The sequence below is a fragment of the Sturnus vulgaris genome, chromosome 13, assembly GCF_052056855.1.
Source record: "Sturnus vulgaris isolate bStuVul1 chromosome 13, bStuVul1.hap1, whole genome shotgun sequence".
NCBI lineage: Eukaryota > Metazoa > Chordata > Aves > Passeriformes > Sturnidae > Sturnus > Sturnus vulgaris.
The window spans coordinates 20,706,989-20,829,707 of NC_142255.1; the positions used below are offsets into that span (position 1 = coordinate 20,706,989).

Genomic DNA, 122,719 nt, shown 5'->3' on the forward strand with positions numbered 1-122,719 from the left:
CAGAAATAAAACAAAAGAGAACTTGCAAAAGGCAGATTTAAATTAGGCTATTCAAACTCACTGTTTTTCAGGCAAGAAGGTGAATGCTGGAAAGACAATAATACTGTCACAATTAAGCGCAAGGCTTCTTCGATAACCGTTTAACCATATAAAGACAGGGAAATTAATCAGATTTCACTCCCTGTGATACCAAGGAAGGACGTGCCCAATGGTGGCTAGCCGGGCTGCGCGGTGCTCGCTCCGTACCGCAGCCCGAGCACGGCGCTGGTTTACCTCTGATGGAAAGGGACTCGGGAGGGCACCGCGCCGACACCTCCCGGGCCGAACCCGGCGCCCGGCCCGCCATGTGCGCCAGGTCGCTGCCCTCGAGCGAGCTCCGCAGCTCCGAGCCCGCCGCCCTTGCCGCCTGCTGGGTCCCGGTCCCCATCGCGCTAGGTCCCGGTCCCTATCCTGCTAAGTCCCGGTTCCTATCCCGCTGGGTCCCGGTTCCTATCCCGCTGGTCCCGGTCCCTATCCCGCTGGGTCTCGGTGCCGGTTCCGGTGCCCCCCCCCGTCTCCCCGGTAACAGCGCGGGGCGGACGGGTCGTGCGCGCCAATGGGCGCGCGGCAAGATGGCGGCGGCGGGAAGTGCGGCTGGGTTGCGCGACGGGCGGGCGGCGTAGGGCTCGGCCGGCTCCGCAGCCTGCGGCGCCCTGCATGGAGCGCGGCGGGAGCAGCCAGCTGGACCCTGGCTTCTCGCAGCAGAGCACTCCCCTTCTCATCGTGGAGGACTCGCAGTCCCAGGGCGCGGAGGCGGACGTGGAGCGGGCTTGGCTCGGCGTGCCGGCCCGCCAGCTGTCGGCCCGGCGGAGCCCGAGCCCCGTGCTGGTGAGCGCCCGGCGTGGTGGCGGCACCACCCGGCCTTGCCCGGCCCTGCCCGGCTTTGACGCGGCCCCCGCCTCTGTCTTGCAGGACATCATCTGCGGTCCTGCCGGCAGCCGGGCGCCGCGGGAGCCACTCGCAGGTAAGGGCGGGGCGCGGGGTCACGGCGGGTCCGGGTACCGCGGTTGCGCTGACGCCGCTGTGCTTGCAGAGCCCATGGAGAGCGCGGCCCGTCCGAGCGCCTCCGGAGCGCGGGGCTGCGCAGCGGAGGAGTCTCCACCGCCCGACGGGGACAGCAGGTACGTGGGCTGGGCCGGGCCGGGCCGGGCCGCGGCAGCCGCCATCGGGAGGCTCTCGGCCGCCGCCTCTCCGGCCTGCTGAAATGCCCCTCGTGCTGAGGACAGGCCGAGACGGCGGACTCGGTGCTGCAGCGGCCGTGCTCGGCTCCGGCCTGGACGTGCGGTGCAGAGCGCTTGGAGCGCCTGGTTGGTGCCAAGTGACCGCTCTTTGTGGAGCACGAGCCGCGGGAAGGCGGCCCGCAGGAGCTCCTGCGAGACATCAGCGAGTCTCTCTGTTGCAGTGCCCTTGGAAAGGCCAGGGAACGAAGTGAAGGTGATGTTGAGGATTGTGCTTCTTTGCCGTGTGGAGAAGGTAACTTCCCCATTTCGGGTCGGTTTTTTGGGTTTCGAATCAGATCGACCGTCTGTGCAGTTTTTTTGAGCTGACTCACTTGTCTCACCTGGGGTAATTGTACCGGTAGTAATAGGTCAGAAATTGGCATCCTTTTCTGGGAGTTGGTTTGTATGCTTTGGTGTTTGAAAAAAAATAAAATGGTTGATTTATTGTGATTAGAAGGGATTTTTGACACTGAAGGTGGTTTAGAAGAGGCAGGGATGCATTGTGATCGTTAGGAAATGGAGCCTTATTATGAACTGGCATAATGGTCGTTGTCATCAGAGGATTTTCAAACACAGGCTGTGTATTATCAAAATTATTTTCTTTTCATGGAATGAAAGTCTACTGCAGTTCCTAATGGCATTACATAAGCCCTTTCTGATTAATACATATTTCTGAGTTAATGGCCACTGTCCCTGTTCTGTTACTGTATTTTAATTAGTACATCTGCGATCAGATCAGTTAGTTTATTCAGAGTTTCAGCAATAGCCTAAATACTCTGCATGTTAGAGATATATCCTTTGTCCTTGTAAAAGTGATAGATGGCTCTTGAAATTTGTAAAAAATTTTTTTTAGTATATGTTTGTAATGGATGTCTGGTGTTAGATACAGGCATGTCACAGCTTCAGTTCGGAGTTCTAGAGCTGTCACAGAGCCAGGACTTCGAGAGTGACTTTGTGCCCAATGAGGGAGATGCTGGGCATCAGCTTCACTCTGGACCTGCTGTCCTTCCTTCCAGACTTGTGAAGAACGAGTCTAACTATGGTAAGTGAAAATGATCATAGGTGTCTTCTTGCTGCTGTGTAGATTCTGTCTGGTTTCTTTAAATTACAGATATTACATTTTTTTGACAGGAAGTACAGTATTAGTAGTTTTCAAAAATGAGTTCACAGCTCACTGGTAGTTGCAAAGAATTTTGCCCCCTCTTCCTTTGGGCTAATTAATTTGTTTTCTTGTACCTGTCCAAGTGCTATCATTGATTCTTTCACTTCTCTTTCCTAATTTGTTTCCAAAATATTTAGACCATCTGATACTGAGTTCCCTCCCTGGTAAAAACCTCATCCTGTCTTTTTTTTTTTTTTTTTTTCCTTCTTGTTGTCATAGATAGTTAAAAATACATATTTTTTTTCATATAAGGCTTGCCTTGGTATTTGTGTAAATTACAGACCTACATTTTCATATTTGTATATTAATCCAGGTGATGTGAGTAACAAATATTTTTATTTTATATCTCTCTTCCTGGAATTTTGTGGGGACAATACAGAAACTGACTCCAGCACAGAAGCAGATACTACTTTGGAAAGTCAGGCAGAGAAGTCTGAAAGGTAAAACCATCAGTTTTCTCCATAGGTCCTTTGTGGACATTTTGGAAGCTGATTTGTGTCTTTTTTTACTAGCTTTTTAGATGTGAGAGAGGGTTCAAGGCAAAAGAGAAAGGTAAAGGGAAAGATGATGTACTGCTGAGACGTTTTTGCAGCAGTGCTGACTAAGGAGTGCTCCCAGCATTCTTTGGTGAGAAAAGATGTGATGTCAAACTCCTAAACACAAAGATATCAATAGGTTTATTTTTAAGGACAAGTTCACTGCATAATAAAATATGCTAGTAATTTTCCTAAAATGATCTGACTGGAATATACGAGAAACAATAATTCATTTTAAGTCACAGAAGTTATCCTGAAATAACATAATCACTGTGGCTTGGGCTTTGGCTACACAGGAGAAATCTGGAGGCTAAGTGGTGGATATTCCAGAATGCTTCTGAGTATGTGCTATTGTAAGCTTTGTAGTTTTAACTGTTTTAACAGTGTTTCACACTCTTTTTAAGTGTGAAACTTTGATTTGTTGAATAGTATTTATTCTATCTGGCATAAAATTTATATAATACTGAACTCATCTTGTATTATTGTATTCTGCCGAAAAATAACATTAAAGAGCTGAAACTGAATTCCTAGAATCTGCATTGAAAAAGTCAGTAGAACAATCTGCATTTCATTTATGCGTTGCTTAGATTGGTAAAAACTGTAAAAAACAATTCTGAAAGTGTAACTTATCGAGGATGAAAATGTTACTTTGTCCGGAGAAGTTGGTCTTTCTTCTCTCCTTATTTTTTCCTGTGTTATACATGAGTGAATGCCTTCTATCTGTTACTGATCGATTTTCTTTACGATGTTGTAGTCTTACTTCATATTTTGAATTTCTCAAGTCAAAGACTGTGTCTTGCATTTCCAGAACTCTGCAGGAAGGAGAAGAGCATACCAGAAAGAGAGCACCTGTCAGTGATGCCAGTAAACCTGAGGAATCCCTTGATTGTGGTCACGAGGAATCAGATATCTTGTCAACTCAGGAAGAGCTGTTTCCCGAAAATCATGCAACAGGTAACAATAAACAAGCAGAAGCAAAATGTCGATCCCAGAGGTAGCTATAGACATCACGATCTTTTTAGACACGTGGAGTTTTGGGCTGTAGAACGCCGAGAGTATTCTTCGTGTGATTTCTGCTAAAATTGAGGACACTTTGGAAATGAAAGGCCACAGCCTCATTCACTAAAGTATGGAACAATGTCTAAAAATCACTTCCTGTTAGAATGGTTGCTGGCTTGTTAAAAACATTTAATTTCCTTTCTTTCTGTGCCCCTTGAAGAGCAAAATGAAAACCCAACTTTTATCCTCTTCTGAAACTAATAATGCTCGCCTTTTTAATGACATACTAGTGTAGATAAGTGGTGTAGGCAAACTTCTGTCCAGTGTTGTCTGTTCTGGTCTGATCATGTGAATGAACCTTCTGTATCCAGAAGATTCAATAACAACCTTCTTCTCACACTGAGTCAGTGGTCAGTGCAAGGTGTCTTTTCTTACAAGAACCTTGCCTATATTTGCATTCTAGTGCTGGATCAGGTGTGCCAATATTGGAGCCCTTGGGGATTTTATTTTAAATTCCGAGGCAGGAAGACTTGTACATTCTAAAATCTGTTCAAATTTTTCTTTTTCCTTTGAACTATTTTGTGCTCACTTTTCACATACTGAGCTGTCATGTGCAGTCCTTCACCAGCTCTGAAAATCAGCTCGTTACCTATCTGAGAAGGAGCTGTGCAATAGCATGAGTTTATTTCCTCAAGAATTTTCTGATCACTGTGGTTTTTGACCATATTTGTGTCTTTATTTCCTTTTGTTCAAAGCCGCCGCAGGGAGTGGCTGTGCAATAACCAGGATGGAAGAGGGAAGTTCTCTGGCGTGCACCCCTGCCCGCAGTCTGCAAGTCCTGCAGCTCTCTGGACAGGCATTGCTTGCACAGGAGGGTCATTCCACGTAAGCAAAAAATCCCCAAACTCTTTCAAGAGCTTCACCGCAGTAGTGCATTCCCCCATGTCTCTTCATCATTCAAGGACTTGTGCTTGATTTTAAGCAGTCAGTGTTTTGAAAATTTTGCACTATTAGAGGGGCATGGCCTCATTTTGCAATGAAATGAGCTAATGGTGGCCATGTGATCCCTGTCTGTTGCTGGTCTCTTCCTGGTGAGCACCTGACACTTGCCTGTCATGAGAAGAGTTGTATTGTGACAAGCTGGAGCTTGATAGGAGAACTTAATGCGTTATTTAGTGAGGTATGATTTTCACTTCCATGTTTTCTTTTGGTCTGCAGTGTCTCTTCAGGCCTAGTTAGTCCTCCTTCTGTTTCCTTTGGACCCAATGCCCTTGTCCCCAGCAGTCCTACTGAACAGAAGCAAGTAGAAGGTAACATTTTTCTGCATACTGTTTGTGGTCGTGTTTTTGTGCACTGGTTTAGTCAGAGCTTGCAGCCTTTGCAAAATCTGTTAAAATTATATTTAAAGAGTAAAACAAGACTGAGAACAGTAAAGGGGTAGATGAAGGGAGATGTGTATTTGTGACTCTGTTGTTTATGTTTCTCTGTATTCCCTATCTGCTATTGATACTTCCTGCATAGCTATCATAATAAAATTAGTACTGTTGATCGTGCCCCTTCACTTGAAAGATGGGAAATGCTTCGTATGGCATACAGGTTTCTGCTGGCAATTATCTTCCTTCTTTAGGGACAAGCCATTCTTGCTGCAGGCAGAAACCTGTGTTAAGTCTGTGCTGTTAGGTCAATAGGAAGGACAGATAAGAATTACATCATATAAGTTATTTTACCTTAATACAGACAACTTCCACAGTATTTGTAAAACCTTTCATATGCTATAAGTGCGTATCCTAAATTGTGATGCCTAAAGAGAAATTATTCTGTGTGTTACGTTGGTTGTTAAATATTTTCTCTAAGCACACATTTACCATCAGGGATAAGATATCCATTCATGCAGGCTTTTAGTATGATACAAAATCAAATATTCCTTTCTGAGAGACTCCTGTCACAGAATGTGAAATACAGTTAGAACAGATATTTTGGTAGCTGGGGTCTGAATTTAGTTGCATTTTAATAAAGATAGCAAAAGGAAAAGAAATACCTCAGAAAAATGCTTTTTTATAAATTTCAGACACTTTTTTCTAATTGTAGCAGTTCTAGACCTGTCATAAAATAGTCGTATGAATTTGGAACAAAACACTTCCCCCTTTGAAAATAAAAATACAGATGCTTTTGTTGATCTTTTTTTTTTCCCTACCAAAAGAATGCCCCTGGAGATGAGATTTTACAAAGTTGAATGCACCGCTGAAAACAGATTTTTTTAATAGAATGTTGGAAACTTAGATATAACACAAGAATTTAGTGTTATTATCTTTTCTGCTCTTTCCAAGCAGATGAACAGATGGATTTATCTATCCCTGCAGAAGAAAGAGAACTGATGCAACAGCAGGGAGGGGATATGCTGGTGGAGATGGCCCTCCCTTGTATCCCTCCAAGACCTCTTGTTCAGCCACAGGCTTCAACTCCAGTGTCCCAGAGTGCCCCCACCTTCTTTCCTGGATCTTTACCTATACCATCACAACCAGAGTTCTCTCATGTAAGGGATCATGTCTATAGCTTTTCTGAGGTTTTTATATAACTGATGCAGAAGATGTGTTTGAGTCAATCTCTATTCTTTTGTGTTGAGCTTCCCTACTAAGCTGGTTCTCATGAGCCTCCCTGTTACCACCAGTTGCAGTTATATATTTGTCCTACTGTGTGGCAGACTTTCCTGCAGAGAAAGTGCAGAACAGCTTAAGAGGGCATAGGGAGTTACAGAACATAGAAGCTGTTGTCTTAGACTGTGCTGCCTTCTTATGCTGACCTGGGCATCCTGCATTTCAAACTGCATCATAAATTAGTTTTTTATCAGGCCGGACCTTAGCATCATTTTTCATGGAGAAAGGAAAGCTGTTCCATAATAAAGCATCTTATTCTACAGGGCTAGAATTTATTTACTGCGTTTCTCAAGTTGCTTATTCTTGCTATCCGTTGTTTCCTTTGTGCATTTTGATTCTGGAAATTATAACTGTTCAAAGGGATTTAACAGACAGTTTGTGGGTTTATACCTTAATATTATGAATGTCATGAACTTGCTAGAAGCTTCACTAGTTGAAGCAGTGCTTCTCCTTAGCTGAAAGCAACATTCATGTTAATATAATAGTTATCACAGAGAATCTTTCCAGAACCCTTGGTTGTTCGAGTAAAAATAGCTACTAATTTGCCATATTTTCCCTGTATTTTGTGATGTAGTAGTGGAAGATATCAAGGATTGTGTCTCACTTTGCCACAGATGTACTAAATAGTAATGTGTGGTGATAATTTTTCTCAGCAAGAACAAGTCAATCATGGCTCATATAAATGTGTGGAAAAAAATTCTGGATGTTTGTTTTTTTTAATTGTCATTAGTTGTTTTTTAATCTGTAGTTTTGTGCTAAACTTGCTCTGATCCATAATCCAGTGTATCTCTTTAAGAATAATAAACAAACAGTCCTAATTGGGATACCCTAATACTTCATGTCCCACTTTTTTTGTTTTAGGATATCTTTGTTCCGACTCAGAGTCCAGAGAGGAAGCATGAAGGGGAAGAAAAATCTGCTGCTTTAACCCCTTTACGCTTACCAGGAGATGTCTCTGGATCCACAGACGCTTTGTCAAAGATATCTACAGATGACTCTGTGTCACAGCCTCCTGAGTCCTGTAAACTGATGCTTTCTGCAAGTGCATGTAGCCAGCCCACAAATACAGACATCAGTTCAGGCTTTCTGAACACAGGCCAAGACAGTGAGAACACACAGATAGAGAGGATTTCTGAATGCAAGGCCTCAGACTCAAGACTCTGTTCTCTGGAGAATGATAAAATAAAACTGAAAGTGAATGCAGGTGATCAAGCGCCATCTGAAAACTGTGAAAAAGCAAAAAAGGAGGATGTAGAGACTACAGGAATGCCAGTAGGACAATTTGTTAATGCAGGTGTTTCAGGAGATGAACCATTTGCCCCTACAGTTCATCAAGAGATCGAGTGTGTTTCTGGAAGTCAGGCTGCTGCAAATCAATCTGGTCTGCCTGAAATTTTGTCATATGCTCAAGAGACTTCCAAACATGAGGCAGTTCCTGAGACTCCGTGTGAAGAACAAGAAGAAAGACTGCAAGTAAAAGAGAAGCAAATAAAGGAAGATAGGTCTCCTGTTAATACAACATTTTCTCATAGGTTTATTTTTGAAAGGGAAGGACAGTGTCATGAAGATACAGAAGTGAATGATTCTTGTAAAAATAGCAATAATGTAGCCCAGGAATTAGAAAAGATTGGACCAGAATGTCAGGGAAAAGAAGCTTTGAAAGGTTGTACTTCTGTTGCTGGGGAGGCAAAGAATATGGATAAACTGTCTTTTAAGGCTGTTGCAGAAAACATGGCAAAGCTCAATGAAGTGTTAGCTAAGCCTTCTGTAGGGGAGTTACTGGAGCAGCACAATTTGCTTCCAAAGTTAAAGAGTGATGTCCAATCAGAAGTGGCATTGTGTGCCAAAATCCATGCCAGTTGTTCAGAATTGGAACAGGCAATGATAATAAGCAATCAGCCATCACTTCAAGAGAGAGGGGTTGAAGCACGAGTGGTTCAGCAGGAGGATCAGGTACCAAAGAATGTGGAGGATACTCTTACGACAAGGAATCTGGAGCAGCAAGAGCAAATGCAGCCACAGAAGGCAACTTCTAAATCCCCCAGTCCATGCAGTGGTAAGTGAATTTAGCTAGGTAGTTCACAGGTGTATATCTTGAATAATGTCAAGGACAGCTGTGTACAGTCCTCAGTGTTTTCAGGGAGCATTGCTGTTGGATGCAAGGTGAGCAGTCTGTCTTAAGAGCAGCTCTGCACCTTACTGTGTTATATGCAGAACGTGACTTTGCTGTTTTCCCGTGTGGGGTAATTCCTGTTCCTGACTCACTACTTTATGGTAGAAATGCAGAGCAGCTTGAAGAACTTAAGAGGTTGTGACCTTGGCAATGTTCAGAGATTTTTGTGACTTCTCCCCCACTCAAGAAGCAACAACAGCAGGGTCCTTGAAAGGAATAGGGTGTGTGGTAGTCAGTACTTTCTGTCTTGTAGGTCTCCTTCTTTTCTTTTTCCTTTTCTTCATTCTCGGAGGAGAATTTTCTTTGTGTGGGTGTACAGAGCAACTTCGAGCTGGAAACCAATATAGCAAATTTTTCTTTAGATTTTTTTTAAAGTAAAATGGGTTTTCACTCACAAGCTGTGGCTCAGCAGGTGTTGTCATGACCCACTGAAATAATTTAACATGTTGTGTTGTCATTATACAAGCTGTGGGATGCTACACGTGTTTCGTGGAGCTTGCACCTCTTAGCTGGCTTCGTTTTTAAACACACTTCTCTAGTCCTTAAATGAGAATGAACAAAGAATTATTTTAGAGTCAAAATATGTATTTCCCCTCTATGAAGTCTGTTAGGAAAAGGGAAAGACTGTAAGACCTCAAATGTTATTTCATGTTAAGTTGAATGATGAAGTTTTTGCTCCAATATTCTTAATTTCCTCTAACTGAAAGAAGAAAAAAATAGCTTTACTCTACAGAAAATAATGCTTTGAGGGGATCGAGTCAAAATACTGGTCAGGAAGTTCAAAGGTATTCTGACTCCATTGTATTCTGTGATCCAGGATGAACTGTTCTGTGAACAAGTCCACAGCATTTGGGACTGCATGTTTTTTAGGACAGTTTGGCATAGTCAGGACAACAGTACTGTATTTGAAATTAAGAACAGCATGGGTTTTATTAAATATAACAATGAATTTGGCAGTACACTGCTGAAGTGATGATTAAGATAAATAGCTGCAGTTATACAACAAGGTTAAATGTCAGGTTTCACTTCAGTATGGTCTTTCACAATATTCACAATCCAAAACTTCCTTTTTAGGAGAGCATAAACAAAATTGTGTTTGACTTCAGATAATATTTTGCCTCTGATACTGTTCTCAAATTTTTTTTTTTCTTAGACTAATCTAAGTGCAATTTACATGCATCACAGTTGGCTGGGTTTACTTTTGAAAGAGAACTATAAACCATTGTTTAAAGAAAATGAATTTGAAAATGAATGCTTGTTTGTGTTTTATGCATTTGTATTACACTAAAGGGTTGATCGGTGTTAGGAGAGAGTTCAGGCTTTTGAGATTTTCTACCTAATTGCCTTCAGACTTGTGAAGCAGAAAAGTATGTAGAGTGGTATTTGCTCTCCTACCATCACTCAGTCCTTAAGGTATGAAGAGCTGTAGAGCATCTCTCTACTCTTAAAGCAGGTTTGTTACCATAATAATTATTTTCATAACAAATATTTTAGGAGTCTAATCCCTTGTCAACAAATTACAAAGCATAAATCAATAAGCACAAACTGTGGGCCAGAGTTTGCCAGGGGTACGCTCTGTCCCTTCATCCAGGTCACTGATGAATAAGCTGAGGCTGGACCCTGCAGTGAGCCCTGGGGTTACCAGTAGCCACAGGCCTCCAACCAGATTCTGCACCACTGATCACAGCCCTCTGTGTTGCCTGGAAAGGCTGACTTGGAACAGAGACTAGACAGAGCAAAAGGAATAAAAGAAGTATTTATTGAAAGGATATACTTTGGGCAGTGCAAGAGCCCAGCCAGGGCTACACCCAAATCAAATCCAAGGTGGATCCTGGTCACGAATTTTTAAACTTTTATAAGTTTTGGTTCATCCACATATTGGGGTCAATTTTTCCACCACAGCTCCAGGCTATGAAGTCTCAGCCCCCTGGCTTGCCATTCAGCCAGTTCTCCATTGCTGTCCATTCATTCATCCAAACCACACTTCCCGGGCTTACCTGTGTGCATGTTCAGGAGACAATGTCAAAAGTCTTCCTGAAGGTGCTTTAGACACCCTGCCCTGCTCTCTTCCCATCTGCCCAGCTAGTCATTCCATCACTGAAGGCAATCTGACTGATCAAGCGTGATTGCCCCTTGGTCAATCCATGCTGACTACTGCTGCTAGCCTTCACTTCCATTTGCTTAATGATGACAGCCATGTCCTTCATCTTTCCATGGACAGAGGTGTAACTGGGCTGTAGTTCACCAACTCTTCCTTCCTGCTCTTTTTGAAGACTGGAGTGACACTGGCTTTCTTTCTTTCAGGCATCTCTCCTGTGCTCCATGACATTTCAGAGATGAGGGAGCATGGTTTAGCAGTAACATCTGCCAGCTCCCATAGCACTCATGGGTGCATCCTATCAGGGCCCATATATTTGTGGGTGTCAGATTTGTGAAATGACCTCCTTGACTGAGGGGGAGCCTTCCTTTCTCTATACATTCTCTCTTGCTTTCAGGATCTGGGTTTCTGGGGCACTGGCCTTATTAGTAAAGACTGAAGCAAAGCAGGTATTTAGTAACTCCCCCTTCTCTGTATTCTTCGTTACCATGGCACCCACCACATTCAGCAGCGAACCCACATTTTCCTTAGGCTTCCTTTTGCTACTGCTGTTCTTGAAGAAACCCTTCTTGTTGTCTTTGACATCCCTTGACATATTCAATTCCAAGTGGACCTAAATCTGTTACAGGTTGATGGTCATAAGGACATAAAAAAAGTGTATTACTTTTAAGTAACTGTTTTCACTGATAGAGTGTGGGACACATATTGAGAAAAATATTCCAGGCTGGAGCTTCTCAGCTCTGTTCCCAGCCCATGAGCTGGTCCAGCTCAAGGCTAGGGAGAATTTCTCCCAGGGTGATAATTTGGTCAAAATAAAAAGGAATTAATACCAAGATAGAACCCCTGTTGTGGTGTGTGCCCAGGCCGTGGCCAAATGTGTGAGTATCATTGTGCTAGAAGTTACCTACCCACTGTAAAAATAAACTGAAGTACTTGGGTTGGTCTTCAGGATGTTGCAATTGCTCAACCATGTCTTTAAAGCTTGTGATAGCTGGAGAGGTGATGGTTTTCAGAGTTTTCAAACAGATGATACATAACTATTGCTGATTGGGCATTTTTCTATGAGAAGACTATGCAAATTACTTGTCTATGATGTTGAAAGTTTTCAAATAAATGTGTGGGATGAGGCAAAAGGAAAGAGCATTTTACTAGGTTTTTGATGTATTTTATTCATTAAATTCTGCAACATCTGCACATAGTAAATCCACCAAGGTATGGCTTCCCTGATGGGCTAGGCCACCTCAGCCATCATTCTGTGTAAGTTTTAGGTTATCAATTCAGGCAACATGTAGCTCTGCCAGTTCATTTATATCCTAACTTTAATTTCTGTTTTTGACCTCATCTCCCTTTTCTCTGGAAAATCCTGAGCATCTCTGAAGCCAAGCTGCATTCTATAGAGGAATTTCTGACATGAAATTTAGTCTCCTTTTTATCTAGCACCTGAGAAGAGCTGCATCAAGTTGACCACAGTCCAGATTTTCACTGAGAGATTTTCCACATAAAATGTGAGGAGTATCAGTTGGAGCAGCTGTTCACGGGTGTTTTGTGCAGCACCAGTGTTATGCTTTTCCCTATTTCCACAGCGCAGTGAACATGTGCTTTTGATATTTGAACTAAAGTAGACCCTTGAAATTACTAATTGTGGTGCTCTATGTCTTTTAGGAACCCCGTTTCATTTTACTTTGCCGAAGGAGGGTGATGTCATCCAGTCCTTAACTAGCATAACACCACCTCTTACTGGCCATCTCAAAATGGGACCCAGGAGACACAGCACACCAATTGGTGAGTTTGACCCAAATGGCTGTTCTGCAATGAAAGCCTGGAAGCTTTTGATTCTTGGTACAGGATCTAGTAGGATAGCTCAAACCTACCTCGGCAAAAAACATTGCTGCACTGCCATTCTGTGGGGAGGGCTTATCCCTTCCCCTCCGTTTCCTTTGTTCTCCAGTGTTTTCTCAGTCTCTGGCAAAGTTGTTTGCTTCCTGAGTGTAGGGTGGTATGGAGCATGACTTCCTTGCACTCACTGTGATCCTGGATACAACTCCATTAAAGAATGTAAAAGAGCCATCTGAGTAGCAAAAGAGAGCACTACAAGAAGATTGTTTCCAGCTTTCCTCATCTTTTATCAGGACTTTGCTAGGTTCACAAAACAGCACCCTGAAAGTGCTGGATGAAAAGAAGTCTGTTCTGCTTAGTTAGTAGTAAATTATTCTGTCATAAGTGAAGGATAATACTTGTGCTACAGAATTTTCATTCTTCAGATCTCTAGAAAGGAATTTCCACCATTGCAGCATTACTAATAATGCATGCAGTGAAGTGTCTTCAAACTCAAACTAGGACCTCAACCTCAGCAATGTGAATGACAGTAGCTACTTCTTGTTTCTTGTTTTTGTTTTTCTGTTTTCAGTGGATGATAATTGCCCAGACAGCACTATAGCAACCAGTGATGTTACAGCAGAGGGCACAATGGGGACCAGCGATGTCACTGTGGAAAGTGCAGTGGTATCAGCAGATGTGTCAGAAGTGTGTGAGAAAGGAGAGTCTGGTGGCGTTCCTGAGTCGGATGCAAAACTTTCTCTGCGAATGAACCCTGCCACGCCTGTGAATGATGGGAGCGAGGAGTCCTTGCCATTCAGCTTGGAAAGTAAGAGGATGAAACCTGAAGTGTATGGGTCCTGTGGGATCTCAGCCCTGACTCAAAACCTCTCTGAGTCCTTGTAATTTTTCTCATTTTTCTTTTTGGGCAGTGTCACTTAAATTTGTTTCTCTGTTTCTGCAATGCTCTAAGCAAGGATGAAGTGAGAGGAGAGGCCTCTGTTGTGAGGAAAGGTATTTCCAGCAGATACAAATTGTGATATATAGTGGCAATGGTACACAGGATAGGAAGTGAAGTTGATTGTGCTGGGAGGGAAAATATATATATATGTAAAAGAAAGTATAATCACAGAATTGTTTGGGTTGGAAGGGACCTTAGAGATCATCTAGTCCCAACACGCCCTGCCATTGGCAGGGACACTTTCCAATAGGCCAGGTTGCTCCAAGCCCCACCCATCCTGGCCTTGGACACTTCCAGAGTTGGGGCAGCCACAGCTTCTCCAGGCAGCATGTGAAAATGCATCACCACAGGGAAGAATTGCTTCCTAGCATCTAATCTAAATATCTTGTCTTTTAATTTGAAATTGCTTCCCCTTGTCCTATTACTATCTGCTCATAGAAAAAGTCTCTCTCCCTTTATTTTTTAAATAAGCTCCCTTTTAAATACTGAAAAGCTTCAATCAGGTGTCTCTGGAGCCTTCTCTTCTCCAGGCTGAACAAGCCCACTTTCTCAGCCTGTCTCTGTAGGAGGGATTCTCCAATCCTCTCATCATCTTTGTTGCTTCCTCTGGACCTGTCCATAATCTGGACCAAGAAAAGACTGACAGTATTTTAATCAGAACAGTGGCATTTGGTCTAATAGTCTAAAACTTGTAGAAACGTAGGTCTGTTCTGAGAAGTTGGATGGGGAAGCCTGGGTACCCTTTGTCCAGTATTATTCAGCCTCTCTTCACTGACTGTATGGGGCTGGGAAAGGTCAGGAGAGTCTTTTTGGATGATGCCCAAATCATCCTTCCCTTCCTTCTTGTTTCAGAGCCTGCAGCCAGTGACAGGAAAGATGGATCTGCTGCTGAGGCTGCTGCCAGGTAACTGGGCTTCTTGCTGGGCAGAGTTAATGCCAAGGTCTGGGTAGATCCTTTTTCCATCAGCCACAGGAAAAAAAAAAACTAGAAGGAGACACAGAAGCAAGGAACATTCTAGCAGTAGACATGATGTTAACTCTTTAGCTCGTGCAGCAGGTTTTAATTCCATAGGCAAAGTGGGAACCCCACTTGTTTGTTCATTATGGGCTCTATGGTTCCTACTAATGTCAGCATTTTGCCTCCCTCTGATTGTAGTAAAAGCCAGAAATTCATGTCTTGTGCAGTCAAGAATGCATGTCTGCCTTACTCATCTCTTAAATTTCAAATATATGGGTTTCTGCTTTCTTTCATGGTGCAATTTTCTGCAAAGAATCTCTGAGAAGTTCTGAAAGAGAATTGTCTTTTTGGTATAAAGCCGATAAAAACATAATCAGTTCAGGGATATACAGAAATCAGAGGTTGACATGTTGACCAAAACATTAAGTTATTCCCTTGGTCTTTTGTTTTGTATGTATCTGTCTTACCTCACATTTAATGTTGCTTGATTTAGCTTGCAGGAAGTAATGTTTGTATGTAACTGGAATCTCAGAAGGAGGACAGTGACCTGTAGTCATGCAAGTGAAAAATAGTGGTTTGAAGTAGTGGGAAAACTTAGGAATAAACTCAGTGTCTCTTGTTATAGGATTGCTTGCTAGATAGTAATCATGCCTCAGTGCTGAGGATGAGTGATAGTCATTTCTCACTGATTGAGGATGGGTTATCTTTGTAGGTATGGGATGAACATGAACTCCCAGGGTCTACTTTATGACTGTCACTCGCAGTATTTTTGTGATGTCATGAAATTCCTGGGACGTAAGCCATAATTGTCTCCTGGTGGGTACCAGAGGCAGTAGATGCTGGAACTCCTGATGGTGCTGCAGTTTTCCACACAACGTTTTCCAGAATTGTTCCATTGCACATGGCTGTTAGGTTGTCTGCAGAAATGACAGAAATGCTTGTGCAATTGCAGCTTCTTTCTTGATCTTTGAGACAGATAATCTCACTCATTCTCAGACTGTGTAGGTCAGCAAACTCAATATTCTTTGTTGTTCTCAGAAGGAGCTAGAAAATTCTTGTTTTGCTCTATGAAGGTTTTTCTCACTTCCTGATGCATTTTTGTTTGTTTGTTTGTTTGAAATCTGCACTTCTAGCTCCCAGAAAGCACCATCTGTGTTTAGTCGTGTCTGTGAAGTTCATCGAGAGGATGAGGCCAGAGGTCATGGTCTTTCCACTTCTACCTTTAGGTAACTCCTCAGTCTTTGCCTGCCAGTCCTGGTTGGATTTATATCCATATATGCATTTTCTACATCAAAGAAATTGCATTAAGCCATTTTCTTTGGGTGACTTAGAAGGTTGGAGACAATGGGGTAAGTGTACTAAATTTGTATGTTTGTCTCACATGGTTATCAGGCCTGCCTTTCGATTGAAGAGCCCTGTGATTCCAGAAGACTGATATGCTTTAGTGAAGTCTTGGGTTTGAGAAAATTGAGATCATATTTAAGGCTGTTTGAATACCTTTTATGTCTCCTCTTCTAAGATCTACTGACCAATTTTGTTTGTTGTTACTGCTGCTGTTGTCCCCCTTCCAAAGGACTGTACAGCTGCACATATATTACAATGACGAGGGTGCTGCCTGGAGAACTAGAAATCTGCTTCTTCATTGTTTTCCATTCTATCTTTTGGTGGGACAGTGAGGTCTTGGTCTATGTAGAAAGAGTAACCTGAGTTTCAACACTTACTTTAAAGACCATAATGAATAGGGAGTTCCAGCGCTGAGTGAGGCACAGCCAGAAGGGAACACAGTCACTCCTCAAAATCCTCAAGTACCTGAGGGAAGTCAAATACGTACTTGTAGTTGGGCTCAGTAGAGTGTTCCCTGTAGTACCTGCAGAGGCAGTACTTTTGGCAGAGCAGACAAATTCTAATGAAAACATTAGACAGCATTTGTGTTTGTGCTGCTGGATCTTCTTGCTACATGCAATTATCAGTTTCAAGCCAATCAAGCACTAGAGCAGCCTGAAGTAACTTCAAGATGACACGCTTCTGGAAAGTTGCATAGTTGGTGCCTAATGTGTGGAATGTAGCAAGAAGTTTTATATTTCGAAAAGCACTTAGTTCTGTACATTGTCAGCCATATGTTTTACTACCCTGTGTATCACTTGAGAAGTGTTGAAAGGCTTTTTTATTATTTGAACTGAGTTCTGTACAACTCTAAGAAGTAATTGAGTGGCTGCCAAGGTGGGTTTTTTTAATGCTTCTTTAACTTGAGTGGCAGCATATTGGTTGCCTTGTTTATTTAATTAATAGTTTTGATGTGTGTGTAACTGATTTGCAGGGGGGATCTATTCAGTTTTCCTGGCGCACAAGAAGGTGTTGAATTACATACAAATCCCGGTGGTTGGCAGTGCCAGCAACAGAAGGCAGATGGCAGTGGTGGACAGATCCTAATTCCTCAGAGGATGCAGCAGGACTGCCGTCAACAATCTTCTGGTACAGGGGGTGGCGAGTCTATGGAGACTGATGTTGTAAGCACTCAGGCAGAAGATGGGAGAAAAATGCAGAGAAATCAAAGAAAGGCTGTTAAAATTGATCAAAGTCAAGAGAGGTGGGAAAACATCAAGAATAAAGGGATCCAAACTACAGCAGACTGTCTTTTTACCCCAACAACTGTTACAACAGCAACACAAACATCAGAAGAAATCTGTAGACAGGTGGAAATGGGAACCAGTATGTCTGGGCAAAGACCTGGGCAACAAGATGTGAACATTCAAACTGACGAGAGTGGGGAAAAGCTTGTCAACACCTCTGGAGATGACACGGACTCTTTGCGAAGTCAGGTGGGATGAGGGACTGTCTGTATTTCACTCCTTCAGGACAGTAAAGTATCCCTTCAGGCAATAAATTCATTAACAGTTGGTTCTCTGTTGAAAAAAGGCCAGGAACCACTTTAAAATGTTAATGTCATAAGCTGTCCTGAATCAACTGCTAAAGTAGCTATACTCACTGGGTGGCATAAATTTGGGAAGTAAATGTCTCCGTATATATTTTCTGGAAAAATGTGACAAGTTTTGATTGGTTGGTTGATTGCTTTTGTTTGGGATTGGGTTTTTTTATCAACAGAAAGACTAGAAAAAATATTTTTTACTAAACCTGATTTAAGACTAATGCGTCCTGTGGGAAATAGGAGATGAACACGGCTATAAAAAGACCGTGCAAAGAGACAGTGCAAGATTTATGTGAAATGTCTGAAGTCTACTCAATCAGAGTATCGGAAGCCATGCTAAACAAGTTTGCTGTTTTCTCCTTGGACTTGTTGTGATTTCCCTTCCTCTACTTGTCTGCAAAATGAGTTCAGTTCTCCTTTGTGTAGGGTCTCTTGTGTTGTTGCATTAATTTGTAACTAGATGCTTAAAGGTTACCTACTCCCGTACTTTTAACATGGAATGTAGGTATATACCTACTGCAGAGGTAGCCTTACTCAGAAGTAGTTTGCTTTTTGTTGTGGTCTGTTTTGTTTTTACTGTATCCTCTTTATTACAGGGCGAGGAGGAGTTTAACCTCCTTCACCCCCCCAAAGGGCGAGTTCAGCGTCGCCACCTGCGAACCATTCGCGAGGTGCGCACTGTGGTTACCCGAGTCATCACAGATGTTTACTACATCAACGGTGCAGAGGTGGAACGAAAGGTCGTCGAGGTAATTGCTTGGTTTTGTGCTTAAGTGGAATGAGATATTGGCTGAAAAATAGAAGTAGTTAAAGTGAGAATGTGTTAGAGCTGCAGAAAACAAGTTAAATGAACAAATCTGTGTGCTGTGATGACAAGGCTTTCTTCACGAGCAAACTTGCAGGCCTTTCAGCGAATGTCAAAAGCTGCGGTTTTGATGCTGCTATATTTCATGCCATGTGTTCTGAAGACACATTCAACTCTCAAAGGACTCAACAAAAGACTTAACTATGTGCATCCAATTATTTTAAGTCTTGGAGTTTTGGCGGAATAGAGATATTTCAGAATGAGCAGAAATTCTATTAGTAAGCAAAAATCACTTCTTCCTGTAAAATTGAACTATGTAAGATAGTTTAGCCTGTTTCATTTTTAACCACAGTGTTTTGAGTCCTGTGTACCAGATTCTGTAGGAGGTCTTCAGAAATCCACTTAAAACTGAGGAACAAACCAGCCTTTTATCAGTACACTTGTGCTGTAGTATGTATATTCATTAATTGGGAAGTCTTTGAAGAATCACGAAAGATAGCTGAAAAATGCTGATTTGATGGGCATACTAATCACATCAGCCTGCTGGTGATAAAATGTTACTGCTATTCTATAAAGGTAAATAACCTGAGAGTCTTGTCCTATGTAGTCACAGTGAGTATAACACAAAAGGATAAACCAGTTCAATACTTTTATAACTGATACTACACACGAAATTCCTTATTGTAACATAAAAATTAAGAGAATTAAGTGTCCTGAAATATGCCTACGTAGTTTGTGTAATCACAATCATATAACCATTTCTGCTTTATCTACCAACACTTGATATCACTGTTTTACAGATGCTTGCTTTTATATCCATAAAGCTTTAATAAGTCCACATGACAAGCTGTCTGAAACTGATCTTGGATTTTAAGCAACCAAAGGCTCCTATTGTCTCATGTATGTGTTGCAGTCTCACACTCTGGAAGGGTGGGAATTACTCAGAGCCGGACCAGTTGGATACTAAGCCAAGCTCTGCCCTTGCTCAGGAAACTTCTTTGTCCAACCAATCAGGAGCCGCTCTGGCAGTCACACCTGCACCACCTGAGCTGGGACTGGGGCCCCTGCACAATGGACAGCTGCAGTGAGCTGGGTGCCCTGCTTGAGTCCCTGCACACACTACGTTCACACAGTCAGATCAGATTGCCTCACCGGCTGGACCCCAGGTTTCCCATGGCAGAATCTCAGACATCGGGATCCTTAAAATAATTTAATCTTACTGCAATAAAGAAATAACAAAATAACAGCTTGAGCTGGTGCCTCCAAGGAGAGACCTTGAGCAATGGGCACCTCGGCTTTTATACCCTTACAGTCTAAGCTGGAAAAATGTGGGAAAGTCTGTTCCTGCTGTGCCTCTGAGTGTCCAGGTCCCATGGCCCTTTGCCTGGGTCTCTTGCCCCCCAGAGCTCAATATGCAACCCTGCGCTACCTGCACTGAATATATTCCTCAACAGTGCTGAGTTCTTAATGTGACTTCTTGATACAGAGTAGCTGCAGGCCTGTAGTGAGAGATGCACTGTCTACTGTGGATTAGCGCAGACTGAAATCTGTGTGGCTGTCATCAGCTTCTTGAATGTGGTCACAGCTTGTCTGCACTTTGGACCGGTGATTTTAGAGCATCTAGCACTTGCATCATCTTAGACAAACTATTTGTGTTTCTTTTAAGGAAACTGAGGAGCCTGTAGTAGAGTGCCAGGAATGTGAGACTGACATGTCCTCCTCTAGAACTGCAGGGGGTTCGTCACTGACCTCAGGGGACCTTGGTGATGTCAGCTCCTTCTCATCTAAGGCCTCAAGTCTCCACCGTACATCCAGTGGAGGAAGCAGTGGTCATTCTGTCACACACAGCAGCAGCAGCAGCTCAGGGCGAGGAACTGGAGCTGTCAAAGGGAAAGTGTGTGGAACAGAAACTGGAGAATTTGCTTTACCCATTGGCAGAGGTGTCTTAGGAAAATTGAGGTAAGTGCAGAGTCTTGGGACTTTTTGCAGAAATGAGCATCTGACTTGTGAGTGTGAAGCAGGGTAGACATAAATCAAAGGTTCTCTGAAAAAGATCTGTCTTGATGAACAGAAATAAGGAGGTAGTATTTGCTTTTGCATCTGTTCTTCCTGAAGGAGTAGCTTGTTTCCTTGTGAGGCATTGCTTTGCAGTTTGGTAGCAAAGAGGCAAACTTCTGGATATGCTGTAGGATGATCAAGAAAACGGGAGGATCGTAGTGAGCTGGCTTCTCTTCTCAAGACAGTTAACTCATAAATTCTCTAGCCCTAGGAAAGGAGCTGGGCAGCCTGCATCGCCACTCAGAGTTTGCCAGACAGGAGCACTGCCTTGTGAGGAAGAGGAGGACTCTATACCTGGCACTCGTCAGGCTGGCAGAGCACCTGTGACACTTCGTGGACGAGGAAGAAGAGGACGCCCACCATCTCGAACAACAGGAACAAGGTACCCTGGAAAAAAGACACTGTAACTTTAATTTATTGCAAGAAAGCGAGTGAGGAACTTCTCTCTTAACATCCTAGAGGAAAAGGAATAACTGTGTATTTCAGAAGTTAGTTTTTATATCATGGAGCAGCTGCAAGCACCTCACCCAAGTATTTAATACTTCGTAATTGTTTTTTCAGATCCTTTTGGGAATGCTTTTTGTCTTTTAGGGTTTTTTCTACCCTATCTGTGTCTGCTTTTTTCTACAGAGATTTAGCTGGACTGCCAGGTATGGAGGATCTCTCAACTACAGCATCACCTGAAGAGAAATCATTTACTCGTTCAGTTCGCCTGCCAGATGGAGGAGAGAAATCTGACACTGCTGGCTTCTGTGCCTTACGTCGAAGTGACTCTCCAGAAATCCCATTACAAGTGGTGACTGGTCCTTCAGACTGTACAGACGCATCCACTGGGAGCAGCTTTGTGGGCCTCAGGGTTGTGGCAAAGTGGTCCTCAAATGAGTACTTTTATTCTGGGACGATTACCCAAGATGTTGGAGCTGGAAAGTACAAGCTGCTCTTTGATGACGGATATGAGTGTGATGTGCTAGGAAAAGATATTTTGCTCTGTGATCCTATCCCACTGGAGACGGAGGTGACCGCACTCTCTGAGGATGAGTACTTCAGTGCAGGTAAGAGCAGGGCTTGAATTTCATCCTTGGTTTTCTGAGTTGCTGAATGTAGCGAGAAATGGGTGCTTGTTCCAGGAGGATGAGAAGTGTGGGTATGGTTGGCTAACAGCTCTTACTTGCTGTCATGTCAGGTGTGGTGAAGGGACACCGGAAGGAGTCTGGAGAGCTATACTACTGCATTGAAAAGGAAGGCCAGAGGAAGTGGTACAAACGAATGTCTGTTATCCTGTCTCTGGAACAAGGAAATAAACTCCGGGAGCAGTTTGGGCTAGGTCCTTATGAACCTGTCACCCCCCTGACCAAAGCAGCTGACATCAGTCTTGGTAAGGAAAGGCGCTGTTGAGCTGTTCTGTGTCTTGTGCCTTTGAGGTAACTCTAGTACCTGATCTGAATTGCTAATGTTTAAATGTTTCTGGGTATTCAGTGATGCTTTTGGTACTTTATAGTGAGATCTTTTTATTGTTCAGTATCAGAGACTTAGTGGTATTGGCTGGCTTGTGGAAAGTGGTCTGCTTCAAGGACAGTGATGCTTGCCATGCTTGGTGGATGGCTGCTTTGATACGAAGTCTCAGCAGTGCTGGGAGGAAAATAGACAAGCAGGGTACGGGGCTTGAGAAGAAAGGTATATTTTTCTTTCCTCTGTCAGAGGGCAGTGGGATGTATTTTCGAGGTACTATTGAGTTCAGCCACTTCTGTACAGATAGGTAGAGTGAAAGCTTGTGGAGTTTGGTGACTGTGGTGACTGGCCCATGACTAATTCCTGCATACTATACTGCAGATAATTTGGTGGAGGGGAAGAGGAAGCGACGTAGTAACCTTGGTTCTCCCAGCACTTCCAGCAGCAGCACAACTCCCACCCGTAAAGGGCAGGAGAGTCGACGTGCCCCACCAGTCTCAATGTCTGGGAAAAGGAAACTCATTGCTTCTGAAGAGGAACGATCCCCAGCTAAACGTGGCCGCAAGTCAGCAATGGCAAAGCCTGGTGAGAACTTGCATTCGTCTAGTGTTCTCCTCACTGCTTTTTCTGTAACTGATCTTGCCACTTCCCATAACTAAAAAGTAGATGAGATTGCTTTTTTTTTTTGGTTCTGCATGGTTTGAGACTGATTCTCCCTGGATGCATTCAGCAGACAGAGGTATTTTTCGTGTAGTCTGAACATTTATTTGCCATATTTTCAGTTCTGCCTTTTAGAAATGTTTTGACTTTAATATTGCGATTTATCTCTCTCTTATCTCTTTAGTCAGTCCTTGAAAACTGTTAAAGGGACTCCTCGCAGCAGTCAATGTTGTTTCAGGATATTGATAAGACTTGCAAACTTGTCCCATTAGTCCTTCATATTTCGATTTGAAGATTATTTGCAACCAGAAGAATAAAAGATCCCTACCTAGCCTAGGGTAATCGTAGCCCAATCCTGCGTCTCTGTGTCTTCTGCAGTAAAGTATCTGACTTGAACAGATTCCCCAGGTAAGATATCTTTGAAGACTTATGGTGCTTCTTTCTCTCGACAGGGGCTGTGAGAGGTGGAGAGTTTGCAAGCACTTGTGAAGGTGTAGATGCTGCAGACCCCCCAGTACTGGAGGGCGACCATGGACCCTTGCCCCGCAATAAGACCCTCTTTTTGGGCTATGCCTTTCTTCTCACCATGGCAACACCAAGTGACAAATTGGTCAATCACGAGAAGCCATCAGATGGTCCCACTGGGAGCAGCGAGGAGGAAGAAGGTAAGGCAAATCCTACCCATTCCATTTTCAAGGGAAATACTTTGTCTTTAGGAAAAATGCTGGATACTGGCTGATCAGACATTTGTGTGAGTACTTGTTTACCCTTTTGCTCTTTAATCCTTTGCAGAAAGGACCTAAGACTCAGTCTCTGACTTAGCCAACTTGTGGCCTAAGATGTGACAAACATCAATGATGATCATAGGCCTGTTCAGCAAGCCAAGAAGGGTGTGAAAATTAGTGAAATCAGCAGTGTCAGGATAGTAAAATATAAGAAGGAAGGTTTTGAGACGTAAGGGATGGTGCTGGCAAGCATACAGCTTGAAAGCATGTATGGATTGATCCAGTTAGCCTTTGCTGGTGTCATGTTTCATGCAGTCAAAGAAGTGCCAGTGCTCACCTGGCTAGTGGTGTGCTGCCCTTTCTGCTGCCCTCCCCGCCCCTCCCCTTTTTTTTTTTGCTCTTTCGATGATTTTATCTAGATAATCCTGGGAGAATGGCTGGGATCTCCTACTGGAATGGATGAGGGCTTTGTAGATGGGGTGTAGGAGCATAAGCAGATAGATTATAATCAAAAATTAAACTTTCTGCTGTAGATTTTTTAGAGATGACTCCGTATGATAAACATTACATAGCACAACAGCTGCGAGCAGGAGCTGGCTATATCCTGGAAGACTTCAATGAAACCCAGGTAAGGGTTCACTTACTAATCTAGAACAACAGTCACAGAATAGTTGAGTTTAGAAGGAATTTCTATAGCTCATCTTGTCCAACTGCTCTGCTGAAAGTTGGTTCAAATAGAGCAGATTCCTTAGGTCCTTGTCCATTTGTATTTTGAGTATCGTCAAGAATGGAAACACCAGAACCTCTCTGGGCAGCTTGATCCAATTAGGAAAAAAAAAAAAAAAAGAAATTTCTTGTATTTCAGTTTGTAACTGTTGCTTCTTGTCCTTTGAGTGGATAACACTGACAAGAGTCTGGCTGCATCTTTTGTACACCCTTGTCTCAGTTATGAATATGCATTAGAAAGTCCACCCAAGCCCTCCCTTTTTGATCTTTAACAAGCTCAGCTCTCTCTGCCTCTTCTGGTATGTCAGGTGCTCCAAAGCGCAAGCCCCTTAGTGGTCCTTGGCTGGACCTGCTCCAGCATGTCTGGTGTTTTTGGTATACTGCAGAACCTGAGAGTGGATGAAGTACTCCAGATGTGGTCCTACCAAAGGTGTGTGCCTTGGAACACTTAGAGGTAGAGCTCGTTACTCGCCAGATCTACTTGGACGACTACAGTAATTTAGTGTAGCTTTCACTTTTTTTTTTTTAATAAAGATGGTAAATTGTTTTTGGAACACCTTGCTTGAGGAAGCAATTTTGTCTAGTGACTTACTGAGTCTCAGACTATTAGGTACATCATCTCTTTTGTCTGAACTGAAAGAGAGCTATGATACAAAAACTACTAGGCAGAGTTTTTGCCTGTGAACTGCAGAGCTTGGAATAGGATATTATTAAACAGATTCTGAAATCAGTACTACCTTTATCTAATTCACCTCTCACATATATAGCTGTGAAAATCAGGGTTTCAGTTGTTTTCTTCTTTAAACTGTTTAGCAGCAGGATCATTTCGGGGTTTTTTTTGCAAGCACTGTCTCCGGTTTACATGCCTTCTTTTCTCCCCTGAAGTGTAATGCAGCATACAAGTGTCTTTTAATTGCGGACCAGCATTGTCGAACTCGGAAATACTTGCTGTGCCTTGCCAGAGGGATCCCTTGTGTGTCTCATATCTGGGTCCATGATAGCTGTCATGCTAACCAGCTTCAAAATTATCGGAATTACCTTTTGCCAGCTGGATATAGCCTCCAGGAGCAAAAATTGCTGGAATGGTGAGTGCCAAATAACCATGAACTGAGTCTACGGACTCTTGGAGAGACCTCTTACACTTTGGGAGGCTCTTGAATAGCAACAAATGCTGAAAGCGACCCAACTACTGCTCCCTATACTTCCCTTCCATATAGGAACAGCATTTCCATCTCTTTCCTTGGATTTACAGTGACCTCTAACACCAAAGTACATTTGGGTGCTATATACACAAAAAACAGTCTCCTTGGAAGTAAGGAAGGTGTCAGTCTTCTCATGAGGAAGATGGAATTCAGACAAGGCTTCCCACACCCTCGGCTAATTTCTCTAACTGCTTAGAAATGGATAAAGGAGATGTTTGCTATGTTAATTTCCTTTTCCCCTTGCTAAGTTTTGAAGCTAGCTTCTGCATTTTCTCTGGAGTCTAATCCAGTAAGTCTGTTCTGAGATGACAGAGGAGGTCAGACTCCTTAGGCAAGCTGAGGGGCAGACACATATTTGTAGACAGCTGTAGGCTTTTGGGCAGGAGACTGATGTCTTCCTGCTCAGCCCTGTCAAAATGGAAGCAATTTGGATGTGCACAAAAAAGGTGGTTCAAGATTAGGGAAGAGTTCAGCTTAACTTTGGGTATAGGCTGCTGTGCATACATCCCACCAACACTGTCTACCTCTGTGTTACTCTCTGTAAACAAAGGATAGTCACTCCAAGTACTTCAGGAAGTGTGCTAAGAGAGTGGGCCATTGTATGCAAGATATTAAAAAAACATGTGTGGGAGCAAATCAGGTGACTAGACTGCTGGATATTCTTACCAGTCTGTGTTTCTCTTTACTCTACAGGCACCCACGAGAAAACCCTTTCCATAAACTGAGGGTTCTCCTGGTGTCAGACCAGCAAGAGAACTTCCTGGATCTGTGGTCTGAAATTCTCATGACAGGGGGAGCAGCATCTGTTAAACAGCATTACTCAAATGCTCAAAACAAAGGTACTCATTGGCCAGTTTCTCATGGAATCCTATGCCGCTGTGGTCTTTACTATGGTTTAAAACCATGTGGGATGATTTACAAGAATATCTGTAAGCAGAAAGGAAGGCAAAGGGCAGATTCTTGCTACTTGAATGTAATCTGTATGTAGATTACGTCTAGGACACCTGTCTTGCAGAGGAGCTGCTGCAGCAATTCAGAACACAAGCCATCAGCTTCCAGCCTATGTTGAAAGGGGGAAATAGACAAAGAGTTGCTCCTGGGCCTTCTATTGGTCTGTCAAATTGTGCTTCCCTTGTCCTTGTGAACTTGGCTCTCTCTCCCTCTTCATATGTGATGTAGGCCCTAGCACTCACAGCCTGAGGTCAGGACTCAGGGTCATGCCTATACTGTTGGCTACTGGTTTTCTCCTAATTTTTATCAGGACTAAAAGGAATATTTTCTTGCGAGGTGTAGGGTTGCTGTAGGCGTGTCTTGACTTTTACAATGAAAATTCACTGCCTACGAATGAGAAGATGTAAGAATGATTAGTAGTGATGAAACACACTCATCTGCCAGGTTGGATGGGGCTTGTAGCAACCTGCTCCAGTTGAAGGCAGCAGATGGTGGAATGAGATGAGCTTTAAGGTCCCTCTCAAACCAAATAATGTAGCTTTCCATGCTTCTTTGATGTTGTGCTGCAGAACAGAATCCTCTTTCTTCACCTGACACATACCTGTCTTTCCTTCTGTACAGATATTGCTTTGGGTGTTTATGATGTGGTGGTGACTGATTTTTCCTGCCCAGCTGGTGTCTTGAAGTGTGCAGAAGCTTTACGGCTGCCTGTTGTCTCACAAGAGTGGGTGATCCAGAGCCTTATTGCTGGGGAGAGAGTAGGCTACAAGCAGCATCCAAAATATAAACATGACTATGTCCCTCACTGAATGAAACTGCCCTGCTGTCCAACTGTTGTGCAGACTGTGTTTTAAACAGGTTTTAAATGTTTGTGAATAGGGCAGTATGCATGGATTATTGTATATAGTTTTATCTGCTGGACTTTTATGATTAAATAAATGTTTGATCTCTTGTGGTATCTGCTGGTACTCCTCATTTATCTGAACTTAGTCCAGAGCAATGCCTTCAGGAAAGGAGTGCAGAGAAAAAAGAAACGCTTACATTTCTCTGAGCTAAATAGCACTAATATTCTGCTTTGAGTAAAGCCTGAGCTCAACACAAAGTCAATTACAGAGGAAGAGATGTTTTCCACTGGCAGAACTTCTGGGCAGTGGCATTTCTGTTGGAAGAATACCATGCTGTGTATTGCTCCAGTTCGCTGTTGTTATTTTCCATTAATTTCATTAAGGTGCTGCTAAAGCGAGTGCTAAGAATTTCTTGAACAAGTATAATTTTGTTTTGGCTCCCTTTTTTTTCCTGTCATGACTGTATAGGTATTAACCTTAGCGGAGATGGACTCTACCTAACTAGAGATAGACACAAGAACCTTGGACAAGTAATTTGCTGGGAGAGTGAGGTACAAAGAGCATGTAAGTGCTGTGTATCTTTAAATGGTAATGGGATAAATCATCTGCTTTTGAGCTTCTGCATTCACATCTTAGTAGTCAGCTGGCATGAAGGCAAAAGCTCTTCACTTAAATTGTGCTATAGGCTGAAGATTTCCCTCCATCCTCATACAATCTTTAGTCCCTTGCTTCAAAAGTGTTAAGTTTTTCTCAATGTGTATTTTTTTCTCTATCATTTCATGGCTCAGACATTTGACTGTGTTGGTCTGTAAATCTCACATCCAAACTTCAACACTTTCTCTAGCTTTGTAGCTTTTTCAATGGCCAACGGCTCATTTTAAACCTTGCATCAGGCACAGTGGTACCATAAACTGCTGTAATGCATGGAAGGTGCCAGGTCTTATCCTTGCTGGCTGTTGTCACTGTGACTTTCTGAGTGAGCAGAGAGGATTTTTTTTCCCCAAGGACTTGTAACTTCAGTGTGAGCAGCAGCTGTGTGCAAATACAACTCTTTGAGGGGAAGGCTGGTTTCCTGGCGGCATTTGTGTTCAAACTGGGAATCCTGAAACAACACCCCAGTGACGGAGTGGAGGGTTCTCTTTTGGCAGTCATTCAAATGGACTTGCATCAAGATAGTCTGTTAGTTTTAGCAAGGCTAGGAAATCTTGGTAACAGGCAAGAAGTTCCTGCAAGACACTGCTTTTCAGTGATAGCTAAGGCCGTGCCATGCTACTCCCTTTGCACCGGCTTGCAGACATTGACAATACTCCATATAATTGCATGACAAGATATTTTTATTTGGGTTCAGTAGGGTGATCACTAGTAGCACTCTAAATAGTTTGGAATGAGAACAGCACAGGTGAGTATCCCAGGTCAGCATCTCCTTACCATTTTTCTGCCGGCAGTGGGCACTTTCTACTCGAATAGGCAAAGCTCCTGCCTTGGCAAGTGTCATTTCAGCACATAAACTGTATTAAATTGTATAGAGAAAGCATGTGATGGCAGTAGTGTCTCCATGACTTATACAAATATACCAGACTAGTGCACTGCATGAGAAGAGATTTAAAAAAAAATCTATTTCTTCTTCCCTCCCCCTTCACCTCAATTGAAAATTGCTACTGCTATTTCATTTACCTGGTGACAGACATTGTGTACTATAAATCAGCTTACTACACAAGTGTAACTTCTGAATACAGCCAAAACTTCATTCATAGTCAAGAACAAGATTACTTCCTCCATATTCAAACATCAAGTGAAACGTAGTCCAGCTGAAGAATAAAGACACTGTAGTCCAACTGAAGAGTCTGGACATCATAATTCTGTTTTTTTCACTTTTTGAAGAGGTTCAGGTTGCCTCCCTGGAAGTACTTATGTGCAGAGCTGCAGAAAGCATATTTTTGTGAGTTCAGAAGAAATAGAATAGCTTTCTGTAATCGCTGGCAGCCTCACGTAAGTGGCAATTCCTGCCAATTGCCTCTGAAACAGTAGTTCATCACGCAAAAGCCAGCTACAAAGAAAAATTCATTTGAGTGCAAACTCTCCAACTGTCCAAGAGCACCAGTTTCCAGTGCTTGACACATCACTAGTCACAGCCTGAAGGAAAGGCCTTTAGTGCTTAAACGCCAAAACTGCAAGAGAAAGGTACAGTATTAATTACATGTTGAAAGTAACTCCCTTTACCAACCCACACCAGGATTTTTTGGCCAATAAATGCTGCAGCTTGTTCAACTTTTTGCCAAAAGAAACCCAGTGGGGAGAAAGTATATGAAACCCAAAAACTACCATGTGCTGACTTGTTACTTTTCTGTCATAGTATTTATCAACACTTAGCGTAAGCCAAAATAATTAGAAGCAATCAAAAAATGGCTTTGTACTTCAGGTACCTCAGATAACGCTACAAGCAACCATCAAGATATTCCTACCTGCCCAAGGTTCCTCCAGCCTGGGTGTAGTATTTGTTATAATCCAAGCGCAGCAGCAGTTGAGCTAAGTCAGAGTTTATCTGATGATTGCGAACACTAGAGAGAATCTTGAAGAGAAGTGATGACTGACGACTGAATCCCTACAAATTTGAAGATGTCAGTTCTGGGCCTTCTCAGAAGAGAAGAAAAGCAAGCATCTCATTTCTTGTTTCTGCCTACCCAGTCCTTGAACAGTCTGAAGAAAAGAATTACTGCAAGAGATGAGATGCTTGTGGTCTAGGATAAGGTAAGCTGTGAGCCACAAAAACTCCTGGATGTTAGTTATCCAAAAGCAGGGATAGAGGTACCAACCTCTGCCTCCCTTCTATTCCAGTATCTGCCCCCGTTCTGCCTTTCTGTGCACATTGAATTTCCAACTCAGAAGAGCTGATTAGTTAAAATAATTACAAGCACTTATAGAGAAGGTTTTGGCTTACACTCACTCTTGTTCTACAGTTGTTCAAGCCAAGATAACTGCTTAGGCAAATGTTTGCATGAGAGGAGAACAGAGCCACAGAAACATATATTCACCTTCACCAAAATACTGAGTTGTGCTGCTCCCCGTTCATCTAATGGGCCCAGATTCTGACTGACCAGAGAGCAAAAGCTATGACAAAGATCCAGAATTTCATTTAAGCAGTGGAAAACCTACATGGGATAAAAAGTATAAATTAGTAGTTGAAACAGAGTTCGAACACAGAGAGAAAGCAGGTACCTGAAAAGTTGCAGCATTCATAACAAATTTTTGTATTTTTTTAGTCAGGAAGGAAGATATTGATGTAGCATTTTTTAAAGGTTTTCTATGGAAAAAGTATTTAAATGTTTTGCTGCATCTCCCCTCTGCACCTCACACAACCTTTGCAGACATTTCTGGGAAAACAGCAATTGGCAGGAATCATCCAGATAGGCACAGGACTTGCACACTGGCTTCTCTATCCAACCAGCAGGTCATCACTGCAGTTTTGGGATTAAGAAGGCAGGATAAAGACCAACAAGAGCTATGGTTCAAGGCTTTGGTTTCACTGTTCACTAAACTTGGAATTTATTTTGTGTCAGTTGATCTGACTGGGTAATTACTATTCTGACACCTTTATTCTACAATAATATCGTAGATGAGCACAGAGACATTGTGTTTCATTGAAACTAACCTTCTTTGCAAATGGTTTTGTGAGGCTGTTTATAAAAATACTTATAATTTTTTTTTTTAATTAATGAAATTAAAAAGACCCTAAATCCACTCAGGAACATCTCAACTATTTTTTTTCTCTTAAGTAGAAGAGGGAATTTTTCCTAGCCTAATGCATATCAGTATGAGTCCCACAGGAATACAGTTCCCAAGACAATTCTCATTAGTTCTTCTTTAATAAAATAGCGTGTGATAAAAACAGTGATAAAACACAAGTTATTAAGGGTAACTGAACACTGAAATAAGCTTCACTTAGAATTGCCTGGAATACAGCATTCACACTCACCAACTGTAAATTAGATGATCTTAATTATCAGTTTTAGTTTATACCTGCCTGACTCCTAGAATTGTAGTCTGCAGGAGATTATCACTGATCTGTTTTAGAAGATGTGATTTTCCATATCTGTTCAAAAAGGTGTGTTTTCTTAGGGCGCTTGGAGAATCGGTAGAAAAAGGTGAAAACAAGACCTACTTACAGGTTTTAGGAGGATGAAAGACTGAGCCAACAAATTACTGAGGAAATGATCATGAGCCAGTCGTATACTCTCAAAATCTCTCGTAGCATTTATCTGCTGCAGAAGCTGTGAGAACTGAGACTCCAGTACATCTACCTGATGAATATGTGAAGATACCTCATTAGCCATTTGAGGAACTGGGAGTGCTTCAGACCAGCCAAAGTTTTGATTAATAAACTTACTTTCCTTATTGCTACTCTTATGTTACAGGCTGAGGATCCCCTTCTCTCTGGCTGATGAAGGGGGAATTATAACAAGAGCACTGCATAACGTGGGGTATGCAACAACTTTTGATGCCTAAGTAATATCGAAGTAGAAAAGGAAATGGTGATTTTATTTAACTATGAAAAGGTATATAGCTAGCACGTAAACAAAGGTACTTGATTGTAGTAATTTCTGAATTTGATACTGGGAGATACAATTTGGAATCTTAGGGTGAAGGCTGCAGTACAAAAGCTCAGGCAGATTACTGTGGAGAATTTAGAAATCCAGGCCCCCCTCAGAATTCTTTAAAACCAAACCAAACAAAAAAGCCCAAAACGTAACTCAAAGTAGAGTTCACTTAAAGAGGCCAGAGAAGGAACCAGGATGGTATCTTAATGATGGTCCTTCAGAAATGAGTAGTTTCTCACAAACATTTAGTAGCATTAGAGAGCTACTAAAGAACTCCATTTCACTGATTCACAAGTCCAGAAACTCTGTAATTGTAGCAGTAGTCTGGGAACTTGGAGGAAGCTCTAGACTTGCAAAGGAAATCCTGATTTCGTTAAGGTACAAGGATTCAGAAACCTGAGCTAGGTCTTCAGTGCTCCCTCCATGCATTTCTGCCAGTTTTGGATTAACTGATAGAGTTTATGTTTCTCTGTAATACTCACCTGCAGATAATACTGAAGATTGTCCACGAGGAAAGCCATGTGATCCCTCAGACGCCACTTGATGGCATCTGTTCTGTTAGATTTCAGGTGTTTGCGTTGCATCTGGAGAGCCCAGCAGTGCTGTAGCTCAGCCTGGACCCTTCGCACACTCAGCAGGTATTTGAACACAACGTTGTACCTACAATCAAAAAATACAAAATTGTTTAAGACTAAAATCTTCCTCTGCTACAGTTACTGGAGAAAGTAACAATGCAAGACTGGAAAAAGAAACAGGAGGTGACTGCCAATAGTTAGGGCCAATCAGGTCATGGCCAGTGTGCCCCATCACACATCTTGCAGATTAAGATTTCTGCTTGCATTGATTACTGACCTAAAAAATACAGAGTTAGTTTCAGTGTAAGGAGGGGAGCTGTCAATGAAAACACTGTTTGTTAAAGTAGTGCTGTTTGTAAATCAGTGCAGATCTGTCAGCATCTTGCAGGTCTTACTGTCATTACAAATACTTTCAGTATGAGTAAGTAGGACGAAACATTTTAAGGTTCAGGGAGCAATAGCTCTACCTTTCTCTCCATAGGGAGGAAAAAACCCCAACACACCAGTGAATGCCTCACATCAGGGAACATACAGATGAATACAGAAAGACCATACCTAGTACTTACTTCTCGAGAACAGCAGGAGTAAAAAGAATGTGCAGTGGCCATTGAACTTTGTATGAAAGGCCCAGAGCTGCCCATCCTGATGTGGGGGCTTCACGTGGAGATAATTCCCGGGAAGGCCCTTCACGACTCTGACAAGTATCTAAAAACAAGCAAGGTGCTGAATTATGTTATTTTCTCAGTCAGTGCAACCATGGCAGGAAAGAAAAGGGAAAGAAGAGAATTAAGAAGAGCCAAAGTAGTCTAGGCCATCACAAAGGGAAGTAAAGGGAACAAAATTAGTATTTCTTTTACTTGAGAGAAGGGTAATTAATTGATTTGAAAACAAGGTCAACATCTCCCCTCTTAATTTACTTCTAAAAATGCAAGGAGATACCTTTATGTTCCTTTCCATGATACTCAATGGTTAAGTGAAGAAGAGGAAGAAGGTTGTCATCATCTAACAGCACCTTATGAGCAGACTGCTGAAATGCAATGTTGACATCTGAGAACAAGAGAACACATATCAACACAAGATGATGCAGCTAGTGCCAATTTTACACCCATTAATTATTTACTCTTGGTCCTAAAAGACAACACTGATGTAGAACTGACACTCATTTATTTTAATTCCAGTTTCAAATACCTGCCATCAGAAGGTTTCTGAGGGATTGTTTTCACTCGCTCTCAGACATTCTAATTCACAAGTGCTGTAGTTTCAAAACTAATGGCATCATGTAGAGAGTTAAGACAGAACTCTTCTGTACTGGACATGGCTTACCACTTTCCTGCTATAGCACAATGAGGACAGTTTGGTAAGCGAATAAACAACACTCACCATGTTCAGTTACAGCCGTAGGTGGTGTCTTTAACATGTGCTGTGCAGTGTCAATGAAGGCCTGAAACAGCTCACCTCTTCCCAGAAGGTAAAAGTCTTTTATAATCTGTGGAGATATATTTTTGTGCCTAACATAGCAAAAACTGAGCAGAAATTTTAAGCATCCTAGCTGATAGCACCCATTTTTATTACTTTGACAACTGCTGTTTCTAAACACAGCTGGAGAGCTCTGAATTTCATTCACTGACCAAAAAGCCTACACTGCCTTTGCTTCAAGATGAAAACCACAAAACCACATACACACACCCCTCTAACTCTGTCTCTGACCAAGTTCTATCAGTGTATGCTCATTCTTGAGACTGGAAAATGAAAACGTCTTGACCTAAATTAATAAAGCCCAGAGTGTAAGGCAGTATTTAATGGCAAGAAAGAGGGGAAGGGAAGGGAAGAGAGCTGCTTCAGCAAAAACAAACTAGGAGTTGCATTACCTTCAGCTGTCCTAGTAGATCCGATTCCTCCACCATCAGTTTCCAAAGATGCTAGTGAAGAAACAAAAATCAAACAGAACAGAAATCTCCCCTCAGAATTATCTCACCCATTCAGAGAGAAGAGTAGCTGCTGTCTTCAAACACTTGTGATGCATACAAAAAGAACACCTATACAAAATGCTATCTGAAGTACAAGAGAAGACAGTGAGAGTCCTGTGTAGCAGCCCACGTTACCAGTTAAAATTCTTGATATATACTGGCAAAAAACTCTGCCTAAGAAACCTGAAGACCCGTGACAAAAAAGTGCAAATTCCTATGAAATCAGTTCTACCCCAGTTTTGTTCTCGCTCTCTAACCTCCCCATTTGTTTAGTTTCTCCTCCCTACCCCAAGTGAAAAAAAGATTAAAAATTGCCAAAGCATGTGCTCAGCCAGGTGCCATCTAATATGCTGAAAGCAAATGAAAAGTTTGGAAGTAATTTCATGTGAAAAAAAAACCAAACTAAAAATTCCCTTCTTTCCCTCATGAAAGAGCATAGTATTTGTTAATGTCCTTTTGTCATTAGAAGTTGGGTTTACATGAAGCTCTGAGACCACGTAGAACAGCTGCACTGTTAAATAGTTGTTCAATCACTGGCACTGACAAGCCCCCTTCTTCCACATCCTTCACAAAACTTAGCTTCTCAGCCTGCATAATAGTTACCCTTCCTAGGATGCTCACCTCAGCAACAGTGCTCCGTATCCAGTCAACCACTGATTCAAAGTCCACCAAACTAAAAAGTGGTTGCTGCTTGAGTCGATGTAGCTCTGCTGCAAAAGTGTCCTCCTGGTTTTTTAGGATGGAGCCTGTACAGCAATGAGAAGAGTTTCAGAGAGTAAAATGGGATGCCATCTGGAGACGTGCAGGCCCCTTCCAGCAGAGTGGAACAGAAAGGCTGCACTTTCTCAGGTCTGGCAAGGAATGTGAAGAGAAGGCTTCAAAGTACAAGTACCAAGGTATAAGATTACTGTGGCACGTACAGTTGCAGTATAGACACTTACCATGTCAGTGCGGTGCTATCAGTAAAACTCTCAAATATTTTCTACATAAATGGCTGCTGCTAAATGCCCTTTTTCTAGGTCTGAGCTACATCTTTGAACCCACAAACTTTTCTGCAACATTAACCACTTGGTTTGGGTCTCCCCATAACCCTGCCCCTTTCAAATCTATCCCACTGCTTGAACTTGGAGACTTTGTTTTTCTTTAACCAACTGAGCTATATTTCTTTTCCCCTTGCTTCTGCAAGAAAACAGTCCAACTGAATTGGTGCTTTGTTCTCTGTAATGTCACTCAAGTAATTTAAGTACTTTTGCATAGATATGCTCAAAGTAGAGCCACCACAGCAGCCTTCCCTCATTGGTGTAGGAATATATTTCCCAAACCACCCCCAACGTAAACTTTTCAAGCTCTCAAAGTGAACCACCAGCTATAGAATTTTCTCTCCCTTGCTATCTTTAAGGCTCCATATAATTTGTCTTTCATAGCAACTTTGGGACCACCTTGCAATCTCATATTTGTGGATGCAAATTAATCCCATTACACCATTCTGCAATATATACACTCAGAGTAAGATGTGTCTTTGTGTCTGCATGCAGCCTTTAGGGAGAGGGATGCAAACTGAAAAGAAAACAAGGCCTTTTCAATCACTTTATCCAGAGCAAATCACATGATGACTTGCTGCTGCAAACTTGGAGACTGTGTTTGGAAAGTGCTATTTACTCATCCTGTTCTTACACCTCTCCCTTGGAACCAATCAGCAGCAGAACACTGGGGCTACTGCTCTGTCCTGGTACAACTGTCCATACAGTCTGAAGACTAACAGCCAATAGTCAGTGACTGTTGAGGAATTCGTTCATGTGGCATTTTGGAAACTACATGTCAGTCACTCATAACTGAGCAAAGGTTGCAAGAAAGATGTTCCTTACCTTTTCTAGTCAGGTTAACATTCTGATTCTCAAACATCTGAACAGATTCTCCCACAAAGAGGATTTTCTCAGCAACCCGTACAGGAATGTATGAAGGCAGCATTTCTACTCTCAACGAAAACTGCTTTAGAGACGGAGCTAACATGTTCTCCTCCTCAATCAAGCGCTGGCGGAGACACCAGGGAAAGGAAATCAAGTGCAAAACAGTATCAGAAAATCAGACAAAAAAGGTGTATAAAGGATTGTGTGTGTGAGAGGGCATTTAAGTGCATTGGAAGCAAGCAGAAAGGTAGCAGAACTGCTTTGTATCATTTAAGTAATGCAGTAAACGTCCTTATGCTTCTGGTAAGCTAGCAGATCTCCCTAGATATTGCATCCAAAAGAGCGAAGGAGAAAGGGAAAAAGAAGCTAAACCTTTGTGGAACAGTAACAAATTGGCTGTATTAAAGGATTATGTTACTCAAGCAGGAAGTTTTACTGCAAATGCATTACATCAGTCTTTTGCTGCCATAACAATGTTAAGTAGCATTACCAAAAATAATCCTCCCCTACACCCATTCCTATATTTTAACACTGTTGGAACACTTGTGATACAGGCCAAATATAAACACCTCCACTAGTGAGCAAACAGGATAAAGATCCAAAGGCTTACTAGCAAAGATAAGGCAATTTTCTCAGTTCCCGTGAAAGTTGTTTTAGAACAAAACGGTTAAGTTATTAAATTTTTTTCTGAATGCTGATAAGAAACTCCAAGTATGAAGGCAAGATCTTCCTTCAGGAACACAATATTGATAATTTCATCTGGCTTTCTTGTTACTGGAGAATTTGTTTCAGTGGTACATAATCCAGAAAAAAATCACTCAAACTTTTCAGAATGTTTGCCATCTACAAAATTCTTCATTTCAATAGAAGAGTTTAGTACAAATTTGTATTCTGATATTAACAGGCTGGCACTTCTTTTCTTCAGGTTCTAGAGTCACTTTTAGATGAGGCAACACCCAAGTATTTTATCGGTCTATCCCACTAAAACTCAAGAGTTCTTATGTTACTCTTTGAAGAATTGCCATCAGTGTTAGTTGATAATACTGAAGAAAGAAGTTGCTTAGTCTACAATTTCCACCATGGACTTAGAAGACTCAACAATTTTCACTTTCTTTATCCAATATAATGAAATAACAGATTTTTCCACTAACTGTGTTTTAAAGTTTTCCTCTGTTTTTCTCTGGGTGTAGTCTGTTTTCAGTAGACTGTTGGCATGGGGCACTTAATTAGCATGCAACACAGAGTTTCTGTGTGGTCAGAGCCAAGCTGCATGCACCACACTAACTCCATAAGTGCCCATGAAATGTTTTCTCACCATAAACTAGAGGGTGAATTTAGAGTTGAACTTGCTCCACACCGTTCTCTATTCAGACACTATTCAAATGCCCAGTGTGGAAGACTACTCCATTCAGAAAGCTGCTTTGCACTCTAATCGTGTATCATCTACAGGAAGTTACTACATTTCACCAGTGTGCTGGCAGGTTGCTCCCTTGCTTAGCAGGCCCTTGACTCTCACATAACACATTTTCTGCCAGTAATGTCAGCAGCATTAACCTGTTAGGTAACGTTTGCACAACTAATGGTTGTGCAAGAAAGGCACCTGACCCAGCTGCCCATAGAAAGTATGCAAATCAAGTCAGCAGCCAAGTTCCCCACACCCTGTTCCCTGCAACTGCTCACACTACCACCAATGTCTATGTTAAACAGATCACAGTGTTGACCATAAGGAATGAGAAACCAGTCAGTCAAGAGACAGAACATAAACAGAACAGACAACTGGGGCTACAAGCATGATAAAGTTACTCCAGGACAAGTGGGCATGCAGCAGTTCCCATTACTTGACATCAGTGTTTACACAGATTCCATCCATAGGGCTTTCTGCCCTGGAGTTATCCAACTGTGCCAAACAACAGGTCTCTGTCCCTTAGGCCTAGCAGGAACCTATTACAGTATTATTTTGATTTACCATCCTAGCAGGTTTCAGTATATGTCTTGTCTAGCATAGCTTGCATTGAAGCAGAATACAATACACTTATTCTTTAGATCCCTAAGGACCAAAGATGCCAAGTTATGACCTGCAGATCTTACCAGGTCCTGCAGTTCCCGTAGCTGCTTTCCTGTAAGTCCCCCAATTCCTAAATCATCGTCATCTTCTTCAGGTTGACTAGGGACATTTCCAGAAGAGGGGCCCTGTTTGATAAAGAACTCTTCATGTTGGTCTAGTAGCAATCCATGCAGCATCCAGGCAGAGAGTTGCTTATACATGACTCCATGGCACACAGCCAGAATCCTGAGGTCAAGAGAAACAGTCAGTCAGGCCTTTGCACACAATAATCAAAACCTCATTGTATGTCATTCCAGATGCTCCAGTTGATCAGCCAGGCAGTATGGCAAGTATAAAATGGCTAATGTGGTATTTAATATCTTTTTTGTTAAAAAACAAAGAAAGGTGGACAAAACTAGAAGGTCCAAAAGTAAGCTAACATATCTTCTGAACATGTGGCTTCTCCATTGAAATCTACTAGTATACCAGAGGTATAAGTCTGCAGCAGGCTGCTGTTTCTACTAAAATGACATTTTAAGTAATTTGATTTTCTCCACAAGGACGTACAAATATCACAACACTCACACAGTCACATTTATTATTTTGAAGGATCAAAGATCAATAACAGGTCTACCATTTGCAAAACAATTCACATAGACTTCAAAAGAAGAAAAAATACCTGGGTCTGAAGTTTCCTGAGCCCTTAACCCAAAGTATGTAGAAAGCCTTAATTCCCACCACTTACCTGCTTTAGATAAATAATGGGGATGGTGACAGTTTTCCCCTGCATGGTTCTCCTACTTTTATACCATGCAAGGCTGTTTTGCATGTATTGTTTCAGCAAGTAAGAAACACTTTGACGATAACTCTAAAAGAATGAAGTTTTACTGTATCTACATACTTTTCAAGAGCACTGCGAACAGGAGGCAACCCCCCACAGCTGTGTTTGTGGACTGTCTCCAATATCTGGCATCCATGAATCTGCAGAAAGGAAAGGTTAGACTAGGTCTCTTATTTGGATCTGTACTGATCTTTTTATGCATTTAAACATTACACTTTCAGCTAACAAAAAATGTCTTCAAAAACCGAACAAGTCTCACAGAAAGGCGTAACATGCTCTGTGTAGTGATGAAAAAGGCCTTCTATGTGTAGCTCTACACCCAAGCATCTCTCAATACTTTCCCTTAAAAAATGTAAGCATCTCTCCATTCTTAAAACATTAGCCCCTGCCTTTTTTCAGGCAACAGTCAGAGAAAACAGACTCAGAAAAGAAAAATTCCAACCACCAGCATCCTGTCCTATAAAATTCAAGACATCAAAGATTATGGGATAAGGGGAAAAGTCAAATACAGTGTAAATTAATTTGTAGAATAGTGTCAAGACTTACAATAGAACTACTAATAGGGCATCCATTACTGAAACATTATCTTCTAGTATTAGAAAGTATGGGATGGGGGCAGAAATGACTTTATCAGTTAAAGAGAAAATCTGTTAAGAGAAACTAGCTGCAATTTTACTGTACCTTCTGAGTTTTGATCTGTTCCACCATGACCATCACGGAGGGGAAGAGTAACTGAAACTGCAGAACAAGAAGTGAAATACTGATTTAGGTTGTTATGTAAGGAAGAGAAAAAAGAACCTACACTTGAGTAACTGTGGACAGCAGCTGAACACAATAATTTAATCAAACTATTATCTCTCTTTCCCCAAAAATTCGAAACATGACATGCACATCTTTAGGAGTATGTCTTCTCTCCACTGGACCAAGATGCACGAAGTTACTATGTTCCAACTCAGGCTAAACACAGCCAGGGAGGAATGAGACAAAGGTCAAAGTGGAGGACAGTAGCTTTGTGTTGAACTGCAGATGATTCTCTAAGCATAATTAAGGGACTACAGATGTAGAGTTATTAACAGAAATGGCATGACATGATGGAATAAGCCTTGTTTATCCCACCCACTTTCTTATTAGACTCAATGAGGGATAACAGCAAGCAAAGAACACTACCTCTTTAATAACATGACATACCTGGTCCAAGGAGTAATTAACATGTGAGATAGAAAGATGTGGGTCAGCCAGAAACTATAAAGATAAAGCAAATAATGAAGATTAATTATCACAACCACTGGATGGTGACACTACTGGAGATATGACAGCTATTAGTCTAACAGAGATTAATCAAAACCTCTAAAACTGAAAAGAGAAGCCACAATAGTCTGAGACAGCATTGGGCTCTGACAAAGATGGAGCTCTTACTGAACTGAAGGAAGAAGGGACAACACTTATTAGGATGAAAAGTAATTTACAATGGCATCTCACAGGAATAATTTGAAGGCATCTATAACGTGGAAAGGAAAATACCTTGTTTCATCTTAAAAGCTACTACTAGTATGTTTACTGCAGAAATTACAAGTTCCCATAATCTGTCAGCAGCACTGCAGCCTCTTGTTCTGTATCTCTCTCCTTTACCTCTTGTTCTAGGTCAAGTAGCGCCTGTCGATAAGGCTGCAGCACTGAATCAAGACCTGTGCAGAAGGCCCTCAAATAAATGCCATGCAATCCACTCTGGTTTTGCTGAGATGGATGGTGATCCTGAAACCAAACAATAAAATCTGCATCAGCATCCTAGTGCAAGTCTAAGAGGACCATAATATCTGTGCAGGGTCACAGCAGTAGTCAGTGCTCTGAACATGTTGAAATGCACCTTAGCTCGCCATAAAATGATCAGAAGAACAAATACATCCTTGTCACAATGAGAGTTACTTAAGCAGATTTATATTTTGCTCTTTTGTGGACCTATGCAAATGCTGGGAGTCACTGGTACAGTGCTTCTTTTCACTTAAGCATGCCTCTTAAATCTCAAGGCTCTTCGCAAATCACGAGGAGATAGTCACGAGCATCTCGCTCAATTCACAAACCTTGGCCAGTCCGGTGCCGTCAGGAATTATTACAAGACCTCCCTAAGAACAGGATTTTACATTTGATTCATCCTTCATGCTCTCTACCCTCCCTTACATGCATCGCAGAGAACTTGCTGGAGCTCTGCTCGGTGTTAGCAAAAGCGCGGGTACAGGCCACCGGGCACGGGCCGCTCCTGTGTCCCGGGCAGCTTGGCCTTACTGGCACCTGCCGCGCTCTTCCCTGGAAATGCCACGGTCCGGCGGCCCCACCTGCTGTTGTACATGTCCCGTGTATTGCTCCACGAATTCAGCGAAGCGGATGTAGTCGGTGCCGAGGCGGCAGAGCCGGTTCAGGACGCTGGTCTCGCTGGGGTGCAGAAACGGCAGCTCCTGAGACACCTAGAAGGGGAAGCAGCGGTGACGGACGGATGAACGGAAGGATGAACAGACGGGCCAGGCAGGGCGGGGGCCAGGCAGGGCGGGAGCTTTGGCCGGGGCCGTGGCACACCTGGAGGCCGCCGCGCTTGCTCCAGGTGAAGGCCGCCCCCGGGTACCCGCTCAGAGCCAGCAGCAGCTCGTGGATCATCCTGCCGCGGGGCCGCGGGGGCTGCCGGGAGAACGCGGGGACCGCCGGGAACGGCGGGCGAGGGGGGCAGAGGAGACGGGGGAGCGCTCAAGGGGCAAGAGTGCAGCGACGGGAACGGGCGGCAGGAATGACCAGCGGCGGGGGCAGAGCGGCGGGAACGGCCAGGGGCGGGGGAACGGCCAGGGGCGGGGGAACGGCCGGCGGCAGCGGCCGCGCGAGGGCGAGCGCGCCGGAAGAGGCAAGCGAGAGCGGTGTAGAGGAGCACGGCGTGAGGGACTGCCGTGAGGGATTGCCGTGAGGGACCGCCGTGAGGGACCGCCGTGAGGGACCGCCGTGAGGGATTGCCGTGAGGGACCGCCGTGAGGGACCGCCGTGAGGGACCGCCGTGAGGGATTGCCGTGAGGGACTGCCGTGAGGGACCGCCGTGAGGGACCGCCGTGAGGGACCGCCGTGAGGGACCGCCGTGAGGGACCGCCGTGAGGGATTGCCGTGAGGGACTGCCGTGAGGGACTGCCGTGAGGGATTGCCGTGAGGGATTGCCGTGGCCCCCGCTCACGTCCCGAGCGCTCCAGAGGCGCGTTGGCCTTGGCTCGCGGCAGGAGGACCGTGCAGGAACGTGGTGGCTGTGATGGCAAGTGCTGGTTTGGGAGGTCCCGTCCAGGACAATAGCAAATGCGCAGCCTTCTAGGTAGACTTGGTTTCGGTATGCCTCACTAGGTTTCTAATGGTATGTGTCAGTGTTGTGGTTTAGCAGTGCCAGTTTTATTTTTCTCCATTTATTATATATTGCTTTCCTTCACTTCCTGTCGTAATCCGGGTAGTCTTTTAATTAAAACTGTCTAGTTTGAAAACTATCAAGTTATTTAATAAAGTGGTTTCTAGAAGCATCTTTCATCCCCCCCATTTTTGACAGTGTTTTTCTCTATGTGCATTTTTACTCTTCTTCATTTAGAATAAATTAATGTTTAGTGTTAAGGGTCACTTAATATGTACTTGGTTCAGCTTGCAAAAATAAGGTCTGAAATGTAGGAAGAATATGGGCATGTAGCTATATAGCCGTATAGCTTTATGTGTAACTTGGAAGCCCCAACATTATTGTTTATCATGTATGAGTATAATAAAACTGTTGTCTTTCTGTTGATAAAACTTCTAGTGTCAAAGACTGAGGAGTTGGTCTAGGCATTTGTTATGCATCCTTAATATAAATATCACAGTATACAATTGGTCTGGAAACCCCTGCAAAAGAACATATAACAGTAGTTTATTTAAAGGATTTTGGTGCTCATTTTCTCTAGGTGATTCTCTAGTGATTACTTATTAAGGTCAAAAACTTCAAAGAATTTTTTTTCAGAATTGATTGCTCGAATTTTGAAACGACAGAAAAATAGGTATTTCTATAATATTTGCAAGGCCATCTGACTAGTGCTCATTCAACATTAAGGGGAAAAAAAAAGACAAGAATCAGGAAAGGCAATACATTAGACACATAGATACACAACTCCTAATAAAAACATTTTACCAGAAATCTTAAATCAGGGGAGCTGTTATAGATACCATTGAATACAACCTTGAAGAGGTTCAGATAGGTTCTTTGATGTTATGCAATACTCGTGTTTTATTTTTCTTATCAGAATGAGATGTTTTTGAGGGAGGATTGTGACACTGTGCAAAAAATGTTACGAGTTTTTTAGGGGGAACAAAATGAGTTTTGCATTCCACAGTTTACACATAAATATCTTAAATGTCTTCTCATTGCTTAACTTCCAAGTGGCCACATGTGAATGCATGTGTTAATAATTAGAACCCTAACTCCAGTCTAAAACCTTTTGTTTTGTAATTTATGTCTAGCATTCCCCAATGTAGTTATTTCTGTAACCACTGAATTATGGTCTTCCTTTAACCAGTTAGGTTCTCTAAGATTGTTGAGTCCAACCAATGACTGACCACCACCTTGTCACTAAGTGTACTAAGTCACTTGTCACTTGAAGCACTAGGTTCCATGTCCAGTCTTTCCTTAAACACTCCTAGGGATGATGTCTCCACCATGTTCCTGGGTAGCCCATTCCAGTATCTAATCACCCTTCCTGTGAAGAAATTCTTCCTCATGTCCAACCTAAACCTGCCCTGGCACAGCTTAAGACTGTATCTTCTTGTCCTATTGCATGTTGCCTACGTATATATAGTAAGTAAATACAACTTTTGATGGGCTCATGAAATCATTGAGTTTGGAAGTGAACTCTAGAGATCTCTAGTCTCACCTTGTTTCCTCAACACCAGGTGAACTTGAGCGAGTTTGTCCAGGACTATGCCTAATTAGGCTTGAACTATCTCCAAGGGCAGAGACACCACAACTTCTCCAGGTAACTTGTTCCAGTGTTAGATCACCTTCAGAATACAAATATTTCTTATTTTGTTTAAGTGTGACTTTTATGTTTTTCAGTCAACTACCCACTGCTTCTTGGCATGTTCTCTCATGCTCTCTTCGGATGTCACATGCTCAAGCCGTTAATCAACTTCACTGTACTCGTTCCATTATGTCCATGTCTTCCTTGTACTGGGGAAGCTGGAACTGAATCCACTGCTGGGAAGATGAGAATGATTGACTCCCTTGCCTGCTAGTGATGCTTTTCCTAGCAGAGGCTATTGGTCTTCCAAATTACTTAATTTGTACTTAAGTAGTAAATGTATGCCTGAGTATATTGGGACTAATTAAAATGGACACATGGCGGTTGGCATTGTCAGTGCTCTGATCCTGGAACAAGAAATAGGCAAAGCAACAGTAATGTGCACTGACGGGAAGGAAACTTTCAGGGCATGATTCTCCTGTGGCAATGCTGCTGGATGTTGCTACTGTTTTGGGGCACCCTGCTTCAACTTGTGGCTGACATTTCAGGTGAGTTACCATGGTTTGGTGAGCAGAGCTGTTTAGACGGAAGGGCACGGCTGCATCCAGCAAGGCCAGGTTTTGCTACTGTGAAGGGCAATGCAGCTGGGGAGCCTGGCAGGACAAGAGGGCCAAGGCAAAGCAGCACGTGGGAGGCAGCCGGGCTGGGGAGACTGAGCTAATGAGGCTGCACTGCACACAAGTGGGGCTGGCATGGTTGGGCTGGGAGGGCTGAGAGGGTAAGACGTGGGTCACGGCTAGGTTGACCTGGGCTGTGTCCCGCATAATATACTGGCAGAGTTAAGGACAGAGCTTAGCTGGGTGTTACGAATGAGGCTAACAGGAAGATTCAGGGCCAGGGCGCTGGTCCGCTGAGAGGGAGGGACCACGGAGAGAGGCAGGGCTGCCAAGCCGGGTCCTTCAGTTCAACGGGACGGGCCGAGCTAGACCAGGGGCTGGGTCCGGCCGGAGGGGGCTGCGCAACTCGCCACTACTCTCCAGCGGCGGCCGGAGGCGGCGGGGGCGACCAAGGTGCGGCCGGGGCGGGGAGAGGGAGGGAGGGAGGGGGAGAGAGAGCGCGGAGGGGCGACTCCTCCCCCGCCACACCCAGTGCGGCAGGAAGAGGAACAGCCGCACCCAGCTCCCGCTAGCCCCGGCCCAGCGCAGCGCCATGGCGGCGGAGGACGTGGACGGGCTGGCCGTGTCCCGGCCCCACTATGGCTGTGAGTACGAGGGGTGGGGGAACCCGCGTGGCCACCAAGCGACGCCTAGCCCGAGCTGTCCGTGGCCGCCGCAGGCATGGGGGGAGCCGCGGGGTCTGGGCTCCGGGACTGCCCGGCGAGCGCGGTGCGCCCCGCCGGCTTTCCTCGCGAGCCCCGGCGAGCCGCGTCTCCCGCGAGGTGGGCGCCGTGCCGCGCGGGAGCTCGTCGAAGCTCGACGGTCTTTCTGAGTGCTGGAGATGAGCGCTGGGAGAAGGCAGTGGAGGGGCGGCGACGGGGCGTCCCACGATTGTGCCACCGTCGTCTGCGGCGGGCGGGCCCCGCGCCTCGCCCAAGATGTCCGCCGCGGGCGGGGCGGGGCGGGGGCGGCCCTGCCTTCCGCCTTCCCGCCGATTTTGGCGACCACACCCGATTTGCCGGCCCGGGCACCGCTCCCGTCGGACACCGCTCCCGTCGGACACCTTCCCGCATTGTCACAGGCTTGCTGAGGAGAGGGAGCCTTTGGATCTTGGCGTCCGGTGCGCGGGCCCGCCTGTGCTATGACACCGCGTCAGAAATGTTCAACGGCGGAGGAAAAGGTGGTGCTGCGAAGGGGCGATGCTGTAAGCGGCAGTCGGTCCGATCTGGCCTTTAACACTTCCAGAGATGGGGCCGCCACAGCTTCTCTGGGCAGCCTGTGCCAATGCCTCGCTATCCTCATGGTTCAAGAATTTCTTCCTATCATCTGGTCTAAATCTCTCCACTTCTAGTTTAAAACTGTTCCCCCTTGTCCCATCAGTATCTCCCTCTTCTTTTCATAAGCTCCCTTTTAAGTACTGAAAGGCCACAGTGAAGTATCCCTTGAGCCTTTTCTTCTCCGGGCTGAGCAGCCCCAGCTGTCTCAGCCTGCCTTTGTGGGAGAAATGTTCCAGCCACCACAGCGTCTTTGCTGCCCTCCTCTGGACTTGCTCTGACAGGTTTTGTGCTGAGGATGCCCGACCTGGATGCACGGTTTCTGCTGGGCTCTCACAAGCGCACAGTAGATTGTTGTTGAAGGCATTTTAGGTATATGCTAATCTTTGCTTAATAACAGTATGAGACATTTCCTATTTGTCATATTTGTGCGTAAAACCTAAAAAAGCTGTGGGTTTTTCTTCTTTTCTTTGACATGAGATGTATTTAGCAGTAAGTATGGGACGAGAAGACTTTTTTCACTGAGGCTTTGAATGCACAGAATCTGGAAGATTTAGGCATATTACCCCTATGTAGGTTTTCACCGTGATCCAAAGATGGCATGCAGGTTGGGAATCTGAATGATTCCCTTCCATATAGGGAGTGTGAGTAGCATTTCCACCTTGTTTTAGAGGTGAACTATAAAGATAAGAAGGGATTATATGATGTGAATACGTATTTGTGTCCTTCCTCAATCTTTTGCTATCAAAATCAGAAGGTAGGTGAGGGGTCAAGTGGTCATTGATGTGATTTTGAGGAAGACAAAGGCAAAGCTAGAAGAAAATAAGAAAATAAAGGATTGTTTTCTAACAAATTGTAAGAGGGATGCCGTCAATGTGCTAAATCATGGAGAAGGAAGCTGGCAAATTTATGTGACAACAGTAAGAAAATGGGGCACCTTCTGTTGCTAGTAAAGAAGTCATCACATCCTTAGTTTTCTGAATTAAAAAAAAAAGCAGCGATGAGTCTCTGGGGGAGACGTCGGATCCGATTTTTGATGTGCCTGTTCTGTTATATTTGATCTTCAACCATCTGAGGGCTGTGTTTTCTTTATTTTCAGCTGTCTTGGATAATGAGAGATTAACAGCAGAGGAAATGGATGAAAGGCGGCGCCAGAATGTAGCCTATGAATACCTTTGTCATCTGGAGGAAGCAAAAAGGTGAGAATAATTGATTTTGGAACTGCTGGTACTTTAAAAGAAGATGTGACCTTTAGTACGGGGAATAATTTGGATACATCTTACCTCTTGTCTCCGTTTCTTAGTCACTGTAAAGTTTCACTAGAAAAAACAACCAAAAAAACCAAAGAAACTCCCTTCCTCCCTGAAAAAACCAACTAGCCTCTGATGTGTGTCTCTAACGTTCTCAAAGACTTCATGACAAGGACTCTGTAGCTGTATTGCTGTGCTATTCCTAGCACTGAATGGGTTTTCCTGTTGCCATGATGATTTTTTTACCTTTTCTTTTTATATACCTCATACATATTCTCAATACCCTTCACATGCATGCTTGTAATTCTTTAAGACTAATATCTTAACATAGTCCTGGTATTCTATTAAGCCAGAAGACCAAACATCTAAAGGCCTCATAGTTGGAGGCTGGAAACCCTTACAGTCTCTTGAATAACCAAGACCCACTCTAAAGCATATCCTGTAAACTAAAATTAAGCCCATCTGGGGAAAAATTCTTTAAGATAAGAAAATGTCACACTGTTCATTTAAACCTCTCATTGGAGAATCATTGTTAAGGATGCTAATTTACAAAGGCCGTAAAATTGTATATGTGATCTGCCGTGTCTGCACATTTTGGTGTATTCCACCTTGGCAAGTAATTGCACCATAAAAATCCATATTAGATACCGAGATAAAAACCCTTTATCCCTTAACCGTGTCTAACTCTTAACTCTAAATCATTCCCCGCTGTCTAACTTGTATGTATCTGGTGCGATATTGCTTCCTGGCTTAGCAGTGCGCATGAAAAACGGTTATTCCCTTCCTCTTAACTGAAACCTTTTACAAATTTAAATTGTAGCAGTGTATATATCCCTTGCACACTGAGAACTCAATTCTTGCATATTTCTCCATGAATCCATCTGTTTGATAGATCTGTAGTACTTTTCCCTGGTTTGCTTGGACTTCTCTCTAGGCATTCAGTGTCTTTCTGGAAGTCCACTGCCAAAAGAGAAAAGACTTCTCCAACAGGGCATTAGTGGGCATACTTCTAAAGAGTGCAACTATTGTTTTGCATACTCCAATAGATTTGATAGTATCATACATGATTGCATGGTATCTGCTTTTTCATGATGTTATAGTACATAGAGTTTTGCTGAGTTGTCACCTTGAAGTTGTGCTGCTGAAATTTGTTTCTCGTTTTGCGTTTATATGATCTATCATGTTTTCCTGAGTGTGTTACCTTTCACTTGATCCTGCTGAATTAGATTTTTCTTGATTTTTGTTTAAAATATTGAAATAACTTTTATCTTATTCTTGTCTTCTAGCGTTTGTGTAATCTCATTTATTAAACATATAAACATAACTGTATATCTTCATTCAGACAATTAATCGGAAGTATGATCAGAACACAGTAGATGCTTTGACGGGAAAAGGACTGTTACTAAAAATGAATGCATGGAGTCCTATTGTTGCTATTTTAAAAAATATTTTTGCAAACATTAAATCCTGTATGTGAAGAATAGGAGTGCGACATACATAAACACATGTTCAGCATAGCTGAGAGTGTGTTTTGTCATGGCTCACTGAACACTTAAGTCTTCCTTTGTCTTTCAAAAAATGGTATGTGTTAAGGGCCAGAAAATTTTCCCTTGCTGGATGATGAATTTTGTATGAATGTGTGTAATTCTTCCTTAGCAAGACAGACATATTCAGCTATAGTGACTTTATTGAGGAGGAAGTACTGAGTTTGACAAGATTACTGCTGGAAGAATATAAAGGATTTAATTCCAGGACTTTAGTTTTACCAAGAACGTGTAGTATATTTTTGAAGGGATGGGGAGCATGCCGTTTATACTGTAGTCCTTTACGTGCTTTATGAGAATTATCACTACTGTAAGTTCACAGAGACTGTTTAGTTACTAGTAGATAATAATTTTCCTTCCACGCAGACTTGAATGAAGTTTGAAGTAGTAAGATCTGACTGTGTTTCAAAATAACTCCTTCCCTTTGCATCCAAAGTCTTTACAGCAAATGCTGGGCAATCAGGGAGAGATGAGTTGCGCTGTAGTAGCTGTCTGAGCTTGAAGGAGCCCCAGATCCTTCATTTGTGGACTCTTCCTGTCATCAGCTTTGGAGTAAATGCTTAAGGAGGTGCTGATTCTGTCTTGAATTCCATGCCCAGATCTGCAAAAAAAACCCACCTCATGCAAAAATATGCTCCACAGTAACAGCTTTAATATTTTTGTCTAGCTCTTGCTTAATCGTGGGGATTTATTCTTTAAATAAATCAGCTTTGACTCTGAAGTTCTTGGTGATCTTGTCTCTGCTTCTGAGTGTTGTCTTGATATTGACGACATTGAGCAGCTGGGCATTTGATTTTTGCTACACCTTGTCAAGAAAAAAAGTTTTCACTTTTGTCTCAGGGTGAACCTTGAGATGTTTCAAATAATGCCTAGTGGTTGCCAGTATTTTTTGTAAAGATTGAAGCAACAGCTGTGTTACTCAGAATTCAAGGTGTACAGCCTTCCTTGTATCCACCTTGCCAGTTGGAGCACTTATTTTTCAAAGTGGAAGGTCTGCTTGGAGAGCCTCAACCCTTATCCAACCCATAACCCATGTTTGCTTAGTGGCATAAAGGCTGTTCATGTATATGTGAGTCGGAGTTCCTGATTCCTAAAGTTAAGGCCGTATCACTTAACATAATTGTTAAAGATTAAGTGACCAGGAGGGGAGCAGACTTCTGAGTTTAATAATTAAGATATACAAGGGAGAGCAAAGGCTTGAGTTCACTGTCTGCTTCCAGGAATTGTTTTCCTTCCTGAGAAGTTATTTTGTAGATTGCCCTTCCAGTTTTACATATTACTGCTAGTACAGCCTAGAGGAGGTCTTTTGGCTGCTTTGTTGGTAAGGAGTTCATTTAACCGAAACAATTAAATAAGAACTATAAAAGATCAGTATGTTTGAAATTAATGCCCTTGATCTGAGATCTTCTATATTTGACTTCTTTGCCAGTAGTGTAACTGACGCATAGCATCTGTATACTATGGCACTTTACTTGTGCTATTGGTAAGAGCCCTTCTGAGCTGTGAGAGGGCTAATGATCTTTTTTTTGAGGTGAGAGAAGCTCAGATTGGAAGTTATATCTCTAAAGAGGAGTACCTAAGAGCACAGGAAGGTAGCTAGTGTACTCTGTGCCACACTCAGAAGCTGAAAAGGTGAACATCCTAAAGCTGATGGTAGCCAAGGCAGGGTGGGAGGCAGCTGGAGAACAGCACTTGGTGACTCCTCTTCCCCATAATCATGTTTATTATTACAGTATAATATTGCATTCAAACACTGTAGTTTGTATTAACTTATTCCCTACAACATAAAGGCACCTAAAATCGTGTGATTAACAAGATGTTGATTTGCATTGCATCAACATTGTCAGAGGCTTGCTATCCCTTTAACCGAGCAACAGATATAGAATCTAGAAGCAAAGTAGGGTTTTTTAAAATGCTAGAAGTGAGTAACATGAAAATTGGCTAGCATCTAATTTTGTACTGAAATAAAAAATTCAGAAAAGTTTGAATTTCTGAGCTCTCTGATGTGACGGTCCATGTGCAGTAACTTTGAGTACTTCTGTACTCAATTTATGGCAATTTATAGCTGTTTGCAGGACCTGTCTGCTAATGAGTGTTCATCAGAAGCGTTATTAGAGGAATAATTTGTACTTATTTAATGGTATTCCAGCAGGTTTGGTTGGGTTTTTTCAGTGTCACTGTTTTTCCATTGTTATTTAGTAGTTTTTTATTTCAGTTAATAATGTGCAACGGTCTTGTGAAACAGGAATTAATTCTTGCTGGTTGGAGAAAGGGAAGCAGAGTGTAACTAAGTTGCCCAAGATTGTGAAAGACTGAAATGAAATTTGGATTTAGAATGAAGATGGTGAATAAAAAGATTCCTCCACTACCTGTGGACTGGATGCCTCATTCTTGAAGAAAAATGGCTTTATTAATAAGTGTTGTTTAATACTTAAAGTTTTATTTTTCGTGTTCTCTTTTTAATTTGTGCGTTTGGATTGCCTTGCCTTTTTTTTTCCTGTCTCCAAATCACAGTAGTCTAATAGAAAAGCTGTGGCAGTGCAGATAAAACTGTAAGAATATACTCTGTTCTGTTGCCAGCTCATGCTCACAGAAGGTTAAGGGTATATTTACCTTGAATAGAAGCAGCCTGAGACCTGATTTTTGTGGTCCTTACCTAGAAGTCGGAGTGTTTTACTGTAATATCCTTCATCAGTGTTTCCACTTGCAGGTTGGGTCAGGAACTGGTTTTGGGTTGGTTGCTTGGATTGGTTTTTTGTATGTGTTGTTTTGTGATGGGTTATTTTGTTTGTTTTCTGCTTCTCTCAGATACATTGCAAGTGCTGTGTTAGATTGCAATCCAGGAGTATTCATAGATGATATTTTATTATCACTAATTATAAATTGAAGTAGCTTATGCTGAGCTCTTACCACTTTATTTGGGCTTTTATCAGCTCCTGTTAGGACTTGAGATATTTCTCTACAGTTCCTGTACCGTTTCATATGACCTCATGCAGTTGGCAGGGAGTGGCTGTCTGGACTGGAAGTGGCTTGGAATGCACATTCAGAACTGTATTTTTCTGAGAAGTGGGTGGAGAGAGGTACAGCAAGGACAGTCAATGGTGGAGTACCACCATCTTTGCCTCATTCTGGATACTTCGTTTATGACTCACTGGAAACAGTAGTGAAAGGCAGGCCAGGAGGAAAGAAACAACTGTTTGCTCAGAGACCAGGATTTTTCTTTTCGGAAGGTGCTTTCTGAATGAATACTGTGTGTACTCTAAGAAGAGAGCAGCCCAAAATAACCAAAGCAAATAGGTGTCACTAATAGTTCTTGTTTATTGAGTACTGTGGAGTGCTTCTTAATAACCCTTATTTGCAAGAAATCAAGTTGGTCTTAAGGTGTGATAATTTCAGTGATGTTGTAGCTTCCAAGCATTTAGGCTTACTTAGTTTCTAATGCTAAGTGATCAAGGCAATTAGCTTGCAAAAGATTTCTATGTATTTGATACTTGTATTTGTTACTCTTGACTGTGGGCTTGGTAGTCATCTGAAAACCCTCCAGGGCAAATGACAAATCTTTTTAGCAAGCGTGGCAAATGCAGTAGTATCCTCATCAGCAAGAGCAGCTGAGGGAATTTTTACAGGTTGGTGGTAGTATTTGCAAGGGAGCAAAGAGGAACCTCATATTTACTTTTAAGGAGGCGGGGGAGTGGTAGAGGGAAAGATTTTAATGCCAGAGTATCAGTATTGAGCTGCATGTTGCCGGGAAGAGTACTGGGAAAAATCTGGCCTATGTTATTCATTAATTCCTTGCTCTTTTGTATCTTTGGACTAAAAATGCCAGTGTGGATAATGAGACTGTTCTGAGACCTTTTAGCTGCGGACAGTACTTGTTTTCCTAGCTCTCCATCTGTACAAACCTTACTGAAAGGCGTTTAAATATCTGCCTACTTTTCTAGAGGAGAACACTCCTGATGTGATAAATATATTTTACTTTGCTGTTTCCTTTTGTTTACTTTGCTCTCTCTGAGAGATCTTTTCATCTTCTGAGGTGATTCCTTGATTTGTTTAGAGTTGGTAGAATGAGTTATTTTGAAGTGAAGCTTTTGTTGGGGTTTTTTCCGTGGCTGTCTAATGCCCTTGTTCAGATGAACTGGATGAAGAGCTGAGACTGTCTTTCAAGTTTCCTCTTCCTAACCACCTGTGAGAATGCCTGCCAAGTCTACATTTGTAACTGCACTAAAAATATTTAAGATTGCCTCTACATATGAAAGATGTGCTGGAGTATGGGAATCCTTATCCCGCAATAAAATGAATTGTATGGTTAGTCCAAAAAATGCCATACCTGCGGTGTTGGCAGTAATGAGCAATGAAAAAGGTTTTAAGCCATAGTTTCATACATTCTTTTGGATGGTTTATGCAGACACTGTTGGGAGGGGGGAAAAAGGTGCTGCCCTTTTGCTCTCATCGCTTTTTCCTCTGCTGGTGGTGCTGCAGCAGCCATGCATCTTTTCCGTGGTACATCTCTGGGGAATTGCACTAGAAGAAGGGCTAAAATGTCATTTTTAGGAGAAACTATAGCTGAGCTTGCAGTTTACAGCCTCCAGTAGCTTATATTGGAGGAGAAGAAATATCAAGGTGCCACCTCTGTTTTGAGAACTGTGATTTTTCAAAATGTTTTGCTGTAGTGTTTATTTTTGTCATGAGATCCGTGATACCATTAAATGAGATGGAAGGCAACAATATAAGGGAAAATGAGTTATGAGGAGAGGAATGCCTGTTCTATGTTTTTTTTCTCTGTTCTTGAAATGTATAGTAGACTGGGAGAAGATATATAGGAAGATAGACTTGAGAACATTATCATCAAACGGAAAGAGGGTAGGTTTAGATTAGATATTAGGGAAAAACTCTTAACGATGTGGGTATTGAGGCACCTGGAGTAGCTTGCCCAGAGAAACTGTGGCCCTATCCCTGTAAGTGTTCAGGACTGGTGTTGGATGGAGTTCTGAGCACCTTGGTCTAGAGAAAGGTGTCCCTGCTCATGGCAGAGGGTTAGAATGAGATAGGCTTCGCTGTCCTTTCTGACTCAAACCATTCTATCATTCTGTGAACATTGTAGGGCCTCCCTGCGAGATCTTTTAAAAGAGCTTGAGTAAGTGGCACAAAGTCATGAAATAACTAGCAAATACTTAATGAGAGTAAAGAAATGCTTATGAGATAAACCTGTACAAGGGGAAGATTTAAGTCACTTAAAAGGACAGGATGGCCACTCTGTGTAGACCAGTACAAACTAAGTCGTGGGCTGAAGGAGAAACATGATGGTGTCTTAATTACTTTTGAAACTCTGGCTGATGAATTCTGTACTTCTCCTTAATATTCCGTCTGAAGTGTTACTGACTTTAGCATTTTAATGATGCAGACTCAGTGTTACATCCATTTTCAACCCCTAGTGCTAATTGAATAGTGTGCTTGAGAATGACAGCAGCAGCGTGAGACTTGTTTGGCACGGGGTTTCCACAAATTGGAAATATACTCAACTTTGTCGTTCTTACACTTTGAGATGGATGGAGGCCTGTTTGAATGAGGAGCTGCCTGCGACAACAGAGCTGGAGGAAGGATTGAGAAATGGAGTCTACCTGGCAAAACTTGGAAACTTTTTCTCCCCTAAAGTGGTTTCTGTGAAGAAAATCTATGACAGGGAACAGACTAGGTATAAGGTGAGTGCTGTTCACCATGGATACTTCTTTAGGTAGACATCTAAAATGGGAATATGTACACATGGAGGTACTGTGAGAAAAGAAGTAGAAAGTTAATTTGTGTTAGTCTTATCTGAGAAACTCTGCCTTCATTCTACAACAATAGTTAAATGAGGGAGTGGATGTACTCTTAGCTTTATATCTAAGCTTGCACTTAGGTGAAATAATTTGTCATAAACAGTCAATATAAGTGTATATAGAAGACTTCAGACTTCTTTCCTGCAAAAATGCTGTTTCCATTATCTGTGTTAATGAAACCCACTGTTCTTAACAGCTTGTTTCTTACTGCCCTCCCTCTTGTTTCTGATGATTTTTATTTCAGGCAACTGGTCTCCACTTCCGACACACAGATAATGTAATCCAGTGGCTGAATGCCATGTCTGAGATTGGTCTCCCCAAGGTAACTTCTGTCTTGTACATCCGAATAAATAAATAATCTCAGAAAAGCTTTGCATTCTGTGGAAGCATTTGCTGTTATAAAAAAATCAGCACGCTTGCTCTAGTTAATTCTTAAATTTCTATGTTTGTGTCCCTATAGAAACTCTCTCCTAAAACTTGGTGAAAAATTTCATTCTCCTACATATGTGAGAATGACTAGGAGCAAAATAATTTATCCTTGTGTACCATATCCCTGATATTACTTATCTGGCATGATATCTGCATTACATCATTCTTGCCATGCATTCTTTTGAGCAGTATCCAGGCTACAGTTTGATTGTGGAAGTTTTCTTAGAAATCAATGCTAAACGTAGCAGCACAACAGAAAATACTATGTTCTCTGTTTCTTCAGATTTTCCTATGAAATTTTCATGTTGAGTTGAAATGTTCCTGGTGTAGCTTAATCAAATAGAAATGATTGACTTGAGTAGAGAAATGGCCAGATAAACTTCGCAGAGCTAATAAACACAGTTGCTTGAGGTAGCATTGGACCAATAATCCAATAGTTTTTGGAGCCACCAAAACTGGCATTGTGCAGTTTAATCTGATGTATGTTTTCTTTGCATATGTGCCTGCCAATTCCACGTTTCGGTTTGGGCTAAGATTTTAAAATAACTTACTGTGATTTACTAGTTGAGCTTTCCTGGGATCTCTGATGACCTTACAGAAGCACATTTGGGATTAGGAAATATGCTGTTAGGATGGTTAGGTGAAAAGAAATGAGGAGGGACTTAGACAGAGAGACGTTAAGTGCCAGGTATGAGGTAAGATTTTCAGATACAAGTTGGCTTTGGGTGGAAGTAAATGGATGAGAAGATGTTGAAGAAACTGGGCTGAGGTTCAGTACATTTGCAAGAGATATGGGTGCTTTTAAGTATTTTCCCAGGCAGAACAGCCAGGGAACTGATGCTGTGGAATTGAGGGTCATTCAGTTGCTCTTGCCTTTACAGAAAGAGCAATGCTATTTTGTGCTCATAGGCGACAACAAGGAACCTTCAAATAACTGGAAAATAACATAATTTATTATTTTATAACCAGTCGGGACTTCTGGAATAGTTGAAACTTCAACATCAATCCCTTTTGTTAAACTTTGAAGAGCTTTGTGTTTGAGACTGTCTGAAAGCTTTTGGGTCCAGCTAGCTGAAAATACAGTAATGCAGAGCACCTCCGTGCTGGTCTGGGTTTCCCTTTGAAACTCTCTTCTCTTGTTTCTCAACCACATTTAATCCAAACAAAATTCTCTTTCCTCTCTCCTTCTGTAAGTCTTTTTTCATCCTTTGGCTTTCCTCGCTAATACCTCATGACCCAGAATCTTGGTATACACACAAAAGAAAGGTTCTACACATTGACATATATAGAACTTGGCAGGAAAAGGGGCACTCTGATTTGGGTATTAGAAACAAAAGGAAGCATTGGCACTTCAGGTTGGAGAAACTTTGGTCCAGGGCAGAGAAGCTTGTGCAGTTTTGTTCCATGAGCTGTTTCTCTAGTGGAAGAACTGAGCTGATGTTATTTGGCTGTATAGCGTGGATATAATTCAGACTGCTTTGTTTTATCTTTAGATATTCTACCCAGAAACAACAGATATCTATGATCGCAAGAACATGCCACGCTGTATCTATTGTATTCATGCACTCAGGTAAGGAATGCTAGATAGAAATCTGATTGCTTCTGAAATCTTTCTGCAAAGCTGGAAGGTGACAGGAGAGAGAGCTGAACTGAAGGCTGGATGAGGGCAGATTTTCTAGAAGAACAATCTCATCAGGTCAGCAAAGATCCATGAAGCCAATATTTTGCCTTGGGCAGTGGCCGAATCAGATTCTGAAGGAAAAAAACAGCCAAGTATGTTGAGATACTTGACTACCTTTTAATTCCAGTTCCCACCCTCTCTGCTGTCTGAGGCAGAGCTACACATTCTTTAACCAAAATATAGTAAGGCACTGGCACAGATTGCCCCGAGAAGCTTCGGCTGTCCCATCCCTGGAAGTGTTCAAGACCAGGTTGGATGGGGCTTGGAGAGCTGCCTGGGATAGTGGAAGGTGTCCCTGCCTGTGGCAGTGGGGTGAGTTGAAACTAGATGAACTTGAGGTCCCTTCCAACCCAAGCCTTTCTGTGATTCCGTGATCTGTGTTGAGCTAGCATGACAGGCAAAAACTAGGAGTTGCTTTTCTTTTCCCAGACCCATCTGAGCACAGGTGTATGGGTTCATCCCTCCTTTGTCGCAATTCCTTTTTCTCATCAGGCTGCAGGTGAATACATTAACCTCATTTTAGTAAGCCAGATCAGCCTAGTGAATACTTGACTATTGGAGATGCCACACCTGCAGTCCACTGGACCTGAGTCCAGTCTTGGGTTCTCCAGCATTAGAGAGACACAAACATACTGGAGAGAGTTGAAGGAAGGGTCACTAAGATGATTAATGGACTAGAGGATCCCTGCTATCAGGACAGGCTGAGACAGTTGGGTATGTTCAGCCAATGAGTGGCACAGGTTGCTCTGAAACATGAGGTCTCCACTGTTTTGATCCTCCAAAGCAATCTAGACACAATCCTGGGAACTTGATCCTATGTGACCTGACTGGAAAAGGGAGCTTGAACAAGACAAACTTGAGAGTGCCCTTCTAGCCTCGACCATTCTGTAATTTTGTGAAGACTTCATAGTGGTGGGCCAGTTCACCTAAGGGGGGAAGAGAAGAGTCAGCTCATTCTCTTGGTGATGATCAGCTATTACATTGACTTACCTCTCCTTGAATCTGTATCTCCTAAAATTCTATCGTTGTCAGAACCACAAGGAAAAATGACTAGTTCTAACTATTTGCTTATTTTCTTTTCTAGCCTGTACCTTTTTAAACTGGGTCTTGCCCCCCAGATTCAGGATTTATATGGCAAGGTAGACTTCACAGGTAAAAAAAACCCCAATACTCATGTATGCTGCCTTTATCTCATACCCTTCTAGATCAGTTGTTGAACACTTGTTTAAGTCAGTTAAAGGATTGTTACTGTCAATATCCTAAATGCAAATAAAATTATAAATTAATGGCTGTGAGGAGTTTTAGTAATTTAAGAAAAAGAGACTTTATTTGCCAGCTTCTGAGCCAGGCAGTTAGACAGTCATCAGTTCTGTCATCATTTACTTTCACAAATAACAATGCCTTAACTCTGTCACTGTTGTAAGATGCTTAAGCCTTGCACCCATCTCCTTGGGAGAATTTTAAGTTTGGAACTTAACTCTGACCTCCTGTGACAGTTCAGAGGTGCCATCAGCTGAAGAAGTGTTTGACCACTGATCTGCTGCAGGAGATGCCAGCACCAAGTTGTGTGTCCACACACCTCCAAGTTTCACTTCCTTAATTTTGCAAAAGCGTCAGATTTAATGTTTTGCATTAGTGAGGCTCTTGCTCGAGGGCATGCATCTGGTTTAAAAGGTTTAAAAAAACTTTATTTCCTTGCAAATTGTTTGTTGATTACGTTTATAAAATGCTAAACTATTATCTGTCTTTTAGAGTGGTATGGTATTTAGCAACCACATGTGTTGATGCACTCCATTCGCTTCTCTCAGTGCAGTCTGTTTGTGGGAAAAAAAATCTTAAACTACTGCCTGTGCATTTTCTGTACAGTACAGTCGAGGTACCTCAGAATGGAGTCTGTTTACAGCTCCTCATGAGAGTTCTTGCATTGTTTTCTAGTAAGAAAAACTGCAGAATACTCCCGTATGAGTTTCTGTGAGAAATGCAGATTTTAGGAAAGTGTGCAGAATGTCTTAGCATTTTCATTTCTTTTGTTTCACTTGTTGAGTTATATTCAAAGTATTTAAATAATAATTGTCATCTGTTGTAGTTGTCTTTTTTTTTTTTTATGGAAGCAATTAGTATAGCAGTGCTAATGCATTACAAAACCCATGTTAACAGTATTTTAACATATGTTTCAGAGGAGGAAATCAGTAATATGAGGCTTGAACTGGAGAAGTATGGTATTCAGATGCCTGCCTTCAGCAAGATTGGAGGAATTCTTGCAAATGAACTTTCTGTGGATGAAGCTGCACGTAAGGAAAAATGGCATTTTATTTGCTATTCAAATCAGCAGATCAGTTAAGTGTTGGTTTTAATGCTGCAGGTTTTAAGCCTAGCACAGCAGTCTTTCTGATGGGCCTTTTGGAAGACTGGGAAAATGTTTTTATTCTTTCCCTTGTGTATTTTTCTTTTTTCTGGAGCATGGTGATTTGACTACTTAAAATACTGTAACTACTAAGTGGGCTGCTATTTTTTTTCAACAACACAAAGCCATGATGGAAGGAGAGATACTTCGGTAATTCTTTTGCTTTCCAGTTAATTTTCAGATAATTTTTCTGATCTTTTCAAATAAGGGATTCTTGATTTTTAACAGTGCTGTTTTGTTTGGGACTAACTGGCAGACTGGCTTATTTTTCAGTGCATGCTGCTGTCATTGCCATTAATGAAGCAATTGACCGTCAGGTTCCAGCTGACACTCTTACAGCAATGAAGAACCCTAATGCCATGCTAATAAATCTGGATGATCAACTGGAATCCACTTACCAAACCACACTCTACAGAGCAAAACAAGACAAGATGGAGAATGCTAAAAATAGGGTAGCTCAGTTCTTTCAAACCATTTACATTATTATGCATTGCTATTTTGTATTGCAGTGTAAACTGTGGGGAATTCTCTGAATGTGTGTTAAGGTCCTATATGTGTAGTCTTAGGTGGATTTACTTCTCGTGGCATTTTATTATGTTCCCCAGTAACCTATCTTATAGAAAACAGGCAATAATTAACTACATTAATCTGTTTAGCTGTGTGAAATATGGGCCATATAGATACAGAATTCCTGTCAGCGTTTTGATGTTGATATTCTAGATATCATAGATAGGTTTTTCTAACAATGAAATAATGAGCAAAACTGACTGATGCTGGAAGTGGTCCATGCTGCTTTAAAACACTGTATAACACGAGCTCTATATACTGCTTTTTATGTTCTGGAGCTCTACTCTGTGTTCAGTAGAGCCCCTTACATTGAAATAAGATGTTTCTAAGCTGTCTGTATCAGAGTTTGACTATAGTTACTCTAAATGTATTTATGTCTAGGGCTTCTTTTTGCATGTGTAGAGGTAGTGTATGTATGGCCTATTACAGCTCTGTATGGGTAAACAGTTTCCCTGACCTTTTCAGTTAGAAGGTCTTTAAGGGAGAAGGAAGCTGTAGAAACTCTGATTAGTTTTTATTTAATCTTCAGATTGCCTCAGAAAGTTCAGATAGAGAGAGAGATGTGTATGAAGAACTTCTAACTCAAGCTGAGATTCAGGGAAACATCAATAAAGTGAACAGTAAGTATCATGTTGTAGTAATAGCCTTAATTAAAAGAGTAAATCAAAATGATACCTGTGCTCCTTTTTTTCTGTAATGCTGACAAAATTTGAAGGCAGCTCCCCTGTGTTTATGAATTGTTTTAGTGGTGGGGTGTTGCAGTTTTCTTCAGTTGTGTGGTTTTGTTGTTGTTAGTTGATTTTGGTCTTGTTTTGATTTTTTTTTAGTCATTATTAGTACATAATAATTCTAAGCTTAATTCACTATGACTTCCGTTACCCTTCCTTTTGGAAGTGGATTGTTCGTGTTGCTGGGCCCTTCAATTCTTCATCTTGAATAGTGCATGCCATTTCCAACTGCTAGCCTGTTTTTCAGCCTAATAATTAATAATTGACTTTGGAAGTATTCCTTTTGGATTACATACCTGACTTGCTACCTATCAGGTCTAAGAGTATTTCTTTCTGAGCAGTAGGTTGTGTAAACCACTTTCTCAAGACTGTCTTACTGTTACTAGCACACTCAGCCATATCAAAGATTGACCTGGCTTTGGAACAAGGAGATGCATTAGCACTGTATGAAGCTTTGGCAACACCAGCCCTTGGACTCCGAGGATTGCTACGAGAAAATTGTGACTGGTATTTCAAGCAGTTTTTGAGTGATAGGCAACAGAAACAGGAGGTATGGAAAAGTGTAGATTACCCTGATGTGTGAGGTTTTTCCCCTCCTCCCACCTTTCACCATACAACTGTGTGCTAATCACTTGGTATATACCTGCATTACAGTTTAGTGTTGGTTAGAAAAAGTTAGTGTTAGGATTTGGATGCATTCAGTAAGCCTATTATTTAGGTTGTATCTCTGCACGTGAAAGTGCAGTATAATGTTTGTATGTAGGTGTACATATAAATGACCAAACCTTGAACTACCAACTTGCATGTGTATAGGACTATTAAAATTGAGATGCATCCTCCCTCCAATTTTAATATTGTCAGTGACCAAATAATGTGAATAAATGTGCTTTATAAAAACATCTGCCAGATGAGAATTAACTGCTTTCACTGTGGAGAATACCATCATACACCACTTGCAGGCATGGTGCTTAGGGACATGGTTTAGTGGTGGACTTGGCAGTGGTACGTGTATGGTTGGACTCAATGATCCTAAGGGTCTTTTTCAGCTTCAGTGATTCTGTGATGCTAACCAAATTATTAAAGTCCTCCTGCCTCCCTAGTTACTCAGTCTTGTTTTCTGTTTGTATTTGTGTAGTATCATATAGTCCAAGAAGCGTGTGTGCATCAGCCGAAGCTGCGTGTTGTCCATTTTGATGTTCTGCTAATGCTACATTGTAAAATGCAACATTATTATGTAATGGATTGTTTCATGCCAAACTGCACAATTGCTAATCTCAGTCCACCACTCAGCTCGTGTACTGGGAGTCTTTTCCCACAAAATTGTGCCTTTTATCTTAAATATTTTATCATTTTGGAAGCAGTCTTGCCTTTAATTGCTATGTTCATGGGACTGCAGTTCTGATATAAACAAGATCAGGTTGTACACCTACGGTCTTTCAGCACCTGAACTAGGAATCTGATGAGTGATTTCTGATTTCCTTATATATATGGCATTCTTTCTGTTTTAAGTTCAAGTGGAATATTTTTATTGAGGTAATTGGAATTAACTCGGCATTGTTTCACCCTTACAGTTTCTGCTTTTTCTTTAGGCTGGCCTTACAGGTCCTCTGCAGAAGGAAGAGTTGCAGTTGGGAGTGGATGCTGCTAACAGGACAGCACAACAGTACCAGCAAAGTAAGGATCAGCAGAAATTATTGAAGCAAAGTCACATGGATGCAATCAAGAAAATGAGGCAGCACAGTATTTAGGTCTATTATGAATAGTCATTATGAATGTTTTTTAAGTACTTTACAGCTGCTAAGAACATTAAAGAGAGTTGGTTGCCCTAATTATTTGCAGTGTCTTTTATACAGCTCTTGCAATGTCGCTGGAGATAACAGCTCATAGTTTGAATTAAGAAACATAGAATTTTTGCATCCACCTTAAATAACCTCTTTTTATAGAATACTTTTATTAAATTTTGTGCTGTGGATCTATGAATAAAATCTGGATTGCTCCAAGAGATGTGAAAGATAGGTTTATCTGCTGATGATTCACACTGAGCTACAGAACCTTTACTGTTTCTGAATATCAGGTGGCAGATAAGATGCAGATAATTTGCTGATTGTTTTTTGATAGATGCTTCTGAGACCACGCAGAACTCTCTTACTGTGCAGGAGCAATTCACTTTGTGATAGGTAGAAAGGAGACTACCAGAGATTTGAGGAGAGAGGATTTAAAATAGAAGAGGAAAATAGTGAATGCTGAATTAAGTATCATCGAAGTACCTTACTTGTTAGGCATGGAAGTCCACATTTGTTTAGCTACTTGGGGTGTTTTAAGTTAGCCGGGATGTACCCAGTACAGAGTGCCTGTATTGCTGCCTTGAGCAGGATAGAGGTAGAAAGGAAGAGAAATTGGTATAATTCACCCATCCAAAATTTTGCAATGAGGCTTCTTACTATCAGAATACTGAGATAGTAAAACAGTCCCTTGATAACCAGACAAAAAGGTGAACTAGTATTAAATATGAGCATTATGTGTTTTAATTGTCTTCAGTAATGGAATTCTAACTAACTGGGGGTGTATGGATCTGAGAGTTCCACTCTGTCCCTGCAGTTCGGGTATTATTCTTTCCCCAGTTAAGTATTTGAGTAAAATAGAAGTGCTGTTATTACAGGAGTCTCAAATGTCTGCCTTCCTTATTCTTTATACTCTTTGAATTTCTAGGACTGGCAGCAGTAGCCAAAATTAATTCAGCAATTCGAATGGGTGATGCTGAGAAAACTGTGGCAGAAATGATGAATCCAGAGGCCCAGTTACCCGAGGTTTATGCATTTGCTGCAGATCTTTACCAAAGGGAGCTGGCCACCTTACAGCAACAGAGCCCTGAGGTAAGTATGACCTTCTCTGTTATTTCTGGAAGTTGGCATGGGTCACTGGGTCTACCTTGTCTGTTTTCTTAACTGCTTTCTCTGGAACAAACCCATCTTGAGTCTTCACAGGACTGCTTTGGTGTTCAGTCTGTTCTGATGTGGTTTAATCCTTAAATCTTGATCTACTTGGCCTTGTAAGACTGTACCTCAGTATCTTACTTGGCACTCTAGTTTTGTTTATGATACTCACCTTTCTACTTTGTTTTAAAGGATGGCCCTTGGCCTTGTTTTCTGTCTGTTCTGACAGCTACTGCATTGTTTTCTATGTGCAGCAGTAGTTTGTATAGAGCAAATAGAATTAATTTGTTGTCCTCTTTGTATGCAGGGTCACCTCACCCATCCAGAACTATCTGTTGCTGTAGAGATGCTGTCTTCTGTGGCCCTGATTAACAGGGCTTTGGATTCAGGGGATATGAATACAGTGTGGAAACAACTGAGCAGTGCTGTCACAGGCCTTGCAAACATTGAGGATGAGAACTCGCAGAGGTGAGTAATTCAAGGAATCGTACCTGTCCTTGATGTTGCTTATTATCTGTGACTTCATGAATTTTCTTTTCCTTCTCTTAAATTTGACGTTTTTTGTTATATTATTTGTTTGGATTTAATCCCTACTGTCTCTTGCATCTTGTTTTTGCAATTGCTGTTTCTTACTGGTCTGATTCCTATGCTGTCTTTCAATGCTTTCTCATGGGTTTGCCATTAAAGCCATGCTGTAATACCATTAAGTTGTCACTAGTAGCTCACCCACCATTTTCTTTGCCCTGGACTCCTGATCCAGCGTTTCAGTGCTTTTTTTTGTTTGGCAGTTTTGTCTGTTTGAACCTGCTTCACATTTGTGCTGACATCCTGCACACACACAAGCATTTCTCTCTCCCCATTTTCAGTTTCAACCCTCATGTTACCTCTCCCACTTCGTGTGCAGTTCTTAGTGCAGGGTTGTGTGCTCCCTGAGCAGCTTGTTGTAGTGTGATGTTTACTGGGTTTGGGTTTTGTTTTCTGACAGATACATTGATGGTTTGGTGAAGCTGAAAGCTGAAAGAAGTGCAGAAGGAAATGAATTTATCACATGGAATGATATCCAATCATGTGTTGATCACGTGAATAAAGTTGTGCGTGAAGAGCATGAAAGTAAGTTTTTCTGTTCAATTCATGCTAGACGGATCATAGCTTATTAAGGAGTGCTAAAATTAGATGCCTGTCAATACAAGAAGTTATTGATTGACTTGTGTTGCATGTTAGATATCTAGGAAGATCTTAGTTGTGAACAAGACCTGACGATCTGTAATATGAAAGTCTTGATTGCAGGACTGTTTGCTGATGGAGAGGCCAGGCAGTCTGTTGTGTTTGTGGTATTGATGTCAATATTTCAAAGCTGCTTATTAATCCTTCAAGTGTAAATTTCAACCCTTTTTGGATTGAAAATGCGTTGTTTGGTGTCAGTGCTTTAGACTAGTCTAGAATCTTCTAATTTTGCTTCAATACCCTAAATTTAAGCTAATATTACCAAAATCTCTCAGTTAGTTGTAGCCTTATCTTGGAGTGCTCTATCCTTCTTCCTAATTTGCTGTCTACAGTAGAAGATATTTTTCTTGAAGTCTTATCCTTTCTTTGATGGCAGCTATTTCCCTGTTCAGCTTTTCCTCTTCTTCCTTTTATTCCTTTTAATCCTTTTTATCTTTATTGGCCTTTTTACCTTCTCAGTATTTAGCTTCCTAATTGGAAGATGTGCAAAAACTCTCAGAACTTAGATGTGTCTTAATACAGATCACTGGTGACACTCCAGCTCCCTGGGTGCAGGGACACTGGTATTTGAGCTCTCACCATGACCATGCTTCTGAAGCTAATCCTTCAACTGAACTGTGTCTTATGCCCTGGAATCACTGCTCAGTGTTTGCCTTGAGGGATAATTGACCTGGAGCATGGAAACTTTCCTTTCCATTTGTATAAAAGGTGTGATTGAGGAATCACCACTAATGCATTGCACTCGTTTATGGCGTTTGGTCACTAGTCCTGTATTGCAGAGAACTGGAAGATGTGTAATATATAAATACATACATACATACATAGTGCCAGGTTCAACGGGGCTTGGAGCAGCCTGGCCTACAGCCTTCTTGGTCTAGTGGAAGGTGTGCCTTGCCTGGGGCAGGAGGAGGGCTTGGAGCTAGGTGATCTTTAATGTCCCTTCCAACCCAAACTACTCTATGCAGCAAGTGTGAGTACTGAAAATTAAGTACTCATGAAGGAAAGAAATTACTGATGCAAGCTGAAAATGGTGAAGGAGTGTTAACGTAATTTCTGTGCTTCCAGCCTAGCATGTTTTTTGCTTTCTATTTCTCAGTAGTAGTTATGTTAATAATAGTATTTTAGCAGTGATAAAAGACTAGGCTTGAGTGTAATTATGAAAACTTCATCAGAAGAGAAAATTGGAGTAACTGTTCTTGTGCTAAGACAGCACTGAGCAAGCCATGGTTGGATCCTTCTTTAAGCAGGGAATTGAATTGGATGAGTTCTGGAATTCATCTCAACCTGAGTTATTTCATGATTTTCAGGACACAGTTGCTATAGATACAGACTCTGTTTGCCTTTAGCTAACTGTGAGGTCTTTGTTTTGCTGAATGGTAAATTTTACTGTACTGGAATAGCATCCACTTCTCTGATAATACAGCTGGTACTGCTTATCTATAAACTCTATAACTCAATAAAAGAGTTTTCTAAAATACGAAGTTACTATGTTTTTAAATGGTATTCCATGCAAGTCTTTCATTTCATGTGAAAATTTCTTTCTGGAGAAGCCAGAACCTTGGGATATTGTGAACTCTGGCCGTTTGGGCTTTATAGAAGCTCTGAGCTGGGTGTCTGACAATTCAGTTTTGTCCCTGCATGTGGTCTCCATGAGTCTTTGTTTTTTTTTCTCTGAAACTTTATTTTTTTAATTGCTCAAGAATTATGACTACTTTGGGGGAAAGAAATAGCCTCGGTTTCTTTACTAGTAAATAATGTTTTCTGTTAAAAATACTGTGTTTCTGAGCTATTACTTAATTTAGGAAGGACTGACTGCACCTTTCTTCTGAAGTGATGCTTTTGATTATTGTTGACCAAGAACGGAACTTTGTCTTTCTCCCCCTTTGCATTCCACCCTAGGGATTTTGGCAATTGGTCTTATTAATGAGGCTCTGGATGAAGGGGACACCAAGAAGACTCTTCAAGCCTTACAGACTCCTGCAGCAAAATTGGAGGGTGTAGCCCCGAAGGTAGCACAGCATTACCAGGATACACTGCTTCGAGCCAAGAGAGAGAAAGCACAGGTAAGTGCAGTTAAATGCACCTCTTGAAAGACCTTTGCATTACTGTTACTGGATTCCTACTGGCCTTGAAAGTTAGGAATCAAAATTGGAAATGGAGAGGTGGGCATTCTGCATATCTTCAACTGATCTTAGCCAATCAGTGTGGAGCTTTCTGTACTAGAGAAAGACCTTTCAGCCAACAGTATGAGTCCATGAACTGTGGAGATGGGTATAAGGGTATTAAGTGCATGTGGTGGCTTGCTACAGCTAAACTTGGGTCCCAAGTTGAGGTACGTACCTTTTTTGTGGAAAAATAATATTCATCATCTGTTTTTGTGAGGAGACCACATTCATTCCAGGAGTACTGAACTTCTCATTGCAAGTTTTTTGCGAGCTTAAGTGTTTTCTTCTAATGTTCTTTGTTAAATGTTGTCTTAGATATAATTATATATGGCAAAAATAAAGTTTCTGAAAGTGGAAAAATCTGTAAAGCGATAAACTAGAAAAAAGGTGTGAAGCAACATACATGCTACCAGCAAAATATATGCTGTTGTTCACTTGATGACACTTGCATAGCTTGTGACTTTTTTGAGCAGGAGTTGTCATTGGCCAAGGACTTCTTCCTACTTGTACATAGTTGCAGCTTTCAGTAACTGAAAGGTGAAGATGAAGAGAGGAAGAACAAGTTGCGTCTTACAGGTGTAAGAAAGGATGATGAGTGCATGTGTGTGTACACAAGTGATCTTTGGGTAGTAGGGATAGGACACTGATTTTTTTTCCTTATCTGTTTACAGAGAAGTAGCAAGTTTTTGTTTTCAGTGGCTTGAGAGAGTTTTGTTTCCCTTTTTCTGCTGTGGAGCTCATTGCTCTAATAGCAATGCACAATTTTGTGTAGAGGCTAGGTTCTATATTGTGTTGAACATTTTGTTTTTGACTGGAGGTAAACTGGTGTGATGACGATGGCTGAAGACTGTATGCAGTTCTGATGAAAATCATTAAGTAGCTTTCCCAAGGGTCTTGACAGGGTTAATGTTCCTCAGGATCCATTTTGTGCTGAAGCATTTCCTCTCGCTGAGTCAGAATGAAACAATGAAATCTTTCTATCCTGTGCTTAAACTTGTGCCAGACTGCTGGTAACTTCTGAGTCAGTATGAAATTACCTTATTTAGGCATAAGATAAATAAAAGGCTTCTCCCAGCATCATGGGAGTAATTCCAGAAATAGAAAGATCATATTATAAAGTAACAATGTTGGGGAAATAAGCAGAATCTGAAGTCAACTGTTAGGAACTAGTGATTTCTGTACTTTGGGGCTGAGAGGGATTGTTCTTCACCTGAAGACGTTGTACGATTGCTTACTTGAATGGGGAGTGCTGTATCATGCATGTTTCTGATAGGATGTGGTGAGAGAGAAAAGGCCAGTAGATGTGGTATGTTACACTGTGTGTACCTTGCAGAAAGCCTTGCAGCAATAAAACTGTAGTGAAGCACAAGATGGTTTTGGTAGTCTTCAGGTTGACTTCCGTGGGCAGGTAGTAGATTTACAGTAGAGTTACAGTGATGATTCTCCCCCACACCCTGGACAGGAATTTTGCTGTTGCTGGTACTCTTGTGGGACTGTCTGGCTTTCAGATGAGATCTGCCTGTGAAGGTCATGTTAAGCTCTTGAATGAAGTATGATTTAGCCAACTAATTTCAGATCTGCCAAAACAGTGGGAAAAATATGGAAAGCATGTAAGGAAGTGTTCATTTTAAGTCTGGCCTTAAAGCTCTTGAATGTTGTAAATAGTGGTTCTTTTGTTCAGTGTGATTATTATTCCATTCCAGAACTAAACGTTTCCTGTGTTCTGTTTGTATGAGGAAAGTTGTCAGAGGGATGGCAGTTGCGTCTTAGCATTTCTTTTGGTAGTTACCTACAGGAAGCAGCAGTGGGTGGCGAGAAGCTTTTGCTTGGCAACTGCTGGGTCATTGTTCTTTGTGTATATTTTGGGACTTGCAAAACACTTGTCCCTTTCCTCCTCTCAAATTTCTGCGTGTAACATTAGCTCATTTGGCTGGATTTCCCAGCCAAAATACAGGATACTGTGTGATCACTGCGCCTTGACAAGCAATCTGTTAAAATAAATATTTAAAACATGGCTTTGACTGCTGTGTGTACAGCCATCCACAATATGTACGATGCTTTTGGCTTTGCTAGTTTGTGCAGGTTTGAAGTTTAGTGAGCACGGAAATGAACAGCCTGATGCGACATTAGTTACACGAAGGTTTATTCGTTTCTGCACACAGATGTGCATCGACAGCTCTGTGTAGTCATCTGCTGAAGGACTAACTTCCTGGGAAGTCATCCTCTTAGCTAGTATGGCTTTAGGACTAGCTGGTACCAGGTCCCTGGCCTTGTGTTCGTTCAGCTATTAGAGTGATTCCCTTTGATAGAACTTATTGTTTGTTCTGTTTCCTGAAAAATTTTTTTTTTGTCTGGGAGAAATTATTGAGTTTGGTTATGCCATAGTAGTCTCTGCCAGTCACAAATCCACATGTTGTCCTTGTGCTGGAGTCAGTAAGACTGAAATACTTCTTATTCCCTCTGATATGGAGAACTTCTCTATTGGCTATTTCTGAATATAGGTTATCTTACTTTGCAAAAATAGTGATACTTTTCTCTTGATACAGTGTATTTTTCTTGTTGTATTCTCTTTAGGACACAAAGGATGAAACAGCTGTACTTTGGCTAGATGAAATTCAGGATGGGATTCACAAGGCTAACAAGGACACAGAGGAGTCCCAGAGATGTAAGTATTATCACGCAGTATTGCAGTTAATCTCTACTACCAGCCAAATACCAGTTATTTAAGGAAATGTTGGAGGCTAGAAATGTCATGTACGTGTGGCAGAGGAAACCGAATGAGCCTACAGGCTTCTGGTGCAGGTGTGTTTTTTTGAGGAGTGAATGTCAGATTCTTCAAATACTGCATTTCTTCTTTTGTGGGGGAATATGCATTTTTCTCCAGTTTTACATGCAACCATTAGACCACATTACCTTGTTGAACAAATCTCTATCAAATTGTTTGTCATTTGGGACTTACTGTGTGTGTCTGTGGGTGGTTAGGTAGAAGTGAGAATGTTCACGTGCACAACTGAAATGGTGTTTTCTGGTGAGCATTACCTCTTATTTGCTGTTGTCTTGTCTTGGCTCTCTTAGGTATTACCAGACAAACACTCACATGTTTTTCAGATAAAGAGGGTACTACACATCAGTGATACTCACCTTTGCTTCTTAACGGTGTTTGCAGGTGGACTGGTCCACCCATTGTTGCCTTGCTCTGTTCTGCCACTCTGTGCTTACTGTGAGCTACTGAGCCCCTGAGCTAACCTGCTTCCTGGTGTTATCCAAGTCTCCTTAGGAATTCTGGCCATTAATGAAGCAGTAGATCATGGTGATGTTAGCCAGACCCTGAGTGCCTTGCGTTCACCTGATGTTGGGCTATACGGAGTCACTCCAGAATGTGCTGAGACGTACCAGCAAGAACTGTCAGAAGTCAAGAAAAGGGCAGCAGGTACACCTTAAGTAGCTAACTGTTAGTGAAATAAATGCAAGGTTATTGTACGTGGAATTCGAACCAGAGGTGAAAAAACCCCTGGGAAAAAAAATCTTGCGTTGTAGATGGCAATTGTGGATGCTTTGTAAAACAAGGTTTTTTTTTTTTTTCGAAAATGTGTGTGAATGCTATAATGTTCTCCACTTGTAGAATGTGTTGTGTTTAGGTAGCTCTCATATGAGGTCATTAGCGACTCAGAAACATCCCTTTCCTTGCTTGGAGGAAGAAGAATCTGTAAAGTAGATTTCCTGGTTGTAACATTTGTATGTGTGAATGGTAAGACACTTGTCAGATTTTCAGACTTCTAATTGCATTTTCTGCATTTAGGAGGCAATGGCAGTGAGTGGGTGAAACACTGGGTGAGAGGAGGATATCATTATTATCACAACCTGCGGACCAAAGAGGGAGGATGGGATGAACCAGCAGAATTTGTGCAAAATGACACTCAGTTGTCACGGGAAGAGATACAGGTAGAGTAGATTAACACATGCTCTTTCTCTTAAAAGTTGATGTTTGTATCATTCCCACCCTTGATGCAGCTCTAAGATAGAATCCTTCAATGCCATAGTCATGTTAACAAGGTTACATTTGATTTGCTAGGCATCATCAGATTGCGTCACAACTCCTCATCCTACCATTTCATAAAAATTTATCCTGTCACTAAAAGAGTACAGGACCACGATGTTGCTGTTTTTTGAAAGACAGTTTTGGAGTTTCTTATAAGCACAATGTGGAAAGCTGATGTAACATCCTTTTTCTTGTATTTCCATTTTCTTTTTCTGGCTCCCTCTTCCTATCATAACATTAAATCAGAGCACCATATCCGGAGTCACTGCAGCATACAACCGAGAACAGTTGTGGCTTGCCAATGAGAGCCTGATTATGAAACTTCAGGCTTGCTGTCGAGGCTATCTTGTTCGCCAGGAATTCAATTCAAGAATGAATTTTTTGAAGAAGCAAGTCCCAGCAATCACTTGCATTCAGGTAGTGATACCCTTTAATTCTGTTTGGAACTCATACTCTGCAGTTGTTTTCTGTACACAAGCTTATTGACAGTTTTTGTCCAATTTAGGTAGTTACAGCACACAATATTATTTACTTTTAGGTGTCATGTATAATCAATCCAATAATCACATAGGGTTGGAGAGAGAAAAACTTACTTGAGGAAGCTTTACCGTTTTTTTTTTTTTTTTTTTTACATGTTTCAGTGTTTTGGGAATAAGGAAATATGAAGTGTGTTGTATGGTGATAATACCATGAGATGCATTCCTGCTGTGATTCATCATGAATTCAAGAGAAAACATGGTTTTCAGTGTTCTTGAGTAAAATGCTTCTCTTCAAATTTGTCCAGGGATTTGGAGGATTGAAAGAGATGGCAGGATCATTCACCGTGAAATTGGGTGCATTTACAGGAAAGCAACAAAAAAATTCTCTCTGTGGTGTTGTAACTGAAATGTGTGCAAATGAAATAATTGCTTTGCACTCTATTAGTATTTAATTATTTCAGCAGTATATGTCTATTTGTTTCTGCCTAAGTGACACATACTCTGCCTGTATATTTAACAAAACCTCCAACACCCACTCCCAGATCATTAAAGTAACACTCTCCCTTTAAGTGTAGTCTGAGCCCTTGCCTGAGTTCACTTCCCAAGTGTGGATGGCAGCAGGTCTGCTCGGAAGGCTTAAAATGTTACATCGTTGTTCTCACCATCAGCAGCAGCTAACATGTGATCCTCATGTAGAACCGTTTCTGTCAACCTAACTGTAGCCTTGACCCCTAACTGTGCTTCAGAAGGCCCAGGCTCTTCATGGGTTAATTTCAAGTCTCTCATGATTACAATTGGAAAATAGTTAATGCTTCACACAGTGTATCCCTTGATAAGCGTATCTCCTTTATGTTTCATTTAGCTAAAAGGGCAGTTGGAAGCTGTGGAACTCCAAGAAGCTCAGATTTGGAATTACTTCTGTTTAATTGGAAAAGTAAAGTGAGTGTGCCTATTTTTTTTTCAGTCTCAGTGGCGTGGCTACAAGCAAAGGAAGGCATATCAAATCCGTTTGGATTACCTACGTGCACAAAAGGACCAAGTAGTAAAGGTAGTGCAGGTTCCCTGCTGATTTTTTTGGTAAATCTTTGGGGTAGTGAACTTTATAGATAAGGTTTATATCTGAGTGTTTTGGTTACTCTTCAATAGATTCAATCAATGACCAGGATGTATCAAGCCAGAAGACGTTACAGAGATCGTCTGCAGTATTTCAGAAACCATGTAAGAGGCTATCTTGTTAATGTATTCTGTAATTGGTACTATTTCCAGAATGATGTCACGTGCTTTTTTGTTTCTTAAATCCTAGATAAATGATGTTGTAAAAATTCAAGCCTTTATCCGAGCCAACAAAGCACGAGAAGACTACAAAACCCTCAGTAAGTATTGCCAAGAGGATAAAACTCATGTACCTCGAATCTCTGTGAGGGGTCAGAGATTCATAGAAGAGATTCCCTAACTCTCTCTGCCTGTCTCCATAGGAGAGATTCTCCAGCCCCCTGATCATCTTTGTAACCCTCCTCTGAACTCAGTCCCACAGCTCCACATCCTTCTTATTGTGTTTGGGGCCCCAGAGCTGAACACAGTACTTCAGGTGGGGTCTCATGAGACTGGAGTGGAGGAGAATCACCTGCCTTGACTCCTGACGACACTACTTTTGATGCAGCCCAGGATGCAGTTGGCTTTCTGTGCTGCAAGTGCACATTGCTGGGTCACCTCAAGCTTCTTGTCAACCAATAAGATGTTGGCTGTGTAATCTGTAACATCAAGACAGTTTTGAGGAGCAATTGGGATGAAGTTGATAGGGCAGTGCAGGGAGTAGGTAGTTCTTGAGGGTAAAGGAGAACTTGATTTTAGCTGCCTTTTTTTTTTTTTTTTTTTTTTTCCCTGCTGAAAAATAGAACTAAAGCTTTGCAGTTAGCTCTAACAGTGTGGACTGCCCTATCCTAATACTAATTTTGTTCTTGATTTATTTCTCTAACAATTTTCTCAAAACAGGAAAATTATAAATGTCTGAAGCTGTTTAGACATGATGGTACTATTTTGGCTCTGGGTGCTCTGTTTGCCATCCCCCTAACGTTGTCTATTTTCTTGCCTATTTTTAGTTAATGCTGAAAACCCACCTATGGCTGTGGTTCGGAAATTTGTCCACTTGCTCGATCAGAGTGACCAAGATTTTCAGGAGGAGCTTGAGCTAATGAAACTGCGTGAAGAAGTTGTAACCTTGATCCGATCCAATCAGCAACTGGAAAATGACCTCAATCTCATGGACATCAAAATTGGTTTGCTAGTGAAAAACAAAATTACGTTGCAGGTAAGAAATGTGTTGTTGGGAGACCAGCTGCACATTGAATTGAGCCCAGTGGTAGTTAGCATGGAGAGCTCCTGGCCTCAGATGTCAGTTGCTCAGGCCCGGTGGAAAACGTTTCCCCAGACATAGTTTTTACTCCCAGTACGTTCTTAGTCCGTTCCACTAATTTAGTATGATTTCCTAGAAAGAAAACTATAGGAGGAAAAGAAACAAGTCCTGAAGCTAAAACAGGCAACAAGACTGTCTTGATCTAATGAATGCAATAGGTTTTGTATTTAAAGGCTTTGAGACTCTTTTTTGTTGCTCCTTTGTGGTTAACCAAGTCACATGCCACAAGCTTGCAGCCGTGGGGTAATTTTAGAGGCAGGAGATAACGCTTGTGCTGCTTGGTTGCTTGTTGGCTAAATGAAGCCCCCTCTAACTTTGGCTGGTGTGATTAATTTCCAAAAAAACCCCCAAAAAACCAAAAACAAACAAACAAAAAAAACCCCACCGAAAAGGAAAAGTCTCTTGCTGATACAGCATTGTCTTTCTTCAAGCTGAAGTACTGGTCAGCTTTTCATGTGGTCCTGGATTCAGTACCCTAGGCTTCTCTGAGTGAAATTTATCTTAAAAGGCAGCTGCAGTGGTTGGGCTGATGCTTGCAGTGCAAAGTGCCATTGCTGTCAGTATGTGGACGTAGTGATCTAGGTGAATATGGAATAGTATTTTTAAACTGCAAGCCCAGTTTAAAAAGAGAAAACATTTCCAAGCGTCTTCAGAATGCTAGCAGCTCTGCGAGTAATTGCCACCAAGAGTGACTAATCCTTCTAGGGTTTCAGACAAATTCATGAAGTCAGCAAAGGAACAAAGCAGAACATGTACTTCCAGATGGAGAAACTGCTGCCATAGCAATTATGCAAATAATGCTTCACTTTAATAGCTCCAGGGATTCCTTGACCCTGTATTTCTACGTCCAAGAGAAGTGGCTCTCAGATGCAACCGTTTTCCAGTATTGCTTGTTAGAAACTTCTCAGAGTGAAATCTGTACCTGTTCTTTCTTTCCAGGATGTTGTATCTCATAGCAAAAAACTTACCAAGAAGAACAAGGAACAGCTCTCTGACATGATGATGCTGAACAAACAAAGGGGAGGTTTGAAAGCACTAAGCAAAGAAAAGAGAGAAAAGTTGGAAGCCTATCAGCATTTGTTCTACCTACTTCAGGTAAGCCACTTCTTAACACTGCTTGATAACTTTTCGTCGTAGAAGGTTGTATGTCTTAGCACAGTCTTCACTTATGCACTGTAGTTGTCATACAAGCAGTAAGGTTGGAAAAGACCTTTAAGATCAAGTCCAGCCAGCAACTGTTTTGAGCCACCTTAGTTTTTAGCGACACCAGCGGGGACGTGCAAACTAAGTAATTTTTCTTGTTGTTGTAGACTAACCCAACCTACTTGGCCAAGCTGATTTTTCAGATGCCTCAAAACAAATCCACAAAATTCATGGATTCTGTCATCTTCACGCTGTATAACTATGCATCCAATCAAAGAGAGGAATACCTGTTGTTGCGACTTTTCCAAACAGCACTACAGGAAGAGATCAAGTATGTGGTAGCATACGGCACATTCTTGCTGTTGAATCAGTTTTGGCAGTTCCTGAAATTGAGGCCACTTCCATGTTAAGTCTAGTGCTTATATGCAGATAATGCTAATCTGTACCTTCATTGTCCTCTTTCCATTTCATATCTGTTAATGTAGTCTATAAAAGAAGAATCAGTTGTGTCCATTGGAGATGAGGGCTTTTCACTTCAGTCAAGATTTCACTGCTCAGCGTGGCAGCTTCTTTTGATCTGGTGCAAAGTCATACTAAAATTCAGTCTAATCTCAATTCTCATTGATAGGATAAATACATCCAACAAGCTTCAAACTTAGGCTTTATGAACCAGGAAGAGAGTTAAATCTAAGCTCTCTGGATTTCCAAAAGCTAATGAGGAGTCTGAAATCTCTGTTGTTTGGCATTTCTATTTCCTATCAGTGTTAGAAACTCTGGCTGTGCTCAGACATGTTTTATTGGATTGCTTAGGCCTTAGGGGCACAGTGTTACATATCTTCAGTTCTTTACAATGCAGAGTGGCAGAACTTGCTGTGAGGAAGAATATGCAATGAACTTTTTGAGGAACTACCCTTAAGCTTTTTTGGGAATGCTTTTTAAGCATGAAGATGATATATGCCCTGAAACAAATAACAACTTCTAAAAAACATGCGGTTCTCCCCCACTCCGCCCCAAAGTCATGCTTGGAACTGTAGGCAGTGACAGAGTTATGCGTACCTCAGATTTCATATAGATTCTTTCTTCTTCAGATCAAAAGTAGACCAGATACATGAAATTGTGACTGGGAATCCTACTGTTATTAAAATGGTGGTAAGTTTCAATCGTGGTGCCCGAGGTCAGAATGCCCTGAGGCAGATCCTTGCACCAGTTGTGAAGGAAATCATTGATGACAAGTCACTTAATATCAAAACTGATCCTGTGGATATTTACAAGTCTTGGGTTAACCAGATGGAATCTCAAACGGGAGAGGCCAGGTATGGGACCTGTTAATACTGTATTTTTCTAAACATTGCTTAGCTGCTTTGCATTGCTCAGTTAGTCGTTCAAAACTATCCTTGGCTCCACTGCATGCATCTGTCCAACTGATTGTCAAGACAGCTTTCATCTGAGAGTTCTAAAGTTCATATTCTGTCTATGGTGCTGAGAGTATTGAATTGGAATGTCATTATGTGATGGAGGAAGAAATGCTCTTTTGTGTTTTTCTATGCTAACTTGATAGTTAGCTATGAGACGCCCTCTAACCTAAAATAATGTATTGTAAGAGAATGTATTTGGGAATCACTTCCATGTCAGTCCATATTCATGTCATGCATGACCTGTGCAAACAGGTACTATTCACAAGCACACAAAGCTGCTCTTGCTGGCAGAAAGCATCATATTGCAGTTCTTCTGATCCTAACATCTTTCTAATTAATATCAGCCACCGATGATACTGATGATGTGTTGAGCTATGTGATTTTGTGTCATTCTGGTTTCTTTTTCTTCAGTGGTTGTGATTTGCTAGCACTTGAGGATTCTGTTGCGTTATTGGGGTTTTTAAATGTACTTAAAAAAAAAGGCAAAAAGCCATACAGATGAATGAATTCTTCCATATCTAAAGCAATCTGCAGTCATACACCTTTGCACATTTTATGTAAAATTTTGGGCATGTTAAAAATGGAAGTGAAGATGTGTGTTCAGATTCTTTTCTATACATGAGATTTAGGGTACACCTTTATGAATTACCAGCTTCATCTGTCTTTTGTTCACTGGTGTACTATGCAATAGTTTCAGCTGACTGAAAAAAAACCAAACTACTCTTTCAGCAGCATGTTATATTGATTTTATTGTTGCTGCTCTAGCTTCTGCTTGTATCCAGATTTTCATCATCTTAATAAATACCCAAATGCATAACTTTCATTTTCACCAATTTGCGGTCTGAAGTACCACTGTGTGTTATGGATGGTGCTTTTTTTGCCTAGTGTGCATGCTGTAAGAAAGATTAAATTTTGAGTTGACTGGATCTTTCTCTCAGTGGCCATTGCAAGGGGAAGTAAAGGAAGTAAAAGCAAAAGAATTTCAGTTCTGATGGTGCCACATAGGTTAGTTAAATGTACTGCATAGCTTTTGATAGTGAAGTGAGTGTTTCTGTGTCAGGCTATGCATTCTTGAAGTGTACTAGCCTGAGTAATATTCTCCTTTATTTGTCTGACTTTTTCAAATAGCAAACTGCCGTATGATGTTACCCCTGAGCAAGCCCTAAGTCATGAAGAGGTGAGGACGCGCCTGGATGCCTCGGTCAGGAACATGAGGGCAGTGACGGACAAGTTCCTGTCTGCCATTGTTAGTTCAGTGGACAAAATCCCGTGAGTCTGATGCACCAGTGTTATCCCCGAGAAGCTGCTGGTGTCTTCATGCTTGCAGCAGTCTTATTTGACCTTTTCTTTCTCTCAGTTATGGAATGCGTTTCATTGCCAAGGTCCTAAAAGACTCCCTGCATGAGAAGTTTCCTGATGCTGGCGAGGATGAGCTTCTGAAGGTGAGGATCTGTACACCTTTTGAATGATTGTCAGCCAGATTGGCTGTGACAAGTACATCTCTTTCTTCTCGTTAGGTGTGTGTGTGGAGAGGAGTGCATGTAAACCTATTCATTTACCTCTACAGATAGACAATATTTCACATCAGGCTATTGATGTTAACTTCATACACATCAATTGAGATGGAATACATTGTTTAGAAGGAAGTATCCTGATGCTTCTGTTTTGCTTTTAGTATCTTGGGCATTTGGACCTTTAGGTTTTTTGACCTGGGTTTTACTGTTGCTCCTAGAAAGTAAACCTTGCGTTAACTAGTGTGATGGCAGCCCGCTGCTCCTTCCTGAAGGAGACAAATCTGTATGCAAAATTCTGCTATTCCTAATGCTCCATCTGTAACACACTAGGATATTTTGATGGCAATATGTAGAGTCACTTCCCATGACGCCTAGTCAGTTTTGTATTTTGCATTTCAGTTGCTTTGGAGAACTAAAAGGATCCTAATATTAGCTGCTCTTAGATGACTACAGTGTTGAGGTTTTCATTGACATTTCTTCGGTTTCATGCTTTTGGTAAATTGTGAAGTTATGCCCATGAATGCATCATTACTTCTTAATACAACGTAGTTTGGTTATTAGAATACTTGACAACGTCTCTTTAAGCTTCTCTGCCTCTGCTTCATTATAAAATAATTACCAATCTGAATGCTGTTTTCTTCTCTCTTCTAGTTCTGTGCTTTCCCATTCTGAGACATCGGTTCTTTCTATGCAGGTGAATTAATTTCTTCCATCTGTAAATTTAGGTGGAAAACTGCAAGTTTTGTTAATCCTCATGGAAGCAATCTAACTGTCCACACGAAAGTCAAAACTGCAGTTGCATGCAATAGCTACTTGTAGATTGTTTTTAGCAACCAAAGATACCCATACAATATACTGTTCCTTTTGCCCTGTGGGTTCAAATGTCATTAATTCAATTTCTTTCCTGGGATTTTTTTTTTCTCTTTACTGTCAGTAAACAGTTTGGCTGTTAATGGTCAGCAGACTGTTAGCATTCCGTGGCATAATTCGTGAGAGTACATCAGAGGCTTGCATAAAACACTTGTCAAAACATTATCTCACTGAAACCAGTTATTAATTTCTGGGACTGCTTAGCAATGGCTAGGTTTTTTTCTCTGTTTTCAAGTGTTTGTTCAGACCCCAATCTCCTCCATGCATTTAAGTCACATGGCAAGCAGGTGAACCCAAGATTCAGTGAATGTGGCCTTCTGCAAATGAGCATGTGGTGAGAGAGCTTTTTGTTTAAATCAGCATGGTGGGTTAATGCCTTTTCATTGCTGGAATTACTTTTGGCAAAATATCCAGTACAGGGTAGAAGAGTATTGTGAGCACATGGATAATGTGATAATCTCTCCTTGTAGTTTCTTTGAAATGTACTGCTGCTCACATTTGACTAGGTAAATTGGATTTTTGAAGCATCGAATGCCATTTGTTTTCTGTACTTCTGATTTTCATGCTTCTGGATTAAACGGTTTCTCACTAACTAGGGGTCTGTGCCTGAATATGTTGCTGGCTTATAGAAGAAAGCTTTTATTCTGAAAGGGAGAAAGACTTTGGACAAGAAATGGAAAGTAGTCTCCTCAGTTTAACTTTTTGGTGTGCCATTCTTCCTCCCTATTTTTGCTTTGTCAGAGATGGCAGCCAGTGCTGCATGCTTCTTTAAAAATTAGCTCTTGTTCCATATTGAAACTTCATTATCAGATTCCTCTATACTGTGGTCACTCTGCCCTCTGTTAGGCTGTCTCATGCTCATATCAGTAGTTCATTGGTAACTTGTAGTATCTCCTTTTGTAAGTTGGAGTTCTAAATCTTTACGCATAGGAATATCTGCTGCTGTATAGCCCTGTGACTGATAGTGCTCAGGCTTTCCTCTGTGTTGACCACCCTAATGCATCTTTATGATATTCCTGTTTTTTTCACTGTAAATTTTTTGGGATGGTGTGTGCTTCTATACATCAGAACCTTTGTCTTGGAAAGAGGCTTACAAGGAAGTAACTTATCAAAACACAGAGTGGTTTCAATAAAATTCAGTTGAGTCCTGTACTGCTGTGTATTGATGCATTTCTTCTCTTTTCCCCAGATTGTTGGTAACTTACTCTATTATCGCTACATGAATCCAGCCATTGTTGCACCAGATGCCTTTGACATCATCGACCTTTCAGCTGGAGGTCAGCTGACGACAGATCAACGCAGAAACCTTGGTTCCATTGCAAAGATGTTACAGCATGCTGCATCCAATAAGATGTTCATGGGAGACAATGCTCATCTAAGCATCATTAATGAATACCTATTGCAGTCACACCAGAAATTCAGGTAGAAGACCATAGCTGATTAAGCTGGGAAGTTTGGCAGAGGGTAATATTGCAAGTAAAAAGGGAAAATACTAAATTTAGAATATGGAAAATTCTATCTCTGTCAAATATGCAGTCTGTTAAAAATAAAAGAGATTTCACTCCAGACTGCCACAAGCATCAGTGACAATGGCGGATAAAATGTGTACCTGGAATTTATGAACAATGCATTGTATATTAATGAGATTGCAAAGTCAAGAGTTTAGAATATTTTTCGAAGAGTTTTTGTGTCCAAAATAAAGGTGGCTTTTGCACATACTTATTGCGGTACTTCTGATGTGGACAACCAGAATGGGCGTACATTCTTCTGTCCTATGTGAGCCCTGGTTCCACATGAAAATCTAGTGGTGACCAGGAATAAAGCAGGTGGGCATTTAGCTATTCATGTAGTTGAAGTAAGCTTTTGTTCAAGAATTGTCATATCTCCTGTGTTTTGGAAAAAACGTAACCAGAGGTAGTTGGGGGCAAAGGATGATAATGCAGTGGGGACAGGAGAGCAAGGTCACTGAAGCCAGTTCTGTCAGTTCTGAAAATGAGCAAATGTCAACATGGCCAGTATCAATAATTGAATTTACTAGGTTGCTTCTGATTTGTTAAACTAAAGCTGACAAACTGTAGTATGCCATGGTGTACCGTAGTTGAAAGAGAAGAGTCTATTCCTGAGATTCTCATGGAGAAATAATAGTCTTGACGTATCGCATGACTTTCAGAGTAATACTGACTCTTCTCTCCTTCTTTGTTCCGAAGACGTTTCTTTCAGGCTGCCTGTGAGGTTCCTGAATTGCAGGATAAATTTAATATTGATGAATATTCAGACTTGGTGACTCTCACTAAACCAGTAATTTATATTTCTATTGGTGAAATCATCAATACGCACACTGTAAGTATACATTAGTCACAGTTGCTCCTTATAAGCAATGTTTGTGATGAAAATGCTGCTTCTCTCTGAAACACAAAGGTACCAAATACAAGGCTGAAAGTTGTCATGATTGTAGTTTGCGAGAGCTTGTTGATTTACAGAATGCAGTAATTTAGGTATGGCTTCACTCAGTTTCTTCAGAAAGCATTTGAGTATGTGATATTGGCACAGCTCTGAATGTTGTCATTGCTACTTTGGAGTTCAGTGATTTTTTTCTAAAACATACCGGCCTGAAGTAATGAAATTCTACTGTCTAGAAAAGGATGTACTGTTGAAACATAATTGTTTTTTCTGTTCATCTAGTTGCTCTTAGACCATCAAGACGCAATTGCTCCTGAGCACAATGATCCAATTCATGAGCTGCTGGATGATCTCGGAGAGGTTCCTACAATTGAGTCCTTAATAGGTGGTCTAGTTTGTTCTGCTAAAGTAATACGTGATATTGCCTTATATGACCTAAAGTGCAGTAAAGAAACAGTAAGAAATCATTACAGGTCGTTTAAGAGGATGTGCTCTAAAAAGTAGCAGCAGATTCGTTGCAGTATATTTTCTCTACATAATTTACTGCCCTGAAAAAAACAGGGGTTCTTTCTCTTCTCCCCACCCACCTCACCTCATCCCGCTCCAGAAGTTTCTAGAAGACAGACAAATATTGACATATATTCTTTGTTCCATTACACTGGAGCAGTTTCTCTGTGCTTGTGTCCCTGTTCCAGCTTGTTTGCAAAGATCCGTTCTCCTTTCTGGAGATCTGTAGGTGTTCCTTTCAGAGTGCAGTAATAAATGTACTAAATAGCAATTAAATACCTTTAAGAGTCTTTGGCATGTGGAGAAGTAACATTTTCCCCCTCCTTCAGAGTGTTTTTCCATAAGAAAAATAGAGTTTTATCCTGTTCTGGTTGGGGGAAGGAGGAGCTAACACTACTAATCTGTGAAAGTCTTAGGGAAACCTGAGGCACAGTTTACTGCTTAAGGATATAACACATACTGGAAAGATGCACAAGTTTTTCTCCTTCATTGGTTTCAGTTGCAGTTGTTTGAAGTTTCTAGTCTAGCGGGGGGAGGGAGGCAAACCAGGCACAGTTTTTGGAGAGGATGCTCTGACATCAAGAACTTACCTTAAAGTTGCTTAATGAGAAAGGTTGGAACCTTCTAAAGGAGTGATTGCAACCACACTTTCTTCCAAGTGCTGGCAAAGAACAGAATGTAAGAAGCATTCTATGAACAAGCATAGACCATGGGTTTAGCTAGAACTTGCCCTCATTCCCCATTTCATTTCTCCTGTGTGCATAGTGTCACTGTGGCTAATATGTCAAGAGTTAAATCTTTCTGCAGCCCTTTAAAAATTGGGGGGAAAGGTAGCAACAGTTGTTCTGGTGGAAGTCCCTATACAATTAGAGCAAGAAAAATTCTTTTTGATGGGATAGCTTATTTTGCTCAAGAGATGATGACAGGCTTGGTTGCTAACAAGGGCTTTGCACGTAGCTTGAAAGATGCATTTTGTTGAGGACACGGACATACGGGCATCATCACATTTTTGTTTCTAAAGTACTTTTGGCAGTTCAACCACTATTGTCAGTGAGAGACTGAGATACAGTGTGGAACACATGTAAATCTTTAAGGCATGCGAAGTGGTGATTTTGTGGTGCTTTTCTGGCCAGTGCATTCTCTCAAATTTGTTATGAAAAAAGTCTGTAATATATTCAAAATGATGTCTTTGAAAGTTGGTTTGGGTTTTGAAGTGTCCTTTTTGACAGTATAAGAAACAGTCTGGTTTTTCTGTGGTCTGTTATGTAGGGAAAAATTACGAAGTCCTAACAGTCAAGAAGGTAAAGAATGTGCTTTAATCTATGAATTCTCTGCTTGGCAGGAGAAGGTTCTGGCAGCGTTAATGACCCCAACAGGGAAATGCTAGCAAAGACTGAAGTTTCTCTCACACTCACTAATAAATTTGATGTTCCTGGTGATGAGAATGCAGAGATGGATGCACGGACTATTCTGTTGAAGTAAGTAGGGGGTAACCTGGTACGTTGCTCGATAGAAGGAGCAGCTGGAACTTTAACAGTTAATCTGCATGTGAAAATGAGAATTGAAGCATAATTTAAAGAAATGTGGGGGGACTGTTACTCTAAATACAATGAGATTGCAGCCATGTCCTTTTACATTCTGTGGCATGACTTCTAATTGATGAAGACTAATAGTCTTTTTGAGAAACATGGGTATTACTACCCTAATGGAAAGAGGCCCATGGACTGTGAGGGATTTTATTATTGCAGAAACTTTTTACTGATAGTGACTCTTGGCTAGTTTTAAGGAAATCGCTATTGCTGAGATGTATGGAGCAATGACCTGACATTCAAATGCATGTTTACCTCCTCTTGTGCGTTCCTGCACAGATGCTAGATAGTTTAATTGAAAAATCTTTGGTCAACATGCATGTGGCCTAGATAGACAAGAGATCTCCCACAAGAAAATTTTGTCTCCAAAAGTAGCTTTAACCAGACTTCTTAAAAGATACATCAGTATTTTCCTACCCACCAGACGAAGGTGACGTTGATATCAAAAGTAAAGATTTACCAGCTGCACTGGTAGTCACTAGAGTTGTGGATGGTGAGGAAGGTGGCTGTATGATGCCGTTTGTGTGATTCCAGAAGTAATTCCAGCCTGACTACCGAGATGCTATTTGGTTTCATTGTGTGGCTTAAGGGCACAAGTGCTTCAGAGTGGACACCGACTGTGATTAAATCTCAGCTCAAATCATGACCCCCAGGAAATGATCCTGTCTGTCACCAGTTGAGAGTTGAGATCTACTTTGTCTCCCGTGCAGATAAGAAAATAATCCTTTGCAGTTTTTTGATACCTGTTATAGATTACTGAAGCATGCTTATGGATGGATAATACTATAGAGCTTTTCTCGTTGCACACATGGGCTGTGGCTGCTACCTGCTTTATCTTTCACCTTGAATGCAGTTTCTGTGGTCCACACGGCAGTACTGAGGCTACCTTGTAATATATGGGGTGGTAGCATCCTTGCTGTTTGAGGAGTTTTGGGGAGCAAATTGTGCATATTACAGAGAAGAACTTTTCAGAGAACCAATAATAAATAAGGTTTCCAATAATGCACTGTCCAAAAAGTAAAATGCTTCTCAGGGTTCTGGTCTGGTTTAGCCTATGACTACTTGAGTGCTCATCTAGTAATAATCTGACTTTACATAAAGCAGTAACATTGGTATTGTTGCAGAACAGAGGAGTATTAAAGGTCTTTCTGTTTAAATTTTTTTCTCTTATTCTCCTTGATTTCTTTGCAGCACGAAACGTTTAATTGTTGATGTAATCCGCTTCCAGCCAGGGGAGACGCTAACTGAAATATTGGAAACTTCAGCTACCTCAGAGCAAGTATGATGCTGTTCATCCATGCAGGTTTTAGACTAGGAAATCATCATCTATCTAGATTTATGTGGGTATACGTGGGACTCTCAGTTTCCGTATTGCAGTGAAGCTGTCTCCACTGATGATGGAGCAGGGTGTAATGGTAATCAGGAGGGTGTACAATAGAAGTAAATTGCATGTGTAAGTCTTATTCCTGCAGTAGTTGCTAGAAACTGTTTATGTAGAAAGCCATTTTAGATGGTGGGTAGGCTCTTGCTGATTCCTGTGTGTAGGATGTTTTCATCAAAACGCGTTCAAGTCAGTATGAGAATTGCCAAGCAAAGCCCTTTGTACTGTGTTATGCCAGAGATCAGACTATCTGTTTCTGCTTCTTTTGTCACCTTAAAAATGATCTACTTATGAACTTGCAGGTTTTTGTTTTCTTCTTCTAGGAAGCAGAGCATCATAGAGCTATGCAGAAACGAGCCATCCGTGATGCTAAAACTCCTGATAAGATGAAAAAATCTGTCTCTGTAAAGGAAGATGGCAACTTGAATCTCCAAGAAAAAAAAGAAAAGATCAAGGCAGGCCTAAAGAAGTTGACAGAACTGGGGCCAGTGAATGCCGAAAATAAATACCAGGAACTAATCAATGACATTGCGAAGGTATGCCATTTGCTCATAACTCTAAGACATCCTAACTGTTACTTTGATTTAAATGTGCATGTTAAAGAATACCTAAACGATACGGGGGTGGCTGTGAAAAACTTGCAAAAGAGATCCAGTACTGCTGTATATTGCTACAGTGACAATATATTTTATATCACATTGTTTACTGAAAAACTATTCAGGAAATGTTACCTAAGTAAATCAACTAAATGATCGCCTTCAGGGATCTGCTAAGAATTAATTATACTAATACTAATATATATACTTGTACTAATGTGTAATGTACTAGATAATGTGTCACAAATTAAAGTAGCAGTCAATGAATATAGTGTTTTCTTGTTGAGATATTAAGGTAAGTGATGCTTAAAGGCTGACTAACAAAGAAAAACAATGAAGTCTGTGTGCTGCTAAGGTTGTAGTGCTTGATTTGTAAGATACTTTCCCTACCCAGTGCTAGAAAAATTGCTGCTTTTATATCATGGGCTTTCAGTGCCCACTCCAGTCATCGCAACTAGAACAGAACTGAAGTTTGAGAGAGCCACAAAAGGTGCAAGTGTACTGCCATGTAGAGTCGGTTAGTTCCACAAATAGTCATCACAGAGAAAAAACTGTGACACTTAAAGTGGGGCAAGTGCAAATGAGTGCTCATGCCTTGCATGAAGCAAGACTAAGCAAAATCAAATGGTGTGTTTCAAGTACTCAGAGACTCTGGGACTGAGCACCTGGAGAGCTCAATGTTAAGTCTCTGCCTGTCTTTCTCTGCCGTGTAGGATATCAGAAATCAGCGCAGATACCGTCAGAGAAGAAAGGCGGAGCTAGTGAAGCTGCAGCAGACATACAATGCCTTGAACTCCAAAGCTACTTTTTATGGAGAACAAGTAGATTATTACAAAAGCTACATAAAGACCTGCTTGGATAACTTGGCCAGCAAGGGCAAGTAAGTATCTTGGAACTGTAGAACCATAGAATGGTTTGGGTTTGAGGGGACCTTTAAAGACCATCTAGTTGCCACTGCCCTGCCATGGGCAGGGACACCTTCCAGACCAAGTTGCTCATCCAGCCTGGACTGGAGCAGTTCTGGGATGGGACAATCACAGCTTCCCAGGACAACTTGTCCTGGGGCATCACAACCCTCACAGGGAAGCTGTTGACGGCAATTCTTTGAGTGCAACCATCCGGTTGCGTCCTTATCCATCAAGTGGTCCATCTGTCAAATCCATGTCTCTTCAATTTATACACAAGGATGTTGTGTGGAATGTTGTTGAATGCTTTTCACAAATACAGGTGGATGATTGTCAGTCGCTTTTCCCTCATCCAGAAATGGTGTATTAACCCTGTTGTAGCAGGTCACCAAATTGGCCAGGCACCTGAGTGAAGGTATATTGGCTGTCACCAATTATCTTCTTGTTTTCCATGTATCTTAGCATAGTTTCCAGGAGGATCTTGCCAGTCACGGAGGTGAGACAGACTGCATATTCCTTATTTTCCTTTTCAAATTGGTAGGAGCTTCACTGAACTGCCACATTTTCTCATATATGATGGATAGTGACTTAGCCACTTCCTCCACCAGTTCCCAGACCCACAGACACATCTCATCAAGGTCCATGGACTTGCACACCTTCAGGTTCCTTAGATGGTCTCGAACCTGATGACCTGCGGTGGGTGGTTCTATGGCCCTAGAAGTTTTTCTTACAAGAAAGCATATGTTGCTAAGAAGAACAACCATGAAGCTCCATATGCTCAAAGCTCCTCGTCTGAGCTCTTCACATAAAGCGATAGTTTTAGCAAAAGGGTCTCAGCAGCAGTAAGAAAATACAGGGAGAGGTCCTTGCCATGATTGGGGTCAAAAAGACAGACCTGAAAGACTTCTTGGTCCCTTTGGAAGAAGAGAGTACAGAAAGTCCAGTGGTATGAAGCTTATTGCCTACATATGCACTTGCTGCTCAGTCAGTCTGTCCTGTTGTCCTTCTTAGGAACAGAGAATGAAAATAACATAGTTACCTACAAGGAAACCCTTGATCACAAATTGTCTCCGTTTTTATGCCAAACGAAGTCAGCTACAGTGCTAAACAATTCAGATTTTCTGGGGGGGGAAAAAAAATGTTGGTCTTCTCCAGTCAGATGTGAGAATGTGAACCCTTTTCATTTGCAGAATGGAAATACAAGGAAGTTTTTGAGCAGTCTCAGCTTTCTCCATGTTTTTTTGCCTAATGAGAGATGGTATTGCTTTTTATGAAGTACCAAATAGTTATGTTTTGGGTGGGATTTTTTGTTGTTGTTGGTTGGTTGGTTTTTTGGTTTGTTTATCTTTATTCATTATTAATATTATTTTCCTGCTTAAATGTTATTGGCAAATAGTAGAAAATTAATGATCTGATCTGGGCTGTAAGTGCTTTGCAGGTGAATTGATTAGTAGAAGTACATCATTATATATCATTAGTCATAGTTCATTAGCTGTATTGATCCTATCCCCTCTTTCAAATAGGATTGAAAATTCACTGCTCAAAATGTCTTTACTTGTTTGTAACCTTCTAATTTGTTTGGTTTGTCTTTTGTCCCCAGAGTCTCTAAGAAACCTCGAGAGATGAAAGGCAAAAACAGTAAAAAGATTTCTCTGAAATACACAGCAGCTCGACTTCATGAGAAGGGAGTGCTTTTAGAGATTGAGGACCTGCAAGGTAACCAGTGAGTATCTTTCTAAAACTCTTTACAGCTAAATAGCCTTTTTGGAGGAAAAGGAAAATAGGTATGCTGAATTCTTGTCTTTTTCATAGAACTGGTCTAGGTGCTATAGTCTAGGTCATAGTTGAGGACCAGCAATTTCGAGATCTATTTGAGGTTGTGTCACATTTGACTTGCACTTTTGTTCTTGGAATTTTAGTGTTGTTAGTAGACTTAGCCATTAAAGCTGAAAAAGTTGCTAGGCTGACATCCCTAGGGCCAAGAAACCTTGCTAGTGATCACTCTGCAGTTCTCTTTTTCAGGTTGGAGCAAAGCAATTCTTTCATTGAGAAGTGTAATGTGATTTAAATGTGACATCCTTTTTCCTCCAACCCCTTCTCTGTCACCCCCAAAGTTATGGAAGGGTACCTTCTTAAGTGAATTGTTATTGTGGTTAATAGCTTTCGTTGTTGAAAAATCAGCTTAATGCTAGATTGAGTTTCTCCAGCTGTAGTTTGCTAGCCTTGAGAAGCTGGCGTGGCTTGTGTGGAATATAGAGGAGCTGGCTGTTACTAGAATTTTTTCAACTCTGAATCATACTTTAGACTCAATGCACTAAATGAGGCATGAATGTGCAACACTGAAGTAGACTGCTTAGATTGTACAAGCTAAATTAAATTATCCTGTTTCCTGCTATGCTTTACCATGCTATGATTAGTGCCATGATTACCAGACATAGAACCTATTAGGCTTCTGTTCATTGTTACATTGAGTCTGGGTGCCTTTTATGGGATCATGTCAAATGGAGATAATAATTTTACATTTCTCAAATTTCATAGGTTTAAAAATGTGATTTTTGAAATCAGTCCAACAGAAGAAGTAGGAGATTTTGAGGTTAAAGCAAAATTCATGGGTGTACAGATGGAAACCTTTATGTTACATTATCAGGTGAGAACTATCCTATTTAATAGTGTCATGTAAGTTCCCCTTGCCTCCTTAGGTATCAGCCTTTACTTAGGCCACCAGAACAGGTGTGCTGACTGACCTTTTCCCAAACAGTTCCCTGTTCTTTCTCTCATGCCAGTAATGTTACACCTGGTGTCTCTGTCCTGTTCTTCCACTTCTTTGCCCACCCCCTGTCCATCTTGGTCTTCATTAGGTTTGTTAGTTGTGGAAGCCTCAGGCCTCTCAAAACAGATGGTGTGCAGAAGCACCTTGCCTTGCAGTTAGTCCACGCTACCTGACTGACTGCTGAGATGGACAGCTGCCTCACACCTTTTGTTTGCTTTGAGGACTGCCCTGGTTTGTTCTGGTCCTAATCCATCAGAGCTGGTCATGAGCTTGTTGGTTCATGGCAGGGCTACCCAAGGTTACTGGCTTCTCAGCACATCGTTTACTATACCACTGTGCCTTTGTAGCAGTGGTTTGCAGATAAAGCAGATGTTACCAGAGGACAGCAACAAGGGATACAACATCATACATGTCCATCCACATGCCCACACCTACCCACCTACCCTTACCTGCAGGAGTGGGATTGCTGAAGGAATTTCATTGGTGAGATAAAAATCAGTGCAGCTGCATTGCTGACAAAGCAAAGTATAACTGGAAATACTGCCTTATGTAAAAACCTCAGAGACTGAATCGACACCATATGCATAGTGACTGAGATGCCATTTCTTTTTGTGCCCTAGATTGAAGTGCTATAAGCTGCTTCACTGAGATCTGTGGCAACTAAAGCTTTCAGAAAGGGACACTGGAATGTTGTAATGTTTCGTGGGTACATGATAGGATTATTGCACATAGGAAACTTAAATATTGTGAATGTTCCAGCAAATTTATGGCTATTGTGCAAAAGACAAGGCTGGAGATGGCTAGATCTGAATTTGGATTACTTAGAATGGTCTTCTATTTCTGCTCTCTTACGTAGTTTTTTTGAAACCCACTGCTTAAAATGATTAAGATCTTAAATGCCTTAGAATGACTATTTTTTACACAGTAAGAGTGGCTTTTTAATGAGTCTCTCACTTTTTTTATCTTAGGGTGTGTGCTTTTTCGTTGATATTTCTTAAGATCCTACTATACTACAGTCTTTTATATTCTCTGTAAGCTCTTGAGGTTTCCTCACTCATCGAGATATTCTCTTTGGCAGGATCTCTTGCAGCTGCAGTATGAAGGTGTTGCTGTCATGAAGTTGTTTGACAGAGCAAAAGTGAATGTCAATCTTCTGATCTTTCTTCTGAATAAGAAATTTTATGGGAAGTAACCAACCTCTGCCAGCAAGTGTGTAAAAGGAGAGATGGATAGAAACCTGCACCTACAACTTTTAATAATGTAATGATGTATCAGTATATTCCCACCTTATGCTAATTGTATAGAATGTATCATGAAGGAGGACTAAGAACCTCTTGGGAATTGACAGCCCTGACTGAGTCTGCAGGAAGTTGGTTTCTTGTTTATTTATAATCTTCAACTTTGAAGATTCCCTTTAGAGCGGTTATTTTAGAATGTATTTTTACATAGCTTTGGAAATTAAACTAATATTAGAGTATACTTAGGCCATCTGAATGCTTAATTTGCCTAATTGTGTGCTTTGTGAGGCTTGAATTCTTGTTCCCTGTGCAAAGAGATAGCTGGCACTGTGTAGAGGTCTCTTAGCTTCTTCCTGAGAGCCAAAAAATGGTTGCGGGTGGTATTTGGACTCCAGTTATTCTCAAGCAGCAATGACCAAGATAAAACATGGTCAAGGTCCAGGTTACCCTTTTTGTTTGCAAAGCTTGCATTGGTAGAGGTGGCAGTGGCCAGTTGCCAAGATTAGAACTACTGTGGTCAGGGTAATCAGTAAGCATCATAAACAGTTACTGAACTATTTGTGATTATATACTACAGCCACATATATCAGCTTGAATGTCTCATATTTCTTCATTTGCTTCTGTTTATCACACTTAATCCCCTTAAGTGGAGGGACTGTGGAATGTATTTACTAGGGCTTATAGATAAAAAGATTTTTGTGGAAGGGGAGGGTAGCTGAAAAATAAATGTCTTGAGACGTTAACTTTTAATGTTGCTTGCAAAGCATTTGAAATGTAAAATTCACTTTTTTTCCAGGTTAGAGCAATGTTTTATGTATCTGTCTGATGCAATAAACGTTAGTTTTCTTCCTTGGACAAGTCTGTAGGTAGAGCCTATCTCAAATAGATTAGCTTTTAAAAAGTTATTTTTTCTAGCTACACTCAAGTTCCTGTTTATTTTGATATTTCATGAGGGTTTTGTCTGCGCTTCTTCACAGTGGTGGTGGTGCTGGCTGTTCTGCTATATCCAATAAAAATGCAGAGACTCTTAAAAAATATAATCTGACCTTTAAATTCATTTGCTTCAGCTGTTCCCCCCTTTTTTTCCTTTTTTTTTTTTCAAGGGACGTTTCTCCTGCAAACTTCAAGTTGGCCTGCTTGTTCAGGTTACTGTTCAGAGTTTAAACGAATTGTTTGATCTACACTGAGGCAGTTCTTTCAGCTTAGATCGTTTTTTCTCATGAAAGACATTCCTAGTATTTAAAATGGCTGTGTCACTAATTTTTCTGAAGTTTGCTTGGAAGGAAATATGTAAACTTGCTGGTGTTAAGACAGTATTTAAACATATTCTGGTGTTTATGTGTGTGGTCCAACCTGATTAAAAAAATTACTTACCAAGCCCAAGAAATCTGGAGTACACCTTTCACCTCATGTTTTCTCAGGGGCTTTATGGCCCTGCCAAGAGACAGATGTTCATTGATGAGTCCCAGGCCGAGCCATGACCGTAAGCTGTTCTGTTTGAGCTGGTGGTTTTTTGATGCGTTCAGCAGCCACACTCTAATAACTAGCCCTGGAGTTTGTTGCTGTTCTTCTTTCAGCCTTATATCCAACTTCCCATTCCTTTTCCTCTCTTTGTCCAGCGTGTCTTTTTGTGTCCAGTGTGTTCTCTTCTTGTCCTGTGTGCTCCCCATCCCATTCCCTTTCACTATTTAATTCCTCTAGTTTCTTTCAATTATTTCTTAAGCAATTACTGCATTTAGGATATACAGTAAGGACAACTGCATTTCTGCCTTGCTGGATTGGGAAATCCAAGCCCAATTCCTTGGAGAGTGAGGGGATGGGGAGCTGAGCTTTAGGCTGGGTTTTGACAGTGAGAATTTGGCAAGGAAGAAAGAAGAGAGATCCTCCAAAAAGTGGTTAAGGCCAGTTCTGCTGGCTTTAGGTGCTCCTACCCCAGAAAATCAGAAAAAGTTTGTTAAGGAGTATGGAGTTTGTAAGGAGAGCGCAAGGAGTGTGCAAGAAATGTGTAGGGGTGTGCAATGCGTGTGAATAAGTGTACAATGAGTATGCAGGGAGTGTGTAAAGAGTGTGCAAGGAGTCCACAAGGAGAGTGGAAGAAGTGTGCCTGTAAGGAGCGTGCAATCAGTGTGCAAGGGCTGTGAAATGAGTGATTGCTCGGCGATCGATTGCTAATGCCTGCTGATTGATCAGATCGATTGATCGCGACTGCCGATCGATTAGCTCGGCGATCGATTGCTAATGCACACTATTTGCACACTCCTTGCACACCCTTTGCACTCATACAGAGGCAGGAGGTTTCTCAGTTCTGGTCGGGGTTTTTTGGGGCGTTCATTCCGGGGGATTTCCTCAAGGATTGGGACACTCCTTGATTCCATCCCTTGCCTGTCTCCCAAGCGCCACCCTGTGGGCAGAGCGCGGTACTGCGCGCCTGCCTCTCCCAAGATGGCGGCTCGGGTGTCGCTCCCCGACCTTCTAACTCTGGCTGCAAAAGGAGGGGGGCACAGCAAGGAGCCCGCTCGCTCTAGTGGGATGCCTGCGCACGACGCCGACACCGATCCCACGGGTGCGATTTTCGGCGGCGTTTCCAATCGTGCGGACATCTCCTTCAGCCCGCTTCGGCCCGGGGAAGAGGGGCGGGGCCGCCAGCGATGGTGCCGGCGCAGCCCGGGCAGGCTCGGGGCGGAGCCGGGGCTTGGCGAGGCGGGGCACGGAGGTCCCGGGGACGGGACCGGGCGGGGCCGGGGCGGTGCTTTAGGGGCGGTCCCCAGTGGTCCCGGTGCTGTGTGGAGCTGCCTGTGAGAAAAGGAGTCAGAGTTGCCTCAAAGAAATCTGTGGAGAGAAGGCATGAAAAGTGTGTAATGAAAGACTAATGTTGGTGCCTGTCATGTCTGTCTTGATAGAATTGCTACACGTTTTCTCGGAATGCTTGAATTTAGACATAAAATGAAAACTTTATTGTAAGAAAGGAATGCATTTCTCACCAAAGTGGTGTAGGGTGGGGGATCACAACTCCCAGATGGCCTGGAAGCGGAACGGCCACAGGGGTTACTGTAACTGGGCCTCCAGTACCAAAGCCCCAGTGGGTTTAAAGGCTAGAGCTGGGCTGGGATTAGCACGGGCTATGCAGCTGGGCTCATGCACAGGTCTGTCAGCACTCCTACCCGAGGACAGTCCCTCACCTAGGGAGAGGTTCTAGGCCTGGAGATGAGGCTGAGTTTGGGAAGGGTGATGAGGACATGGTTAGGGAGGGATGTAAATGCATATCAAAAGACTTAATTTTGAGGGGTGGCAAGCATTAGCTATAAACCAGTAAGTATTTACAGCTAAAGGCTGGAGGTGGGGGCTGTCTGAGGAGGACAGGACTGTTTAAGGCTGAAGTTGGAAGAGAAACCTTGGTGAAGCTTTTGCGTTAGAAACGGCCTCACCTGCCAAATCAGATTTTTGTCTTCAGGATTGCATGAGTGAGGATGCCACAGCCAAGGAAAAGGTTCAGGTTTGGGAGGCAAAGGCGAGTTAGGCAGGGCTGCAGGGCTGGGGCTTGGCTGTTTCCATACTGCTCAGGGCAGCAAAGGGTAGCTGGCTCACTGGGCCTTGGATCTAGAACTCTTTCTGGAACAAGGTGGAGAGCTGAGGTTCATGCAAGGAAGGGGCCAGGAATTCTTTGTCTGACTGGAAAATGCCAGAGGGGCAGTGTGTGACTCGGATAGGATGATATGTTCGTCTGGCGAGAGTCACAAAAGAATATTTTGGTTTACTGATAACTGGGCAGCTCAGAAGTTACTACTTGACTTAGTTGCTGCTCCCATCTGTTGCACACATAAACAGAGCAAAGCAGACGAATTCTCTCGGAGCCTGAGGTCTTTGACTGGCCCTCCAAAAATGCTGCCCGCTAAAAAACAGACGTGGGGGAGGAAAGTTGTCAGATACAATAGAGCAAGAAAAGGCCACGGGCTTCAAAGTGCCCTCCAGCAGACCATGGAAGTGACGTGTCTGGAAGTGAAACCAGCAGTCTGCTTCCCCAGCCTCCTGGAAGCCTCTAACAGCTACACAGGCAGTGAGGGGAGAGAACAATTCAACCTGAAAATAATTTTCAGTAGCGTTCTGCACTGCTGTTAAAAATACTGCAACCAGGGAATGTGGTGTGGTGATAACTATTAGGCCTGTAAGTCTGGTAACTGGGGCTTTTAGCTCAAACATCTCGGTATGGCTACTTTGAGCCTTGTAAAAGCTGCGTTAAGTCCAATTTCTTGGGTAGTTCTACTAGCTCTAGCCTTGCTTTTCATCCCCTCGGTAACAAAGCAACTCCCTCTCGAGAATGTTATTTACTTTCCATATGATGTGCCTACCAATTTCTGGAATTGCAAATGTCTTTGGATACATGCGTAAATTTAAGTTTCAAGAAAGCTGTCAAGCTAAAACAAAGGCTTGCCATAATGCAGAAGAAAATGTTTTATGGAAGAACTGAGAGGTCCCTACCTGGGCATAGAATTTGCTATACGAAGGTGTGTTCCAAACGGATCTGCCATCTAAACAAGCAGAAAAATAGTTGGAATGTAGTGAGTTCAATTTAACTATTGCTAGAAATAGGAATTATTAGCAGAGCTTGGAGCATGATATCACTAGCAGCAGTAAGACGCTTTTAGCTTGCTTCTCATAAATTACTTGTAAAAAGCATTTGTACCTAGTGTGTAGCAATTAATATTTCCCCATTTTCTTCCCCCCGCCCCCCAGTCTCAGGTACTCCTTTTATTTTACCCTTTTCTGTCTTGTAACATCACCTTCCTTTATTTTATTCTATCTTCTGTTCTCAGAACATCGCAGCATCCTCTGTCAATGTGAAAGCATTTGTTCATCCTGTCTTGGAATGGCTGTCAATGTTGCCCTCTTCTGGATCACTTTTTTTTTTTTTTTTTTTTTTTTAACAATATGTTGCTAAATGTCAGGAAAATTAATCCACAAACACCAGCGGTTTATGTCCAAAAAGGAAACGGAGGAGTCCTTTTTGCTTTATTCGAATAAAGGGAGAGGCCATGGGACATTCCCCTGGGATCTCTCAAATTTTTGGAGGACGCAGCCTCCTTTTTATCCTATTTTCCCGGCCGCATTTCCCTCTCTCTTTTCCCATTGGCTGAGGTACTTGAGAGGCACAGACTTCCCGGAACGCCTGATACCTGAAATTCCCCTCTAATGTATAACCCTCCCTTTTAATTTTTAATTCTTATAGAATTCATAGTTTCCCCCCGTTGCTTCTTTCATCTTTCGATATCCAATTTCATTTATCAGCAGCCCTGCAGTTTGTTTGTAAAGGCAACTATCTCTTTCCATTCATCAATCAGTGGAATCCATCCCATTGTTTCTTTTATCTCTCAGTGCTAGCCTTATCTACAGGCTGATCCACAGCTCATTTGTAAAGACAAATTCAACATCCCTCTCAGCTAATAAATGAGAAGTTAGCTGAAAAAAGTAAAAACTGGATTTTTTTTCCGGTGTGTGTCGGACAATACAGTGGAGAGAATTTGCGGGAGGATGATCGAGGATATCCTATTATAATATCGTTCTCGGACATTTTACTATTTTAGATCATCAGTTGTATTCTGAAAGAAATCTATTTTAATGATATGTGTACGTTTGCACGAAGTTATAGTTAAATATAGCTTGCGGCTGGGCTCTTTAATGAATAGGGGTATTTTTGGTTTTAATTCAATATTTTATGCTTGTGGTGTGTAGTGTGCTGATTTATTTTTTAATGTTATTTACTACGTGCGCTTTTGTTTTTGAGTGAAGGTAACTTTCTGGATGGCTTTGTATTTGAGGCAGAATGAATTGAAGTAGGTTTTTAAAACTGATTTTTCATATGTACGATGGGGAGTTTAGTAGGGGCAGCTCTGATGGTGGGGGCTTGGTTGTTAATTTTATCAGACGGCTTTTGTTAGATACAGCTTTTAATTCTGGAAAGTTTTTTTTTCTAATGTCGTGCTTTGAAGGTGGTTTTCGAGGATGTATGGTATAGCTTTATTTTGTTTGTAGATGGTGTATGATAAGGGCTATGGTCTATTTATCTAATGCCATGTTTTTTCATTCAGGTGTTGATAAGGGAGTTCTTGAATGGCGTTTTGTGTTGTTTTTGTTTTTGGTGGGGCGTTGTTTTTAAAGGATACCTTGATAAGGTTTGCCGATGGCGTTCTAGCCTGTAGCATAAGGCATAGGGTAGTTTTTGAATTATTTTGTGGTGGCTTTGATTCTTGCCAGTATGTAGTGTTTGTTTGAGGTAATGCTGTGTAGCTAATTTCTGTTTTCTTATTAATATTAGAATTGGAGTGTTGTAGTATATGGGCTGTTATTATATCCTAGGGGTTCTATTTATTTGGTTGGATTGTTTTCTAGTTATGGATAATTTTTCTCAAAAAACCATTTTCAGGATTTCAGGCGTGACACAAAAGAACGCTCAGATTGCTGGAAGGGAAACGTGTGCCCAGATTGTCTCGAAGCAGTGCTGCTGTCGGTTCTCGTTCAGTTGTGTCTTCTGAAAATGAGACTGTTGTATTCATTGCGCTGTGCTAAACACTTGTCATTCTCCCAATGCCAGGAAACAGATGAAGCTTGAAGAAAGAGGAAGGAATTTGGAAGCGTACAAACAAGCTGAGAAGAGGTTCAGAGATCAGGGTGCTCACTGGCAGCAGGGGCTGGGGTTAGGGCTGAGCAGGAGCAAAGCCGGAGCACATCAACCTCACCTCGTGTTTTCTCGGGGGCTTTATGGCCCTGGCAAGAGAGAGATGTTCACTGATGAGTCCCAGGCCGAGCCGTGAGCACAGCATGTTGTGTTGGAGCTGGGGGTTTTTTTTTGAGACGTTCAGCAGCCACACTCTCTAGTCAAGAGTCCTGAGGTTTGTTGCTGCTCCACTTTCATCCTCATATCCAGCTTCCAGCCCTTTTCTTCTCTCTGTCCAGTGTGTCTTTTGTGTTCCTTTCTTGTCCTGTGTGCTCCCCATCCCATTCCCGTTCCCTACGGAGGGGGAGGGTGTGGAGACTGGGGGCTCCGACGTGGTTTGGGGCACCCCAAGGTCCCTGGGAAAGGGAGCCGGGCTGCGCTGGAGGAGCAGGTGAGTCGGGCATGGGGGGGGGGGGGGAGGGGGGGGGTCATGCTGGGTGCCAGAACATTGAGAGGGAGGGGTGGGTGTAGAATGCATGAAAAACAGAACCATAAAAAATACCTAAATATAGTCTAAAAGGAATGTTTAAATGCTTTTTATTTGGGTAGAGGCACGGTTTTTATAGCTAATATAAAAATAAAATATAAAGAATAGAAATAGATTGGTATACATGTAAAATATAATGAAATATAAGTAGCAAATATCTATGAAAAATCTAGTGTATAACAGAAATAATGCAAATATAAGAATATGTATAAATATAAAATAGAGCTATGAGAATGGTAATAAGAATGGGGTAAAACATCAGTGAGAAATGGAAAAAAACCACATGAAAAATGGTGGGAAAATCAGTGAGAAATGGAGAAAAATCAGTGAAAAACGGGGGGGGGAATCTTTGAAAAATGGGGAAAAAAATCCGTGAGAAATGGGGGAAAAAAAATCCATGAAAAATGGGGGAATAAATCAGTGAGAAACGGGGAAAAGTGGGGGAAAAAATAATTGAGAAATGGGGAAAAAATCAGTGAGAAATGGGGGAAAAAATCCGTGACGAATGGCGGGAAAAGTCATTAAGAAATGGGGGAAAAATCAGTGAGAAACAGGGAAAAAAATCAATGAGAAATGGGGGAAAATTTGGGACAAAATCAGCGAGAAATGGGGGAAAAATCAGTGGTAAATGGGGGAAAAGTCGATGAAAAATGGGGGAATATTCAGTGAGAAATGGGGGGCCGGGGGGGGGAAATCAGTGAGAAATGGGGAAAAAATCCATGGAAAACAGGCAAACAATCCATGGGCAATGGCGGGAACAGAGCGAGCTGTTGTCGCTCGTGCTGTGGTGGCCGATGCTGTGGGGAAAAAATAAGTGAAAAATGGGGGCAATAATCAGTGATAAATGGGGAGAAAATCAGTGATTAATGGGCGGAAAAATGCATGAAAAATGGAAGGAAAAAATTCAGAGAGAAATGGGGGCAAATATCAGTGATAAATGGGGAAAAAAATCAGTGATTAATGGGGGGAAAAATGCATGGAAAATGGGGGGAAAATTCAGAGAGAAATGGGGGCAAAAATCAGTGAGCAATGGGGGGGAAAATCGGGAAATATCCATGGAAAAATGGGGGGAAAAAATCAGTAAGAAATGGGGGAAAAAATCAGTGAGAAATGGGGGAAACATCATGGTGAAATGGGGAAAAAAAATCTTTGATAATATGGGAAACAAATCATTGAGAAATGGGGGAAAAAAATCAGTGAGAAATGGGGAAAATATGGGAAAAAATCCACGAAAATTGCGGGAAAAAAATGCATGAAAAATTGGGGAAAAATCAGTAAGAAATGGGGGAAAAAATCCATGAAAAATGGCGGGAAAAATCAGATCGGCGATCGATAGCTAATGCGTGCCTATGGATTAGATCGGCGATCGATTGATCACGACTACCGATCGATTATATCGGCGATCGATTGCTAATGCCTGCCGATCGATTAGATCGGCGATCGATTGATCGCGCCTGCCGATCGATTAGATCGGCGATCGATTGCTAATGCCTGCCGATCGATTAGATCGGCGATCGATTGATCGCGCCTGCCGATCGATTATATCGGCGATCGATTGCTAATGCCTGCCGATCGATTAGATCGGCGATCGATTGATCGCGCCTGCCGATCGATTATATCGGCGATCGATTGCTAATGCCTGCCGATCGATTAGATCGGCGATCGATTGATCGCGCCTGCCGAGCGATTAGATCGGCGATCGATTGCTAATGCCTGCCGATCGATTAGATCGGCGATCGATTGATCGCGCCTGCCGATCGATTAGATCGGCGATCGATTGCTAATGCCTGCCGATCGATTAGATCGGCGATCGATTGATGGCGCCTGCCGATCGATTATATCGGCGATCGATTGCTAATGCCTGCCGATCGATTAGATCGGCGATCGATTGATCGCGCCTGCCGATCGATTAGCTCGGCGATCGATTGATCGCGCCTGCCGATCGATTAGATCGGCGATGGATTGCTAATGCCTGCCGATCGATTAGCTCGGCGATCGATTGATCGCGCCTGCCGATCGATTAGATCGGCGATGGATTGCTAATGCCTGCCGATCGATTGCTAATGCACACTATTTGCACACTCCTTGCACACCCTTTGCACTCATACAGAGGCAGGAGGTTTCTCAGTTCTGGTCGGGGTTTCTTGGGGCGTTCATTCCGGGGGATTTCCTCAAGGATTGGGACACTCCTTGATTCCATCCCTTGCCTGTCTCCCAAGCGCCACCCTGTGGGCAGAGCGCGGTACTGCGCGCCTGCCTCTCCCAAGATGGCGGCTCGGGTGTCGCTCCCCGACCTTCTAACTCTGGCTGCAAAAGGAGGGGGGCACAGCAAGGAGCCCGCTCGCTCTAGTGGGATGCCTGCGCACGACGCCGACACCGATCCCACGGGTGCGATTTTCGGCGGCGTTTCCAATCGTGCGGACATCTCCTTCAGCCCGCTTCGGCCCGGGGGAGAGGGGCGGGGCCGCCAGCGATGGTGCCGGCGCAGCCCGGGCAGGCTCGGGGCGGAGCCGGGGCTTGGCGAGGCGGGGCACGGAGGTCCCGGGGACGGGACCGGGCGGGGCCGGGGCGGTGCTTTAGGGGCGGTCCCCAGTGGTCCCGGGCGGCACCGGGGGCGGGGCCGGGTGATCCCGGAGCGGTACCGAGCTGTGCTGGGGACGGTGCTGCAGGGGCGGTGCCGGGCCCGCCTCAGGGTGATTGAATGCCCAGAAATCGCCTCCTCTGCCCCGTGCTCACACTGAGCTGCGGGCTGCAGCGTGCTGTCGGAGCTCCGCACACAGCACGGATTTGGGCTTCCCCTCCTCTCAAACCCTCTCCCCCTTCTTCCTCCTCCTCCTCTTCCTCTTTGTCCTCTGTCACTGCTGAGGCTCTGGAAAGAACTGAAATTCTGCAGGGAGAGATGTCCTCTCGTGGCCCCAGGGACTGCCTCGGCACGGGCCACGAGCGCCTCCGGCCCCTGCCTTCTCCTGCTTGAAAAGATCACCTGGAGCCCGAGCTCGGGGGGGTGAAATCAGCTGAAATCCAGGTAACTCTGTCAAGTGCCCCCCAGGGACATCGGCGGGGCTGGGGGATGAGGGTTTGAAACAGCAAATTCTTTGGAATATACACCTGTCCCTGTGCCGATGCTGCTGAGCTTCCTGCCACAGTATATCCCCACTCCATGAGGCGCTGTGAGGTTATGGCAGTGGGAATTGAGCAGGGAATTCGGGGCTATGGGCATAATTCACGGGAGCTAGCAAAGCTGACAGCCAACCCCAAATCGGGGCACAGCACAGAGAACAATCTGTGTGCTGCCCTGTCAGCTCAAGCTCCTGGGCTGGGAAGTATTGGGAGTTAAATGTATGGAATTACACAAATCACAGCAACTGGCATCACCCAGAGGGACAATCCAAGGCCCAAACAATTCCTCCACAGTCCACTCTGGGAAAAACACCCTGTGCCTGCCAGGAGCTCTGACCCTGCTTTTCCTACCAGCTCCTGAGCAGTGTCAGGGCCACCACGACGCCTTTAAAATCCAGATAAACCCCAAATCCTACACAGTGAATAATCCAAAGAAAGTACTGAATTGTTGTCATTAAAAGCTCAAAACTCATTAAGAATTCTATGACAACAGTGTAATGGACTCCCAGGAACCTCATGAATGCTCTCGGTTTCATTTTTTGTGTATTTTTACTCCCTCATTTGGCAGCTTGTAAAACTTATCCTGGAATTCAGAGGTCAAGCAGGATCGACTTTGGATTGACCTTCACCTCTGTTCCCACTTTGTGCAAACACAACTCGTGCCCAGGTGGGTGAACTCATCACCTCAGCTTTTCACTCCAGAGTATCCCCTCCTTATTTCCCTGTAGATGAACTCAGATCCACTCCTCACCTCCACTGGTCATCCAAGCGTGCATTCTGTTCCCCACAGGCCCTGGTGGCCCCAGGGAGCTCCCTTGGCCTTTCTCCTGCCCCTCTGCAGCCCGAGGTCGCTACACAAACAGTTCTTGTGTCCCCTCTAAATGACCCCGGGTTTTCTGCTCAATGAATGGCATGACCCGTGCCCACTGCTCATGATTCACCCAACCAAAATCAAGAGCAAATGTTGCTTGGGCTTTAAGAACTTGAAATAACTCTGAAGCAAAAGAAATCACCTTTTTCTTCTGGTTTTTATTTTTATTTTTTCATTTAAGATGCTGGACTTGCCTCTGTGGATGTGTGCTGAGCTCTCACTGCAGGGGACTGTCAGGCCTGAATGGCTGTGAGTTCGTGTTCTTCTCAGTAGGGAATCAGGAATTATTCTTAGACCATAGAATTGTTTTCTGAAACCTTTCCCCTTTCCTCTTTGTGCCTTTGAATTTTTCAGCTGTTCCCTGTTGTCACTTCCCCTGCCTGACTTCTGTGCAGCTCCTAGCTGGGAAAAACTGGGAAAACTTAGGGGGTACAGAGGTGGAATTTTTGGCTGGATTTTTCTAACATTTCTAATTTTGCTGAACTTATTTCCCCAGTGAGAAGAGCACGAACTCACAGCCATGCAGGCCTGACAGTCACTGCGGGAAATCTGACACAGTATTAATAAGTAACCTTTCCTGAGAGCAGTCACCACCCCAGTCCTCCAGCCTTGTCAAATGTTTGCAATGAATGGACCCAAGTTCTAATCCTTAATCTAAATTTATGTCAGCTTTTGTTAGAAAGATACCGGACAGTAAATCATACAAGAGAATTTAAAAATTGCACAAAGAATAACAGGCCCAGACCAAACCCAACCACCCCCATCACCGCTCCACCCCAATTTTGGGAGAAACAGTGATACAGTTTATAAATACTCTCCTTCCACACTATTCAGTCCTTCACCGCACATCCCCAGAGAGGAGTCCCTCAGACCTTGCTCCCCTGAACACCAGGAGAGCTGGAGTTTCACCCAGATCCCACATTCCCATGGCAGTTAATCCCAGCAGGGAGGCAAAGAGGAACCCTGCATCCTCTGACATAGCCCACAGCACGGGCAGCACCAGGAGCCCTCCAGGCTCAGACCTCTGGTGCTGAAGCCTCTGGGCTTTGGCTGATCAAACACCACAGCTCTTGGCAAAGATGGCAGGAGAGTCGTGATTCTTCCTGTCCTGAAAGAGAGGAGGAAAAGAAAATTAAGTCGACTGCAGAAGGATTCCAGCTCTCAACTTCTGCTCTGATTCCTCACTCTGGGGTTTTATCCATGACAAGTGACACCAATTCAGAGTGCCCTTTTCCAGCATTTTTATTCCTAACTATTTCAGACATTAAAAGGATGCTCATTTCTCTTATTGTATTCTTTGCTTAATTTTATTAGAGGCATTTTCATCCCAGACCCCACTTGTCAGTTCTTCAATCCTTTAGCACTGGACTTGGCACAAAGGGATACCCGTGGTGCTGCATCACAAGAAATCCCAAAGAGAAACCCCTTCCAAACCTGACGGAGAAAGCTTTCAAGGCACTCCAGAACACAGACAGCTTTTCCTGCCTTGTCAGGCCACACCAATTCTGTCCCATCCACCTGAACTGTGCAGGTGAGGAAAAGGCTTTCCTTGCTCCTCGGGAATCACTGTCTGAGACCACGGATGTCCATCCTGGGCAGCACCTGGAAACAACGTGGGAAAGGCAAAATGAGAGTGTTTTCTATCAGAAAATTACTACTACTAATAAAAATAACAATCAGAACTTCTGGACAAATTTAGTAACATCACTTTGATATGAGAAATACAGGCCATGCCCATCCTTCTAGCCCAGGTGAAAACAGGAAGGAGAACTAGAGGAAAAGCAGAGTCCCTTATTTGATCTCTGGACACAAACTGAGGCCTTTTCCCTGTGAAACCAAACTCACCCTTCCAGGGTTCCTGAGATCAGCTACGAGGAGGCTTTTGGCACTCCAAGAGCAGCTGGGTCACAGCTGGATGCGGCTTGGGTCTGGGAGACACCGTGCTCCTTCTGGAATTATAGCACGCAAATGCCTGCTCCTGGCCCCGGGCCCGGAGATAAAATCTGTGGGGTTTTTCCCTGTGCAACATTGTTCACCCCTCCCAGGTTCCTGAGATCTGCACAGAGGAGGCTTTGGGCACCCCAAAGGCAGCCAGGGTTACAGGTGGGGGCAGCTTGGGGCTGGGAGAAATCCTCATCCATTTGGAATTTTATCAGGCAGAAACCTGGCTGGGTGCACAGGTCTCTGGACACGACCAGTGGCCCTTTCCCCTGTGAAACAAAACTCACCCTGCCAGGCTCCTGAGACCACTTAGGAGGAGGGGTTTGACTCTCCAAGAGCAGTCGCAACGAGAGATGCTCACACAGAAGGCCATGCAGAAGAGGAAACGAGCGCACCCGCAGCCCCCCAAGGCGCGCCCCAACGCCCCAGACCCGGCACTGCCAGCTCGGGCAGTCCCATAAAGCATCCCCCGCCTCCGCAGCGGCGGGACAGGCGGGGCCCGGGGTCCCGAGGAAACCGAGCGTGCCCGGAGGCGCGGCAGGACGGCAGCGCAGCGCCGCCTGGCGGCGGAGCAGGAGAGCAGCGCCGGGCCCCATGGCAGTATCGGTACCCGTGCGCCCCCTGCTGTCCGCGGCGATGCAGCGCCCGATGCCGAGTTCCACGCCCGTGTCGCCGAGGGAGAGGGGCACCGCTGGCTGGGGCCTCCCCGCCGACACGGACAGAAGCCGAAGCAGAAGCCCCGGTGCCATTGGCGGCCCCTACCCAGCGGGCCGGGCTCCGCCGGGCCCGCGGCCCCGCGCGGTATCGGGTCGGCCCGCTCCCGTCTTCGTCGCACCCGGCCCTGCTCCTGGCATGAAGCGCGTCACCGCCCCGCGCCGTCCCGCCCCCCGCGCGTCATCGCGTGCGTTCGGCGGCCCGCCCCGGGGGCGGCACCGGGGGCGGTGCTGGGGCGGTGCCGGGGGCGTTCCCGGTCGCCGTGCCGGGGTAGCCCGGGGAGCGGTTCCGGGAGCGGTTCGGGGGGCGGTGCCGATTGCAGTCCCGGTCACTGTCCCCAGTCCCCGTCCCCAGTCCTGGTCCCGGTCCCAGTCCCCGGTTCCGGTCCCCGATCCTGGTCCCAGTCCCAGTTCCCCGTCCCGGAACCCGATCACGGTCCTGGTCCCAGTCCCCAATCCCGGTCCCGGTCCCTGTCTCCAGTCCCCGTCCCCGATCCCGGTTCCGGTCCCTGTCCCAGGTCCCCGTCCGCGATCCCGGTCCCTGTCCCATTTCCCCGTCCCGGTCCCCGATCCCAGTCCCGGTCCACGTCCCCGATCCCGATTTTTCCCCCCCTTTCACACTGATTTTTCCCCCGATTTATCAATGATTTTTTTCCCCATTTTTTTCCCATTTCTCACTGATATTTCCCCCCATTTTTCAGGGATTTTTTTCCCCATTTCTCACTGATTTTTTTCCCCATTCTTCATGGAGTTTTCCCCCCGTTTTTCACTGACTTTTCCCCATTTCTCACTGACTTTTTCCCCATTTTCCCCCATTTCTCACTGATATTTTCCCCCATTTTTCATGGATTTTTTCCAGATTTATCCCCATTTCCCACTGATTTTTCCCCATTTTTCATGGACTTTTCCCCCCCGTTTCTTACTTATGTTTTCCCCCGATTTCTCATTGATTCCCCCCCCCCCCCCATTTCGCACTGATTTTTTACCCATTTTTCCCCATTTCTCACTGATTTCTTTCGCCATTTTTCATGGAATTTCCCCACCCATTTCTAACGGATTTTTTCCCCACTTTTCCCCATTTCTCACTGATTTTTCCCCCCATTCTTCAGGGATTTTTTTCCCCATTTCTCACTGATTTTTCCCCCATTCTTCATGATTTACAGGATACTCTATCGTGAATGGAAAGCAATTAAAGGAAGGGGGGAGGTTACCAGCCACCTGGTCAGCTCAGACAGCAGAGCTGCACACGCTTGTGAGAGCCTGTGAATTATAGCAGGACAAGACATTAAATATATTTACTGATTCTAAATATGCATATGCGGTAATACATGCATTTGGAAAACTATGGGGAAAAAAAGAGGTTTATTAAGCTGCAGAAGAAAGAAGAAAATAATTGGTTTACAAGGGATGGCAAGCAGTGGATACCAAAAGCTCTAGCCTTACAATTGTTAAAACAACTTCATTAAAGGAGTCGTTCTGTGCCTTCTTTGGGGTGAGGAAAAAAGGCTGAGGGGGGCTCCGACGTGGTTTGGGGCACCCCAAGGTCCCTGGGAGAGGGAGCCGGGCTGCGCTGGAGGAGCAGGTGAGTCGGGCATGGCGGGGGGTCATGGTGGGTGCCAGAACATTGAGAGGGAGGGGTGGGTGTAGAATGCATGAAAAACAGAACCTTAAAAAATAGCTAAATATAGTCTAAAAGGAATGTTTTATTGGCTTGTGTTTGGATAGAGGTAGGGTTTTTTTATAGATACTGTAAATAGAAAAGATAAAGAATAAAAATATAGAAGCAAATATAAGAAACCAATATATAAATATATTACATTACATTATATTATGTTATGAAAATAGAAATATATAAATATTCAGACTTTAAAAGGAATGTTTTATTGGTTTTTATTTGGTTAGAGGAGGGTTTTTTGAAAATAATATAGGCAAAAATATACAAATATGCAAAAATAGATACTGACATAAAATGATGATAACTATATATGCATATATATATGTAAGTATAAATATATAGAAATAAATATAAATATAAAATACATGTATGTAGTATGTAATAGAAATAATTTATCGATTTTAATATGTTCTATTAAATAGTATGTTATAATAGAATGTAAATAGCATCTAGTATATTAATATACTAGTAAAAACTACATTAAATAGTATATAAATATAGAATACACAATATAGACATATAAATCTACAGATATAAATATGAAAACTAAATAGAAAAATATATTCAAATATAATTTAAAATAATCGAGTTTTTTGTTTCTATTTGGTTAGAGGCAGAGCTTTTAAAGAAATAATATTAAAAACTATGAACCTCCAAATATAGATGGATATAGATAAAATAGAAATAACATTAGTAATATAAATCTATGTATATAATGAATAATAAAATAATATTGTATATATGATAAATAGAATAGCAATTAAATTGAATATATGAAATATGTCTAGATTATGACTAGAAATTAAATATTAAAAAATAGATGATTTATATATATAAAAGGTTTTTTTTTCATTTGGTCAGAGGCAGGGCATTTTTAGTTTGGGTCGGGGTTTTTTTGGGGCGTTCATTGAGAGGATTTTATGACGGGTGGGGACTCTGGTGCTTGGAACTCTCTCCCTTCTCTGGCTGTCCCTGACAGGGCGGCAGTGCCGGGCTGAGTTGGGCGGCAGTGCTGCCGCCGTGTGGACACGGGAGGGTACTGCACCGTGCCCCTCTCAGGATGGCGGAAGGGCCCGCGGGCCGGGACCCAGCCCTGCGGCAGCGCTCAAGATGGCGGCCTCTCTAGGACCCCGGCGGATAGGCGTTTACATAAAACGCCTGCCCGCGCTCGCCGGCGCCCTCACGCCCGCGGCACCGCGGACCGCGCGGCCGTTGTCGGCACGCTCTGACACGTCCGGGAAAATTGTCGGCGAGCGGATCGGCGTCGGCGATGTAATCAGGCATCTTATGCCTACACACCGGGGTCCTGATTTTTTCCCGCCCTTTCTGCCGCCATTTTTGGCAGGTCAGCCGGGGTGCCTCCCGAGCCGCCATTTTGAGAGTGCGGACACACTCAAGATGGCGGCCTCTCTAGGACCCCGGCGGATAGGCGTTTACATAAAACGCCTGCCCGCGCCCGCCGGCGCCCTCACGCCCGCGGCAGCGGGGACCGCGCGGCCGTTGTCGGCACGCTCTGACACGTCCGGGAAAATTGTCGGCGAGCGGATCGGCGTCGGCGATGTAATCAGGCATCTTATGCCTACACACCGGGGTCCTGATTTTTTCCCGCCCTTTCTGCCGCCATTTTTGGCAGGTCAGCCGGGGTGCCGCCCGAGCCGCCATTTTGAGAGTCCCGACACGCTCAAGATGGCGGCCTCTCTAGGACCCCGGCGGATAGGCGTTTACATAAAACGCCTGCCCGCGTTCGCCGGCATAAAAATAAATATGCATAAATATAAACATAGACATAAACATGCACAAACGTTAACCTGCATAGATATAAACATAAACATAAACATAAACATAAACATAAACATAAACATAAACATAAATATAAACATAAACATAAACATGCAAAACAATAATAATAAATATAAATATAAACATAAATAGAAATAGAAATACAAACATTAATAAAATCAGTGAGAAAGGGGGTAAAATCAGTGAGAAATGGGGGGGAAAAACCATGAAAAATGATGGAAAAATCAGAGAGAAATGGGGGAAAAATCGGTGAGGAATGGGGAAAAAGATCAACGAAAAATTGGGAAAAATCAGTCAGAAGTGGGGATAAAAATCAGTGAGAAATGGGGGGAAAAGTCGGTGAGAAATGGGGAAAAAATCAGTGATTAATGGGCGGGAAAATGCATGAAAAATGGGGGGAATAATTCAGAGAGAAATGGGGGCAAATATCAGTGAGAAATGGGGGGGAAAATCAGGAAATATCCATGAAAATTGGGGGAAACATCCATGAAAAATGGCGGAAAAAATCAATGAAAAATGGCGGAAAAAATCAGTGAGAAATGGGGAAAAATGGGGAAAAAGGAGTGATAAATGGGGGAAAAAATCAGTGAGAAATGGGGAAAAATGGGGAAAAAATCCACGAAAAATGGGTGGAAAAATCCATGAAAAATCAACGGAAAAATCAGTGAGAAATGGGGAAAACATCATGGTGAAATGGGGCAAAAATCAGAGAGAAATGGGGAAAAATCATTGAAAAATGGGGGATAAAAATCAGTGAGAAATGGGGGGAAAATGGGGAAAAACATCAGTGAGAAATGGGGAAAAAAAATCTTTGATAAATTGGGGCAAAAATCATTGAGAAATGGGGAAAATAATCAGTGAGAAATGGGGAAAATTTGGGAAAAATCCAGGAAAATTGCGGGAAAAAATGCTTGAAAAATTGGGGAAAAAATCCGAGAGAAAATCCCCGGGAATCCCCGGGAAAAACCCCCCGGAATCCCCGAGAAAATCCCCCGGAATTCCCCGGGAAAATCCCCCCGGAATCCCCTGGAAAATCCCCCTGAATTCCCCGAGAAACTCATCCCGGAATCCCCGTGATAATCCGTCCGCTATCCCCGAGAAAATCCCCCAGGAATCCCCCAGAAAAATCTCCCCGAAATCCCCGGGATAATCTCCCCGGAATCCCCGAGAAAATCCGCCCCGAATCCCCTGGAAGATTCCCCCGGAATCCCCGAGAAAATCCCTCGGAATTCCCCGGGAAAATCAACCCGGAATCCCGAGAAAATCCCCCGGAATCCCCGGGAAAATCCCCCAGGAAAATCCCCGGGATAATCACCCCGGAATCCCCTGGAAAATCCCCTAGGAATCCCCGAGAAAATCCCCCCGGAATTCGCCGGGAAAATCCCCCCGGAATCCCCCAGAAAATCCCCCCGGAATACTCTGCAATATCCCCCCGGAATCCCCTGGATAATCCCCCCGGAATCCCCGATAAAATCCCCCTGGAATCTCCAGGAAAATGCCCCGGGAATACGTGAGAAAATCTCCCCGGAATCCCCGAGAAAATCCCCCCGGAATCCCGTGGAAAATCCCCCCTGAATCCCCGAGAAAATCCCCCCGGAATCCCCGAGAAAATCCCCCCGGAATCCCCGAGAAAATCCCCCGGATTCCCCTGAAAATCCTCCCGGAATCCAAGAGAAAATCCTCCCGGAATCCACGAGAAAATCCGCCCGGAATCCCCGGGAAAATCCTCCAGAAATCCCCGAGAAAATCCCCCGGAGTCCCCGGGAAAATCAACCCGGAATCGCCGGGAAAATCCCCCCAGAATCCCCGAGAAAATCCCCCGGAATTCCCCTAGAAAATCCCCCCGGACTCCCCGAGAAATTTCCCCCGGAATCCCCGGGAAAATAGCCCCGGAATCCGCGAGAAAATCCCCCCGGCATCCACGCGAAAATCCCCCAGAAATCCCTGTGAAAGCCCCCCCGGAATCCCCAAGAAAATCTCCCCGGAATCCCCGAGAAAATTCGCCCGTAATACTCGGGAAAATATGCCCGGAATCCCCTGGAAAAACCCCCCGGAATCCCCTGGATAATCCCCCCGGAATCCCCGATAAAATCCCCCTGGAATCTCCAGGAAAATGCCCCGGGAATACGCGAGAAAATCCCCCCGGAATCCCCTGGAAAATCCCCCCTGAATCCCCGAGAAAAACCCCCCTGAATCCCCGAGAAAATCCCCCCGGATTCCCCTGAAAATCCCTCGGAATCCCCGGGCAAATCTCCCCGGACTCCCCGAGAAAATCCCCCCGGAATTCCCCGGGAAAATCCCCCCGGAATCCCCGAGAAAATCCCCCCGCAATCGCCGAGAAAATCCCCCGGAATCGCCGGAATAATCCCCTGGAATTCCCCGGGAAAATCATCCCGGAATCCCCGAGAATATCCCCCCGGTATCGCCGAGAAAACCCCCCCGGAATTCCTCGTAAAATCCCCCCGGAATCCCCGGGAAAATCCCTCCGGACTCCCCGAAAAAATCCCCCGGAATACTCGGGGAAATCCCCCGGGAATCCCCGAGAAAATCCCCCGGAGTTTCCCGGGAAAATCACCCCGGAATCCCCGAGAAAATTCTCCCGAAATACTCGGCAAAATCCCCCAGGAATCCACGGAAAATTCCCCGGAATCCAGGAGAAAATACCCCGGAATCCCCATGAAAATCCCCCCGGAATCTCCGAGAAAATCCCCCGGAATCCCCGCGAATATCCCCCCGGAATCCCCGGGAAAATCCCCATGAATTCCCCGGGAAAATAATCTCGGAATCCCCGAGAAAATCTCCCCGGAATCACCGAGATAATGGCCCCGGAATACCCGAGAACATCCCCCGGAATTGCCCGAGAAAATCATCCCGTAATCCCCGAGGAAATCCCCCCGGAACACTCGGGAAAATCCCCCCGGAATTCCTCGTAAAATCACCCCGGATACCCCGGGAAAATCCCTCCGGACTCCCCGAAAAATTCCCCCCGGAATACTCGGGAAAATCCCCCCGGAATCCCCGAGAAAATCCACCCGGAATCCCCTGGAAAATCCACCGGGAATTCCCCGGGAAATTCCTCGCTGAAACCCCTGGAAAATCCCCCCGGAATCGCGGAGAAAATCCCCCCGGAATTCCCCGGGAATATCCCCTCGGAATCCCCGGGAAAATCCCCCCGGACTCCCCGAAAATATCCCCCCGGAATACTCGGGAAAATCCCCCCGGAATACTCGGGAAAATCCTCCCGGAATTCCCGAGAAAATCCCCCGGAATTCCCTGAGAAAATCGCCCCGGAATCCCAGTGAAAATCCCCCCGGAATCCCCGGGAAAATCCCCCCGGAATCCCCTGGAAAATCCCCCAGGTATCCCCGATAAAATCCCTCTGGAATCCCCTGGAAAATCCCCCTGGAATCGCGGGGAAAAAGCCCCCCGCATTTCCCGGGAAAAATCCCCCCGGAATCCCCGATAAAATCTCCCCGGAATCCGCGAGAAAATATGCCCAGAATCCCCGATAAAATCCCCCGGAATCCCCCAGAAATTCCCCCCGGAATCCCCGACAAAATCCCCCCGGAATTCCCGACAAAATCCTCCCGGAATCCCCAGAAAATCCCCCCGGAATCCCCGGAAAATCCCCGCGGAATTCCGGTCCATTTCTGTAGGAGAATAGTTTGTAAGGATAGTGCAGAAGGCACTAGTTGCCAACGAGTTACAGCTGTACTGACTAGCAAGGAGTGGAAACAGCCTTGCCTGCCCAGTGAGGCTGGTTGTTATAAAAGCGTGGGTCAGCTGGCTGCCAGTTTCACTAAGCACAGCTCCAGCTGGAGGTGCAGAGCCTGCTGCAGTGTGGGCTGGAGCCTGCTGGCTGTGCTGCGAGGAGGAAGGGACACGTGGCCGTGCAAGGGATGGACAAGGTGAGAGGATGCTGTGTGTGGGACAGACAGGCTCAGGTGGCTGGGGAAGGGACAGGCTGGGGTTTAGCCAGTCGTACAGAGGAGAGGAGGAGTCGGTGCTGTGTGGAGCTGCCTGTGAGAAAAGGAGTCAGAGTTGCCTCAAAGAAATCTGTGGAGAGAAGGCGTGAAAAGTGTGTAATGAAAGACTAATGTTGGTGCCTGTCATGTCTGTCTTGATATAATTGCTACACGTTTTCTCGGAATGCTTGAATTTAGACATAAAATGAAAACTTTATTGTAAGAAAGGAATGCATTTCTCACCAAAGTGGTGTAGGGTGGGGGATCACAACTCACAGATGGCCTGGAAGCGGAACGGCCACAGGGGTTACTGTAACTGGGCCTCCAGTACCAAAGCCCCAGTGGGTTTAAAGGCTAGAGCTGGGCTGGGATTAGCACGGGCTATGCAGCTGGGCTCATGCACAGGTCTGTCAGCACTCCTACCCGAGGACAGTCCCTCACCTAGGGAGAGGTTCTAGGCCTGGAGATGAGGCTGAGTTTGGGAAGGGTGATGAGGACATGGTTAGGGAGGGATGTAAATGCATATCAAAAGACTAATTTTGAGGGGTGGCAAGCATTAGCTATAAACCAGTAAGTATTTACAGCTAAAGGCTGGAGGTGGGGGCCTGTCCTGAGGAGGACAGGACTGTTTAAGGCTGAAGTTGGAAGAGAAACCTTGGTGAAGCTTTTGCGTTAGAAACGGCTCACCTGCCAAATCAGATTTTTTGTCTTCAGGATTGCATGAGTGAGGATGCCACAGCCAAGGAAAAGGTTCAGGTTTGGGAGGCAAAGGCGAGTTAGGCAGGGCTGCAGGGCTGGGGCTTGGCTGTTTCCATACTGCTCAGGGCAGCAAAGGGTAGCTGGCTCACTGGGCCTTGGATCTAGAACTCTTTCTGGAACAAGGTGGAGAGCTGAGGTTCATGCAAGGAAGGGGCCAGGAATTCTTTGTCTGACTGGAAAATGCCAGAGGGGCAGTGTGTGACTCGGATAGGATGATATGTTCGTCTGGCGAGAGTCACAAAAGAATATTTTGGTTTACTGATAACTGGGCAGCTCAGAAGTTACTACTTGACTTAGTTGCTGCTCCCATCTGTTGCACACATAAACAGAGCAAGCAGACGAATTCTCTCGGAGCCTGAGGTCTTTGACTGGCCCTCCAAAAATGCTGCCCGCTAAAAAACAGACGTGGGGAGGAAAGTTGTCAGATACAATAGAGCAAGAAAAGGCCACGGGCTTCAAAGTGCCCTCCAGCAGACCATGGAAGTGACGTGTCTGGAAGTGAAAACAGCAGTCTGCTTCCCCAGCCTCCTGGAAGCCTCTAACAGCTACACAGGCAGTGAGGGGAGAGAACAATTCAACCTAAAAATAATTTTCAGTAGCGTTCTGCACTGCTGTTAAAAATACTGCAACCAGGGAATGTGGTGTGGTGATAACTATTAGGCCTGTAAGTCTGGTAACTGGGGCTTTTAGCTCAAACATCTCGGTATGGCTACTTTGAGCCTTGTAAAAGCTGCGTTAAGTCAATTTCTTGGGTAGTTCTACTAGCTCTAGCCTTGCTTTTCATCCCCTCAGTAACAAAGCAACTCCCTCTCGAGAATGTTATTTACTTTCCATATTATGTGCCTACCAATTTCTGGAATTGCAAATGTCTTTGGACACATGCGTAAATTTAAGTTTCAAGAAAGCTGTCAAGCTAAAACAAAGGCTTGCATAATGCAGAAGAAAATGTTTTATGGAAGAACTGAGAGGTCCCTACCTGGGCATAGAATTTGCTATACTAAGTGTGTTCCAAACGGATCTGCCATCTAAACAAGCAGAAAAATAGTTGGAATGTAGTGAGTTCAATTGAACTATTGCTAGAAATAGGAATTATTAGCAGAGTTTGGAGCATGATATCACTAGCAGCAGTAAGACGCTTTTAGCTTGCTTCTCATAAATTACTTGTAAAAAGCATTTGTACCTAGTGTGTAGCAATTAATATTTCCCCATTTTCTTCCCCCCCGCCCCCCAGTCTCAGGTACTCCTTTTATTTTACCCTTTTCTGTCTTGTAACATCACCTTCCTTTATTTTATTCTATCTTCTGTTCTCAGAACATCGCAGCATCCTCTGTCAATGTGAAAGCATTTGTTCATCCTGTCTTGGAATGGCTGTCAATGTTGCCCTCTTCTGGATCACTTTTTTTTTTTTTTTTTTTTTTAACAATATGTTGCTAAATGTCAGGAAAATTAATCCACAAACACCAGCGGTTTATGTCCAAAAAGGAAACAGAGGAGTCCTTTTTGCTTTATTCGAATAAAGGGAGAGGCCATGGGACATTCCCCTGGGATCTCTCAAATTTTTGGAGGACGCAGCCTCCTTTTTATCCTATTTTCCCGGCCGCATTTCCCTCTCTCTTTTCCCATTGGCTGAGGTACTTGAGAGGCACAGACTTCCCGGAACGCCTGATACCTGAAATTCCCCTCTAATGTATAACCCTCCCTTTTAATTTTAATTCTTATAGAATTCATAGTTTCCCCCCGTTGCTTCTTTCATCTTTCGATATCCAATTTCATTTATCAGCAGCCCTGCAGTTTGTTTGTAAAGGCAACTATCTCTTTCCATTCATCAATCAGTGGAATCCATCCCATTGTTTCTTTTATCTCTCAGTGCTAGCCTTATCTACAGGCTGATCCACAGCTCATTTGTAAAGACAAATTCAACATTCCTCTCAGCTAATAAATGAGAAGTTAGCTGAAAAAAGTAAAAACTGGATTTTTTTTCCGGTGTGTGTCGGACAATACAGTGGAGAGAATTTGCGGGAGGATGATCGAGGATATCCTATTATAATATCGTTCTCGGACATTTTACTATTTTAGATCATCAGTTGTATTCTGAAAGAAATCTATTTTAATGATATGTGTACGTTTGCACGAAGTTATAGTTAAATATAGCTTGCGGCTGGGCTCTTTAATGACTAGGGGTATTTTTGGTTTTAATTCAATATTTTATGCTTGTGGTGTGTAGTGTGCTGATTTATTTTTTAATGTTATTTACTACGTGCGCTTTTGTTTTTGAGTGAAGGTAACTTTCTGGATGGCTTTGTATTTGAGGCAGAATGAATTGAAGTAGGTTTTTAAAACTGATTTTTCATATGTACGATGGGGAGTTTAGTAGGGGCAGCTCTGATGGTGGGGGCTTGGTTGTTAATTTTATCAGACGGCTTTTGTTAGATACAGCTTTTAATTCTGGAAAGTTTTTTTTTTCTAATGTCGTGCTTTGAAGGTGGTTTTCGAGGATGTATGGTATAGCTTTATTTTGTTTGTAGATGGTGTATGATAAGGGCTATGGTCTATTTATCTAATGCCATGTTTTTTCATTCAGGTGTTGATAAGGGAGTTCTTGAATGGCGTTTTGTGTTGTTTTTGTTTTTGGTGGGGCGTTGTTTTTAAAGGATACCTTGATAAGGTTTGCCGATGGCGTTCTAGCCTGTAGCATAAGGCATAGGGTAGTTTTTGAATTATTTTGTGGTGGCTTTGATTCTTGCCAGTATGTAGTGTTTGTTTGAGGTAATGCTGTGTAGCTAATTTCTGTTTTCTTATTAATATTAGAATTGGAGTGTTGTAGTATATGGGCTGTTATTATATCCTAGGGGTTCTATTTATTTGGTTTGATTGTTTTCTAGTTATGGATAATTTTTCTCAAAAAACCATTTTCAGAATTTCAGGCGTGACACAAAAGAACACTCAGATTGCTGGAAGGGAAACGTGTGCCCAGATTGTCTCGAAGCAGTGCTGCTGTCGGTTCTCGTTCAGTTGTGTCTTCTGAAAATGAGACTGTTGTATTCATTGCGCTGTGCTAAACACTTGTCATTCTCCCAATGCCAGGAAACAGATGAAGCTTGAAGAAAGAGGAAGGAATTTGGAAGCGTACAAACAAGCTGAGAAGAGGTTCAGAGATCAGGGTGCTCACTGGCAGCAGGGGCTGGGGTTAGGGCTGAGCAGGAGCAAAGCCGGAGCACATCAACCTCACCTCGTGTTTTCTCGGGGGCTTTATGGCCCTGGCAAGAGAGAGATGTTCACTGATGAGTCCCAGGCCGAGCCGTGAGCACAGCATGTTGTGTTGGAGCTGGGGTTTTTTTTTGAGACGTTCAGCAGCCACACTCTCTAGTCAAGAGTCCTGAGGTTTGTTGCTGCTCCACTTTCATCCTCATATCCAGCTTCCAGCCCTTTTCTTCTCTCTGTCCAGTGTGTCTTTTGTGTTCCTTTCTTGTCCTGTGTGCTCCCCATCCCATTCCCGTTCCCTACGGAGGGGGAGGGTGTGGAGACTGGGGCTCCGACGTGGTTTGGGGCACCCCAAGGTCCCTGGGAAAGGGAGCCGGGCTGCGCTGGAGGAGCAGGTGAGTCGGGCATGGGGGGGGGGGGGGGGGTCATGGTGGGTGCCAGAACATTGACAGGGAGGGGTGGGTGTAGAATGCATGAAAAACAGAACCATAAAAAATACCTAAATATAGTCTAAAAGGAATGTTTAAATGCTTTTTATTTGGGTAGAGGCACGGTTTTTATAGCTAATATAAAAATAAAATATAAAGAATAGAAATAGATTGGTATACATGTAAAGTATCATGAAATCTAAGTAGCAAATATCTATGAAAAATCTAGTGTATAACAGAAATAATGCAAATATAAGAATATGTATAAATATAAAATAGAGCTATGAGAATGGTAATAAGAATGGGGTAAAACATCAGTGAGAAATGGAAAAAAACCACATGAAAAATGGTGGGAAAATCAGTGAGAAATGGAGAAAAATCAGTGAAAAACGGGGGGGGGAATCTTTGAAAAATGGGGAAAAAAATCCGTGAGAAATGGGGGAAAAAAAATCCATGAAAAATGGGGGAATAAATCAGTGAGAAACGGGGAAAAGTGGGGGAAAAAATAATTGAGAAATGGGGAAAAAATCAGTGAGAAATGGGGGAAAAAATCCGTGACGAATGGCGGGAAAAGTCATTAAGAAATGGGGGAAAAATCAGTGAGAAACAGGGAAAAAAATCAATGAGAAATGGGGGAAAATTTGGGACAAAATCAGCGAGAAATGGGGGAAAAAGCAGTGGTAAATGGGGGAAAAGTCGATGAAAAATGGGGGAATATTCAGTGAGAAATGGGGGGGGGGGGGGGGGAATCAGTGAGAAATGGGGAAAAAATCCATGGAAAACAGGCAAACAATCCATGGGCAATGGCGGGAACAGAGCGAGCTGTTGTCGCTCGTGCTGTGGTGGCCGATGCTGTGGGGAAAAAATAAGTGAAAAATGGGGGCAATAATCAGTGATAAATGGGGAGAAAATCAGTGATTAATGGGGGGAAAAATGCATGGAAAATGGGGGGAAAATTCAGAGAGAAATGGGGGCAAAAATCAGTGAGCAATGGGGGGGAAAATCGGGAAATATCCATGGAAAAATGGGGGGAAAAAATCAGTGAGAAATGGGGGAAAAAATCAGTGAGAAATGGGGGAAACATCATGGTGAAATGGGGAAAAAAAAATCTTTGATAAATTGGGGAAACAAATCATTGAGAAATGGGGGAAAAAAATCAGTGAGAAATGGGGAAAATATGGGAAAAAATCCAGGAAAATTGCGGGAAAAAATGCATGAAAAATTGGGGAAAAATCAGTAAGAAATGGGGGAAAAAATCCATGAAAAATGGCGGGAAAAATCAGATCGGCGATCGATAGCTAATGCGTGCCTATGGATTAGATCGGCGATCGATTGATCACGACTACCGATCGATTATATCGGCGATCGATTGGTAATGCCTGCCGATCGATTAGCTCGGCGATCGATTGATCGCGCCTGCCGATCGATTAGATCGGCGATCGATTGCTAATGCCTGCCGATCGATTAGCTCGGCGATCGATTGATCGCGCCTGCCGATCGATTAGATCGGCGATCGATTGCTAATGCCTGCCGATCGATTAGATCGGCGATCGATCGATCGCGCCTGCCGATCGATTAGATCGGCGATCGCTTTCCAATGCCTGCCGATCGATTGCTAATGCACACTATTTGCACACTCCTTGCACACCCTTTGCACTCATACAGAGGCAGGAGGTTTCTCAGTTCTGGTCGGGGTTTCTTGGGGCGTTCATTCCGGGGGATTTCCTCAAGGATTGGGACACTCCTTGATTCCATCCCTTGCCTGTCTCCCAAGCGCCACCCTGTGGGCAGAGCGCGGTACTGCGCGCCTGCCTCTCCCAAGATGGCGGCTCGGGTGTCGCTCCCCGACCTTCTAACTCTGGCTGCAAAAGGAGGGGGACACAGCAAGGAGCCCGCTCGCTCTAGTGGGATGCCTGCGCACGACGCCGACACCGATCCCACGGGTGCGATTTTCGGCGGCGTTTCCAATCGTGCGGACATCTCCTTCAGCCCGCTTCGGCCCGGGGGAGAGGGGCGGGGCCGCCAGCGATGGTCCCGGCGCAGCCCGGGCAGGCTCGGGGCGGAGCCGGGGCTTGGCGAGGCGGGGCACGGAGGTCCCGGGGACGGGACCCGGGCGGGGCCGGGGCGGTGCTTTAGGGGCGGTCCCCAGTGGTCCCGGGCGGCACCGGGGGCGGGGCCGGGTGATCCCGGAGCGGTACCGAGCTGTGCTGGGGACGGTGCTGCAGGGGCGGTGCCGGGCCCGCCTCAGGGTGATTGAATGCCCAGAAATCGCCTCCTCTGCCCCGTGCTCACACTGAGCTGCGGGCTGCAGCGTGCTGTCGGAGCTCCGCACACAGCACGGATTTGGGCTTCCCCTCCTCTCAAACCCTCTCCCCCTTCTTCCTCCTCCTCATCTTCCTCTTTGTCCTCTGTCACTGCTGAGGCTCTGGAAAGAACTGAAATTCTGCAGGGAGAGATGTCCTCTCGTGGCCCCAGGGACTGCCTCGGCACGGGCCACGAGCGCCTCCGGCCCCTGCCTTCTCCTGCTTGAAAAGATCACCTGGAGCCCGAGCTCGGGGGGGTGAAATCAGCTGAAATCCAGGTAACTCTGTCAAGTGCCCCCCAGGGACATCGGCGGGGCTGGGGGATGAGGGTTTGAAACAGCAAATTCTTTGGAATATACACCTGTCCCTGTGCCGATGCTGCTGAGCTTCCTGCCACAGTATATCCCCACTCCATGAGGCGCTGTGAGGTTATGGCAGTGGGAATTGAGCAGGGAATTCGGGGCTATGGGCATAATTCACGGGAGCTAGCAAAGCTGACAGCCAACCCCAAATCGGGGCACAGCACAGAGAACAATCTGTGTGCTGCCCTGTCAGCTCAAGCTCCTGGGCTGGGAAGTATTGGGAGTTAAATGTATGGAATTACACAAATCACAGCAACTGGCATCACCCAGAGGGACAATCCAAGGCCCAAACAATTCCTCCACAGTCCACTCTGGGAAAAACACCCTGTGCCTGCCAGGAGCTCTGACCCTGCTTTTCCTACCAGCTCCTGAGCAGTGTCAGGGCCACCACGACGCCTTTAAAATCCAGATAAACCCCAAATCCTACACAGTGAATAATCCAAAGAAAGTACTGAATTGTTGTCATTAAAAGCTCAAAACTCATTAAGAATTCTATGACAACAGTGTAATGGACTCCCAGGAACCTCATGAATGCTCTCGGTTTCATTTTTGTGTATTTTTACTCCCTCATTTGGCAGCTTGTAAAACTTATCCTGGAATTCAGAGGTCAAGCAGGATCGACTTTGGATTGACCTTCACCTCTGTTCCCACTTTGTGCAAACACAACTCGTGCCCAGGTGGGTGAACTCATCACCTCAGCTTTTCACTCCAGAGTATCCCCTCCTTATTTCCCTGTAGATGAACTCAGATCCACTCCTCACCTCCACTGGTCATCCAAGCGTGCATTCTGTTCCCCACAGGCCCTGGTGGCCCCAGGGAGCTCCCTTGGCCTTTCTCCTGCCCCTCTGCAGCCCGAGGTCGCTACACAAACAGTTCTTGTGTCCCCTCTAAATGACCCCGGGTTTTCTGCTCAATGAATGGCATGACCCGTGCCCACTGCTCATGATTCACCCAACCAAAATCAAGAGCAAATGTTGCTTGGGCTTTAAGAACTTGAAATAACTCTGAAGCAAAAGAAATCACCTTTTTCTTCTGGTTTTTATTTTTATTTTTTCATTTAAGATGCTGGACTTGCCTCTGTGGATGTGTGCTGAGCTCTCACTGCAGGGGACTGTCAGGCCTGAATGGCTGTGAGTTCGTGTTCTTCTCAGTAGGGAATCAGGAATTATTCTTAGACCATAGAATTGTTTTCTGAAACCTTTCCCCTTTCCTCTTTGTGCCTTTGAATTTTTCAGCTGTTCCCTGTTGTCACTTCCCCTGCCTGACTTCTGTGCAGCTCCTAGCTGGGAAAAACTGGGAAAACTTAGGGGGTACAGAGGTGGAATTTTTGGCTGGATTTTTCTAACATTTCTAATTTTGCTGAACTTATTTCCCCAGTGAGAAGAGCACGAACTCACAGCCATGCAGGCCTGACAGTCACTGCGGGAAATCTGACACAGTATTAATAAGTAACCTTTCCTGAGAGCAGTCACCACCCCAGTCCTCCAGCCTTGTCAAATGTTTGCAATGAATGGACCCAAGTTCTAATCCTTAATCTAAATTTATGTCAGCTTTTGTTAGAAAGATACCGGACAGTAAATCATACAAGAGAATTTAAAAATTGCACAAAGAATAACAGGCCCAGACCAAACCCAACCACCCCCATCACCGCTCCACCCCAATTTTGGGAGAAACAGTGATACAGTTTATAAATACTCTCCTTCCACACTATTCAGTCCTTCACCGCACATCCCCAGAGAGGAGTCCCTCAGACCTTGCTCCCCTGAACACCAGGAGAGCTGGAGTTTCACCCAGATCCCACATTCCCATGGCAGTTAATCCCAGCAGGGAGGCAAAGAGGAAGCCTGCATCCTCTGACATAGCCCACAGCACGGGCAGCACCAGGAGCCCTCCAGGCTCAGACCTCTGGTGCTGAAGCCTCTGGGCTTTGGCTGATCAAACACCACAGCTCTTGGCAAAGATGGCAGGAGAGTCGTGATTCTTCCTGTCCTGAAAGAGAGGAGGAAAAGAAAATTAAGTCGACTGCAGAAGGATTCCAGCTCTCAACTTCTGCTCTGATTCCTCACTCTGGGGTTTTATCCATGACAAGTGACACCAATTCAGAGTGCCCTTTTCCAGCATTTTTATTCCTAACTATTTCAGACATTAAAAGGATGCTCATTTCTCTTATTGTATTCTTTGCTTAATTTTATTAGAGGCATTTTCATCCCAGACCCCACTTGTCAGTTCTTCAATCCTTTAGCACTGGACTTGGCACAAAGGGATACCCGTGGTGCTGCATCACAAGAAATCCCAAAGAGAAACCCCTTCCAAACCTGACGGAGAAAGCTTTCAAGGCACTCCAGAACACAGACAGCTTTTCCTGCCTTGTCAGGCCACACCAATTCTGTCCCATCCACCTGAACTGTGCAGGTGAGGAAAAGGCTTTCCTTGCTCCTCGGGAATCACTGTCTGAGACCACGGATGTCCATCCTGGGCAGCACCTGGAAACAACGTGGGAAAGGCAAAATGAGAGTGTTTTCTATCAGAAAATTACTACTACTAATAAAAATAACAATCAGAACTTCTGGACAAATTTAGTAACATCACTTTGATATGAGAAATACAGGCCATGCCCATCCTTCTAGCCCAGGTGAAAACAGGAAGGAGAACTAGAGGAAAAGCAGAGTCCCTTATTTGATCTCTGGACACAAACTGAGGCCTTTTCCCTGTGAAACCAAACTCACCCTTCCAGGGTTCCTGAGATCAGCTACGAGGAGGCTTTTGGCACTCCAAGAGCAGCTGGGTCACAGCTGGATGCGGCTTGGGTCTGGGAGACACCGTGCTCCTTCTGGAATTATAGCACGCAAATGCCTGCTCCTGGCCCCGGGCCCGGAGATAAAATCTGTGGGGTTTTTCCCTGTGCAACATTGTTCACCCCTCCCAGGTTCCTGAGATCTGCACAGAGGAGGCTTTGGGCACCCCAAAGGCAGCCAGGGTTACAGGTGGGGGCAGCTTGGGGCTGGGAGAAATCCTCATCCATTTGGAATTTTATCAGGCAGAAACCTGGCTGGGTGCACAGGTCTCTGGACACGACCAGTGGCCCTTTCCCCTGTGAAACAAAACTCACCCTGCCAGGCTCCTGAGACCACTTAGGAGGAGGGGTTTGACTCTCCAAGAGCAGTCGCAACGAGAGATGCTCACACAGAAGGCCATGCAGAAGAGGAAACGAGCGCACCCGCAGCCCCCCAAGGCGCGCCCCAACGCCCCAGACCCGGCACTGCCAGCTCGGGCAGTCCCATAAAGCATCCCCCGCCTCCGCAGCGGCGGGACAGGCGGGGCCCGGGGTCCCGAGGAAACCGAGCGTGCCCGGAGGCGCGGCAGGACGGCAGCGCAGCGCCGCCTGGCGGCGGAGCAGGAGAGCAGCGCCGGGCCCCATGGCAGTATCGGTACCCGTGCGCCCCCTGCTGTCCGCGGCGATGCAGCGCCCGATGCCGAGTTCCACGCCCGTGTCGCCGAGGGAGAGGGGCACCGCTGGCTGGGGCCTCCCCGCCGACACGGACAGAAGCCGAAGCAGAAGCCCCGGTGCCATTGGCGGCCCCTACCCAGCGGGCCGGGCTCCGCCGGGCCCGCGGCCCCGCGCGGTATCGGGTCGGCCCGCTCCCGTCTTCGTCGCACCCGGCCCTGCTCCTGGCATGAAGCGCGTCACCGCCCCGCGCCGTCCCGCCCCCCGCGCGTCATCGCGTGCGTTCGGCGGCCCGCCCCGGGGGCGGCACCGGGGGCGGTGCTGGGGCGGTGCCGGGGGCGTTCCCGGTCGCCGTGCCGGGGTAGCCCGGGGAGCGGTTCCGGGAGCGGTTCGGGGGGCGGTGCCGATTGCAGTCCCGGTCACTGTCCCCAGTCCCCGTCCCCAGTCCTGGTCCCGGTCCCAGTCCCCGGTTCCGGTCCCCGATCCTGGTCCCAGTCCCAGTTCCCCGTCCCGGAACCCGATCACGGTCCTGGTCCCAGTCCCCAATCCCGGTCCCGGTCCCTGTCTCCAGTCCCCGTCCCCGATCCCGGTTCCGGTCCCTGTCCCAGGTCCCCGTCCGCGATCCCGGTCCCTGTCCCATTTCCCCGTCCCGGTCCCCGATCCCAGTCCCGGTCCACGTCCCCGATCCCGATTTTTCCCCCCCTTTCACACTGATTTTTCCCCCGATTTATCAATGATTTTTTTCCCCATTTTTTTCCCATTTCTCACTGATATTTCCCCCCATTTTTCAGGGATTTTTTTCCCCATTTCTCACTGATTTTTTTCCCCATTCTTCATGGAGTTTTCCCCCCGTTTTTCACTGACTTTTCCCCATTTCTCACTGACTTTTTCCCCATTTTCCCCCATTTCTCACTGATATTTTCCCCCATTTTTCATGGATTTTTTCCAGATTTATCCCCATTTCCCACTGATTTTTCCCCATTTTTCATGGACTTTTCCCCCCCGTTTCTTACTTATGTTTTCCCCCGATTTCTCATTGATTCCCCCCCCCCCCCCCCCCATTTCGCACTGATTTTTTACCCATTTTTCCCCATTTCTCACTGATTTCTTTCGCCATTTTTCATGGAA

General features: G+C 43.5%; 3 protein-coding genes and 3 long non-coding RNA genes across 9 annotated transcripts; 4 read left to right on the forward strand and 2 right to left on the reverse strand.

The window, feature by feature from the left end:
• The first annotated feature begins 681 nt into the window (after window positions 1-681).
• TP53BP1 (tumor protein p53 binding protein 1) lies at window positions 682-27,068 on the forward strand. The gene is made up of 26 exons (XM_088172800.1): window positions 682-867; window positions 952-1,160; window positions 1,442-1,512; window positions 2,143-2,301; window positions 2,801-2,861; window positions 3,766-3,911; window positions 4,712-4,841; window positions 5,175-5,266; window positions 6,287-6,489; window positions 7,472-8,666; window positions 12,544-12,663; window positions 13,289-13,525; window positions 14,510-14,561; window positions 15,749-15,841; window positions 16,933-17,434; window positions 18,138-18,290; window positions 20,013-20,305; window positions 20,610-20,786; window positions 21,035-21,456; window positions 21,588-21,779; window positions 22,235-22,438; window positions 22,966-23,178; window positions 23,772-23,866; window positions 24,850-25,049; window positions 25,860-26,005; window positions 26,739-27,068. The coding sequence occupies exons 1-26, from the start codon at window positions 697-699 to the stop codon at window positions 26,924-26,926; spliced, it is 5,724 nt and encodes a 1,907-aa protein (XP_088028926.1). The 5' UTR covers window positions 682-696; the 3' UTR covers window positions 26,927-27,068.
• Window positions 27,069-28,278: 1,210 nt separating this feature from the next.
• TUBGCP4 (tubulin gamma complex component 4) lies at window positions 28,279-41,768 on the reverse strand. Of its 2 annotated transcripts, XM_014887827.2 has the most exons (18): window positions 41,460-41,768; window positions 41,222-41,350; window positions 40,521-40,643; window positions 40,080-40,133; window positions 39,573-39,629; window positions 38,952-39,031; window positions 38,095-38,296; window positions 35,965-36,130; window positions 34,721-34,845; window positions 34,001-34,051; window positions 33,513-33,618; window positions 33,072-33,179; window positions 32,699-32,837; window positions 32,040-32,217; window positions 31,126-31,260; window positions 29,995-30,111; window positions 29,425-29,564; window positions 28,279-29,130 (listed from the first exon to the last, which is right to left on the reverse strand). In XM_014887827.2, exons 1-18 carry the CDS (start codon window positions 41,535-41,537, stop codon window positions 29,118-29,120), a joined length of 2,001 nt encoding a protein of 666 aa, XP_014743313.1. In that variant the 5' UTR covers window positions 41,538-41,768; the 3' UTR covers window positions 28,279-29,117. The 2 variants fall into 2 exon arrangements, with proteins under 2 accessions (XP_014743313.1, XP_088028925.1); XM_088172799.1 differs by lacking the exon at window positions 28,279-29,130 and having other exon boundaries at window positions 29,421-29,564.
• Window positions 41,769-43,579: 1,811 nt separating this feature from the next.
• Window positions 43,580-44,103, forward strand: LOC106860126 (uncharacterized). The gene is made up of 3 exons (XR_015806617.1): window positions 43,580-43,719; window positions 43,815-43,897; window positions 43,978-44,103. It is a non-coding gene; the product is annotated as an uncharacterized LOC106860126 (long non-coding RNA).
• Window positions 44,104-45,023: 920 nt separating this feature from the next.
• On the forward strand, window positions 45,024-91,199 carry IQGAP1 (IQ motif containing GTPase activating protein 1). Of its 3 annotated transcripts, none has more exons than XM_014887816.2 (38): window positions 45,024-45,143; window positions 46,912-47,011; window positions 54,149-54,305; window positions 54,667-54,744; window positions 56,345-56,421; window positions 57,617-57,684; window positions 58,710-58,823; window positions 59,210-59,388; window positions 60,033-60,123; window positions 60,618-60,781; window positions 61,821-61,905; window positions 62,941-63,104; window positions 63,472-63,632; window positions 64,150-64,274; window positions 66,288-66,451; window positions 69,128-69,218; window positions 69,822-69,983; window positions 70,353-70,495; window positions 70,839-71,009; window positions 72,036-72,119; window positions 72,218-72,289; window positions 72,375-72,444; window positions 73,171-73,379; window positions 74,424-74,579; window positions 74,795-74,958; window positions 75,716-75,940; window positions 77,171-77,311; window positions 77,400-77,484; window positions 79,616-79,848; window positions 80,634-80,766; window positions 81,109-81,211; window positions 82,676-82,811; window positions 84,114-84,201; window positions 84,627-84,839; window positions 85,613-85,779; window positions 87,405-87,527; window positions 88,343-88,451; window positions 89,653-91,199. In XM_014887816.2, exons 1-38 carry the CDS (start codon window positions 45,092-45,094, stop codon window positions 89,764-89,766), a joined length of 4,971 nt encoding a protein of 1,656 aa, XP_014743302.2. In that variant the 5' UTR covers window positions 45,024-45,091; the 3' UTR covers window positions 89,767-91,199. The 3 variants fall into 3 exon arrangements, with proteins under 3 accessions (XP_014743302.2, XP_088028928.1, XP_088028927.1); XM_088172801.1 differs by lacking the exon at window positions 45,024-45,143 and adding an exon at window positions 45,598-45,742; XM_088172802.1 differs by lacking the exons at window positions 84,114-84,201; window positions 84,627-84,839; window positions 85,613-85,779; ... (1 more) ...; window positions 88,343-88,451; window positions 89,653-91,199 and adding an exon at window positions 83,457-83,712.
• A 26,482-nt stretch (window positions 91,200-117,681) lies between these two features.
• On the forward strand, window positions 117,682-120,467 carry LOC148222301 (uncharacterized). Its single transcript, XR_015806619.1, has 3 exons — window positions 117,682-118,062; window positions 118,725-118,823; window positions 120,342-120,467. It is a non-coding gene; the product is annotated as an uncharacterized LOC148222301 (long non-coding RNA).
• LOC148222302 (uncharacterized) lies at window positions 119,166-120,600 on the reverse strand. The gene is made up of 2 exons (XR_015806618.1): window positions 120,462-120,600; window positions 119,166-120,135 (listed from the first exon to the last, which is right to left on the reverse strand). It is a non-coding gene; the product is annotated as an uncharacterized LOC148222302 (long non-coding RNA).
• Window positions 120,601-122,719: the final 2,119 nt, after the last annotated feature.

Bases quoted from the DNA above. Each gene is read 5' to 3' on its own strand.
- TP53BP1 (XM_088172800.1), top strand. From the start codon at position 697: ATGGAGCGCGGCGGGAGCAGCCAGCTGGACCCTGGCTTCTCGCAGCAG. The intron at 3,912-4,711 runs GTAACAATAAAC...TTTTGTTCAAAG, and splicing joins TCCCGAAAATCATGCAACAG to CCGCCGCAGGGAGTGGCTGT. The intron at 20,787-21,034 runs GTACCCTGGAAA...TTTTTTCTACAG, and splicing joins TCTCGAACAACAGGAACAAG to AGATTTAGCTGGACTGCCAG.
- TUBGCP4 (XM_014887827.2), bottom strand. From the start codon at position 41,537: ATGATCCACGAGCTGCTGCTGGCTCTGAGCGGGTACCCGGGGGCGGCC. The intron at 34,052-34,720 runs GTGAGCATCCTA...TTTCTTCACTAG, and splicing joins TACGGAGCACTGTTGCTGAG to CATCTTTGGAAACTGATGGT. The intron at 33,619-34,000 runs GTAATGCAACTC...ATATCTCCACAG, and splicing joins ATCTACTAGGACAGCTGAAG to ATTATAAAAGACTTTTACCT.
- IQGAP1 (XM_014887816.2), top strand. From the start codon at position 45,092: ATGGCGGCGGAGGACGTGGACGGGCTGGCCGTGTCCCGGCCCCACTAT. The intron at 72,290-72,374 runs GTAAGAGGCTAT...CTTAAATCCTAG, and splicing joins TGCAGTATTTCAGAAACCAT to ATAAATGATGTTGTAAAAAT. The intron at 87,528-88,342 runs GTGAGTATCTTT...CAAATTTCATAG, and splicing joins GAGGACCTGCAAGGTAACCA to GTTTAAAAATGTGATTTTTG.